Consider the following 144,179-nt stretch of genomic DNA (forward strand, 5'->3'; position numbering starts at 1 on the left):
GTCTATCTATCTGTCTGTCTATATATGTGTCTGTCATTGTACACATCTGTTTATCTGTCTGTCTATCTGACTGTCTATTTATCTATCTATCTATCTATCTATCTATCTATCTATCTAGCTAGCTATGTGCACTATGTGAGTTTAACTATTTTCATTACACCAGGCAAGCACATCACACTACATCAAGTCCTTGGGCAAGATTCCCAATGCTACATTTGCCTACTTCTGTAACATGATTCAACTGTAACTCACTCTGTATAAGAATGTAAGCGTTTTCTTCACTCGGGCTCCCACTTACGGATGGCTGGGGCATCACTGGGGTTCGAGCTCACAACCTCCTGGTGGGAATGAATGCTTAGTCTGTTGCACCACTCGCAAGCTCCTGAAATCACTCTGACCTTAAATGGTTAATACTCTGAAAAAAATTGTTGTTTTAACTTCAAAAAATAATATTGTAACACATGGTGCTGTGGTCTTTGAATGACACTAACAGGAGTTTGTGAGTTTGAAGCCACAGCTGTCCATATCTGGAAACCTCAAGGGCTAATGTCTGATGGGATTGTGTGATAGAAAGAGTGCTGGGTCTCTAGGAGGCGCAGAGGGACCCTTCAATATCTCGCGGACTGGAAAGGATACAGACCAGAGGAGCAGAGTTGGGTACTGGCTGGAGATGTTTTTGACCCCACACTTATAGCTGACTTTCAGCGGCGGTTCCCTGACCAGCCTGCTCCCCATCCTCGGGGTCATTCCAGGGGTTGTTCCTCGTAATCCAGGCACTGTTGAGTCTATGATGTCGAGAAAATGATGTGTAAGTTGGGTAAACTGTGGTGCCCTCGAGTTGAGTTAATGCAAGGAAAGCAGTGTAATCAGTATGATTTTAAGTGGAGCTCACTTCTCATTTTTTACAGTGTATATTTTGGGATACACTGACAAGATACTGATATATATATATGTATATATATATATATATATATATATACATATATATATATGTGAAATGTGTGTGTGTGTGTGTGAGCTCAGTAGGGTGGATCTTTAAATGCCTTGTGTGTGAGTGTGTGCGGTGAAGTAAACATTAGCAAATGAGGACGTTAGTAGTTAAGACCTGCCCTCCCCGCACCAAATTTAGTCTTAGGAACCAATTACATCACTTTATATCACACAGACTCAAGGACACACACAGAGACGCAGCGAGGGGCTTCCCTTCTGAAACCACTCGAGTTCTCCCCCTCCCTCTCATACACGTACACACACTCACACACACACTCACTCACACACTCACACACAGCTGCCAACATGTGCCTTTCAGCAGCTTTTCTCCTGTTGAGTCTGTGGGGTGAGTCCTATTTACTTCTATTACGTCTTGTTTTGTGAGAAACAGCAGGTTTTGGATCATTTTCTGCCACTGAAGTGTGTTTCTCTTCCCGTGTGACTGCTGGGTCCTCAGCATGCTGTCCGTTTCACGGTAGACTTTGGAGAAAAAACACTTGGCGTTGATGATGACAGGTTAATGCTGTATCTGTGGATCATGTTCAGTGCACCCTGAATTTGGTCTTGATCGTCGTGTGTTGGGCCACTATAATGTTTTTTTTGTAACTGCAACACCTGTTGCACAACCTTGGCCAGGTGAATATATGAACATTTAGTGCATTTTCCTCAAAAAGAGATGTGAACTTTGGTCAGTTTAACAGTGCCTAGTCAATTATTTGTATGGGTCATCCAGTGGATAGGCTTCTACTACACTTACCTTCATAATATCACTTTTTTCCAATGTACAATACAATTAAAACATAATGGAAAACAATGTATTAGATGTAATTAGCTAGACAGGTGTATTAACAGGACTGTAGTTAATGAAGAATTGCAGTTAATTCTTAAAGGTTTTGCATAAGTAAGCCATTATGATGTGAACAAAGTTGTTCAGAGTGGTTTGCTGTAAAATGCAACATCCTAAAAAACCTAGAGAGTAAGAATTGTTCACAGTGGTGGTGGGAACCAAACATCAGGAGAGTTTTATGCCTCCACAGAAAGTTATTACATGGAATTATAATGAATGTGCCACCGGATGTCTGAGACATTGTTTTATGATAATTTTAGGGAAGATTTTGGCCTAAAATTTATATTCACCATCGTTAACAGTGGGGAGGTTCATGCAGGGTGTTGTAAGGCAAAATAGTCCAATGTATTTTTTGGATTTACAACCATTTTACCATCACCAACATTCCATATAAAAACTCAGAAGGCATGTGTAAACCAAACGGCTGTATTTGTGTTGTAGGCATCATGACCCCTGGTTCCTATCACCACCACTGTAAAGAAATCCCACGTTTTTGGAACAAACTACTTTTGGTTCCCTTAAGAAACTTCGGTAAATGAGAAGAACCTTTTTAAAGAACTTTTACCTAATGTGAAGGTTCTGTACCAAAGTTCTTCCTGGAACTGTGTACCAAGAACCATTATTGTATTTTCATGAAAATTGCTAATGTAGAGGGGTGTACAAAGTATCAGAGACAGCGCATGAATTACTAATACTTATTCGTCATATTATCAGAAACACCGAACAGGTGCACTTTGTAGGTTTACAGCTACCCAGTCAGTGGTGGTCCAATGGTGGTCCCTTTTTACTAAAGGATAGGGGCAAATTGCGCAACAGAGGGGCTACATTCAGTAACTGTAACCAAAACTACATGTCTAGTAGTTGTTTCTGATCAAATGGACAAAGACTAATTCATATGGTGTTAAGTGGATCTAGAATGATTGACTTATGCTAGTTTTGTTCACTCTACCTTTAAAAGACTATGACCTTAGCGCTTTTTAAGACAGAGTGGGGACAGGCCCCAGCTGACTAATCTCTTTTGATGAAACATGAGATGTGCACTATTGTTGTTTAATATCAGTTAAAAAGGTGCTGCTACCAGAGCTCCAAGTATTCCGTGACAAGCTACTGTCCCTTAACACTTTGTCGTCCTAACTGTCTTCCAGAGGTGTGCATGACTTCTCTTTTTTATTTTCACTCTTGGTTTTGTCCTGAATACTGTAAAGGACAATGCCTGAGTGAAACTGAGCTGGAAGGTATTCAATCACCAGACCTTCACAGAAGCTTTTTGCATGAACTATAAATCTAAAGCTCGGTGCTCTTAGCTTGACAGCAAGCCAAGATCTTTAGCTAGTTGGGGCAAAAAGGTAGAATGTGACTGGGAACGGTCAAATACATTTTATATTTGTAGTCTATGGGACGGTTTCCCAGTCAAGGATTAAGCCTAGTCCTGGACTACACAGGATTTTGTATGGAGATCTTTCATTGAAAGGAAGATATAGCCCATGACTGGGCTCTGTCCAACACTAAGTGCCATGTACTTAACATCTACATGCTTCTTCATGTACTTTAATCTAATACATACATTCAGTAATAAAAAAGTGCATTGAATTTACTCAATTGGTGACTGGAAGGTCGCCGGTTTGATCCCCTGAGCTGACAGTATGTGACTGAGGTGCCCTTGAGCAAGGCACCTAACCCCCAGCTGCTCCCCGGGCGTCATGGATAGGGCTGCCCACCACTCTGGGCAAGTGTGCTCACTGCCCCTAAAGTGTGTGTTCGACAAGTGTGTATGTGGTGTTTCACTGCACGGATGGGTAAAAATGCGGAGGTGAAATTTCCCTGCTGTGGGACAAATAAGGGTCTGTTAATCTTCTTAATTATGGCGAAAGCCTTCAGCAGAATTACTGCCAGAAACAAGCACGCTGAAAGGCAAAATTGTGTTGGTGTAGTATGTTCATGTGGAAATGATGTACGCTTTTAAATCAAGTAGGAGAGAACAGTTTTCAGTCTCTACTTTAGGATCTAGCAGCAAATGAAAGACGAACATTTCAATTCAGTAATTGGGAGATAGCGGAACTCCAGGGAGACATCTTTTTCTTTGAACACAGAAAACTTAAAAGTCCCAAGATCTCCTGACAAAATCTCTTGACATAATGGGCTCATGTCGATACTGACACATAAACCAACCTAATTCAAGCCAAAAAGGATCATAAAACTAGTAATAAATTAAAAATGAACCTATAGACAGTTTCATTATCAGAAAGTAATTCCTGGAATTTCAACATTTTAACATTTTCAGTAAAAACATAATTAAAAGTTGTCCCCACCCCACCAACAGATTGCAATATTCAGAGCTCTTGACAAAACAGGTTATGCTGGTAAAGAGGACAGTTATATTTTCATGTTCCGTTTTGAGAGACTTCCCTCTACTGACCCGGAATTTAACAAACCAACCCCCATGTTAACCAGAACTGTTCTCTGCTACTTCCAGTACACTATTTTTTTCAGTGTATTTAGGGAGGAATAGAGTGGGTTGGTTGCTCACGCCTATTTAGAATGAAGAAACACTGTAATTACCTGCTTTGTTAAGAGCTTAGAGGAGTTTCACTGACATTCCAGTTTTTAATTTGGCATCAACACAGCCTTGCAAAAAACCACAATAACCACAGTACCAGGCTGCACCCACTAAAACATACAATTTTTATGTGTACTGTATCCCACTTAGTAAACATAGCTGTGGCAATCACGGAATTTTAAATTTAGTCAAGTTGTCTCCATTGACAGTTCTGCATGTAAAGCATTGAAAAATTAAAAAATTGTGATAGTGACACAGAAAAGAAAGAGTCTTCATGAATATTTTCCTTGCACCACTTGATTCTTATTATGATACTTTATTTCCAGGTTCTTCTACCTACGGACAGTATCAGGCCAATTTCAACATGGCAGGAGTTACAGGTTCTGTCTGGTTTGACTCCATGAAGCAGATAGCTAACGTTAACCTTACTGGTACCGACACAGCAATATGTGGGCCCTTCAACCTCTCCGTCACCGAGTTTCCTGTAATGTACAGTCACATGACCCAGCCTTGTGAGAAAGCCCACATAGGAGAACGTGTGTTCACATTCACTGTGGATTCTCCTGATTCGGTGGTGAACATCTCTGGTATCTTTGAGCAGGGGTCTAGCCTGGAAGCAATGTCTCTAGTGGTAGAGACGTGCAATGGCACGAAGGCTTGTGCAGGCATCCTAGCAAGGTCAACAGTCACCACTTGGCAGGCACGGTTCTTCAAACAGGTGGCTGGGAACATCTACCTCCGCCAGGTATCAGGGGAACTAGGTGCCACGCTTCTTGCGGACCTGGTCAGCGTGGATCAGACTGACACCCCTGTAACTAATGTTAGTGTTTTCCTGTCACAAAGTTCTACAACTAGCTGTACAAAATTGCTGGGCAGTTTAGATCCAAACAGTTTGAAAAACCTGGGCCAAGTAAAGGTTGGCTCCCCCCTTGAAGCTGTAAAATCCCGTCTAGAGACCTCCAACCTTGGTACTGGATTTCGTTTTGCCCTTGTCAACTTTAGGTCAGGATACTCATGTGGTGAGCTCAGCACTTTAGAAACAAAGGTGGTCAGTGCTCCCATAGACATGAGGGGGGTCAAAGGTCAATTCACTTTTCACCAGCCATCTCCTTTTGACCTCACCACTCTCACAGTGAACCTGACCAACCTCAATGGAAGGGTCGGGCCATACCATATTCATTTGTTTCCCACACCACAGTTGAGGTCACCCCCAGAAAGCACCTGTAGTAATGACAACCTTGGGGGTCACTGGAACCCCTTTGATGTGAACACTCAGGCTTCTGTTTACCCTCCTCCTCATGGCTCCACCCATGACCGCTATGAGGTGGGAGACCTTAGCTCCAGGCATGGGTCTTTAGCAAATACCAGTGACTTCCAGGCCAGCTTCACTGACTGGAACTTGCCCTTGTTCGGACAGAACAGCATCGTGGGACGCTCCGTGGTTCTACACCAGCCAGACGGAACAAGGTTTGCTTGTGCAAGCATTGGCTATCCTGGAGAGGTGATCACAGCCAGGGCTGTCTTCCAGAGCCCTGTGGTGGGATTTATCCTGTTCACCCAGCTGCGTGAAAACCCTTATTCCGATGTCTCTGTGTTCCTGGACTTGTCTTATGGACAACCATCCACACCTGCAACTCAGAAACACCACTGGCATATCCACAGTGACCCCATTAGCACAGAGACAGACAGTGATGAGGGTCGCTGTTGGTCTACTGGGGGCCACTGGAATCCCTACAACATCAACACCAGTTCGAGTAGCTACAAAGTAAACTGCAAACCAGAGTGTCCTTTTGCTTGCGAAGTTGGAGACCTGTCCAGGAAACACAGCCTGATAAATTTGGGCCCAGGTACAGGCAAGTATTTTTTCACAGACACTACATCCTGGCTGTCTGGAATGATCGGCAGGTCTGTGGTGATCCATGGATCTGATGAGGCAGGCCGTCGCATTGCCTGTGCGAACCTCACCCTCCTTCGCTTTCCGTCAGCTCAGTCTGGATCCTGGCAAGGTCCTGGGTCCTCCAAAGGACAAGTCCACTTCTTCCAGTCCTCTCCCCAGGGTGCAACCAACCTCCACATCTCTCTGACTGGGCTGGAGGCCAGAGCAGCTGGATACCATGTCCATCTACTCCCAGTAAAGACTGGGGCAGAGGCTTGTTCCAATGAGAACATCATGGGTCACTTTAACCCCTATGGGGTGAACATCTCGTTGTCTCCTGCTCCAGGGAATGGCACAGTGGATCAGTATGAGATTGGAGATATAAGTGGGAAGTTTGGGTATCTGACAGATCAGACTCAATTCCAGAAACATTACATGGACAGTAATATGCCACTGAGTGGACCCAACAGCATCATAGGACGATCGCTGGTTATTCACTACAAGAATGGAACAAGGTCAGTTCAGTTGTGCTCCTATTACTTATGGAATGCACCATTTTGAAATGGGTGCCAAAATTCAGTGGTGACAGTTTAGTTATGAAAGCATCATGCTATTGTTACAGCTCAGGTTTCATTTGAACCCTTAAAAGCAGAACAAAGATCTGGTAAGAATACAAAATTATTTATTTAACTGTATGTCATTTGTTGGTGAGTTTAAATGTGCATTTGTAGACCTGAGACAGATTTATGGAGGAGATTTGTAAATCAGTAATAATTGCATTAGGGTATTAAAGGAATAGATCGGGAAAAATTTAATTTACATGATTTGCCACTTTCCCCCAAATGTCAATCAGCCAGTACATGTCTCCAAACTTTGCTTTTTTTAGTTTAGAACCAGAGCTGCTAGGCTACCATTGCTAATAAAACCTGGAGGTCAATAGTCACCCAAACCGTTTTGCGTAAACACAAGCCCAAAACATCTCTCAACCCACACAAACTGCTTCCAGGTTTTCATTCAGATCATACAGACTCACTATGAATTATTAAAAAAATCTGGGACAGCCATTTAGAATAACTGGAATCACTTCTTTTCTGAGCACAATTTTGTATCATTCCAAGACCACCAAAGACCGCACCGTAGGGTATGAGCCTTATATTTGAACTTAAACATATACATAAAAAAGCATCAGTTGAAAGCTGGACCCAACAGTGACTCCCAGGACCCACCTCTGAGCCCTTGACCAAGAGGAACCTAGTGGCAGGTAAAGACGACCAACATAGAGTGTCTCTGCTGCTCATTTTCATAGATTTATCATTATTCAATAACTTCTAACTGTCTTACAATAAGCAAGTCTTAGGTATTACTGTGCTAACATGCCTGCATAGTTGACATTTTACACAATGCTCCTACACTCCAGCCTCCCAGAATTTGAAGGCAGAAGATTATCAGAAAGCAGAACTGATGATGCAATTCTAGTTTTAGCATAAATGTGTACTTAAGATCTATTCATGACCTTTTCATTTTTTTAGCTTATTAACATAATTTGAAGCAAATACACAAAAATTTTGTCATAAGTTTGTGAAAAAGGTTTAGGTGACTATTGACTTCTAGTTTTTGTTAGCACTGTTAGCCAAATCATGTGAATATGCTTTTATTTACCAAACTATTCCTTTAAGACTTTGTGACTAGATCTAGGAAGAATTCCCAATAATATTGTAATGTGTTCCAGAAACTATACTCACTCTGGAAAAAAGGGACCATTTAAGGCCTGAGTGAACATATTTGGACCCTTTTAAGTCCATAATTAGGTCTTTGGGAAACGTGCTGCTCATATCAGTTTACCCTAAAGCTATTTGGCATCCATTATGGGGTCAGATATCTAAATACCAGCCCTTCTTCGTTGTAGAGTAAGAATGAAAATTTGACGCAGCCAACTATGATGTTATAAAAGCTATACAAACCATTAGTATCTACCTATATATGGATTGTAGCTTTTGTAAATCAGATGACTGTGAGCGTCTTGGAAATTCTGAACTGTTCCTTTTATACCTCATAGTGAAACAAGAACTTACAGGCCAAAACTTTTTGTAATAGTGAGTAACAGGTATATTTAGCCTCTTTGGGTTCTCTGAGTTTTAAACTAAAGATACTTGTCAGAGGAAAATTGCTGTTACCATTTCAGACGAGGCCTAATCTGTCTGTGAAATCACCCCAAACTTGTTCTGATCTTCTGCAGAATGCAGTGCGCCGACATCACAGCTGGAAACTCTTCGGATGCATACTGGGTCATCGCCAAGGCAATATTCAATGGCAGCGTGACTGGGACGATAACCCTGGTAAAACAAATATAACAGTTAGTGTTTAGTTATTCTAGCATTTCGCATGACATCACACCGTATAGTGGCCGCCTTTTTGAGGACCGAATCAGGGAGTGACTGCAAGACGCGACAGGAGCCGAGAGACGAGAGACACACAGACCTTTAATTCAGTGTTTTCACTCCAGGCTTGGAGCCGCTGCACTGTATAGTTCAGTGTTTCTCTCTGCTGTTCACCTCGTTCAACTCAAGAAGGGATTAATTAGCTAATAATATCAGGTATTTTAACCAGGAAACCACAGTTATGCAGTGCAGGGGTTTCAGGACTGGAGCTGAACTCTGAACTAACTGAACTAGTAAACTTACAGAATCACGTCTGTCGAAACACGACGTCGTTTTCAGACCCACGACATTCAGTCTGATATTTAACGTTAATGTTTCTCCATTCAGACCTCATTTAAATCTCCAGAAACAGAGAGTGAAGTTATACCGGCTGTCTGCAGCTCCGTTAGGGGGACGACTGTTCATCTCTCGGCTGTTAACGTCAGCTAAAGTTATCTAAAGGCTAGCATTGTTCACATCTGTGTTAATTAGCTGATGTCATTACCCTCCTATGATCATGAGTGTTTCTCCTCTTTATGCAACACCATGGGATCCTTTACCCACCCTGACGTGAAGAGCCGGTGGGCTTCTGTGCTTTTAAATGCTTTGAGAGACCTTTCAGAACAGAGATAAACATATCAGGAAAACACAAATTTGGCAGCTTTCCGTCAGTTTAAGTGGGATCAGGAGTTCAGAGGGGAAACTATAAGGATCTCAGGCTGTTTTATCGACTTTGTTAAGGTAACGTTTTCACTCTTCCAAAGTAAGGAGAGTAATTTTAGCCATTTTTCACCTCTACTTACTTTCGTGCAGAGCAGCGAAGCCAGAAATTCGGTCCCAAATATGGCGGCCACAACAGAAAAATCACATAACTGAAACCTGAGGATAGTTAAATTAAGAGCCAGCTGGAAAACAGGAATGTACCCCTAAAATGACCCACATCACAGAAAATTTCAGAAATCACAGAAATTTCCTCACTTTTGTTTAAGGTAGTTTAAGGGAGTACATAAACATTCTTAAATGTGCTGTTCCTTTGCAACTCCATTTAGCCTGTATAGTCTGTTTTCAGTTCACTGTAGTTGTGATGTCACACAAAGGAACTTATTTGCATATGTCCATCTATTTAGCTTACAGCAGTTCAGCTCTGCCCATTCATTATAAGGTTTTGTTTTGCATAAGGCACAATACAGGTCAGCCAATCAGAACACACATCATTTAACATCATTTACATATATCAGTCTTAAAGGCACAGTAACAAAAACAGCCTGTTTAATTATGGGGGATAAAGAGAAGTCAGCAAATGGTCAGGTAAAAATGGGAGAAGGGAAAGGGTAAAAAGTGGGATATGGGCCCGTAAATAAAAATTATTAAATTAAATTACTGTTTATGGGTGCGAATAAGAATGTACAGTGTACAGCTGCTATCAAATAAGGACAGAATATACATTTTAATGGGCCCGTGTAATGAAAAAAACACATTTCCTCTACTTGGGGGGTTCGATTCCCCGGCCGGGCGACTAAGGGGCTGTGTGTAGTTTGCATGTTCTCCCTGTGTCTGCATTGGTTTCCTCCCACAACCAGGCAAATTGGAGATGCTAAATTGCCCCCAGGTGTGAGAGTATGTGAATGTGTATATGTGTCTACCCTGCGATGGACTGGCAGACTGTCCAGGTTGTTTCCTGTCTTCTACCCAATGACCGCTTAGATAGACTCCAGCAACCCTGAGGACAAGCGGCTTAGAAGATGAGTAAATGAATTTGAAGTGACTGTCAGAGTTTCAAAACATACCGTTTACTCCCCAGTCCATATATGGAAATTAGCCTGCTTTGATTTGATTGTTTTTGTGATATCACAAGCTCATTTACATGAACCTGCCTATTCAGCCTACAGCAGTTTAGCTCTGTTCACTCATACTGAAGTTCTTGGGCTGTTTCAGCTCGGAGTGCTTTTTGAATGAGAATCAGATCTGAGCTCATTTGTATACATCAGTCTTAAAGGCGCAGTAACAAAAACAGATTGTAATTGGGATAAAGAGAGGTTGGAAAGTGGTGATGTAAAAATGAATTATGACCATTTTTGGTTCATAAAGCCACACAAATGTTATAAGTGGAGCTCAAGAGGGAAAATAAAATGCAAGAAAAATGTATGATATTGGTCCTTTAATATATCCCTACACACACATATGTATATGTATATTATTGTATGTGCAAACTTTACAGCCACTGACTATAATGGAGCGATACAGTTTCTTTTGAGATGCCTGCTTCATTCCCATCCAGCTGGCACACTGGATGTAGAGCATCTCGAGTCCCTCTCACCTTCAGTCCAGCTGAAGAGGGGATATCTCTTTAAATCTGCCACAAAAAGATGACGCTGTCTGCTTTCTCTCCGTTCTGTGGAGTGGAGGGCAGAGGCTGGGGTTGGAGAGGAGAGAGGAGATAATAAAAGTGGGCACAGCATCACTGCGAATCACTCTACCAACATTAAGCACCGCATGTGAGAGCACAACTGCCTCTTTAATAGGCCCACATGAACAAATGTAAGATGTAATATAATATGTACAAGACTGTGCCTGCCAGTTAAGGGAAAATCCACCAATTTCTCAAAATTACTGCATAATGAAATGCCTAAGATGCAAACAAAGTCATTCAGAGTGGTGTGGTGTGAAATGCTCTGTTCAAGAGAAACCCACAGGGTCAGAACTGTGCACAGTGGTGGTGACAGGAACCAGATGTCTGAAGTGTTCATGCCTGAGAAATTGTCTTACAAGGTTTTGGCCTCAGAGTGCTTTTTTTAAACACTGTTCTTTGTGGGGAGCTACATGCAGAGTGTTGTAAGGCAAAATAGTCATCAAAGCAAACTTATTTTTTAATATTTACAATTATTTATTTATTATTTAACATTACATATAAAAGCTCAGAAAACGTATGTAGGTTGAATGGTGGTTTTGGATTGTAAATAAAATGGTTATATTCGTGTTCTAGACATCATGACCCCTGGTTCCTATCACCACCACTGTAAAGAAGTTGTTGGTAATTTTCTCAGTGTACCATTCCACATCAAACCACTCTGAATCTTTGTTTACATGATTTGTTTGTTTGTTTGTTTACATGACGTATACAGAAATTTTAAAAAGTGGTGGATTTTCCCTTCAAGTACAAATTCATTTTTCAGCAAGGGTACTGAAAAGAGTACTGAAAACCCCTACTTAAATAAGTTGATAATTTTCTTGAGAACAATTTAAAATTTGCTGTTTTGGACTTTAGCCTTATAACTTATTTATGTTTATTGTATTAAAACAAATAAGTCAACATTCCCTTTTGTCACTGCCAAAACAATCATAACACTACCGAAACTTTACCAAATGTTTCAGTGGTGACAATTTTAGCCCATTTTAGGCAGAACTAGTACATGACTAGCTAACACAGCTTTGAAAAGCTGTACACACATCAAATCATTTTTCATTACAATAACATAAAAATGGTACTTAATTGCAGAAAATGTGTTTCGGTAGTGACAATTTTTAATATTTTACACTGGTTTTCAGACTTTGGGACACATTTACTTCAAAACAGGGGGAGCTAACTGCTCACCATGTGGCCACGAGAGACAGGGATGAAGTTAGGGGCGTGGCCTACAGACTGTAGGCTCTGCCTACAGACTATAACTGTGTTTCGCTAGTGACACGAAAACGTGGGACAAGTTTTTTATTTAAAAATTAAACTTGTGATAAATCTAAATCTTTCAGTATCACTTTAAAAGAAAATCAAAAAGATATTTTTTTAAAAACTATACTGACAAAAAAAATATTTTGTGTAAGTTGTGTAAATTTAGGCATCAGGGCAATAGAAAGAACCCTATATATGATGATTTTATATATATTTAGGTTATTACTACCTCTATTAATGCATTGGCTTTCAATAGATTATAAAACAAAGTATCTTAACTTAATAAATTTTTAAGTTTTTATTATGGGACAAGAGTTTGAACTAATTCAGTAGAATGGTCCCTATTCATAGTGTACATTAAATTCATTACACATAAAATTAATGTTAGCTAGCTGCTTGATGCTAAGAATACTCATTTGTGCATATGTCCATGTTGTTTCCCACTTTTGTAGCCCAAACAGGGTCAAAAATTAGCTATTTTCAAGCTTCTCATTTCTAGGCCCTGAACATTTTAGGGCAACTGATTGTTAAATGCTGAAATCACAGGGTCTCGTAGCTCCAACACTATGAGAAAAGTTCATAAGAAAGATAATGCACATGTACATTTGAGTCTTCTGTTAACATTTGTAGCATTTTTGTCAAGAATACGATCTCAAACAGCGACAGAATGTTGTATTCTGATTTCACCTACCGCCTAAGTAACAGTATGTGTGTTCTGTATATCCCGTTAGTCCCAACAGAGTTTTCCTGATGGCAGTTACAGTGATGTAAGCCTGCTGGTGGACATCCGTGCGTCCAAAACACCCAACGTGAGTAGCTAATCATTACCCAGTCCTATTATATAAGTCCCAGCAATGTTACCTCACGAAACAATTTAGCATTGTGCTGTTTTCCCACATGTAATCCCAGTTCTGTGTCCATTTTAATCAGGTCACCAAAGCCTCCTGGTACATCACTGAAAGTCGCACCGGTGGCCTGCCTGCTGGATGTACTGGAACAGGAGGAACCTTTAACCCTTTCAACATGACAGCTCGGGTCAGTCAAATATGCCAATAATGGAGATATAATATGTACAACATAGACATCTGAAGTCATGTCTTCATTCTGTAGTTGGCGTCATGGCCATAATAGTCCTGCTAGAAAACCATATGTTGTGTATTGGATTCTACTAGGCTGGTCAGCAGTAATGGGAGCTGTTATGATGATCACCAGTAATACCACCATTTGTGTTTTGGATGCTGCTACATTGGTCAATCAGCATGACTATGCCAGGTGACCAGCCAAACCAGCACCAGACCAGCATAAACCAGACTAGATTAACATGGCATGGAGCTCATGCTGATCACAAGATTGGGGGCAGTCATGGGCTGGAGGTTAGGGAACCAGCCCTATGACTAGAAGGTCGCTGGTCCACCCTCGGACCACCCAGATTATTGTCCTGTATACAAGCTCTACCTAGTTTTTAATCTCCTCAAAGAGATTTTAAATCACAGAGACTTTTATTTTAGAAAATAAACTTACACAAATTTTACAAACAACTGAGAGGAAAAAAAAATGACTAGGTCTAATAGAAAATGATTCTATAGAAAGTGTTGTTGCTAAAATTCTGCTAGATTAAAATTATTTACTAATCAAAGTGTAACTAAAGAAAGGAAGGAAGGAAAAATCAGTAAATTGGACTGTGAATGGAAAATGAGAGATGATAATTGGACTTTTGTCTAATAATCCGCTTAACCGCCAGTGGACCGCCCGGAAAATGCTGAGAAAAATGCCAGTGGTCCGCCAGCTTTGCCATTAGCGGGCCGACAGTGCTATCAGGGTATTATGGGACTATATGATAGAGGGACAAACTCATGAGGACTATACCAAGAATATCTCCCTCTTTCTCTCCCACTCGCTCCCCCAAACAGAGCTCCCACTGTTCTCAGCTCACTCCTCTGGCCTGTGAGGTGGGGGATCTGACCGGTAGGCACGGCTCTGTCAGTCTGACCCAGAGGCAGCTGTTCACCGACTCCCACCTGCAGCTGGCTGGAGACTTCACAGGTACCCCAGCACACAGAATGTGAAGTTGATGAATCAGTCTAGCTGGCTATGTTTCCTCCTTTACTTTTCCGCTGGAGCTCCACGGCTAATGCTAACAAGTAATAACACCTCAAACCATGTTCAGTTATTCATCTCTAATAGACTTGCTTGTGGTTTCTGACACTGTATAACAGACTGTTACCTATAAAAATGGACAGAAATGCAAACAAACTTCAGGCTTCAAGATGGCTGCTACTACTGTTTTTAGCTTAGCAGCATACTTTTGTCTACTTTTTATGGAAAACAGTGCGTCATACCACATAACCAAAAAAGAAACAACAAGTCTATGTGAGATTATTTTACAGTTCAACTTGTTTTAAGGCAACTGTGAGATGATTTAGGCAGTTAGCATGATGCTAGTTGGTAGTGTGTAAGCCATCATTTGTTAGCTACATTAGCCTCATAGCTCCAGTTTTGGCTAATCTAATACATTTGGGGTAACTGTGCCAAATTACTACTTTAAAGCCTGATTGAGATTTGCTGACATTAAATGACAGCCATTTCTCTACTAATGCATGTCTAGTGGTAAGTTTAGCATGCAATTTATTGTCCTGCACAATCTAGTGGGTGCATTGCTGTTAGTCATAAAGTCTTGTTTTCACTGTACTCCAAGTACAGTACTTCTAGTAGTTAAACCTCCAAAAATGTGAGACAGCAAAGCTACAGAACTGACATCAATATTAAGCTACATAACCAACTCATATGAACAGCTGGCCAGGCAAAAGTACAGCCTCCACATGGCGGGGTTAGTTTTAACAGTGTAAGTAAACAAAGTCAGTAAATCAAGGATGAAAAATAGCATCAAGTCAGATTCCTAAAGCTTTACGTTTGTTAACCTTCATAAATAACAAGTGACTTTTCATCAGTTGTCTACAGATCGCTGGTGCTAATGGTCGGGAATTACACCATCGCTTGTTCGGACATTGTCCCAGAATCACCCTCAGCTCAGCAAATCTTCCCTAAAGTGACATTCTTCAGCAGGTATGTATTTACAGAAGCCATGGTAGCCATGTTCTCTTCACTATGGAATGGCAGCACCAAATCTGGATCTTTTTGTGAAACTCATGTCTTCACATTCAGTAAGGTGAAATAAAGTTAAATAAAGTTTTCTACCAGTGGATTCTTACTGTTGTGGTGGAAAGACACCATCATGAGCTTGTGACTCCACCTTGCTGGCTTATAGTCAGTGGTTACCAACCTTGGTCTTTAGAGATCTACCTTCCTGAGTCTAGTTCCAACCAAGATCTACCTCCAGTTAATGAACTTTTTCAGAAGTTCTTGCTTGGCTGGATCAGATGTACAACACTAATTCCAAAAAAGTTGGGATGCTGTGTAAAATGTAATTAAATGTAAATAAAAACGGGAATGCAATGATTTGCAAATCTCATAGACCCATAATTTATTCAGAATAGATCACAGAACACATATCAGATGTTGAAAGTAAAACATTTTACCATTTCATGAAAAACATTAACTCATTTAGAACTTGATGACAGCAACGCATCTCAAAAAAGTTGGGACAGGGGCAACAGAAGGCTAAAAAAGTAAGTGGTAAAAAAACAGCTAAAAGAGCATTTTGCAACTAACTCACATGACTGGGTATAACAAGAGTATTTTAGAGAGGCAGAGTCTCTCAGAAGCAAAGATGTGCAATCTTCCAAAAACTGCATCTAAAAATTGTGGAACAATATTGGAAAAATGTTTCTTGCCATAAAATTGCAAAGACTTTGGATATTTCACCATCTACAGTACATAATATCATCAACAGATTGAGAGAATCTGGAGAAATCCCTGTACACAAGGGACAAGGCCGATGGTCAATACTGGATGCTCGTGACCTTTGGGCCCTCAGGTGGCACTGCATTAAAAACAGGCATGATTCTGTACTGGAAATCACTGCATGGGCTCAGAAACACATCCAGAAATCATTGTCTGTGAACGCAGTTCGCTGTGCAATCCACAAATGCAAGTTAAAGAAACCATATGTTAACATAATTCAGAAACACTGCCATCTTCTCTGGGCCAAAGCTCATTTAAAATGGACTGAGGCAAAATGGAAAACTGTTCTGTTTTCTGTGTTCTGTTCTGTTGGTCTACAGTCTGTAATTGTACACCTATATAGTGGGCATAGTGTTCAGTACCAGTAGCACAATTTTTGTCTTTTTTTTTCGTTTAACAAAAGTATTGCATTAACCATTTAAGAACCACGGCCATTTTGTACATAGCCCCTCCATTTTCAGAGTTTTTTCTCAGTTTAAAAGTAATCAGACAGTTGGCTGATAAGCAATTTCATGGCCAGGTGTGTCCTCATTCCTCGTTATTTCTTGAGATAAAAGATCTAGAGGTGATTCCAAGTGTTGAATAAGCATTTGGTAGCTGTTCATGGGAACTCTCAATATGAGGTCCAAAGAGCTGTCGATGCACATGAAGGGGGCCATGATTAGGCTGAAAAACAAACTTATCTCAGAGATACTGGAAACTGTACGAGTGGCCAAATTTGGTCCATTTTTAAAAAGAATAAATGTACCAGCGAGCTCAGCAACACCAAAAGGCCTGGAACACCACGACTAAAGTGGGCGATTGTAGAATTCTTTCCGTGGTGAAGAAAAACCTCTTCACAACATCTAGTCAAGTCAAGGACATTCTAGAGGAGGTTGGCGTCTCATTGTTAAAGTCTCCAATCAAAAGACACCTTCATGAAATAAATAGAGAGGGTTTACCTCAAGATACAAAAAACACTAAAAAGCAGAAAGTCTTGATTGATTGCTAGAAAACATTTAAAAAAGCCTGTCCAGTTCTGGAGCAAGATTCTTTTGACAGATGAAACCAAGATTATCTTTACCAGAAAGATGGGAAGAGAAAAGTTTGGAAAAAGAAAAGAAGGGCTCATGATCCAAAGCATACCACATCTTCTGTTAAGCATGGTGGAGGTAGTGTTATGGCATGGGCATATATGGCTCCCAGTGGAACTGGTTCATCAGTGTTTAATGATGATATGACCACTGATAGAAGTAGCAGGATGAATTCTGAAGCGTATAGAGCTATACTTTCTCCTCAGATTCAGTCAAACGCTGCAAAACTGATAAGACGGCGCTTCACTGTACAAATAGATAATGACTCAAAATATACTGCGCAAGCAACCCAAGGGCTTCTTAAGGCAAAGGAATGGCATGTTCTTAGATGGTCAAGTCAGTCACCTGATCTAAACCCAGCAAATAAGCACCATTGCTTATTGTTACCGATTTCCAAACGTGCATGTTTACGTCTGAATTACATCATATTATTATAGTTGTGGTTTGCTAGAATAAAATCACAGACATCATCTGGAACTTGAGCTAGACATTGTAATGTGGCTTTGTGGCATTGTAATGAGTTGAGGCACAAGGTGTTCCATGCAAAAGTCAGTGCAGAGCAAACAGGGAGCTGAAACTGAGAGGGCAAAGAATACAACACAGAATACACTTTTAATATGTTCATTCATAAGAATGCTATTTTAGCTCTGAAAGTGTTTGATACTCAATAATTCCACAGTGAAAATAGTGACACTTGAGGTACAGCTGGGTAGTTGATCAGCCGAGACAAGGCCCGATGTCAGAGCTAATCATTAATGGGGCACATAAAAACCCATGGGTGGCCAGTGAATTCACACGGCAGATGAAAAAGAAGCTAAGGTGAAATATCTACAGTAGACTTGTCCAAAGGAGGCACTCATTCAGGAGAGAATCCACAGGAAAGCCTATGGTCAGCAGCCACTAATGATCTCCTCATTCAGGGTGTTTTCACACTAGAGTTTCTTTGGTGTTATATAGACCCAGAGCTGCTCGCTCTGCAAGTTTGTTACAGTTGGTCAAGTGTGAAAGCAGTTTTCGAGCCTAGGAGAAATTCAGAGAACTGATCTCTGGCCTGCGGTTTGCTTCCAGTGAACTCTGGTGTGGTTTGCTGAGCGTGTGGAAGCTATGGCACTAGGTGTGGGGTTGCATGACTGGTTCAGTTGTCACGTGACTGCTTCAACTTTGCATTACTTCCCTTTTCAAGTTTTGTGATGTCATGAAAAGGATTGTTGTCGACATAGAGATACAGGCTATATTCACATTACCAGAAAAAGGCTGGAAAAAGAATGAATGCCCTACAGTCCCACCTTGCTGGAACTGCAGCATGTTTGTGTAAAAGTATTCTTGCTGTTTGGTCAGGTATGACTTCCGTAAGAGGGTGGCGGATGTTCTAGACGTCCATGTGTCCCGAGTGTCGGTCTTGCCTGGAGCCCTATCGCCCATGCCAGGAGGGAAGTGCCAGCAGGTCACCTTTCTCGTGTCAGGTAAGGAGATTCACTTTTACTACTGACAACAGGTTGGGAGGGACTTTAGTGTCAAAGCACAGTAGACAATTTCTATTCTTGTTCCATGTTGTTGGCCAGCTTTAGCTTCTTAAAACTGGTATTGTGGCAAAGTTTTGTTATGGGACATAATAAATCACTCGTAGTGATGAGTAAATTGTCCCAGATAAGACTTGTACACCCCTTTCAATACTGGTTTTAAGGAGCCCTCGTCCACTTGGCCTGGTCATTTCCTCTCGAGGAAATCCCCACCGTCATCTTTAGGGCTTTTCCAGAACTTTATTAGCTGAAGTGAAGGGCTTTAGATGAGCCTGGAGTGACGAGGGATTGCTCGAACACCAGTGTCGACTTCCACAGCAGAACTTGCCCAGAAATCATTGCAGCCTGATGCATTTCCTTCTTCAAACTTGAAAATAATGGCGGACAAACCTGTTCACAAGCGTAACATTTCAAAACCATAACATTAGATTTGCTGGCCTAACTACTCCATCTGTTACACATGAGTGCTGATATGACTTCATAGCTTTCCTGTGCTATCTGGCTTGTTAGCATGTTAAAGGCTACACAGCTAACAAGAACAAAAAGAAAGGCATTACAGTACAGTTCTACACCAAGTTTATAGCCAGACAAAGCACTCACTCACACACGTTATGTACGTTTTGCTCAAACTTCTTAAAAAAACATTTTGCATTGCAAAGTTAGCATGGCTAGCCGATTAGCTCACTGAGGATAACCGGCCGAGATCGAGTCGTTCCGTTAATAATAATCCACTCCTCACTGTCCCCTCCTTCCCTTCTGCCGTGAGTGGACACTTGTGTAACGTAGGTGACCCACATCCAAGTGGTGAGTTAAAGTAGGTGAGGGTCTTTACTACAAGTGATTTTGCCTATTTAAGTGAGAAATTTAATTTCATTTAATGATGATAATTTAACGAAATGCAACAACAACCACTTTCGAAATATACATGTTCTCTGTCTTTCAGGAGCGAGAAAATGTAGGTTTGGATGTTTATTTTATGAGAAATCCAGGAGAGAAAGTTGAATAACCAACAAACGTCCCATATAAAACCCATTTTACCGCGCTGTCCATAATGCAAAAGGATGGTGGAAGAAATCTGCAATATTTAAGCCCGTTTGGTAAAAATTGCAGGGCTTCTTTGCTTTACTTATTTCATTCATTCTGCAGAACTTCATATAAGCAATAGAACACCTGAGGTCATATTTTATCACGAATAACATCACAGTTGTGATGATCTGCTGATGATCTGCGCTCGCCTTCGTCTCGTGCCTGCAACCAAATCACAGTCTCTTGTGTACTAGTACTCAAATTTCACCCTATCCTGTACTCACAACAGTTATTCTGTAACAAGAGATTAATAAATGATAGATTAAAATCCACCACACAGTAAAGAGACCAGTTTAGAGACAGGACTGTGTGCCACATTAGAGATCAGCTCACTTGGCTTGACTCAGCACTTCTACACTTTCTTTTTATTTGTTTTGCGCGCGAATTGTCATGAGTACACTTGAGCTCCATGAATAGGTGGAGTGGTTTTACTACACCATTGTTTTTCTCCATACACGCTTTGATGCGTTCTTCGAGCGTTCCCCTTCTCCGTCCTCCTGAGTGGGTCCGCTCTGTCTGCGCGAACAATGAACAATTCAGTCCTTTCAAAGAGCGCACACACTCGCGCCCATAAAAAGGGAAGATTATGCAGTAACCCGAGGCCCGGCTCCAGTGTGTGAGAACGTCCGGCCATCTGAAACAGTAGAGGGGTGGGTGGCGGAGGGGCTTACGTATAGACCAGTATGTATTACATGCGACACCTCTTGGAGTGAAAGTGCTGATCTAGGTTCAGTTTTTGGTTAGTTAATCCTAATGAAAGCAACAGACTGTGAATGTATCCCTTAACAAATCTACATGTACTATTGTTGCGTTGCTATGCTATGCTAGGCTGTCAAACACATTATTTTTGTAATTAATTGATCAATAGCAATAATAATAATTAATTAATTCATAATCCCATGCAAACGCTTGGGCATTCCTGGTCAAATGGCATGTTTTTGTTGATTTTTTAAGTGAAAATAAGTTAACAGATACTCTACAGAGAGCCAGAGTGCCAAGTTCACCACATGTTTGCTTAGACTTTATGTTTGAATTTTACTATAGGTCATATTCAGCAAATAAACAGAAATTGTGCATTAAAAATTGCATTGTTCTTTTATAAATCCTTAGCCATTTGACTGGGGATGTTCAAACTTTTGCATACAACAGTATAGGAATGGACAAAAGCTTCACCCCTCCAAAAGTGAGGCAAATTATTATTAAATCTAAAAAAAAAAAAGTGGCTGAGTGGCTGACAAATGACAAAAATGACAAATTGTTCTGACTCTCTAAATACAACTGGGCCACTGACTGACCGACTGACTGACTAACACCAACTTCAGCACTACATCTAGCATATAATGGCTGCAGTAACAAACCTATTCACAAAGCAGTGAACCTGCAGGTTCACTTGTTTACACCAACGCCGATGAATTATAAAGGAGGAGGAGACCGATCGAGATAGCTCAACATGTGTCTGTTTACGCCCTTCACAGGGAAACAAGCTGGGTTTGTTGGCCAGTGCTGCAAGTGGGAAGATGTGCACAGTAGCCTAAACAACTCCCCCCCAAAAAAAAAAATCGGTATTATTTGAACCAAATGCTCCAAACTGCTTATGTGATTTTTGCCGGATTTTACCAGTGATTTGAAATCTGTTTTTTAAACGTTAACATATCAATCGGTTCCAAGGCTTTAGGGTCTCCCCACCCAAACAGAGCAGCATCACCTTGTAGGAAAGGATTAAACTGCCCTCCTTTCTGATTATTCTAGTTCCAGTCAGTTAGCAAACATGTCTGAATAATATCAAATCTTAGTTTAACAAGCAGGAAATAGCAGTAGGAAATAGATATGAAACTAGATATGGAACAAAAACTGTGACCAAGTGCATTAGTTCAGTAAAATTTTGTGTTTTTTGTGTTGTATTTGGGAAATAGAGAAATTCCCTGCCCACCTAGCTGAGATGGAGATTTTGATTGGTTCCACTGCTGAGTTTGACTGTCTGTTCATGGCTGTAGGTCAGTGGTCTGTGCAGTTTAAGGATAGTGAAGATTTTTTGTAACGTAAGCGTCCTGAAGTCAATCAGTGGTGGGGTGGCGTCCCAGTACATTAAAAAGTGGTGGGTTCCACAGGTTTTATCACTGAGGTCTGGTGAGAGCAACAGTGGCTGCATGTTCCCACCAATGATTGTGTGTGTATATATAAAATTAGTGCTGGTAATAATTGTGTTTTCAACATGTTAACTTTGATAGCCTTTATGCAATTTCAATATGCCTTTGTTATTGACTGTAGTCTATATGAGTGGAAATGTGAATTGAGTACAGAGATTAATTTCTTGTGTATACAGACTGTGACAGCTGATCCTATATCAGCACTATTATTCTGTAATGCCTGATGGTTACAGTATATGCATGGGACTGGCATTTACAGTCATTCAGACCACAGGGACACACAGGTTGGATATAAAGACTCTGAGTGGCAGCATTACAGCAGATCAGGTGGTTATATATGGAAATAATTTGATACTTCTTTGTGAGAAAAGCACCATGTGGTTTCCCAAAGAGAGATGTTTACCATGACATCAATCTCTGTTTGACAAAAGACTGTTTTGCACGTTTACTTGACCTTCTATATGCTCTGGTTACAGCATTCAGTATACACAGTCTCCTCTGAAAGCAAGGCCAATTCTTTTGTTTTTGCCATACAAAAGATTTGAAATGATAGATCAAAATTTCAGTTTTTATTTCCCGATATTTACATCTAGTGCTAAACAACTTAGAACATGACAGCCCTGGTGGCAGACCATTCAATCTTTGGTGAGGAAAAGTACATAAACAGATAGTCTCAAAGTAAATAACACAAGTAAATAACAATTTTTGATTGCTTGCCTTAGCAGCATCAAGCCGGCGACCCACTGACTTCACCAAACTGTTGCAATTTTCCTTTTGTGATGCTTTTCCAAGCTTTTAGAGCAGCTTCTCCTCTTCAGAAGGTGAAATTCCACTGTTCTTCCTTGATGAAGACCTTTGTTGTGTTTGCAGCAGAAGTCTACACAGGCTTGATTATTAATGCCTGGAGCTAAATCAGAGACATCTTAACCTGAATTTGTGATGCTTGAAAAAAATACGTTCTTGAAAACTTTCAGAGCAAACTTAAGATATTTGAATATACTTTGATACTTGAATATAGCTCTTGTGGAAATTTCGGTAGCAAAAATTCAGATTAAACATTTCAGGCAGTTAAAAGCAGGTATTAAGTAGTAATAAGTAGTATTAACCCCCACTGAGGGGTCCTCTCATTTGCTAACATTTGCAGCTGAAGCTAACAGTGATTTAGTAAACCCTTTTCCAGACGAAGATAACATTAGCAAACACTTTTACATGCCTAATAAGTGCACTAGAATATAAACTAGAACTGCATGTTTATGTGTTGATTGCTATTTGTATTTAAAATTTTGAGGCGATATACACCAATCAGGCATAACATTCTGACCACCTCCTTGTTTCTTCACTCATTGTCCATTTTATCAGCTCCACTTACTATATAGGTGCACTTTGTAGTTCTACAATTACAGACTGTAGTCCATCTGTTTCTCTGCATACTTTGTTAGCCCCCTTTTACCCTGTTCTTCAGTGGTCAGGACCCCCATGGACCCTCACAGAGCAGGTACTGTTTGGGTGGTGGATCATTCTCAGCACTGCAGCAACACTGACGTGGTGGTGGTGTGTTATTGTGTCTTGCGCTGGTCTGAGTAGATCAGACACAGCAGTGCTGCTGGAGTTTTTAAACACCTCAGTGTCACTGCTGGACTGAGAATAGTCCACCAACCAAAAATATCCAGCCAACAGCGTCCTGTGGGCAGCGTCCTGTGACCACTGATGAAGGACTAGAGGATGACCAACACAAACTGTGCAGCAGCAGATGAGCTATCGTCTCTGACTTTACATCTACAAGGTGGACTAACAAGGTAGGAGTGTCTAATAGAGTGGACAGTGAGTGGACACAGTGTTTAAAAACTCCAGCAGCACTGCTGTGTCTGATCCACTCAGACCAGCACAACACACACTAACACACCACCACCACGTCAGTGTTACTGCAGTGCTGAGAATGATCCACCACCCAAATAGTACCTGCTCTGTGAGGGTCCATTGGGGTCCTGACCAAGAAGAACAGGGTAAAAGGGGGCTAACAAAGTATGCAGAGAAACAGATGGACTACAGTCTGTAACTGTAGAACTACAAAGTGCACCTATATAGTAAGTGGAGCTGATAAAATGGACAATGAGTGTAGAAACAAGGAGGAGGTCATAATGTTATGCCTGATCAGTGTACACTAGTTAAAGGTGCAGTGTGTAAGATTTAGTGGATCTATTAGAGGAATGGAATATTGTATATAAAACCATGTATTCATTGGTGTATAATCACCTGTAACTATGAATCTTTGTGTTTTGTTAGCTTGGAATGGGCCCTTCATATCTACATAGTGAGTGGGTCCTCTTCCAACAGAGGCTGCCATGTTTCTACAGGAGTGTTTTTGCATTGAAGCAGCAGCTTGAATTTGTTGGTGCTGTAGCACTGGTTGGAAGACGTAGACAGAAGAAGAATCAGTGGTTGCTGTCAGTGCTGGCTAAAGATTTTGTGTTGTGAGAAGTTTGAGAACTCAAATTTTGACAAATGGAGGCTCAAACTTATTATTTAACACAAGAAAAAGCAAAGGAGGGTGAATCCTTGCCGTCGAAGAAGTAAAAAAAACATGAAGAAGCAAAATGAAATTGGGACAGAAAACCTGATGTTCCTACACGCTTGGAAAAGGAGGGGTGAGGGAGGGATATTCAGTTGGTTGCAGTCTGCAACCTCACCACTAGATGCCACTAAATCTTACACACTGCACCTTTAAGAAGTTGTTAGCATGTCTGCCAGTGGCCACAGAAGTGTTTTTGCTCATATTGTCACACTAGACAGAACAAATTGAAGCTTTGTTTGATTCTACACACAATTCTGAGTAAATGTAGATGTTTGTGCGAATTGTCAGTCGGCTCTTGATCAAATTTGAGACTAGAACCAGAAACGTAAGTTCAGTTGGTTTGTGGTTGGGCCACTTTGTGAATGTGCAGTGGATAGACACCTTCCCAGATAGCAGACAGCTTTGGGCCGATGCTGACTTTTTTACCCGAGTGTCGGTTGACTACTGGGTAGATGTTAGGCAGGTGGGCCAGATGCTGTACAGCTGCATACAGTTTTGCCTCGTGTCTATATTTGTGAGAATATTCTGCTGTGGACCAACAATGCAGTTGGGCCAGATTCAGGCCACATGCATTGATTTCTACTGACTTTACAGTGTATAGGCCAGATCTGGGCCAGAGGCGCCGCTGTATACTGGGCCAGAACAAACCCAAGGATGTGGTCCAGACAAATTTTGCTAACTGAACTTATGAAGCAAATTGCTGTTGTCGGAAGAAAACCTTGTATCTCCAAAATGGTAACTTTACAGAAGAAGGAAAAAACATACTTTACTTTTAATGTAAGTCAATGGAACCAGAATTTTTTCCAAGTCGTTTTGGGCTGTTTCTTTCGGTCCATTCATCATGAAATTTACACAGAATGTAAAGGACAACAGGCATTTTCAAATTATGTCAAAAACTGGAAAACGACAAAAATGGACATACGAGGTTTTCTTCCGACAACATTGAAATGCTTCTTTATTGAACCCTGCAATGAAACGTGTGGCTGGTAAACAAAAATAAATCACACAGTGTTGCAAAGTTATTAACATTTTCCAATATCTTGGTTAAATAACTCCCAGAATTAGTACAAAATCTTCTTGTATCACTGCGGCTTTATCTGTGTTATCCTCTTGGCTGTCGTGATGTCACCCTGATTTGTCCTATAGTGAACCTACAAGGCAGGTGGAGCCCATAAAGTGGACAGTGAATGGAAGTACAAAGCAAGTGTCTCTAAGAAAGAGTATAGTTGAGCTAGAATCACTTAAACGATGCCACGTTCCTTTGTGCCAGATTGATCTAATACCTCTTCACACTGTCCCCCCAGGTCAAGTCAACCTGAAGAAGCTGGCCTCAGTAAAGGACAATGAGAAGATGGGCATCTTTAAACAGACTGCAGAATGTGTGAGAAGTAAGTTTCAATGAAAAACACCCCACACACTGAAATACATCCACTTGCATGCGTTCTGTAATGCAGTGGTCAGGACCCCAATGGACCCTAACAGAGCAGGTACTATTTGGGTGGTGGATCATTCTCAGCACTGCAGTAACACTGACGTGGTGGTGGTGTGTTAGTGTGTGTTGTGCTGGTCTGAGTGGATCAGACACAGCAGTGCTGCTGGAGGTTTTAAACACCTCAGTGTCACTGCTGGACTGAGAATAGTCCACCAACACAAACACTGTGTCCACTCACTGTCCACTCTATTATTCTGAGATATTAAGTCAACATTTGGAGAAAATGAATAATTATTCTCAGATTAAGTCACCATTTCGAGAAAATTAGTAAATATTCTGAAATTAAGTCAACATTTAGAAAAACAAGTATTTATTTTGAGATATTCAATATTTTGAGAGAATAAGTCATTGTTTTCTGATACTAAGTCAATACTTCCAGCTGCCAGGAAAAGAGAAGAGAAAAACATTAAAAAACATTAAAAATTTCTTTCTCCTCTACCTGCTGTATAGTTATTCCACTAGTATTGGGTTCCATACCTGACTGTGTTACCTTTAACATTTAATCTAAAATAAAACATCATTTGAAGGTAGGAACACACTTTAAACGTACATGTTTTTAGCAAAAACTGACTTATGCCCTGCATGAATGGGATATGGGACATATTTATGGGCGGGGCCTGTATAAATCAATTATCTGCCAATGAGGACAGTCCACTCGCATAAGTTTGCTTGAAATAAGTTTTTGAAGTTTTCCAGATGTAAGCTAAAAGTGAATGTAAGTTGATTGCATGGTTGTCACATCAGTGGTCAGCTGTTCAAACAGTTCAGTTAACATCTGGTTTTGCTGATATAGTGAACTTCTCTCTGTTCTATTCAGGCGGCGCCCGTGGTCTGATGACCCATAGCTGGACCATCCAGATCCTCTCGGTTGCTGCAGTTTGGCTTCTCCAGGCTCCTGTCCTGCAGTGGACGTCACTCTGAGATTCAGCGCCCGCTAGACCATACGGGTCAGACTCCGGTGTCTGAGTTAGTTTCACACCGCAGGTTTTATTGTGGATAAACAGTCAAACTGCTCCATCTGTAGTCTGTTACATTCACTGGAAAGAAAGTTGATGTATTTATTCTTATTAATAATGCATCATTATTGCTATTGGTCTTATTAGTATCAATATTATTTCCCTAGTATTTGGAATACCTCACGATATTGTTGAAGGGAATACTGATTATTGTTGCCTCCTGCTTTTGTGTCTGGTTGTAAGGGACTGTTGTGCACTTGTGTATGTGATCATTAATGTGTCTGTGTAAATAATTAGCATATGATAACCTTGTATCATGGTTTCATTTCCGTTCTCAAGATTGTATATTTTGTAAGTTGCATGTTAAAATATCAAAGCACTTGTTTTGCTGCACTAATTTGGGATTGTAAAAATAAAAAATGACCTTGTATTGACCAGCTGAGAGCCAGGAATGTTTCTCACTGTGGCCTTATATGGTTTCTTGTACGCTGCGATTGAACTGCTTAAAAATACACTTTTGTATTTTTTTCTGTCTCTTTTGTCATAACAGTTTGATCGTATCTCATACTTGTGACTTAGCATCCCATAATAATGACTTACTATCTCATAATTATGATTTAGTATCTTATAATTCTGACTTAGTGTCACATAATTACGACACAGCATCTCATAATTGACTTACTCTCCCATAATAATGAGATTCTATCAAATAATTATGACTTAATATCTCATAATCATGACTTAGTATCCCATAATTATGACACAGTATCTCATAATTATGACTCACTATCTCATTATAGTGAGATTCTATCCCATAATTATGACATAGTATCTCATAATTATGATGTACTGTCATAAACATGACTTAATATCTTATGATTATGATTTAGAATCCCATAATTATGACATAGCATCTCACAATGATCACTTCCTCATAAGTATGACTTTCTCATAATTATAATTTAGCATCTTATAATAATGACTTGACTAAGTCATAATTATGACTTGGTATCTCATATTTATCATTTATCATTTAGCATCTCATGATTATAACTAAGCATCTCATAATACTGTCATAATTACAATTTCATATCATAATTATGACTTAGCATCTCATAACAATGACTCACTATCTCATAATAATGAGATTCTATCCCATAATTATGACATAGTATCTCATAATTATGACTTACTATGTCAATCATGACTTAGTATCCCATAATTATGACTTATTATGTCATAACATAGTATCTTATGATTATGAATTAGAATTCCTCATAAGTATGACTTTCTCATAATTATGACTTAGCATCTTATAATAATGACTTGACTAAGTCATAATTATGACTTGGCATCTCATATTTATGATTTAGGATCTCATGATAGCATCTCATAATAATGACTTATACTCAGTCATAATTATGACATAATACTATGTCATAATTATGACTGAGTATCTCATAAGTTTAACTTCTTCATAATTATGATGTAGCATCTCATCATAATAACTTATTGTGTAAATATTATTACTTAGTATCATTAATGAGAAATCTCTCATAATTACGCATTAGCATCTCATCATTATGACATACTGTTTCATAATTATGCCTTAGTGTCTCATAATTATGACTTGGAATCCCATAATTATGCAAAGCATCTCATAACAATCACTTCCTCATAAGTATGACCTTCTCATAATTATGATTTAGGATTTTATAATAATGAATAAGTCATAATTATGACTTGGCATCTCATATTTATGATTTAGGATCTCATAATAATGACTTATACTCAATCATAATTATGACATAATACTATGTCATAACTTACTTTCTCATAATTATGACTTACCTTTTCATAATTACGATTTAGCATCATGTAATAATGACTTACTATGTCATAATTATGACTTAATATCATAATTGTGATTTAATATCTCATAATTATGATTTAGCACCTCAACATTGAGTTACTGTCATAATTATGACTTAGCATCTCATAAGTTTAACTTACTGTCTCATAATTATGACTTACCTTCTCATAATTATGACTTAGTATCAAGTAATAATTACTTACTACATCATAATCTTGACTTAATATAATAATTGTGACTTAATATTTCATGATTGTGACTTAGCATCGCAACATTGACTTACTATGTCATAATTATGACTTAATATCATAATTGTGATTTAATATCTCATAATTATGACTTAACATCTCATAAATTTAACTTACTTTTTTATAATTATGACTTACCTTCTCATAATTCTGATTTAGCATCTCTTCATAACTTACTGTGTAAACATTATTACTTTGTATCATAATAATGAAAAATCTCTCTTAATTAACACTTACAGTCTCATCGTTGTGACTTGCTATTTCATAACTGTGACTCAGTACCCCATAATTATGATGCAGTATCTCATAACTATGAGAATATTCTCAGATTATTTTACATGAGACAGAAAGTCATCAATATGAGACACTAAGTCAAAATTATGAGAAACTTTCTCATTATTATGAGACACAAGTCATCACTATGACAGACTATGGCCTCAAATCGGGGCCCCATACAGCTCACACAGGGTCCTTCAGGCTGAAACCTTTCTAGCCGCCCTTTTTCTCCCCCCTCCATCACAGCCTCTCAGCCTGTCAGCCTCGCAGCCCCACAGCCTCACAGCGCAGCGGCTCATTGAATAAAAGAAGGCGAGTCTCCAGCGCGGCGACCTGACTGGAAGCGCGAGCCCGTCACGTGACGAGCCCACGTCAGCAGCGTAATGGCAGCCTCCTGTTTTCTGAATTAACAACACGGAACGGGAGAGTTTAGAACGGCAGGTTTCCGCTCAGAGAGCCTCGGTCTCCAGAGGTACGTCTGGTCACCCTACTTTGGTTCCGCAGGCCCGTAAACTCCGGTCGGAGAAAACGGAGACGCGCGCGGTTTGTTATTTTTCCCCCGCTGCTGGCGCGTGAACGGCGCTGTGATGTCTCGTGCTGTAGCTGCTGCTGCTGCGCGTGCTGTGTTTTGAATCTGCCCGTTAGCGAGGCGGCTACGAAGTTAGCTTCTTGTTCGAATCTTTCCCGTTCCACCTTAAATAGCGCAGCAGTTCCATTCTGGCGCCTCAAGCTGAGTAACTGCTGCACCATTTAAGGTGGAACGGGAGAGATTCGAACAAGAAGCTGGGGGATAGGAAGCCAACTTCAGCCTCATGAGGTGGCTAGCTAACGGCGCCGCCGAGCGCGGCGAGAAAGCGACAAAAACAACTTTTCTTTTTCGTTAACAGCCATTTTGGGCCTTTAGTTCAGCTGGCAGCGGTTCAGCTTCGGTAAAACGGAGGAGGTTTAAAATGAAAAGTACTTTGAAGCCGCTCAGTTTCGACTGAACGGTGAAGGGAATGTGTCCCTCCTCCTCTTCCCACCCACAGAATTCATTAAATACTGCTCATATACGCCAATATAACGGGCTTTATGGTGAATTTAATGCGGTACCGGTTACAAATATCGTGCATTAATAACGTGATGCCGTGTAAACAACAATCTGACTAATCTGACAGCTTGTTTGTTTTGCCGTGGTGGGGCGTCATGCGAGGATCCAGCCAATCAGCGATCCCGGCTGTGTTTCCATTGACGTGATTGGACGGCGCGGCGCTCTGAATTCATTCACAGGCTCTGTTGTGATAAATCAACGGAAACGCAAGTTTTCACGACTCGACCCCCTGTAGGAATACAGGGACCACCATAAGAGAGAGAAAACTGAACTGAGGGTCCTGCGTTATTTCTTCAAATTAAATTAGAATTTTCAGATTTTCTGATAAGGAGAATTGTATTTTATTTCAAGTTACTTTATTGGTGCAGCTTTTAAGGATTATTTTGACATTTTGTTCCTTCTTTTTTGTCTTTTTTAATATAGTGGTGACTTTTATTATGTTATGCTAGTGTTAAAATAATTTTCCACAGACTTAAAATTCTTAAAGGGTTCCTTAGTAAGGAAAATGGTTCTGTGTAGAACCATGGACAATCAAAGAACCATTTGCAGGATCAAAGGGGTTCTTTGCATGATTAAAGTTTCTTCAGATTGAAGTACACTCTTAAAAAGATGGTGCTTCAGGGGATCTTTAATAAGGAAAATGGTTCTGTACAGAACCATTGACTATCAAAGAACCCCTCGCAGGATTAAAGGGTTCTTAAGAAGATCGGAGGTTCTTCAGATTGATGTCTATTCTTAAAAAAGATGGTGCTTCAAGGGTTCTTTTGTAACGGTAAATGGTTCTATTTAGAACCATGGACAATTAAAGAACCCCTTGCATGATTAAAGGGTTCTTCAGATTGATGTACTCTCTTAAAAAGATCCTGCTTAAGGGTCCTTTAATAAGGAAAATGGTTCTATATAGAACCATGGACAATCGAAGAACACTTTGCAGGATTAAAGGGTTCTTTGCGTGATTAAAGGTTCTTCAGATTGATGTACACTCTTAAAAAGATGGTGCTTCAAGGGTTCTTTAGTGAGGAAAATTGTTCTGTATAGAACCATAAACAATCAAAGAACCCCTGCATGATTAAAGGTTCTTAAGATTGATGTCCACTCTTAAAAAAAATGGTGCTTCAGTGGTTGTTTAGTGAAGACAGTGGTTCTATGTAGAACTATGGACAATCAAAGAACCCCTTGCATGATTAAAGGGTTCTTGAGGTTGATGGAGAATGTGCTGTAGATGGTTCTGTACAAAAGCTTTTTGAAAAGGGTTCTTCTGTTGTTATACGCTTGAGATCGTAACATGTCAGGAAAGCGAGGTTTAGAGTTTAGCCATGTTCACCACCAGAACCTCTCCTAGCCAGAAAACCTGACAGAATCCCAAATCAAAGCACTGCAAAGTCCTAAAAGGCATTTTTTATTTGGCAGTTTAAGTTCTGACCTGAACAGTTATGCAATTGTCTATCATGAAGTCAAGTCAGCATCTTTATAAATTAGCATTATCATCTGAAGTGCAGCAGTAAGTCAATGTTTAACTGGAGAGCGGTCATAGTTAGCAGTTTTATGAGACTTAAAGGTTGGAGAGCTGACCACGGTCTGACTTTGCACTACCTCACACTTTGTGAACTTCGGAGGAAAAAGGGAAAAAGCATGAGCTCAGGTATATTTTCAGCTGAAGTTTGGTCATCTGTAGACTCTTCTACTGTAGTTGTTCTGTTTTGGAATGATGGGTTTATGCTGTATTGAGACTGGCTAACAGTGAATGACATGAGCAGATTTGACTGAATAGCCTAAATGGCTACTATCTTTCATTCAGTGTTAGCAACATTTGGCACATTTGGATTTTCTTTTAAAGGTGCAATGTGTAAATTTTAACAGAGATCTGCTAGCAGAAATGGAATATAGTAAACAAAACCATGTTTGCATTAGTATATATTCACCTCTAACTGCAAATTGTGTGTGTCGTTAGCTTAGAATGAGCCCTTCATATCTACATAGGGAGCGGGTCCTTCTAACCAGTGGTGGACAAAGTACACAAATCATGTACTTGAGTTAAAGTAGAGATTCCCAAGGTAAAATATTACTCCCAGTAAAAGTAGAAGTTCCTCCCTTTAGACCTCCACTTGAGTAAAAGTACAAAAGTATTTGCCTTCAAATGTACTTAAGTATCGTAGGTAAAAGTACTAAAAGATTGATTACGAATCTGATGTCCTGTTATCATTTTTGTGACAAGACTCACTTCATCAACTTATTTTAGGTGAAAATACTCCAGTGTCTCTCTTGGTAAATCAGTCTCTTAATAGAATGTCATTAATTAGTGACGCTGATGTCTATTAATATTATCATAAGCACAAAACACTGAAGGCAAACAGTTTCCATCAGGGAGAGCTGAGTGGCTCTGAAATAACTTTTTGCAAACAAGCAAAGTTTCAGTTTAAGATTTATTTGCAACTTAGTTACAAGTTTAAGTTTAATAAAAACTTTAAACTCAGATTCACAGATGAGTTTTCCTTTCCTATATTGCATCTGTAGGTCTCTGTTCATAAACAGCCAATAGCCAAATAGCCAAAACAAATTTACTATAAAATGAAATGTGTTTGTATAAATTCAGAAAAAAGACACGTCAGTCACAACTGCATATGTGTACATATTTCTATATTGTGGTCTATTTACACAAAGTTAGGTTAGTTCATCATTTATGTTGATTAGACTCTCACAAAATTTTACGCTGCTGCACTGATGTTGAACTGTGTGCTGCACTGGGTCGGTATGACCAACAGGTCAAAACAAGCTCAAAACAAAGTGTGCACTGTGCCCTGATTGGAGTTCTTGCTTTGTGCTTCTTTTGTTTTGACGTTACATTTTTATACACACATAAACCAAAAGGAACGACAGATTTCTCATAATGTAGTGGAGTAAAAAGTGAGATATTTGACTTTGAAATGTAGTGGAGTGAAAGTAAAAAGTCGCCCAAAATGGAAAAACTTCAGTAAAGTACAGATACACGAAAAAACTACTCAAGTACAGTAACGAATTACATTTACTTAGTTACTGTCCACCACTGCTTTTAACACAGGCCGCCATGTTGCACCGGCAAGTTTATACCGTAGAACGGACAAACTAAACACTGGCTCTAGACAGTGACTTTGGTTTTTATATTGAAGCAGCAGCTTGAATTTAGTTTTGCTTTAGCTCCAGTTGGAAGACGCAGAAAGAAAAAGAATCAGTGGTTGCTGCCGGTACTGGCTAACCATTCTGTGTTGTGAAAGTTTGAGAACCCAAATTTTGGCAAATAGAGGATCATATTTATTATTTAGCCCAAAAAAAAAACGACAGAGGGTGAATCTTCATCAACTAACACACAAAAACATGAAGCAAAATAAAATCGCAACAGGCGACGGCTACTAGGGAGGGAATTCAGTCGGTTGCAATCTGCAACCTCACCACTAGATGATGCTAAATCTTACATATTGCACCTTTAAGTGATTGTGGATGTGTGTGCAGACGCTGCCATGTCCCCAAAGATCACAGTGGAGCTGCTGAGGCAGCTGAGGCAAGCGATGAAAAGCAGCAAGTACATCAAGGAGCCCATCCAGGCCTACATCATCCCTTCAGGAGACGCGCACCAGGTAAAAACACTGACCATAGCCACAGGTATCAGAATCTGCAGAAAACCTCCAGTCCAGGATAGTCTGTGATAGGAAACAGTGCTTAGATACCTGTAAGACCTAAAGTCAACCCGAAATCAAAATAGACCTTGCTGACATTGTTAGCTAATCTTTATGACATTGTTAAAGGGGAATCGTACTAATTTTTTAAAAAAAATTGACACATTTATGTGGTTAAGATGTAAACAAAGTCATTCAGAGTGGTTTAATGCAAAATGGTTCCTATCACCCTAGCAACCACCTGGGATACCATAGTATAGTAGAGTATTTATCACCTTAGCAACCACCTGGGATATTACAGTATAATATGGTATATATTACCTTAGCATCCTCCATGGGATACCTTAGTATAATATAGTATTTATCACACTAGCAACCACCTGGAATATCATAGTATAATATAGTATTTATGAGAGTGGTTTGGTGTGAAATGGTTCATTGTAGAGAAACATACTGACTCTGATGTCTTTGCAGTGAAGGTGATGGGAACCAGGGGTCACAATATCTACAGCACAAATACAGCTATTTTTATTTACTACCCAAAACCACCAGTGAACCTACCTTTGCTTTTTGTGTTTTTATATGTAATATGGATTATGATAAAATAGTGGTAAATCTGAAACAATACGTTTTCTTTGGGACCTACAACGTCCTGCATGTGCTTCACCCTGAGTGGATTTAAAAAATATGTTTTAGGCTAAAAACTTCTCAAAACTATGATAAAATAACGTCTCAAGCGTTAGGCAGCATTTTCACAACCATTTCATGTAATAGCTTTCTGTAAGCTTGTAGAGGTGGACGTCTGGTTCCTATCACCACCACTGTGAACAATTCTGACTCTCTAGAACAGAGCATTTCACACCAAAGTGCTCTGAATGACTTTGTTTACATCTCAACCATTTCATTATGCAGAAATTTAGAAAAATCAGTGGAATTCCCCTTTATGTACTGGAACTGGTAAGGATCTGGTTAGTCCTGTCAGCTTGCCTGCGTGTGTGTGTGCTCGCCTCCCGGGCTGTGATTGTGAAATCATCCCTGATTATTAGAGACTGCCTGACCTCTGAGACGTGCTGGAGAGGGTAACCCCCACCGCCTTTGTGTTGGATTATCAGTAATTAGGCCTGATTGCTTATAAGTCTTCTGTCAAGGCCTCTAACGTCTTACTAATTTCTACTAGAATAGGGGACCTAATTCTAGATCAGCAGTATTACTCTTACTTTTAACCACAGGATGCACATATGCATTAAATGTATGTCTTTAACCAAACAGGCTAATGTAAACAGATTGTGTTCTAAGGGTGTAGGACATACTGTTATCTATAAATATGGGCAGAATTACAAAATACTTGTGTAGATTGTGTAAATTATAAATTAAGATGTAAACAAAGTAATTCAAATGGTTTGGTGTGAAATGCTCTGTTTTAGAGAAGCTTATAGAGTCAGAACTGTTCACAGTGGTGGTGATAGGAACCAGATGTCCATCTCTAAAAGCTCCCTCACAGAAGGTTACTACATGAAATGGTCGTAAATACAATGCCTGGGACACTATTTATGATCATTTTGAGAGATAATTTTGGCTTAAAATGTTTCTTTTAATATTGTAATATATTATTTATCACTCTAGTAACCACCTGGAATATCACAGTATAGTAGAGTATTTATCACCTTAGCAACCACCTGGGATACAATACCATAGTATAGTAGAGTATTTATCACCTTGGAAACCACCTAGGATATCATAGTATAGAAGAGTATTTAGCACTTTGGAAACCACCTGGGATATTGTAATAATGGCCTAGCAACACTTTAGCAACCACCTGGAATACCATAGCAACTACCTAGCAACGTTTTAGCGGCCACTTGGATTACTTTGTCAAGCCCCTTCTAGTTTTGTCTGTACTTTTTGTTAATGTTTATAGAAAACCAGAATATCATGCATGTGAACACTTCTCATCGCATTTCTCTTTATTCTCCCGTGCAGAGTGAATATATTGCTCCCTGTGACTGCAGACGTGAGTTCATCTGTGGATTCAATGGCTCAGCAGGTACAGTTGTGTGTGTTTTATTATTTATTTTTTCTTTTTATACTAATATTCATTATTACCATATTAGTTTTTAGTTGTTTTGGCAAAACAGAGCCAAGTGTTTCACCACTTTGAGGGCGTTTAAAGGACTTGAATAACTACATAACTGAATAACTCATCGTGACACTGGCACCAGATGACTACTCAATAAAATAACACTAACTCGCTCAAGACGAATGACAAATTTTGAGACTCAATTGAAAGATATTGTTACTGGTACTATCACAGCTCATATGGCCTGTTTATGAATCCATACTTTTGTACTTTAAACAGTCAAAATTTAAAGATCTGTTCCACCAATTTTTTACATAATTTTATACTGAGATGTAAAGAAAGTGGAGTAATGTGAAACGGTTGTTTGTAGAGACTCTTTACAGCGGTGGTGATTGGAACCAACACAAATGCAACCAACATCACACCATGATAGGGTTCTTCAGATTGATGGAGAATGTGTTGTAGATGGTTCTGTATAGAACCCTTTTTGAAAAGGGTCCTATATAGTACCAAAAAGGGTTCCACTATTACAAGCCAAAGAACCCTTTTTTGGTACTATATAGAATGCTTGCTTTGCTAAGAGTGTACGCTCGAAAAGGAAAAAAGGTGGCTCTTCAGGGGTTCTTTAGTAACGTACATGGTTCTATATAGAACCATTAACACTCAAATGCATGAGTAAAGGATTCTTTGCATCATGAAAGGGTTCTCCTTGTTGAATAATGTGTTGTAGATGGTTCTATATAGAACCCTTTTTGAAAAACGCTCTTTATAACACCAAAAAGGGTTCCACAAGCCAAAGAACTCTTTTTTGGTACTATGTAGAGCGGTTTTTGCTAAGAGTGTACACTCTTAAAAAAGATGGTTCAGGGTTTCTTTAGTAAAGAAAATGGTTCTATATAGAACCATGAGCACTCAAAGAACCCTTTGCATGATTAAAGGGTTCTTTGCATTGTGAAAGGTTCTTCAGATTAATTGAGAATGTATTGTAGATGGTTTTATATAGAACCTTTTTTAAAAGGGTTGTATATAGCACCAAAAAGTTTCTGTTATTGTTACAAGCCAGAGAACCCTTTTTTGGTATTATATAGAGCCTTTTTTGCTAAGATTCATTGCTTCATGTCTTAGAATTAAACTAAAACTGATATATGTAAATGACCTCTGCTCTGATTGGCAAATGAAGTACACCATACAAAAGCAGTCTGGGGTGACGTGTACAAAACATGTTTGCATACTACATCAAACTCGTATTTCTAAAAAAATACAGACAAACGTGGACGTCTATAAACTGCATTGCAAGTGGCAATCATCGGGGTCCAAGCACTCTAGGCTTTTATCTAAAAAAGCCTGAAAAGGTGGGTGGCTGTTTATTATTCATGCATTTACATGCATGTTGCTTGGTTTTAGGCACTGCTATAGTGACAGAGCAGCATGCCGCCATGTGGACGGACGGACGATACTTCCTGCAGGCCAGCCAACAGATGGACAACAACTGGACTCTGATGAAAATGGGTATGACATTACAGTGATAGTTGATGGGCAAAAATGTAACATGAGTCAACATTTAAAATTTTTATTTCCATCTAAATATGATGACTTTTGACCCCCTGTAAAATGTCTTCTGATTTTCATTACATCACCGTGTGCCGGTGAGTGGGGAAAAATAGTATTAACCAATAATATCATCACCCTCCCATGTAGGCATGGTTGCAATTACTTGAGCTGACTGCAACGATTTTCTTCACTTATTAGCTTTCACAATCATATGTTTATGTTCCAACAAACAGAATTGGGCACATATTCAGCTGTTGGGTTGAGGCAAATGCATGTAAACAAAAGAAAGCAGAAAATGCATTTAGTGAGACCAAAAATGTACTAACTTCTAAATGATGCTGTAACACCTTTAGAGGGCAGCAGTGAGTAGTGTTTGTTTATTTGAGCTAAAGCTGGAAGCTAGTATATTTTGACAGCAAGGATGCAGGATGGCTAACTAGCCAATGTGGCAACTTTGGGCCTGTACTTTAATAGTTGCAGTGGCAATGAATGATTAGCTGAAATTTCCTGATCGTGACAGGTCTACTTCCACTACCCCCACCTATCATCAGGCAAAAACGCTCAGCTAGATCCCGACCAGCTAGAGACCCCTCCTACCGTGTTTCACTCACAAATATGTCAAAGGAAAGGAAGTTGTTCACTACAGGATACACAATTAATCGCTTTCTGTCATACATAAAATGCTGTGATATTAAAAAGACTATAAACATCATATTGAGCTAGCCTGCAAACCCTGTGAGTCCTGTGATAAAATGCCATGTTGGCTCTGTTAATAAGTGAGTGTGCAGCTAGACCTTGTATGTTTTCTCCTTGTCATTAATGTTTTCCTCATGGTGATTATGGTTTGTCCATGAGCTGTTTAATTTAGTAGACTATTTTAACTAATTAAATGAACTGTATGCTTAATGATGTGTGCAGAAATAATCATTAAGGCTATGAATGTTTCCGGAACTCAAGTAGGCCCCCCCCACATACCCCAAATGTGGTCAGTCAGCCAAAACATATTTGATGTCTGAAGTTTGCTTCTTTAGTTTTGCACTGGAGGCTAATGTAGCTAACGGCAATTAGCATTTAATTTGCATACCTCATACATACCTCATACAAGTTGGTTTCATTTTCACACATTTGGATTTCTGTGGGTTTCAGTAGCTTTTGAATGGTGGGCTAAAAGGTTTACAAATTTTCATTTAGTTTTTGTCTGAAGTTGATGTCCTCACTGATTTTTGTGAACGGTCCTAACCACTATGAGAGCTAAACCACCATCTACAAATTTCAGTGCAAGTGGTAATCATCGGGGTCCAAGCACTCTGAGCTATGATGGGGCCAATAGAACACAAATAATAGCCAAACTTTTTAGAATGGCCTTGATTTCTAATAGATGTGGAGGCTCAAAAGAAGATGCCAAATTTCATACACATTGACCTTCTGACTTTGGTATGGAAAGCAGATTTTTAATAAATAAATCAAAATAGCACAATGTTTGGACAACTTGCCATAGGTGTTGAACTGAACAAAATTATTCCACAGCAGTTATTACTCTATTTTAGTGCCAGAGTGAAGCAGAATGATGCTGCTGGACAGTCAGAGATGTCAGGTCGGATTTCATGGGAGTTATTTGCACCAGATATATATATGTTAATGTCACAATCACAGGCTCAAAAAGAAGGTCTGGCTTGATTTTTAGGTCTCAAATGCAAAATCAACATTATACTGATGAAGATATGATGACAGTAGTAGATAATTCACTCACGTCTCCAGAAGACATGTCCTTCACCATGTTCTGACTGAGTTCTCTTTGAATTCTCTTTCAATGCGCTTGCGATCATAAGATTCTTCCGCTCGGGGAAGGCGTCTGAAGCACAACCCACATTACATAATGTTTTTCCACACATTGCATGCAATTACATTGCGTGTCCACCAGATATGTCTCCAAATCCAACACAATGTACATAGCATAGCTTCACGTAATAGACTGTAATAGGTTTCTGAACTGTGTGACATTCTGTTATAGATAAACATGGGCAAAGTACATGATGCTACCATTTACAGCTCTGCAACAATCTTTTTGACTAAAGAAGCAAACTTGGAAAGCAAGCATGTCTTGCTGCCCGACTGCATTTGGGTTAAGGGAGAAATAAGGCCAATTGAATTTTTCACCAAATTATTGCTTAGAAATCCTGAGATAGGCTTAAGTACATTATTTTGGTCTGATATAAATATAAGTGACAAAACTCTTGTCGTCATCCAGGCCTGAAGGAGACACCATCACAGGAGGACTGGCTCATCAGCGTTCTGCCGGAAAACTCCAAAGTGGGGGTCGACCCCTGGATCATTGCTGCTGGTCAGTGTTAACACTGCTCAATTAATATCTCTCAAAAACATATTCATTATACAGTGGAAATCTAGACAGCTACATCCATGTCTCTTGGATGCTAAGGGAACTTTGTGAGAATTGAGTGTTATTTACCTTTTTAAAATTACATTTTAAAGTTATGTTAAGGGTTATTCGTAGCTTCTTTAATACTTTTAAACAGTTACAGGATTGTTTCATTTTTGACCATTGATGTAAATTTTTTTCCATGCCAAGGAGGAGAGCCAGGAGATTGAGATGCAGTGTCTTTATTTGAGAGCACTTTGTCTACCAGCCTACAGTAGCCCAGTCTGAAAGCAGTTCTTGCATACAGGCTTTTATAATGTGTATTTCCCCTGCAGCCATTGGTACATCTGCTAAGGATCATATCAGGACATTCTATTGTAAATACATACAATTAGCTGCTTGTGCATTTACTTACAGACAAAAAAACATTCTTGCTCTGTAATTTAAAATATGGGAGATGTAACCAAAAATATAAAGTAAGTAACTAAAACTAAAGAAAGAAAATCAAATAAACAACACTATATAAATTACATTGGTCAATATTGTTAGTTATTGAATTTTTTACTCCTTAAAAAAAGTCCTTAAAATTGGTTCTGGTATTTTGACTAATATTAAATTTTATTTGCTGGAATTGATATTGTTTCAGACCAGTGGAAGGCCATGGCTAAAGCTCTGAGCGGTGCCGGACACTCTCTGGTTGCTCTTCAGGAGAATCTCATTGACGCCATCTGGGAGGACCGACCTGTCCGGCCGAGTACACAGCTCAGTGCTCTGGGGCTTAAATACACAGGTAACACATACACACACACACACACACACACACACACACACACACACACACACAAAGGTGAATAAAATTAATTATATATATATATATATATACGTGTGTACAGTGTATATACATATATATATATATGTATGTATATATGTGTGTGTGTGTGTGTGTGTGTGTACAGAGACCACACTTCTGCACATTTTAAAGCACAATTACCGTTTATTTGCTGAATTTAACATACTGGGAATAAAGCATAAATGTGGCCTGTGCTGAAGTTTTCTCACCCATCTGTGCAAATAAATAGAAATTACTTCATGGATATTAGGCATCTCCAAGTCCAGTCAGCAGTGCTGTGGCTGTTTGTAAAGAGATAATCGCCATAACTGATGCAGCAAAGGCTGTAAAACTTAAATGCTCAGTTTAAATCTCATTTTTAAAACATATTAACTGATATATTTGGTTGTATTGCCTTGATTGTATTTGATTTATTGATGTACTGATAACAAATGAAAGCTGAAATCTAAATGGCTAAGATTTCCCCTCTGCATTATCAGTGCCTCGTCCCAAACCACGTACTAGTATACCAAATAGTCTGTAGAAACAACAGTGTATCTTTAGAAGTGCACTCTTTAGCGTAGTGGGTAAAATATGTGTGGTTTGAAACGCGGTGTTGGATCAGCCAGTGAGACGCGTTCAACAGTCCAGCTGCTTCATATATATACATACTGCATCTAAAATATCTACATACGCTACAAAGACAAAAGTTTTGGGACACACCTCCATATTGCATTCAGGTGCTTTAGCTACACCCATTACTAACAGGTGAATAAAATTAAGCACACAGCCTTGTGGTCTTGATAAACAAACACTGGCAGCAGAATGAGTCATACTGATGACTCAGTGTCTTTAAACATGGAACTGTCATAAGATGCCACCTCTGCCGCAAGTCAGTTTGTGCAATGTCTGTCCTGCTAGATCTGCCCTAGACAACTGTAAGTGCTATTGTTGTGAAATTGAAGCACCTAGGAGCAACAGCAGCTCAGCCACGAAACGGTAGACCATACAAACTCACAGAGCGGGGCCACCAAGTGCTGAATCGCACAGTGCCTATCCTCTGTTGAATCACTCACTAAAGAGTTCCAAATTGCATCTGGAAGCAACATCAGCGAAAGAACTGCGCATTAGGAGCTTTACAGAATGAGTTTCCATGGCCGAGCAGCTACACACAAGCCTAAGATCAAAATACACAGTGCCGATAATGATATGGGGTTGTCTTTCAGGGGTTGGCCTAGTCCTCTTAGTTCCAGATCTTTGGGATGATCTAGAATGGAGACTGTGAGTCAGGCCCTCTTGTCCAACATCAGTGTCTGACCTCACAAAGGCTCTTCTGGATGAACGGACAAAAATTGCCACAGACACACTACAAAATCTTGTAGAAAGCTTCCCTGAAGCTGTTATAAAAGGGGGACCAACTCCATATTAATGCCTATGGATTTAGAATGGGATGTCATAAAAGCTCCTGTAGGTTTAATGTGTAGGTGTCCCAATACTTTTGTCCATATAGCTCATCTTTTTTTAGTCATGTTGGTCTATGTTGCTTGGTCTTCATCCACCTGCAAGGTTGTAGCTGTAGCAACAGTGATTAGACGAGCTCTGTCAGAGTTAAAGCTTGCCTGCCAAAATGGCGACGGGTCTTTCTTAATGACGTAATCGAATACTATGAATTAGAGGATGTGTTAACTTATCTTCACAAAACATGCAGTAGACTGGCTTTTGCACACGACTGTGCATTATTGAAAGCATTGCTTCCAAACGTTTCAATGGTAGTGTTTGTACTAAATTGTCTTTGTCTCCTGAACAGGTCTGAGCTGGCAGGATAAGATCGTGCAGCTGAGGGGGAAGATGGCAGAGAGAAAGATCTCCTGGTTCGTGGTGACGGCCCTGGACGAGATCGCATGTGCGTATCAGAAAGCTTCATCTTGTGCGCGTGTGTGAGTGTGGAGTGGTCAGATCACGACCCACCTCTTGGGCCCCTCTTGTCCTGCCAATTAGCTGGAATTAAAAGACTCTTATGGCAAATTGGCTTGTGGGTTTGGTTGATGCTGTTAATTGGGCTGACATTGTTTTTGATTTCTAGTGGGCCAAATTAAGGTAGGTGTGTGATGCCTCAGGGTGAATCCTCAGAAAGGGTTTTCCTGAGAGACTCATTACTCATGCTTTGTGTCATCTGTAGTGACATGGATATAAAGCAGTAGCTTAACAGTACATTTATACTGATGTGTTTTTATAGTTTTTCACTGATTCTATGAGGCTAATGGAAATCTTGTACCTTCACTCTTTTATCATACATACTTGCCTTAAACTATATCTAACTGCTAAAGAAGAATTCCACTGATTTTCCAAGATTTCTGCATAATTAAATCATGAAGATGTGAACAAAGTCATTCAGAGCACTTTGGTGTGAAATGCTCTGTTCTATAGAGTCAGAATTGTTCACAGTGGTGGTGATAGGAACCAGACATCCACCTATTCAAGCTTACAGAAAGCTATTATATGAAATGGTTGTGAAAATGCTGCCAAACGCTTGAGACGTTATTTTATCATAGTTTTGAGAAGGTTTTAGCCTAAACATATATTTTTTTTAAATCCACTCATGGGTGAAGCACATGCAGGACGTTGTAGGTCCCAAAGAAAACGTATTGTTTCAGATTTACCACTATTTTATCATAATCCATATTACATATAAAAACACAAAAGGCAAAGGTAGGTTCACTGGTGGTTTTGGGTAGTAAATAACATGGCTATATTTGTGCTGTAGATATTGTGACCTGTGGTTCCCATCACCACCACTGTAAAGACATCAGAGTCAGCAAGTTTCTCTACAATAAACCATTTCACGTCAGACCACTCTGAATGACTTTGTTTACATCTTAATGTTTGAATTATGCAGATATTTTGGAAAATTGATTTTTATATATATTCATATAGACTAGCTTTTTTGGTTTCTAGCACTATTTTCTATCTGTCTATCCAAAAATGGTCAAAATTATGGCGCATTGCTAAAAACAGTAGTATTGGTCATGTTGATACTATAGCAATAAACCTAGCAGCGCCTTAATAACCAACAGGGATAGTGTAGCAATGGCTTAGCAACACATTGGCAACCAGCTCGGATGCCGTTAAAACAGCCTAGCAACACCTTAGCTGTGATATCAAAGTAATGGCCTAGCAACACTTTAGCAACCACCTGGAATACCACAGCAACAGCCCAGCAGCACCTTAGCAACCACCTGCAATACTTTGTCAAGCCCCTTCTAGTTTTGTCTGTAATCTTGTTCATGTTTATAGATAACAGAATATCATGCATTGCCAGAAACCACAAAAGCAAGTCTATTAGAAACGTGAGTAGAGGTTAAAATTGTGAACATTTAGATTTATGACTGAACTGTGCTTTTAAATGACAACATTCTCTTCTTTTTAGGGCTTTTTAACTTGCGTGGCTCAGATATTGAGTATAACCCCGTGTTCTTTGCATACGCCATCATTGGAATCAACAGCATACGGTAACGTCACTGCATGACTACTTGAATTTTGAATAATAAGGAATACAGTATGGTTTCATTTACGATTAGAATTTGTGTTATGAGTATCCCACACATGTTCATATCATATAATATTCACACGAAATGCAAATTTAATACCTATATTAAAGGCCTGGGCATTTCCAGTCTTTCAGTAATTGAATAGTGACAAGTAATTTGATCAATATCTGAATAGAACATCATTTCAGCACAACCAACAAAGATCATTAATAGCTTGTACATAACATGAAATATAATGTATATAATATGATATAAAAGATGTTTCAAGAATTTACAATGATAACAATAATGAATAACACCAACCAGGTGCTATTTGTGAATGAGAATGATTTATTTACATTTATGAAGATGCATATTTTTGAAAAAAGCCACATATTTTCTTTTAGAGTCTGTGTTTTTGACAGTGTGGTGATTTCACCTTCCATTTCAATCAAATTTTACTGTGTAAATTTTAAAGCAGGCGCTGATTTTTATTCTACAAAATACATTTTTTAAACATTGACTCAATTTAAGGCCATTAAAAAACAACCTTAACATAAACAATATGTTGACTACTCGTCCTTTTAACCCTCGAAACCCAAAGCCTTCAATTTGTGGGCAAAAATGTAGGTAACTTCTATCCTTAATAACTTCAGAATGGTTTAAGCTACAGACATGATCCACATATCAGACCATTCAGCCCTAACTAGCTAGCATGACGTCATCTAACTGTGACGTCAGCATCAGTGAGTAATTCGGCTCAGAAATCACCCAAAATCCTGTTATTATCGCTCTGTTTTTTGGCCTTTATTTTCCAACAAAGGGTTAAAACAGCGACATGATTCACACATCAGGTCACTCATCAGACTCTGCTTCACCATCCAGAGTGATTTTATCCACCTGTGACCATCCATCAGCCAGCAATCCAGCTCCAAAATCACCCAAACCCCACTTGCTACTGTTATACTACATCTCTGCTTTTAGTCTTCATATTATAAACAAAGGGTTAAAAATAGTGACATAATTTACACCCCAGAGCACTCAGAGGAACCTGCTATCACTAGCCAGAGTGAGAGAAACCAGCTCTAACATCACACAACCCAGAAATACAGCACAAACACACAGCCAGATCACTGTAAAACCTGCTATTAGCTCTCTGCTTTAGCCTTCATTTGGCAACAAAAGGGTTAAACTAAACGAATAGTCGGTTTTTCAGTACCATGACTAGAATACAAATTAGTCAGTTACAAAAACAGTACTGTGCACTCATTTATTGAATTTCCAACCAAAACAGTACAAGCTATTTATTATTCAGGAGATATTTCTGAGGAGGGTAGACATAAGATAAACCAGTAGAAAGTCAAAGGAAAATGACACTGATGGAGTGGAGTTAATGATCAAAAAATGATTAAATGCCACAGAGAAAGTGTGGCTCCTGTCAACCACCTGGAAGACCTGGTAGACACCAAAACTGACCCCCATCAGATAAACAGCACTTAAAGCTTTCATCTTTGAGAGAGAGGAGAAAATCAAGCTGCTTCAGATCTGAAAACATCCACAGGTGTTTCTGTCCATCCTTCCACTGTGAGAAGACGACTCAGCGCTATGGGTCTGAAAGGATGTGTAGCTGTTCAAGAAGCCCTTGCTGAGACAAAAAGGACAAAAATTTACAAATCAAAAAATCTGCTGCCGTTCTCAGAACTGAAGAATAAAAAACTTGCACTTAATGGTCTTTTTGACTGGAAATGAAATAAAAGAAGGGTCTCTGACTTTTGCACAGTACTGTGTAACAGAGGAAGAGTCTCATTTTCTTGTGTATTTACATGAAGTACAGTTTGGTGTATTGTATAAACCACTTGTGTCAGACTGCTGTCCTTGCGGGCCACTGCTCTGCAGACTCAGTCAAACACATCTAATTTAGCAAGCCCCTATATTGAGTCCCAGAAGAGGGAAAACGGCAAACAGAAACCAGTTTGACAGTAGTTTAACTGGTCTTTAATTGTGAAAAGGGCTAAAACATGATCTTCGCTCCTGTCATGTCAGGTTGTTTTTGGATGAGAAGCGTGTTGTGGACCCCGTGGTGCGGGAGCACCTGGAGCTGGACAGTCCCAGTAAGCCGGAGCTGGAGGTGCAGTGTTTGCCCTACGAGTCCGTCTACACGGAGCTGCGGGCGGTCTGCTCCGCACTCGGCCCTAAAGAGAAGGTGTGGATCAGCGACAAGGCCAGCTGCGCCCTCACTCAGGCCATTCCCAAGGTGAGTCAACAGGAATGATGTCTTTTGCTGTATCTTTCAGGGTAATATTATATTGTTTATAGACAAAAATATACCTGAACAGTACTCTTATCTTCCAACACTGTATGACATACTGGATCTCTCTACTATATGGATCAGTCTATGGAATTGGTTCAAAATCAGAGTGGAAAACATATTTGGGACTTTAGACTAAAATGCTTTTGCTTTCAGTGACCCTATACCTTAATTATGTTTATTTTATTAACATAAATGATTGAACGTTCCATTTTGTCACTACCAAAACAATCATAACACTACTGCAACCGAGACTGTTTCGGTGGTGACAATTTTAGCTCATTTTGAGCAGAACTCCAAAAAAGCTAGCCAGTACATGACTAACAAACACAGCTTTACACAGCTGTACACAAATAAAATCATAGTATTTTTACTGAAACACACAAAAAATGTACTTAATTGGAGAAAATGTGTTTCGGTAATGAGGACACATTTACTTCAAAAACAATTTGATCTAACTGCTCACCATGTGGCCATGAGGGACAAGGATGCAGTCTCACTTCCTGCTCTAAAATGCAGGGGTGTGGCTAAAATAAGGGTCCGCCTACAGACTAAAACTCTTTGTGTTTCGGTAGTGACAGAAAAACATGGGACGGCATTTTTTGAATAATTTTTTTATTTCAAAATTAAACTAAATTTTTAACTTGACTTTAAAAGAAATTATAAATATCTTTGTAAAAAATTAGAAAAATGTAAGTTTTATTTTTTTTTTTTACAAGTGTAAATTTAGGGGTTAGGATTTAGGACAGACACCTCCCAATAGAAAGTGCCCTATATATGATGATTTTGTATATATGTAGCTTACTATCTCAATTAATACCCTGGGTTTAAGTAGATCCTAACTACTTAATTATCTTCTCAACGAAGGTCGTTCTGCTCGTTAGTTTGTGCTGATGATGAACGTGATTCATTCATGTGACGTTACTGAGTAGGATGTGGTCATGAGGGTCATTTCAGGACGCCAGTTCATCACATTAATGACAGATTTGAGTCACTTACCTAAACGAGTGTGAACCATCGTGTCAGAGAGATCAGATTTGAGCAAAAAAGGGATTTGAACAACGAGGCAAGTAATGTGAACGCAGCCTTAGCTACATTAGCCTCGCAACTCCAATGCAAACTAAAGACCTTAAGAAACAAGTCTGTCTTGGCTGATGGACCACGTTTAGAGTAAGGGGGGCTGCTGTATAAATTTGCTTTTACACCAAAGAATTGCAGCGGTCATTCTGGGAGCCGGCTGCTTCTCAACAACCGAGAAAGAAAAGTAAACCTTCCTGTCCCAGGTGATCCCTAGGGTGGGTCTGAAAGAGAGAAGGTAAAGCAGCTTAGCCCGAGCCACATCTGAAGTGAGTCACAGGGGTAGAGAAAGAGAGAGAAAACAAGGAATTCTAGGTATCAGGTGAGAGTGAGAGAACATGAGAGCAACTTGAGACATTTGTGTTCTACCTTCCCACGAGATACTCAAGGAGAACAATCTCCAGACTATCAAACCTAACGTGTAGTCCAAGGGTCAGCAACATGGGGCTCTGGAGCCGCATTTGGTTCCTTTACTGACCTGTTGCTGCTCCACAGCAGAATTAGGTTTGTAGGTAAAAATAAAATAATCCTCCCTTACAGTAAAATAAAGCTCTGCTGGTCGTTCAACACAGTTTAACAGTAAATGGTCTTAAACACTGGAGTTAATGTAGAACTGCCAATTCACCCTTTAACCCTGAAGCTTGGTGCGCGGACTGCTGGTCACCATAGCAACGCAGACAATGATCTTGCCTAACTAGTGACTAACGAAAAGAGAAAGATTTAACATGAATGTTGATAATTTGGAGATGAATGGATTTACTCGCATATCTGCAATGAGAAACTGTCAAACACTAAAAAGTCACAAAACTGAAGTCAGTTTCTCATTCGCCTGTTTCTTGTTTGAATTTTCGAACATTTTAAATGGTGCAACAGTTAGCTACATAATTAGCTACCTTCTGGCACCTCAGGCACATTTAAGGTGGAATGGGAAAATTCGAACAAGAAGCTGGCGAATAAGAAGCGACTTCAGCCTCGTAAAAAGTCGAAAGTAAAGAGGTATTTTACAAGAAACTGTTCTGCTTTTGAGGAAAAGTTTCCTGCCGGAGATGCGAGAAAAGCGGCTATAGCTGAGCTAAAGCTTAAAGTAGAGCAAAGTAAGTCTGTGTTTTCGTTTATATTCTGTTTTTTAGCCTACACTAGTACATTAGCACATTCTGAGACATATTTAAAGCCAAGATGGTGAAACATTACTTCAGTGAAATGGACATGAGATGTGGCTCCCAAGGTGGTCAGATTTTTGTTGAAACTTGACAACATGGCTCTTGACATTTGGGTTGCTGACCCCTGGTGTAGTCAGTGATCAATTCAGAGTCTTTGTAAGGGACGTCAGTGAGTGTGCATGACCGTGTTGGTCAGTAAAATGCATCATCATGTAGGATTGGAGCTTTCTCTGAGCTACCAGGTTTCCTATCACTGTGTAAAAGAAGCTGCTGCCTTTATTGTCAGATGCAGTTTCTCAGCGGGCATGTGCAGGTATTCAAAATCACCATGGAAACACTTATTATTGATTTTCACCGGAGTAACAGTAAAAGGTGACCAACATGAAGTACAGTTGTGTGCAAAAGTTTTGGCGCCCCTGATTTTGGAAGTGAAAATAAGTGAACACATCCTCTACATACAACACACTTCTACACAGCTTCATGCACAGTTTCTGTAGTGGCTGAATTTAGCATAAAAAAGCAACATTTTGTGTTTTATTTTTTAATGTATTGAAATCAAAAATGCCATATTAAAGTTTGTTCCCTATAGAGCCCATGTGTGAAACACAAGACACAATCCTCTTTAGCCTGCAAAAGTATTTTAATTTCCTATCAATATTAGCCTGTTTCACAGTGCGCTGCACTACAGTCCCCAGCATGCGCTGCAAAGTTATGTGCTCCGACTCTCCTACCCCAACAACAATCTATGGGACAGCAGTTACACCTCAGTTCTACACAATTCCACACCAGTCATATCACCAAATGCACCAGCTGCATTTCAGCTGCAGTTCAACCAACATAAACACTTAATGGTAGCTCAGCAGCTCAGAGACTGAGCCCAAGTCTTAATGAACTTGAGCAAAGAAAGGATGCCAGGTGTCCAGTTCAAGCAGATAGGCAGGTTTAAGAGACCTGAGCTCTTAAATATTTCAAGTATTCATATAATATTTGAAGGTTTACTACAAGTGTCTGTATTTTACTGTTGAAGTTTTTGCATATTTTGAATAAACAATAGCCAATTTGGATTATTGCACAACATTAATTAAAAATTAAGTAAAACATTTTTTCTCTGGCCCACAGATTTGTTGATATTTTCTAATATGGCCCTTTTACTCGTTGAGTTTGACACCCCTGCTATAGAAGATGTGTTATGGCTGTATATTCATATTCATGCTTGTTGCCTCTTACCAGAGACATAAGCCTCTATGAAATATTATGCTGAAATCTGCTAACACATGGATTTGGTGTTGGCCGTTGCTGTGAGAATGGGTAGTTCTGCAAGATCAGCGTGAGGTTTGGGTCAGTTTTATTCAGCTGGTGAGTAATTGTTGTTTTTCTCTTTTCAGATCCACAGGTCTCCAATCCCGTACACACCATTATGTCTGGCCAAAGCAGTGAAGAACCCTACAGAGATACAGGGCATGAGGATGGCACACGTGAGTATTAAAGGACGTGTAGCAGACAAAGGACCACAGGTTAAACAAGCTGAGCACTGACCGCGTATGGTAACTAAATGATTAGTAAGACAGGAGTCTGACATTTCAAAATTAGTGTGTTTATTATTTACTTTGCTGCATATTTCTTGCATTATTTTGTGCTGAATAAAAGTTATGCGCCGACTCAGATTTTTGTCTTATGGCAACACACTGTTTCAGATTAAAGACGCAGTGGCGCTCTGTGAGCTGTTTGCCTGGCTGGAGAAAGAGGTATCCCACCACCACTGTATATCCCACCCACCACTGTATATCCCACCCATCTCTGTAGCTTCTGCTGACCATAATAATAATAATAATAATAATAATCATACAATAAATTATAAGTATATTATATTAATAATATTAGTATAAAATTATGTGATTATAAAATAATGATTTAATAAACAACAATTACTATATTGCTTTCTTAATTATATATATATATATATATATATATATATATATATATATATATATATATATATATATATATATATATATATATATATATGGAATCAAGAAAATATATAAAATGTATAAAAATTTCAAACTGATTGTTGTTATTAGCAACAATAAAACAATAACAAATATTTTAATGAAACAATAAATTATATGATTAAAAATAATGGTAATTATATGTAATTATTCTAATTATATTTTTATAATAATTGATTGTTTGTTAACAATTATAATGTATGATAATTTTTATCAATTTATTTAATTGATATTAGAAATAATAATATTATTATTATTAATAATAATAAAATACTTTACTAAAACAATAAATTATACAAATAAATTATATAATAAACAATTATTATATTGTTTTGTTAACAACAATTATACATTATACAAATATTCCCAAATATATACAAAAATATCTATAAAATAGATACAAATGATCAAACTGATTATTGATATTATTAGCAACAACAAAGATATTAGTAGTAATAATAAAAGTGAAATGTAATTATTGTTATTTTGAGTCTTGGTTCCTCTCAAGGTTAGGGAGTTTTTCCATGCCACTGTCGCCACTGGCGATGCTCACAGGGGCTTGGACCTGGATTTTTCTGTAAAACTGCTTTGTGACTGTTGTAAAAAGCGCTATATAAATAAACGTTCACTTGACTTGACTTTGACTATTTGCATATCACGAATATTACACTACAGTACAAGATATTTCTTTTACAACTCAAAGTGCTACGAACATGAGTCAAGAAAAATATTAAAAGCATAGAAGTCCACAAAAATGTAACACTGAGAAGAGAACAGGACAGTTTATGAAATGAATTATGACTGGCTCATTTACAGCAGTGAGTCTTAAATTGCTGCTCAGGGTGGTAAGTTAGGGTGCCTGATGATAAAGGAATTTCAGATTTTGTGGGCACAGCTATTTATTCAACATTAGATTGATCACTGTCACTGCTAATTTTGTATACTATCACTGAGCCCATTGTTTTTATTGTTTTATAGATTCCAAAAGGCACAGTGACAGAGATCTCAGCCGCGGATAAAGCCGAAGAATTCCGCAGGTTCGTTTGACCCACTCAGCACAGCTACACATGACACTCACTGTAGATCAGATTCCTCCTCATATGTTACTGCATCAGTCAGATTTCATTCCGTTCTGCTTTGAGTTCTGCTATGAGATCTGCTTGTTTTAGGACCTTTCGGATTGGTCTTAGATTGATCAGATTTCACTAGATATCCAATCAGTTACCCCCCATTCAAATAACATCATTTAACATCTGGAGTTGAAGACGTCTGCTTTAGATCATTAAGTGTGGTAGCTTCTCCCTAGAATAAGGCCACCCGTCAAACAGTGATGCAGACTTAGTAAGACCTGGAGTTAATCAAGCTCTGTTCACTATAAAAGAAGAGATTATAATAAACTTGTAATCTTTTTTTTCACTTTCAGTCAACAGAAGGACTTTGTGGGCCTCAGTTTTCCCACCATCTCCAGTGTGGGACCAAACGGAGCCATCATTCACTACAGGTGGGTGCTCACCATTTACACATGCTACTAATGTTTATTTTACAGAACTTGAACCAGGACTAAATCCCTTCCTCATTAAAACGCTTATGCACTTAGAATGAATCTAGGCTTAATTCTTATAAAGTAATTAGCCTTAATACAGTAAACTGAGATTACTGCATTACAGCATTTGACCTATTAACAAAATCATTTTGCAAACTGCCCTATAGTACTGCTTATGTAATGTTATTTGTAACTCTTTGTTGTTTTAGGCCACTTCCTGAGACTAACAGGACTCTCTCTCTCAACGAAGTTTACCTGATCGACTCTGGAGCTCAGTACATGTAGGAACACAACACTTCACACACTCTGTGGACACAGTTATATATATATTAATAACATTGAATGCTTTCTTCCTCCTTATTAGAGGAGGCTGTTAAGCTTGATACTTTGTACAGATTAAGCAGAACTGGATAAAAATGTACACAACTTTTTCTTTGTCTCAAACGTAGTCGACATGTATCTCTGTGTGTGTGTGTGTGTGTATACATACATATATATATATATATATATATATATATATATATATATATATATATTATATATATATATACACATATATATATATATATGTGTGTGTGTGTGTGTGTGTATATATATTCTGTTTATTCGCTGAGTAAATAAACTACTCATAAAATATAAGAAGTGCCATAACTTTTGCACAGGCCACATTTTATGTTTTTATTTTTTTTTCCAATAAGTTATACATTACAATGTGAATGTGCACTCTGTACAGGATGTGTACTTACTTTTCACTTAAAATGATAGAAAAAATTCACTTAACCTAGTCCGAACATTATCAATTACATGTTCTCAACTAGTCTATGATAAAAACTCTTTCATAGCAAAAACATTTTTGATGGCATACGGCAGAGGTCTTTAATTAAAATTCAGTAAGGTCCACTTACAGAAAATTTCCTCAAGCAAAGGTCCGGAACATCATAATGTCTAACTTTCATCATGATTCAGTGCCATATTTTGTTTACTGAAGTAGCCTAGTAGGTATATCAACATACAGTCGACAACAATGTCAAATCAAATCAAGTCCAATTCAGTAATATTTCAATATTTATTGTCAGTTAAATCTGTACCGTAATGACTAGAAATGATACGTCAATTAGCATTAACCTTGTCCAGTTTTAAACCAGAGGGACGCGGCACGAGCGGCAAACCTGAACTGCTTCCCAACAGTGTCTTCTAGGAGAAATGGAGTGTTTTCTCTCAGTGGATTACGGGCTTGTGACTTTATTAGCCCTCTCATTACTATAAACATGCTTTGTCACTCATGAATTGTCAGATAAAGTGTATGTAGCCTTTTGTGCATGGCAGTTAAATGTTTGTACAAGGGCATACTAGCTACTAGCTACTAGCTACTTTTAAACATCCACACTTAATCAACAACACTGTTTCCTTTAGCATAAAGGCCCAGTCAACCTTCATTGGCTAGCAGATTTTCACAAGTGAAATTTCACACTCCAGACTCGTGGGGCGAATAAATTTCTTTGACGCACGATTTCGTGTCTTCGTCCAGTAGTGCACCTGCTTTGGCTGTGTTGACGTTTGAAAGCACAGCGTTCACTGAACGCTAATTTAAACAGTGTCCAAGTACAAATCTTTTACCATTTCTTTCCCACTGCCTGTAAATAGACAAAAAACTGCCTGATACTTTATTATATTTCCTTTTGTGGTTTTACTGTTTGTCCCAGATGGGTTCGCCAGCTTGCTAACTGCTATGTTAGCTCATGGGCACGAAATTCACCTCACAACCGTGCCCAATCTCTACTGTGCTGTGGCGAGATACATTATCTGATGTAAATACGTTCATGTTTCTTGTTTTACTGTTTATGGTATGCGATTTAGCCAGCTTGCTAACTGCTGTGTTAGCTTCTGGTCTAACTGCAGCTGCACTCAAGTCACCTCATTGCAACCTGCGAGTATCTAATTATCTGGTATACTTTTATTCACTGTTTTGTTGTTACTGTTTATGGTTAGCAGGTTAGCTAGCTTGTTAACTGCACCAACATTTAAAAAACAATTTTATTTATTTATTTTTTGTCATCAATTTTCTGAATCTGCCTCATTTCGCAAGGCGATGCAAGATGTGTAGTGCGGCCTGATCCTGTTCTTTACAAAGCGACATACTTTTTGATAGGAGTTGTGGACATGCGACTGACCCCTGCTAAAGTGGTCTCGTCCTACAGAATTGGACATGTACATCTTTTTACCAGACTTTGTGTCCGGTGGGACTTTCCCAGACACAAGCTAAACTATTCAGACACTAGCTAAGCTACTTTACAAGCTAATGTAAAAATACTTGCTATTGTGGTTTCTGACACTGTATGACATAAAATGGACAAAAGTCAGGCTGTTTTTTTACCCATATGGTGTCCATGTTTCTAGATAACAGTGTCATACAGTGTCAGCATGTCTATTTGAGATTAATGAACCAGTTTGAGGCGACTGTGTGGTGATTCTGGTACTGTTAGCCTCGTAGCTTCAGCGCAGAACTGAAGAAGCAAACATCCAACACCATACATGACTTAGCGGACAACTTTTAGGATAAAAGGGGCAAACTGTGTTAATTTAATTTTATTTGCTGATCTGTTTTTACGGGCTAATAGACATAGATGTAGATATTTCACTTAATAATTAGGTTTCTGTAGAGTCGCTAATAAGCTAACTGCTGCTGTCTGTCACAACACTATGTGTTCCTCTTGTTCACAGGGACGGAACGACGGACGTGACTCGTACAGTGCACTTCGGAACTCCCTCAGACTACGAGAAGGTAATCTAGCCTACCATCTGTCTGACTGACAGTGGAAAGGGAGGATCTCAACATGGTTGCGAAACACTATCAAGCCGGGATTTAGCGCTAGTTTATACAGAAGGGTGTGGTGTGTTAATATTTGGCATACTAACCCGGCTAAACATTACACTGTTCAGATTAGTACATTGTTTATTCTTTGTATTATAGTGTTTAGCATACATTTGGGACACAGTCTCACATATTATATTTTGTCACCATGGCTAAATCAGAGGCTGAACGTGCCAGACTTTAGGAGTAAAAGTACTGACGTAGCTATAGCCTTTGATAGCCACCAATACACCGATCAGGCATAACATTATGACCACCTCCTTGTTTCTACGCTCATTGTCCATTTTATCAGCTCCACTTACTATATAGGTGCACTTTGTAGTTCTACAGTTACAGACTGTAGTCCATCTGTTTCTCTGCATACTTTGTTAGCCCCCTTTTACCCTATTCTTCAGTGGTCAGGACCCCCATGGACCCTCACAGAGCAGGTACTATTTGGGTGGTGGATCATTCTCAGCACTGCAGTAACACTGATGTGGTGGTGGTGTGTTAGTGTGGTTATAATGTTATGCCTGATCGGTGTATATTTCCATGGAACATAAATCTTAGATTAGCACAGTGCAAGACAGTTCTCACATTTGCATATCTTTTCTGAAAAATCAGTCAGAATTTGGGTTCGGAAGAACAGATTTTGACTGGAACAGCACTTGTTTTTGTGAACATGTGGATTTGGCGATGCGTGCCGCTGGCCTCTAGGGCTGCTGTCTTCGCACATGTCTCAAGAAGACATCACCCATATGTAGAACCCAATATTGTAATAATTTCCTAATAACGTAATAAGGAATAAGATTTTGCACTTAACTTGATCTAAAATATAATAAAATCCAATAATACAATGACTTGCCCAATAATGTAATACAAAGTCTTAACTGATAATGCAATAATATTTTTACTGCTAATGTAATAGCTTATTACATTTTTAGGGAATTACATTTTTTGGTTGACCATGCGCAGTTACGTCATTGAGGAAAGCAGGAGGTACCGCTGTTAGCCCTCAAAAGCGCTCAGATTTGACTGATTTGTTCGTTTTTCGCTCTCATAAAAATAATATAAGTTCTTTCATCTGATTTTCATAAGACTGTATTACTTTGTCCACACTTGGCCAGTTACAGTCTTACAAGACGTCAGAAAAGTTAAGACTCTTTCTGAAAGAAGATCAAACTCCTCTAAAACTTTGCCTCATTGATGCTCCCCTCGTTTCTTGTGTGCAGCACAAAACACACAGTATCTGTAAAAGTATTAGTATATTATCAGTTAAGACATTGTATTACATTATTGGACAAGTTATTATATTATTGATTTGTATTACATTTTTGATGAAGCTAAGTGAAACCTTTTATTATTTTTTGGGGTTATTACATTACTGGAAAGTTATTGCAATATTGAGTTCTACAACATCACAAGGAGCCTAAATAACCTACTGAACAGCTAACCTGCTCAACTGTCAGGTCTCACACTGCTGTTTTAGCATAAGACTCCCATCTTTAGACTTTGATGCAGCGGTTGGTATGGTGTAGTGGTGTAGTGGGTAACACCCCTGCTTTCTATGATGTAGCCTGGGGTTCAGTCCCCAGCCTGAGGAGCACCCTACACTATACCAATAAGAGTCCTTGGGCAAGACTCCTAACACTACCTTCACCTACCTGTGTAAAATATTTGAACTGTAAGTCGCTCTGGATAAGAGCGTCTGCTAATTAGAGTGCTGTAGCTGTGCAGTAAAGATTGCAAGACAGATATAAATACATTCTTGTGTCCTAAATGTTTGGGGAAAGAACGCCATCCATGGCTTTAAGCTGTCCAACTTGATTGACAATCACGATGGATGGAAACTCATTGATAGGAGATTCAAACCTGAAAATGGAACAAAAAAAAGTTTGTATTAAGTTTGTGCCCATAGATTTTTCTGTGTGCTCCTGTTTATTTCAGATCTAGTGCTCCTTGGCAACAGGCTCACTGTAGAACCCTGTCTTTACCCTGAGATGCGTGATGCATATGTTCTGAGAGTTATTGTTCCTTGACTTGTCCTCTGGCTCCCTCTGCAGTAAGTGAAAGCTAATGCATCTGCTTCTGTTTTCCTTGTGCTTTTCAGGAATGCTTCACATACGTTCTGAAGGGCCACATCGCGGTCAGCGCTGCAGTTTTCCCCAATGGAACCAAAGGTACCTTTTTGACAACGAGTTCCTACCAAGAGAGTTTGTTTTCAAGAGGTATACAGGGTATAAGTTGGGGATGGGCATGAATCAATTAGTAACAAGTGTTTGATTAGTATTTGAATAGGTGAACATTATTTCAGTGCCACAAACAGCACATAAACCCCACTAGTTGGAAGAAGAAGCACATTCTGTTAGCATGAAACCTCTCACACTTCATTTTGACACTATTCTCTTTTACCCTGCGTTCACACTGACAGTGATGTGATGCGACAAAGCGGCCAGGGGTCATTCATTTTCAATGAGAGCTGGCGATTTCCGGCGACAGGAGGCGGCACGAATGTTGGTGACATGAAGTGGGTGGAGTTGGCAAACTGAGCAGAGTTGAGCAGAGTTTAACTTTATGCAAATAAGGAGCAAAGCGATGTGGCGATAACCAATAGGAATTGAGCATTGAGCAGCGTAGTACGCACTTTATCTCTGCCACTGTGAAATGGTACCCTCTATTTTTGGTTCCTAGATAATTGTTCCTACTACAGGTGGAATAATGGTGTTGGTGCTTTCGCCGCAAATAGACAGTAATTATAAAGACCAAACAGCGTTTTCCTCACATACTGACCGCACAGACACAGGGATTAAATAAAGATAAGCACACAAGCGATTTCTCACCAGGATTTTTATTTCTAGTGGGAACGCATCTGATTTCTGCTTGGCGTCAGTGAAACCAGAGGTGAAAAGTCACTGCCGGTGTGAAGAGAAATCCTGCAAATTAATGAAAAGCCTAAATAAAGTAGAACATTGCTAAATCATATATATATATATATATTTGCGTGTTGTTCATGTGATCTTTAGAATGGCTTCATTCATTTTAACTGTATATATATATATATATATATATATATATATATATATATATATATACACACACAGTTAAAATGAATGAAGCCATTCTAAAGATCACATGAACAACACGCAAATTCTTGTAGCTTACAGAAATGGTGAGGCCTTCAGTCTGACGGCCAGAGCTGCCCAGCAAAACACCAAAAATAACTGTCCTGATGACCATGACCGTCGTGTTATTTCAGAAGAGGGTGATGTATTTGTGATTAGACCGTGTCTGATATTGGATGTCAGTTTGCCTTGATGGAACTGTGCGGGTGGGAGTGGGACAAAACGTTTCGTAAAAAACAGTCCAGCGCAGACCTCTACACCACTGATCATCAGTTACTTCGTTTGTTTATTTAACAGAGACAAATTAATCAACAGTGTAATTTTAATAAGTGTGCCAGATTTAGCTAGACTGTCTAACTCTGAATTTCTGCTTGGCCAACGGCAAAATGTTTGGATACCTCATATTTGCAATTTTATTTATAACTACTGCTTGTTTGAGCCAAACTAAAGCCGATGGTTTCTGATTTCTGTTCATGGCAATTCCCAACCAGACAGTGATTTTCATTCCACAAAATACAAATATATTTTAAATTATTTAAATATCATTAAAGTATAAAATCCTTTTAAGATGGACAATGTCAGTATCTACGGTTGGGCTGTACCACAGTACACTGTATTACTAGGGGTGGTTGTAAACGTTGTAAGGGACATAAAAGCATTTCTAATGCTCTCTTGCTTTCTTGTCCTGTGTTATTTCAAAATTAAAAAACAAAATCTGCAGTTTGCTTATGTGCACATGGGGGGAAAAAAATCTTTCTTAAGAATTTCTCAAAAAAGAGGAGATTAATATCAGCATCTCACTGTGAGACGTTCTGGTGATGAAGGAGAAAAGCGTGGGTTCTCCTTTTGCACTGACAGATGACGATGAGATCTCACACTTTTCTTATGGAGATATTATTCAGCTGAGACTAGGCTGAGACAAGTCAGACACTGAAGAGTTAATCCACATGTTTGACAGTATTTTGATCAAAGTGAGACAATCTGAGTTTTATTTCTCAAGAGTCAAATTTCAGAAAGAGGAGAAAATGGCTCAAGTCTCTCTGATCTCAGACTGGACTGTGTCCAGGAGAAGTACCTGAGATCAAGAGGACATCTCATTTAGAAGATTTCTTTTAAATTTTCAAGTCATCATTCAATAAATGTCGAACCATATAACAATTGATAAAAGTTAAACAGTGCTGCAGACTAAGAGCGACGAGGTGGTTAGCATTAGCTTAGCTAGCATGATAACAGCGCACGGCGTGGGCTGCTTCCTCAATGATTCCTCACTCGATTCTGGAGTGACGGAAAGCTGATTTTTCCCACCTCATATTTTTCCCCTTTCTGTCAGCGCCACCTACCAGTGAGCCCCATAAAATATAAATGGGTGGAATGTGTTTTTATATGGCTGTTTAGACCTTATCCTTTATAAATACCGCGGTATGCTTTATTACCACTGTATCCAACCCTATCAACGTCACTTCCTCAATAAGCAGCTTCTCTGTCCGTTTCGGCTAATTGAACAGCGTATTTTTCATGCCTGTCTCTAGCATACGGTCAGTGGCATTTCAAAACCCTTTTTTTCTGATTGTTTTACACCATTTGAAAATGTTGGCTGCCCTTTACATTGTGAGTAAACATTGCATAACGAATGGACTTTCAGATGTACATCTCATTACCTGCATTTTGAGAGACCTGTTGCCTTCGTGCAATGTTTTTGTGTGGGTAGGTCACCTGCTGGACTCGTTTGCGCGTGCGGCTCTGTGGGACTCTGGGCTGGATTACCTGCACGGCACGGGCCACGGCGTGGGCTGCTTCCTCAACGTACACGAGGGTCCCTGTGGCATCAGCTACAAAACCTTCGCAGATGAACCGCTGGAGGCCGGGATGATCCTCAGCGATGGTACAGAGACACACACACTCAGACGTGGAAGCAGTTTGGTCATACTTCACTCATATTGTCACAGACATGGACATACACTGCCCGTCTGTTTTTAAAACAGTTTAAAGCTCAAATTAGCATGTTTTCTTCGTTGGCTCTCGATAACTTAGTAAGCAGGTTTATGTATTATGCTGTTTTCTTATATTCTTAGCAATGTTACAAAACAAAACCTCAATTACTTAGAACAGTTCATAGGAGGGCAAGTTTGATGGGCAGTTTAGTCATAGATATACATACCTAGATGCTGTGTTGTCTGTTCTCTGTCTGAGGCGATACGTCTGTGCGTCCGCCATGTTGGAGAGGTCAAGATCAGCTTGTGAACAAATTCACTTGTACTGAAGGTCTCAGGATTAAATCAGCCACAACTTCCTTAACACTCAACCGATTTTCACCAATTTTCACCATTTGTTTTGTTATAATCCTCAGACACAGATTAATCTAGTCTGCACATACGGCTCTCGGTAGCTTTTATTTCTTTAATTAGCCGTCCGGACCAGCAGGAAAGTGTTCGGTCAGCACCTGACATTGAAAACGAGTTCAGCGCCAGTAAAAACACAAACTCATACACATCAGCACATTCCACCTTAAATGATGCAGCAAAAGAAAGTGACGGCTGCACCATTTAAGGTGGAACTGGAACACTCGAACAAGAAGCTGGCAAATAAGAAGCTCACTTCAGGCTTGTGTAAGAAGGTGCTAAAGTTAATCTATTATGAATATCTACACGGATTAAGGAATGCTGTAACATACCCAGCTACACAGCTTTAACCATCACTGTAAATAAATAACTACTACATAAAGTTAAGACCCCCTGAATAGACTATTAAATGAAATAAGCTTCATATAAAACCAGAGGAAAAACAATCACATCAGCAGGTTCTCTGTGCCTCACCAACCACACGGCAATATCTACATAAACACCACACAAACAATACTCATCACACAGACATGAGTGTGGATCACTGCGTTCCCTCCGTTATATAATCCTATCCCGCTTTCTGAGTGTAATATTCTTTAAACAGTGTAATTTTGGACAGTATCTTTCTTAAACTGCCGCTCTGTAATGGTACTGAATGCAGTCCAGTGGCGATGTTGACTTGCCAAAAATGGCAGCGCTGTTGTCTGGCTGGACCCAACGCAGCATTTAGGTATATCTATGAGTTTGGTCATCCTTGCATTCATGAACATCTCTTTTCTCATTGTGGTACAATCTCCTGTCACTAGGTGCCACTGCTACATCTCTTTCGTTCACTGTAATGAATTAAAGATGTAGAGCAGATCTCATGATGTTTTTTCTTTAGAGCCTGGATATTATGAAGACGGCTCCTTTGGCATTCGACTGGAAAACGTTGTTCTGGTTGTTCCCACAAAGCCTAAAGTAAGAACCCTTATGAAACGTCATCGTCTGTACGCTTTCCAGCGAGGAATGAAAAATAGAGTTTGACATTTCTGACTTCATCAGTATTGTAGTTCGTCCCATCAGAGAAGTGTATGTACAGTTGTGGGGAAAGTTCTCGGGATTTTTAAAATTACTTTTTGGCCTGTAGTTTGAACTCTTGTGGTTACTCTTTCTCTCTCACTTTCTCAGTATAACTACAGGAACAGAGGCAGTCTGACTTTTGAGCCGCTCACACTCGTCCCCATTCAGCAGAAGATGATCAACACTGAACTTCTCACACAGAAAGAGGTGAACTCATTAAATTGAACGTACACACTTTTCCTCGTACCCCAAACGTAGCAGATCAGTCAATAAAGTTTGCTTTTTCAGTTTTGCACTTGAGCTTTGAAGCTCCAACCAGTAGTAAAAGGTTATACCTCACGAACTGTGATGCAGATTTCATGCTTAAATCATAAGTCATTTTTCTTCCATACCGCGATGCAGAGATGTTCACAAGTCACTTTGACTCATATAAAATTAAATCTCTTTGAGGTGCAAGTCATAGTCAAGCCTTGTATCTCTGGGTTGTGAATCTGTGTCAAGTCTTGAGTCTCTGGGTTGTGGGTCCAAGTCAAGTCTTTGTGGTGTCAATCTCAGGGTTGCGAGGGCGTGTGAGTATCGAGTCTCCAGGAGTTCGAGTCAAAGTCTCGTCTCATGTCTCTGTGTTGCGAGTCCTAGTTGAGTCTCCAGGTTGTGATTCTGAGTTGAGTCTCAAGTCTCTGGGTTGCGAGTCCGGTTCGGGTCTCTGGGTTGATAGTCCGAGTCAAGTCTCTCAGGGGTGTGACTCCGAGTCGAGTCTTGCAGGCATGCGGGTCCGAGTTGAGTCTCGCAGGGGTGCAACTCTAGTCAAGTACCTCAGGAGTGCCAGTCGCAGTCGAGTCTCTCAGGGGTGCGAGTTTGAGTCTCCAGGAGTCCGAGTTGAGTCTGATGTTTCCAGGTTGCGAGTCCGAGTTGTCTCTCCTGTGTCTGAGGTGCGAGTCACAGTTTGGTCTCTGAGGTTCGGGTTCGAGTCGAGTATCTGAGTGCGAGTCCGAGTAGTGAAAATCTGAGTCAAATCTCTGAGGTGTGAGTCCAAGTCAGGTCTTGAGTCTTCAAGTCAAGTCGCAAGTCAGTTAAGTGTAAGTCCAAATCACGAATCAGTTAAGTGAGAGTCTGAGTCACATCGCAAGTCTGTTAAGCGTGAGTCCGAAGCATGACTCAGTCAAGCACGAGTCTGAGTCAAGTTGTGAGTCAGTCCAGCCTGAGTCTGAGTCAGTTGCGAATCAGTCAAGCGTGAGTCCAAGTCGCGAGGCAGTCAAGTGCGAGTCCAATTCAAGTCATCTCTGCTCTGACGGTGTCAGCGAGGGTCTCTCAGCTAGTTGAGCATCTGCTCTCAAGGGCCTCAGAGGGGGGAGGTGAAATATGATATTATTGGTTAATATTATTTTTAACCAATAAGACTATTTTTAACCAGTAAGATTACAGGAAGATCAATTTTGATTTTAGCTTGATCTGATTTATCTCAAATAGACTTGCTTGTGTGGTTTCTGACCCTGACAGAGACGCTATTCTTTATAGAAATTGAGAAAAATAAAGCTGATATTTAGGCTTCTGCTACTATTTTCAGCTACGAAAAACTAAAGAAACATTTAACTCCATTTGGCATAAGAGGGGAAAATTATGTAGATTCGTGCCAACAGTGACCCCAAACTAGCAGTGCAAGAATTGCTTCAGCATCTTTATTTGCAAAAATATTATTCACTATGTATCACCATGGTTACAGTTAGTGATTATTATTTAAAGGGAAAGAAAAGGTTGTGTAAAAATGTGCATAAGAATTGTGTATAAAGTGCCATTATAGTTTTGAAAAGCTATAGTTAATGATCTTATGGTTTAGTTTAATAATTTCAGCATTGGGGAATAATTCTTGTGTGAATTCTAATAAAATGTCCTTTGTCTTCTATAAAAAAATGTCCTGTTCTGAGAATTAGAGACTAAATATATACAGCTTACAACACAAGCACTTGCGCTTCTCTTCCCCTTTAGTTCGTCTGACAAGTGTGATTAATCTCAGCATATGAATTTTCTCCACACCAGAAATGTGAAGAATCCAGTTTGTTTGCTGTGTAAACTTCAAGAAAGATCAGATGGACACTGGACATACCAAAAAAATTACATTCGAGTCCTTAAACGAGTCAATGTCTTTCCCTCCTGCAGCGTGACTGGCTGAACCATTACCACAGGAAATGCCGAGAGACGATTGGGGCAGAGCTGGAGCGTCAGGGCAGGAAGGAGGCCCTGGATTGGCTGATCCGAGAAACCCAGCCAATCGTCTGAAAGAGTAGTTGGTTTATTTTTATTTAACCCAATCCTAATCATTACGGTCAGAAGTGAGTTTTTTGGTCTTTGTCTTACGAAACTCTTTCTCTCTGTCTGGTTCTCTGGTCGGTGTGCTTCTCTCTATGCCTACTTTGTAAAGCACATGCATATTCGCTTCTTTTATGAGCCAATAAAACAGAGAGATATGTGGAAACCAGCCTCTTTGCTCGGCTTATGTTTTCTAGTTGTCGGTCTAAACGAGGACACCTGGTGTCACTGATGCAAAGCACCACACTTACACGCTACAGTTTAGTTTACCTATGAAGGGAATGTTTCACACTTCTTACTTCATATAACACAATTTCTGATGTCAGACATACACTCTGTGGCCAAAAGTTTGTGGACACCTGACTATTACCCCTATATAAGCATATTGGACATTCCATTACAAAAGCATGGGCATTAATATGGAGTTGCTCCTCTTTGCAACTATTACAGCCTCCACTCTTCTGAAAGGCTTTCCACAAGTTTTTAAGAGTGCCCATTCAGTCAAAAGAGCATTTGTGAGGTCAGGCACTGATGTTGGACAAGAAGGCCTGACTCACAATCTATGTTCCATTTTATCCCAAAGGTGTTCAGTGGGGTTGAGGTCAGGGATCTGTGCAGGCCTCTGGAGTTCCTCCGCGATAAACTTGTCAAACCTTGTCTTTATAGACCTTACTTTGTGCACAGGGTCACAGTCATGCTGGAACAGGAAAGGGTCTTCCTCAAACTGCTGCCATAAAGTTTGATGCATATAATTGTCTAAAATGTCTTTGTTTGCTGTAGCATTAACATCACCCTTCACTGGAACTGAGGGGCCCAAACCCTGAAAAACAGCCCCAGCCCATCATCCCTCCTCCACCAAACTTTACCGTTGGCACTATGCATTCCGGTAGGTAGTGATCTCCTGGCATCCACCAAACCAAGAGTCCAATGGCAGCATGCTTTACACCACTCCAGCCGACACTTGGCATTGCGCATAGTGATCTTGGGGTCGGCTACGGAAACCCATTTTGTGAAGCTTCGCATGTACAGTTCTTGTGCTGATGTTGCTTCCAGGGGCAGTTTGAAGCTCTGTAGTGACTTATGCAACAAAATATAGGCGATTTGGCCCCGGTCAGTGAGTTTGCTTGGTCTGCCAATGCATGGCTAAGCTGTTGCTCCTAGATACGTCCATTTAACAATAATAGCACTTACGGTTGACCAGGGCAGATCTAGCAGAGCAGAAATTTTGCAAACCGACTTGTGGCAAAGGTGGCATCTTCTTAAGTACCACCCATTCTACTACTATTGTTTGTTTATGGAGATTGCATGGCTATGTGCATGGTTTTATACACTTATACATTTATACACTACAGCAGTTAGCAATGGGTATGACTGAAACACCTGAGCTCAATAATTAGGAGGGTGTCCACATACTTTTGGCCATATAGTGTACATGCATTCAAGATACGCTGCTGGTGTGTGCTCATGCCGGTTTTCTCCCTTTCAGTAATTAAATGAAATGTTAACCTTATTCACATGGGGGTCCATTTGCTATTTTATCATAAACAGAGTAGGAAAAGGTATTTCATCGGCAGAAATGCTAAAGTGGAGCAAAAATTCAACAAATTGCAAGTTCCAAAAAGTGACAAATACCACTCAGTTGTGTTGGCAAGCTAGGTAGCTGAGTTAGCTTTCACACTCTTCACTCAAATTTCATTACTAACACAGCATGTTAAATGAACACCAGCTGACCATGTCAGAAGAAAACATCAAAACTCTGAGGGATTTCATTTCTGATCTGAAAAGCTTAGTAATATTGCTGATATTAGCAATCAGTAGCCTTAATGCTAATTAGCTAACCTAACTAATTTAGCCCAGCTATAGTGTTTTAACTGCACCAGGCCTTGCCTTTTAAAATCATGGCTGTAACTTTCAGCTCAGCTGACTAATTACTGTGTTCCCACCATGGGTTTGGCTCGGCTCCCCTGTGAATAAGACGAAAAGCTCCCCCTTGTGGAGAATCTTCAGCCTGCTCAATGCGAGTTATGCTGTTATGCTGCATTCATGGCAACTGAGAACTCGTAATTTTATGACTTCCCATGTCAGCGTTTACATGACTTTACTGTTTGAGGTCAGGGAAAAAAAGCTGGATACTCACTATAAGGTAACAGATTGTGTGACTATTAAAAGCTTTAAAAAAGTGCGCATATCTTACACTAATTCATCATTAGTTGCACCAAAATGATGTAGAAGTGCCAAGCTTGATCCAATGTCTTGCCAATTTTTCAGTGATCCAAGTTGTCTCAAGTATTTAGGGATCTCAAAGCATTTGATGCTGAGCATCACATTCAGGTGGCTACAAAACCAAATGTCTTTATATAATGAGACCAAAAATCCATTCCATTCCTTAAAATGCTATTTCCTGTTCTTACTTTGCACCATGAGTGCCATTATGTTGAAGTTACGTGGAATTAAAACTGGGAATTTTGAGCTTGGAAGCCGTCAGACTTGTAAGTCAGAAACGTCCCAATTCCAACTTAAGTCATGAAGGCAGCATTAGCAAATCCATGAGGCGCTTTGCATCTAAACAACAGATACCCTTGTCCCTTTTACAGATGGAACATTCCAGTTGGCTCTACAGCTGCATGTAGAATGTCGGTGGGTCCAGGACTATACCACTCGCGGGGTCCTTGGCGTAGTCCTGCAGTGTAAGAGGAGTGTGTGTTTCGGGTGTTTCAGGTGTCGATGGTTCATCCTCTGGGTGTCCGACAGGTAGAGGGTTGCTGTATATGTAGTAGATGCGGGAGTTGTCTCTGCTCGACTCCTGTCTCCGGAGCAGTGCCAGAGGGTTCCGGAAGCTCCGCCTCTTCCTTGTGACCTTCACATCCACTAGCTCTGCTCCAGAGTCCCGGCCCACAGTGCTCTCGTTCCCACCTGCACGCTTACACCACCTGCGGGAGACAAGACATGCTAACAATTGGTCACTTCCATGCATAACAACGTCAATATCAATGACGTAACAATCAATGGTACGTAAAAAAAAGACACATCACCTCCTGTGGCTGTAGTAGGACACGCAGCAGATGACCGCCGTCACCGTGAGAACACACACAGCCAGGGAAAGGATGACCATGTTGAACACTCTGAATTCTACACAGTGGAAAAGAGCCAAAACTTAATAAGTACAGGCTAACTCTTCGGTACATTCTAAAAGTCAGATCAAATCTTGGAAATCTTAAAAATATTAATGCAAAAGTTCAAGATGTTTGGTATCTAAAATTTACCTTTATTTTAGTTTGGCACTGGAGCTAAGAGACTAATTTAGCTAGCAAGTAAACCCTATCAAAAATGAGCATTGTGCTAACTTGTGCTAACTAGTGCTAACTGCTCTCGACCCTAAACTAGCGATCTCGGTCTCTGCTCCCTGTCAACCTCGTTTGTACTCAGTCTCGTCTTGGTCAAGCTAAAGATCAATTTTACAGAACTAATCACTCACTCATGATCTAAGCCGCTTATCCTCCTGGGTCACGGGTGGTGCTGGAGTCTATCCCAGTGCTCTTTGGCAGAAGGCAGGAAACACCCTGGATAGGTCAGACATATACATTCACACCTAGAGGCAATTTAGCATCTCCAATTGGCCTGTCTTTGGACTGTTGGAGGACACCCGCGCAGACACGGAGAAAATACTCCACTCTGAAAGGACCATTAGCATATCCAGATCATGTCTCCACTCTGTTTGGGAGTTTTTCAGCTCTAATGTTGTATATTAGTATTTGGGGCTTGTAAACAAAGAATGAACCCTGCCAATATGGCGGAACGAATGCAGGATAATGAGTCCCAAACTCTATAAAAATGAACACAGTTCAAGATGGCTGCTACTACTACAACCAGGTTTTCTCAATTTTTGTAGACAACAGAATGTAATGATGCTGACTGGAAGAACATAAGCTGGAGGTCATACTTTATTTAGTTTCTCTTTAGCTTATCTACGTATTCTTACTGCACAAAAACGTATCCCAGGTAGCAGACAGTTTTCGACCAATTCTGGCTTTCCTATGCAAGTGTGGCTTGACCACTGGGTGGATGTCAGGCATGCAGGCCATAATAGGGCCAGATCCCTGACAGCATACAATTTTGCCTTGTGTGTATATATGTAGGCCAGTTCTGGTGTGAATGGTGTGGCCCATCAATGTAGTTGGGCCAGTTCTGAGCCACATTTGTTAGTTCTACTCACTTTAAAGTGTCAAACCCAAGAATGTGGACCACAAGTGGGCCAGTTCAATTTAGCTAACTGGGCTTTATCTCTGAATTAGCAGCTTGTAAGGAGAAGGCTTTTGTTTGTAGCTTGCACAAATCACATTTTTTGATGATGCAAAAGGGAATTTTATGAAGTTGAATCAGAGTCACCTGAACCTGAATTCATCACATTTGAAAACAGTACATGTTCTTGAAATTTTCACTGCAAATGTTTGATAATTGAAAAAACTCAGGTTATGAAAAAAATCAGGAGAAGGAAAAACAAGTGACTTCCAAACGGGAAAGCTTCACTCCACCTCTAGTCGCCTTGGCATTAATAGCGTTGGAGCAAAGCCCTGCCCACTGACCTGTGAGCTGCTTTAAATATATATGTATGACTTCTTCAATTCGAAAAAAAAAGGCTAAATTAGAATATGGCAAGACAATTTGGCATTTTGATAATTTCTTGATATCAGGAATATCAATTTGAACATATGACTCAGCACAGTGTTTCAGCAGTAAAAAAGCCTTCTTATCTAAATTATTTTTAGAAAAAATCAGGACAAGAAGCTAAACTACGGAACCGTGCAGGGCGTGTGGTCACTCTACACCTCCAGTGCTGGATTGACTCACCATAGATAGCAGCTCTGGTCTCGGCGTCCAACCCGGTTGTTCCGTTTAGAGATAGGCCGATATCCGTGGTGCTCAGGCTGGCACTCATGGTGCCAATGGCTATCCCAAAATAAGTCGGAGTGAGCGAGGGCGAGTGGACAATAGCTGTGGACCATGTGACTTTAGTGGGCTTTAAATGGGTTACCCTGGAAACGCCCCCTACCCATCCGTCGCCCCAATTCTTTGGCCCTTGTTTGTGGGATTTAGCTCATTCAGACTGATCTGCCAAGCTGTTGTGGGGACCCCTAAGAGAATGCTTAAAACAGGCAGCAAACGGCCACCCAAAACACGAGGCCCACACAGACCGAGCTTTTGTACCATTTAAAGGCAGTGCAACACATTTCATCCCTCAAATGAGGGTTATGGCCAGTAAATGAAACTGTTGCTGAAAAGAAAAGCTGTTGATTAAAAGGGAAACATTGTGCTTAGTCTTGTATTTATACTCAGTTACTATTTGAGCCATAAACGCAATTCTACTCAGAGCCTAGAGCTGGAGAACTCTAAAAATTCACAGCAGTTTTGAAATTTTGCACGGTTTCATGAGTGAAAGTGAAGTTTTTGCTTGATTTTTTTCAAGGAAGTCCAAAATGTGGCTAGACAGGCCCAAGGTGAGTTGCCTTGGAATGAGCAGTGTATTTTCAGGTTTTCGCAACATGTGTGAATGAATCTTCACAGAAGTCTGGAAAAATATGGAAAATATGTTGAAACCCTTAACATAAAAAAATTAACTCTTACATGGATCATTTGACCAAAATAAAACATTTCCAAATTTTAACTGACTTGGATTTTTGATTGAAATCCTTTTGATTTGAGTGAACAAATTCCTTAATTATGTTCATTTTAATAAAATAAATTATTCCATTTTGTCTCCAACAAAAAAAAATAACACTACTGAAACTTTACCAAATGTACAATTCTTAATGTCCCACATTGATTTTCAGACTTTAGGACACATTTACTTCAAAACAATGGGATCTAACTGCTCACCCTGTGGCCATGAGGGACAGGGATGCAGTCTCACTTCTTTTGCTCCTAGGTGCTTCCATTTCACAATAATAGCACTTACAGTTGTCTAGGGCAGATCTAGCAGGACAGAAATCTCACAAACTGACTTGTGGCAGAGGTGCCATCCTATGACAGCACCATGCTTAAAGTTACTGAGCTCATCATTACGACCCTCTACTGCCAGTGTTTGTCTATCGAGACTGCAAGGCTGTGTGCTTAATTTTATCCACGTGTTAGCAATGGGTGTGGCTGAAACACCTGAAATCAATAATTAGGAGGGATGTCACAATATTTTTGTACATATAGTTTGAGCACAATGTATGTAACCTGTGTAACTGCTTTGTCTGGCTATAAACTTGGTGTAGAACTGTGGTGAAAGGGCTTTCTTTTTGTTCTTGTTGTCTGAATAGTGTTTAGCATGCTAACAAGCAGAGAAAAGTGATGAAGCTGTAACCAAAGCCTAGCAAATCGAATGTTATGGTGTTGAAATGCTAAGCATTTTAAAGTAGTTTAGTGCTACAGCTTATAACAGCTTTGTCCACCATTATTTTGGGGTTAGAAAAGGGAAATGTGTCAGATCACAATGACTTCTCAGCAGGTTCTGCTGCTGAAGCCGACGGCAGTGTAGTAAAGTAAAGGAACCCTTAAGATGGCGCTGAGGATTCCCCCCCGAGGGAAAATGACGAGGCCAAGTGGACGAGGGTTTGTTTAAACTGGTATTGAAACGCGGGATTTGTGTTTCGGTAGTGACATGAAAACATGGGACGACATTTTTTGAACCAACTCATAAATCAAAAACTTTCAACTTCACTTTAAAAGGTATCAAAAAGATTACTACTAAACTACTAACACTACTAAAACTTTACCAAATGTTTCAGAAGTTTTTTTTTAGCAGAATTCAAAAACGCTAGCCAGTACATGAATAGCAAACACAGCTTTGAATAGTTGTACACAAATAAAATGATACTATTTTTCATTAAAACACAAAATAGTTTACTTAATTGTTAAATTAATGTGTTTCGGTAGTGACAATTTTTAATATTTTACACTGATTTTCAGACTTTGGGACATATTTGCTTCAAAACAGCGGGATCTAACTGCTCACCATGTGGCCTTGAGGGGGCGTGGCTAAAATAAGGCTCCGCCTACAGACTAAAACTCTGTGTTTTGGTAGTGACATGAAAATGTGAGTTTTTTTTTAATTTGAAAATAAAATAACTATAAAAATAATTCTAAATCTTTCAACATCACTTTGAAATGAATCAAAAGGGGTCAGGGTTTGGGACAGACACCTCACAATAGAAAGTACTCTATAAATAACAATTTTGTATATATTTAGCTTATTATTATGTTGGCTTTAAATAGGTCATAGCATTCTTTGTAAACATGTACGTTCACAATACTTCATTGTTTTAATTACTTTACTTACAGTTTGAATAACCAATATAGACGTCTGGAGTGAGTGCAGCTAGAGCAGAGTGCACTTTGCTGGCCCATATGACCTCTCAGACGGAGAGAGAGAAAGAAAGCCTGCATTCAGCTGCCCTTCAAGCGTCCATCACTGTTGGACATCAGAGAGAGAAATTATGCAACATGTTCTGGCCCTCGACTAGAGGCTGCTGGGAAAGAAACGCACAAGTGTTTACCGTCAACAAGTGCCATTCAGACTAGTGAACTTTATTATGTGGTTTCTGACACTGACCATTGTCCATGTTTGTAGATAACAGCATGTCAGGAACCACAAAAGCGAGTCTGTTTCAGACTACTTAACAAATTGGTGCTAATTGGTGGCTAAACGCTTCCATTGCTTGTTAGCAACATTAGCCTTGTAGCTCCAGGGCAAAACTAAAGAAGCATGTGAGCACCTGGCTGTTCCTCAACTAGAGAGCACCTGCTGTGTGAAGGGGTTTGTCTGGGTCTTAAACATATTTTGGGTCACTCAACTAGGGCCTAGATCATGGACTTCCATGACAAAAATCAAATACATCTTTTTAATTTGTGCATCCATGCAAAATTTTAAAAAGGTGCTTCAAATAGTTTTTTTAGTTATGATTTTTTTTAAAGTTTGTCCCACCTGGTGCTAAATTGCATTAAGTAAACTGAGCTGACATATAAGCTGGGTATAAACACAACACTAAAAATAATATTTTACTTGAAATCAACCAGCTTTACTATTTCATCATATTGCTACTCTTAGTGGAATATCGTTTTTTTAAATATTACACTATTAAAGAGTTATAGCTCATTTGTCATTTTTTTTATATGTTAATTAGATATAACTGTCTTTATTTGTGAAAAACTTTGAATGAAATCGAATTAGTCACTTTTCAGACACTGTAGGTTAAAAAGGTCTATAAAATTGATATTTAGTTCCGATTATATTTTGAACTCATGGGATAGCTTCACACATCGCATGCAAAAATGTAGTTATACTAGGCATATTTTTAAAAATGTATACAAAATTTGAAATAGTAAAGCTGGCTGTTCCACAACTAGGGAGCACCTGCTGTGTGAAGGGTTTGTCTGGGTCTTAAACATATATATGGGTCACTTAACTAGGGCCTAGACACATCATGGATTTCCATGAAAAAATTCAGTCGAATACGTCATTTTAATTTGTGCATCCATGCAGCATTTCAAGAAGGTGCTTCAAATAGTTTTTTAGTTACAAATTTTTAAAGTTTGTCCCACCTGGCGCTAAATTACAAGTGCTTAGAGAGTTATAATAAGACCCTTATTATAACAGTATGATTTTTATTAACCTATATTGTATTACTATGCATAAATGTAACACAGCATTTTAACATGAAACTGGTATTATTTTAGTGTATTTATACACAGCTTGTATTTCAGGCATGCAATTAGTACACTGCTAGCTGCCAAGGTATTAGCTTCCATCTCTTGTTAGCCAGATTAGACATGTAGGTAATAAATATGAACATGTCTTGGGTGACTGACTGCATTTGAAGTCGGAGGGAAATTGTGTACATTTGAAATTTTGCCAAACTAGCGCTTTAAAAAAATAAAAAATAAAAAATGATAAAAAGCTTATTTTCCAGGGACTTGGTCTGGAGGCTTCTCATCAGAGTAAATTCAGATTTTTAAACAACTGTCATTATGTGTTTTATTTTACTCATATTTTATGACGTTATTTATTGACTAATATTTTCTTCTGATTTATCAAGGGGAAACAGAAGGTCCATAGTAGCTTCACAGTAATCAGTGAGAGCCTTTACTGTTTAAATGCTGTTTTTTAAGGATTCTTTTATTTTAGGTGCATATTTGGAGACCTCATCATTTCCCAGCATATCCTTCAACCCGCTCGTGGTTCGGAGTCATCTTCAAAGTCACTCTTCCAGTAATATTCCTAGATTTCTATTATTAGGCTGTCCCTGTAGATATCAGTCGTGTACAGAGAGTATTTCTGCAGTTCCTCCAGGACATTCCTGCTGATTTACACAAATTCTCACACACTCATACCCTGAGGGTTGGCTCTGAGCCAAAGGATGGGATCATTTGGACACTAAGGGGGGGTCACTGAGCTCTGAGTTGGCCTGTGAACCAGAAGTGTGATGACGGTTAGGTCAGAAATATTCATTGGTCGTCTTGCATGCGCAGCATGTTTGAGATCTAACCATGTATTTTCAATAATGTTCAAGTTTGGGGACTGAGATTTTGCTTGTTAAAGTAGTTTAAGGTTGATTTTGTTGTATGTTTTGGATCATTGTCCTGTTGTGATACCGAACCTCTATTCTTCTGTAGTTTCTTAATTGAGTTTGGGACATTAGCTTCCATCTTCCCTTAATCCTCCCAACATTCCCTTTGCTACTGTCTGCCATACATCCTCAAAGCATGACAGATCTACCCTCAGGTTTAAGAGTTCTTTTCATCAAATGCTGCTTCTTTTTTTCTCAAACATACCTTTAATGATTGTAGCCAAATAGTTCATTTTTTGTTACATCAGACCATAGAATTTGATTCCATAATGTCTCTGGTTTATCTAGATGTTGTTTTGCATACTTCAGATGTTGACTTTTATGATGAGACCATAGTTATAGTTGCAAATGATGTGAAACAACATTACATCATGGACAGTGCATCAATATTCCTGTCAAAAATTCCTGTGGATCTTTGGCAGTGATGTGGGGGTTTTGCTTTGCAATCCTGACCGGTCTATAAGCAGTTCTATCAGAGTATTTTTCTTGGTCTACCAAATCTTATCTTGACTTCAACAGTTCTCCTTAATGTCCATTTCTTTATGACATTTTGGACATTCAAAATGAAAAGCAGGATGTGTTTAGCTATCTTTTATAGTCTTCTGTTGCTTCTCAGCTATCTTCAGTTTCAGATTCTTAGTAAGGTGCTTAGAAGAGCCCATGGCTGGTGAGTGTAAGCACAGCACTCTGAAATGTTTGAAGGGTCAAATAATTTATTGTGCTTGGGAATTGTCTTGGATGAAGCCTTCTTTTTATTTAGAAAATCAAGAAAATCTGTCATTTGACTAGGGGTTCCCAGACATTTGCGCACAAGTGCAGCCAACTATTGCTCATATATCTAATTTCAATTCTCAGAGCTGGCCAAAGTGTGGCCTTTGGGTCAAATTTGGTCTGTGAGGATGTTTGAGCTGGCTCACAAGTTACCCCCCCCCACCCAATCAAAGAACAAACATATTTTGTACTATATATGACTTACTACATGCTTATTTTACTTTTAAAACAGTACATTTGAAGTACTTCAATAACAAGCCTGCTGAAAGAACAGTGCAGACCAGCATGCATTCCATGCCAGTCTATGCTGGTTTAGGTCGATCTGTTGCTGTTTTAGCTGGTTGACCAGCATACCAACGTCCAAAACGCAAACTATGCTGGTTTTGCTGGTGACCAGCATATTAACTTCCATCGCTGCTGACCAGCATACCAGCATTCAAAACATGACATATGCTGGTTTCGGTGGTGACTGGCTATGCAGGTCTATGGAGGTTTTTCTAGCAGGGAAAATATAGCGTAATATTATAAAATGCACTTTTAAAACCTTGATTTGAAACCTACCTACCTTCTTTATTTGTATAGTGTTTGGTATTTTTGACCTACAAAAATGTTAAGCACCCCGATTATATGCTAAATATGCTAACACTACATTGATGTTGTATTCTGCCAGCTGGCAAATTAAATTGCTCCTGCTAACATGACTTGGATACAACCCCGGTATACACTAATCAGACATGACATTATGACCACCTCCTTGTTTCTACGCTGATTGTCCATTTTATCAGCTCCACTTACTATATAGGTGCACTTTGTAGTTCTACAGTTACAGACTGTAGTCCATCTGTTTCTCTGCATACTTTGTTAGCCCCCTTTTACCCTGTTCTTCAGTGGTCAGGACCCCCATGGACCCTCACAGAGCAGGTACTATTTGGGTGGTGGGTCATTCTCAGCACTGCAGTAACACTGACGTGGTGGTGGTGTGTTAGTGTGTGTTGTGCTGGTCTGAGTGGATCAGACACAGCAGTGCTGCTGGAGTTTTGAAAAACCTCAGTGTCACTGCTGGACTGAGAATAGTCCACCAACCAAAAATATCCAGCCAACAGTGTCCTGTGGGCAGCGTCCTGTGACCACTGATGAAGGACTAGAGGATGACCAACACAAACTGTGCAGCAGCAGATGAGCTATCATCTCTGACTTTACATCTACAAGGTGGACTGACAAGGTAGGAGTGTCTAATGGAGTGGACAGTGAGTGGACACAGTGTTTAAAAACTCCAGCAGCACTGCTGTGTCTGATCCACTCAGACCAGCACAACACACACAAACACACCACCACCACGTCAGTGTTACTGCAGTGATGAGAATGATCCACCGCCCAAATAGTACCTGCTCTGTGAGGGTCCATGGGGGTCCTGACCACTGAAGAATATGTCATAATGTTATGCCTGTTCGGTGTATTAAATAACACTATGTTTCAGAAACTGTTGTGTGCATTGCTGCTACATACTGTTATCTATAAAAATGGATAGAAGTACCCTATCTATACATAGATAGATAGATAGATAGATAGATAGATAGATAGATAGACAGATAGATAGATAGATAGATAGATAGATAGATAATATATCTGACATTACTCAACAACTCAACATGGTTTGAGGCACGCTAAGCATGTGATGATTTAGCATGACGCTAATTGATGTACACCAACTTTACTTGTTAGCCACATTAGCACTGTACAATAAGTAAACTTCAGACACCAAACATGTCTTGGCTGTTTAAAAAATAGCACCATGGCAGTCAGAATGCGAATGTTCACCACAACCATAATCTACAAGAAAAATGTCCATTGAAATGACAATGATAGTGACAGTATAGTGCAACGAATTATTTCCATGGAGTGCCGCTCTTGTTAGCAGTTACCTGAAATGGCTTCCTGGTGGTAGCTTTTGGAACAGACTGTGTGACCTCACCACAGAAAGGCTGACCCAAACTGCCCTCCTGCACACACAGACGCAGCTTGACCACTCAAGCATTGACTACTAAATCACACTAATGTCCCTTCTGCTACTTTGTCCATAAACTTTAGTGGGCCCTTGTGACATGACTTACTGTTGTTAGCTCTTGTAAAGCGCCGCTAGATGGCAGTGTTTGCGTGATCTTGTGGTAATACTGCACTGTTAATAGAGTGGTTTCTGGCAGCTTCTGACCTTCTGTTATCTACAAAAATGGACCATTTTGGAAACATTATTCTATAAAACAGCATGTCATACAGTGTCAGAAACCACAGCAGCTAATCTATTTGAGATTACCTGAAATAGAACACCTCAACACAGTTTGATTTAGGCATGGAGTTAGCATGATGCTAGTTGATGCTGTATAATCTTCCATTATGTGTTAGCTTGTAGCTCAAGTGTGAAACTGATGAAGTAGACACCAAAGTGCTGATTGACTTTGTGTAAATTTATATTTATTTATATTTATTAAGTATATCAGTTATTACAGTTGAATTTTACCTGATAGTGCTAAACACAGTCTTCTTGTTCATGTAAAAGGGGAAATCTTAGTGGTTTCTAAAGTGAAAAGCAGTAAATGTGGACATATTGTATTTGAAGACCTTTACCTTAGCATATACTGCTAAAGTTCAGTCTTGTGGTGGCGGAGAGCTCCAAATTATCTGCTCAAAATAGTTCTAATACTACACTACAAACATTTCACCTTTTCAGCAACAGAGTCACCTTCATAAAATATGTTCATTAAAAAAAAAATCTGTCAGTGCTTTCATGTGAGGACTGTTTCTCAAAAAGAAATGTCAGGGTTGGTATCAAAGTCGCGAGGGGCGTTTTGGGAAATACGCCACTCTTGGTTTATTTATGAGACTGTGAAGTTTTGTGAAGGTTTATTCGTGAGCCTCGGAAAGCGTGCTGTTAGCTCTGGGAAACAGCAAAGAATGTTTATCGCTCGTATTGCCTCAGTTTCCTATGCAGTAAACACCCAGTTGGTTTAATACGTGTTTTATGTGCTAACAGAGATGCTAAAGTGTCAAAACTGCTACCAGTGAAGCTAAGTTTCTAGCATTTCTGCTAGTTCTCTGATCTTAGAACAGCTTTTTCTTCACAGCTCCTGACGACTGTGATGATATAGTCAGGTAGAGCTGATCTGAGGTCAGGCCTGAGGGCTCATTACAGCACATATGGGCATAGTTCTCTCTGTTAGCCTCCGACATGTGGAACAAATTAGCCAGTTTGTTTGGTCTCCAGGCACAAAATGGGTTTATGAGGCTAGGAAAGTGCTCGGCTTAATTGGTTGTATACATGTTCTCTCCTTTAAGTCAGTCCAGGATAAATAAATGCGATTTGTCATCACTTTAGCGAGTTTTAGCATGACAGAATTGGAGGTATTTGTGGAATCTGTCACTCTTTGTTCCATATTGCCTTTAATGATGTGGCTTAAGGATCCAGAAAACAAGTTGGAGGGCTAGGTTACTTTTTGGGCTGCTGGAGACTCATTTTTGTCCTAGGTAAATACTAATAAACACTGATAAAGAAGCAAATGATGCTGCATTTTTTAAAATTTCTTTGGAAACAACAAGTTCTAATGGGCTAGAACTTGAGACAGAGAACAACAAACTCAGGTAGTTCGCATGAATGTGGCCTTAAATACTGATGGGGGATTCTCAGTCATTCTAGATTACACTGATGGGGTCAGTGAGAAGCCTTAAAACTGATTTATTAAAAATGTCAATATTGACACAAAGTGAGACAAGTTTACAACAAGCTGGATGAACACGGCAGTGATGCTGTACCATCTGTTTTAACCCAACAGATACTGAGCTGGGAAGCATTATTAGAATAGCAATAATACTTATTTTTAAACAACCATTTTTGTTTATTTTATCCCCAGTTGGTCAATTTACAGTGTATAGCTTTAAAAAAAAGCTTCTGTCATGCTAGATTAAAATGATAAGGTCAGTGAGAAGCCTTTAGATTTATATAACATCAGCTATAAGGCTGAATAAACAGCTTTAAAACTCGGGGGACATTGAGGAAGGCACCAGTGAAAGCGTGGGTACGTATTCCAGCCATTAGTGACCCCCAACCAGTTTACCTTTTAGGCAAAGCAGATATACACAGAGTCATAACTAGAATTTTTAACCTTTCAACAGGACATGGACCCAATTTTATTACAAATTTCTATAACCAGTTTGCACTGAAGTCCCTGTAACTACTGAATAATAGCCTTTGTATGTAATAAGCCTGGGATGATAAGAGGTTAAAATAGGGTGGCCGGGTAAGACCCAGAGATATTATTGTGCACTGCTAGGAAAAAATAAAAACCTATATTTATTAATAAATATAAAAACATTATGAACATTTGAGCTGCCACCACCATGTTTCTGTGCTTTTGTTAACAGCTTGGAATGAAATGTTTCCACCTCACATTACATTAAGTTTTATGATACAGTATAATTGATTTAAAGCAAAGAATAATATAAAATCACAATCGTTTTACTTGAAGCACTCAGTGAAGGCGTTTGAATTCCATTTAAAAGGCATTATAATGAATAGTGACGTAAGTGTTACAACATGTTTATAAGTCACCAAAGAATGAATTATAGCTCATTATTAGAGCCTTATAAGTTTTTTTTATTAGTTTATAAATATGTTTACAAAGCATTGTTACCAAGTTATAAACATATTTCTAATAAAAGATGGACGTAGGCTTCATGAAAAGTGTTACTCTGTTTTCCACCTGTGATAGATATTAAGCATGATTACCTGGAACAAACAACATAAGCAAGGGCCTAAATACTATATGGGCAGGGTCAAAAAACGCTGACCTAATGCCCTGCATTCAGCACTGAACAAAGAAAACTCGCGGGCAGTGAAAAAGATGACAAGCTGGACAGAAACCAGTGCCCTGTAGTAGAGTCCGGTGGCATCATTCCTGGGAGGGAGACTAAAATACAGGTATAATTGCTGCAGAATTGTTGCACCACCGAATTCAACAACTATGCTCTGTAAAAATCACGTGCAAAAATTGCAGCTTTGTAGATCTTTTGACTTATTTGTTAAATTCCGTTGCCTATAATACTAAGGTCAGAAGGTCAAATATGTAAGACATTTGGCAAACATCTTCGCATTCCGCTTAAGGGCCTATATTTGCTATAGCATTGCATGGGGTGCTTGGACCCAGATGATTGCCATTTGCAATGTAATTTGCAGATGGTAGCTAAGCTGTCATTAATAATCAACAGAAATCAGTGACATCAATTTTAAGGGGTAGCTGATTATCTAGGTGGTATGCAATGATAATTTTCACAACTTTTTTGGCCCAGGTTGGTTTGCCCCCCCCCCTTCCTAAAACAACAATGTGCATACATTAATAATATTATTAATCATTGTGAACAGTATTATAATATATATCTTTAGATTCCAAATGTGATGCAGTTGATTCACTGATACATCAATGAATTTATACACCTCCAGTGCCCTTGACTAGGGCTGCCTAAGCATGTAGCTCACGCTAAAATGGCTAGCATATTCAAAGTAAGAAACCACCAGAGTTTGGCCAATATTTGTTTGGCTTGTTAACTCTAAAATTGTACTTATAACTTTAGTAAATCATTTCCCAGTACTTCAAAAAGTAGATTTATAAATGCCCCTTGACCTTCTGAGCTGGTATGAAAGCTGTAAAAAGCATATCATACTTGGTTATTGCCACACAGGGGCATCTAAATGGCATCTGCAATAAGGCCTGTCTGCATGCATGATTTAAAGATCTGTCAGCGTAGTCCTGTGGATATGTGGCCTCACTAAAGTTGGATGAGGTTACAGACGGAGCATGACCCATAAAGCAGCCTAAAGTAGGAGTTTTGTGACCCAGAGTGACCTTTAAATGAAGTATGGACGATGGACTTCGTTTGCACAAAAAAACACAGTACATGTTTTTTTCCTTGTCTTTCTAACAAGGAAAGTTGAACATAAACACAGAAGCCATCCATCCAGAGACAGCAGGAATTAGGACAGAAATTCCCACACAACTGGGGACTTGAGATTGCAAAGTTACATGCTAATGCAGTAATAGACAAAATAACAGCAATGTTTGGGTCATCCTACAGAAACGTCCACTTTTTTTCATCTATCCATAGGTAAATCCATAATAAAGGGTAACACCAGAGACATTTTTAATCAAAAATGCATTTTACTAAACGGCTGCTACAGAGCATCAAACCACATGTTGTCATCATGGATTATCCACTAAAATATGTAATTTAATCCATTTGTATTCTGTTTTTTCACAGTTACCTCAGAATAAAGTCGGTCACACCAGTGACTTCAGCTAAAAGCTTCATATGAAATCATGAGCTAAATGAGATAATCTCTGATAACTGAAAGACTCAGTGGACTCAGCATGTGCTTTTCTTCATAGATCCTCAGAAAACAGGTAAAAGGAAGTCAAGTGATGTCATCAGTGTGACTTTTATTTCAAAATAAGAGATTTTTGTCATGCAGTAAAACCAGTGACACGACTCCTGGGGACCACAACATTCATTATATATTTTATAATATTTATTTGGCATTTGTTTTCTTTATGTCCTTTAATTCATATATTTCATAGTCATGTATAGATTATTGCAGTTAAAATTGCAGAAAAACATGTTTTTTTGCCTCAAAATATGGCCTCACCGTTTACACATGACTGTGAGGACGAGCTCTGCTGTGGTGCTTGGAATTCTATATGATTGATTTAAAAACCAATATTGCCAAATTGAGGCTCAAGAAGGAGTAATTGTTAAAATAACTTTTTGTTTTATTTTTAAATATAAATAAATTGCGACATCCTAACATGTTTTTCAAGTGTAATATACTTGTAAACGCTATGGGCACAAAAATGGATGTTTCTATATTTCAATTACTTCGGTGTGCATTCGATTGCTAATCGCTAATCCCACAAAACGAATATAGATGCTTAAAGTTATTTCAGGTATCTGAGGTCTTGCTCCTGGATGATATGCCCTTCTATGGAGTTTAAATCAGGCCTTAAATTTAAAACATCTTGCTCTAATAGACAGGTTATTGTGCAAGGTCTTCAGGGAGGTGTGCATGCAAACGGGGGAGCGAAAAGCAACAGAAAGCGGCTCTTTTCATGGCATAAAGCAACAACGACAAGCAGTTGTTGTGCTGTAAACTGCACCAACCAGAGAAAAGATGGTTGGAGGATGTTTAATATCGTGAGAAGATCACATCCCTTTGCCAAACACCGCAGAAGATTATGGATCCAGGCCATCGAAAGGGCAGACTGGGGTCCTGATGGTCCCAAAGGCAGCGAAGGTTCGTGCAATGCCCACTTTGTACCTGAATGGAGTGTTTTTATTTATCTTACATATTGCTATATTAATATACAAATTAAAGACAAACTTACAGATTCAACTGAAAAATGACATTTTATCATCGAGTCCACAAGAATATACAAACAGTGTGAAATCAATCATGATTACAACAGTTGACTAACATTACAGTCTTGTGACTGGCTAACTTACCAAAGCGGTCTTGCCCCCTACCTATGCGCGCCCCCAGGAATATTTGTAAATAGAAAACCCATCTACACAGCAATGCTCTTGAAAAACTTGAAAGCCATATTAGCTGTTAGCCGTTAACATTAGAAGTAGACTCTTTAAGATTGGATTGGTTCTGACAGCAGCAAAAGTCTGTGCAGTGCCCACTTTGTATGCAAACATAGTGGCTTTTTGTTGGGGTGATTGGCTATCAACACATCTGAACTGTAGTTTTAATACTGGTAGCATTTTCTGACATGGCGATTTGGACGAAGCTGAAGTCAGCTTCCTGTTCGAAAGCTTCTTGTTCGAATTTTCCCATTCCACCTTAAATGGTGCCTGATTGGGCAGTGACCTGAGAAGCCAGAATGCAACTGCTGCACCATTTAAGGTGGAACTTGAAAATTTGAACAAGAAGTAGATGAATAAGAAGCTGCCTTCAGTTTTATGCTCTACCTTTAAATAAGTGCTACAAAAGGACATTTTAACAAGGTCGCACAATTCGTCAGAACACCGGTACATTTCTGTTTGCTAACATTAGCTAGTTAGTAATGACACTCACGGTACCACCATGCTACTGACATTGCCAAGAAAAAATAGGCTAAACAGGCTCAACAAACAACTAAACCAGGTAGGTTGAGCAATATTTATAGGACATGTCAGCAAGCTATAAAGGTTTTTGTGATTTGTGTAGCTTCTACTGGCTAAACATTTAGTGAATAGCAAACTTAATAGGGCGTTCATAGAGAACTGATGACTAGCCGATGCTGACAGTCAACTATTGTTAGCTGACGTCGTACATACGGCTAACTTACCAAAGTGGTTTTGGCCCCTGGCTGTGCACCAAGTAATGCTTGTAAACAGGAAACCCGTCTAAACAGCAATGCTCTTGAAGAAGCCATATTAGCTGTTAGCCACTAACATTAGAAGCAGATTTTTCAAGATTGGTAGGCCTCTATAAGCTGTGTTCCCAACTCTCGGTATGTACTACAAAGTTGGTTTCATTGAGCAGAATGCTAACAGTCTGAGCTTAACCCAGTATAACCCTGCTTAGTTGGAATTAACGCTAGTTTAAACTGAGCTCTATGATAGCTTGCTAACCTACAAACCTAGCTTTATGGTATGGTTTCTGTTTAGGCTTTTAGCTGTTTAGGTTCGAAATCTCCAAGAAATCTACACCCAGAATCTGAATCTCTTCTTTGTAATAACTCTTTATGAGGAGCCGTATTAGCTTTGACATAATGAACTCAAGAATTCGGCAATGTAAAGGAGATTTAGAGGATTCCCAGCTAAACTTCTGACCTTTTCCATATATTTCAGGATGTCAGCTGGTTTAGCCTTTCCTTGACACACTGTTTTGCGGAAAAATGAAATAACATCTATATTTGCATCCCAGAGCCAATGGAATAGCAATATTTCTTGTGGTGTATATCCCTTTGTATATATATACATGTGGTTAAGGCCATATTTTTATCAGAAGCTGCAATGGTTAGAGCAGTTTTCCCACATTACCGGTTGGGTCCGTCTTACAAGCAGCTGCAGATAAAGGAGGCAGAACAGGGCTGCTGATCTAGGATCAGTTTGGGTCCATCATATCCTAAAGCACTGGTCTTCTTAGGGACCCTTGGGAAGGTTGTAGTCAGTCGGCTAAAAAAGGGATAGCAAAATGTTCCCTAATTAAAGATCAAGCTATATCTGTAGGCAATACATGGACTGCTTAAACTTAACTCTCTATTGCACAATGTTGCCTCAGGGCAACAAACTCATTTCCCTCATTTTACAATAACATTATACATATTTAAAGACAACGACAGGGTTAACGATAAAGGATGAGAGTTTGAGTACAACAATAAAAAGCATGTGCTTGGTCATACTATCTCTTTAAACCTCTTTTTAAACATTGAGTATCAATTTTTTTGTTAAGAGATTTTGCAGAAATATGTTTGTTGCCTAGAAGCAACATTGTGCAACAGTGGAATGGATTTAGCCAGTCACAAGCCAGGTCTCACCACTTCAGGGAATATGGATCTATATCATTTCTTCCCATTGTCACACAATGTTGCCTCAAGGCAACATACTCCAAAAGGACCCCTACACACTTTATTATTATTTTTAACGTTTTTGAATTTAATAATTGGGACTGAAAAAAAAAGGAACATTTTATGCAAGAAAAGTGAATAGATTTTTTTTATTGCTCTCATAATGCATGCAATAGAGGGTTAACATATAGGTTTCTTATCATTTAAAAATTTGCTGTCATATTTCAACACATATTTATACTTTCAAACAAATAAACAGTGTAACCTTTTGGTTAGGCTGACAAAGATATAAGGGAGAACACAATAATTCTGGAGGACACTAATCAATGGCTTTATGTACTCTATACATTACTCTATAGATAATTACAAAAGTCTGATTAATCTTTTTTTTTGTAACAAAGGGCCACATTGACTCTGCAGCATGTCCAGTCCCTAACCAACATGTTAACTGGGGTGTGCATGGCTGAGCTCTTTCTCCGTAAAGCCCCAATCAAGAACTGCTGAGACAGTATTTAGTGCCGCCAAACCACAGACCTTTTAATTAACATCACAGCCATTAACCTTCAGAAGTCTACAGTTACATACAGCCACATAAGTGCTTTCCAAAGGATCAATTGCAAAACAAAGGCCAGTAGCTAGATTGCCAAGAGCAAGTCAACTGGAAATAAGGCATCTAAAATTGCATCAAAGGAATGGCGAAAAATCCAATTCGCCCCAAATGTGGTAGATCAGCCAAAGCATGTTTACTGTCTGAAGTTTGCTTCTTTAGATTTACATTGCAACTTTGAAGCCACGAAGGCTAAATAATGGAAATCACACTTAGAAGTCTAAAGTTCTTATGGTCTGTTTTCTATTCTTGGTAAATGTATTGTGGCATCAGCGCAGAGTAAAACAGGGGAGGCCATCATTCTGCTGCAAGAAGTGCTCTTTTATTTAAACACTAGCAGAAAAGCCAATAAAAGCCTCCCATGAGCCTCTACAGCAAGGTGAGCAGGACACTGCATAGCACCCCATCCTTGACCCACCAGCTTAGATTAAATCCCTGGTTGTGTGCAGTCTCGGCTAGCACAAACGCCATGGGGAGCTTGCTCCTTGACGGCAAGGACCCCTAGTTCTTGCCCAGGACCGTGTTCTTGGTGCTGTTGCTCCTCCTGCATATAGGGACTCCCAATAACCTGTCATTTCAATTAGGTGATGCCAGCAACAACAGCGCTCCAACCAGCCGTCATCCACTTTCTTCGCCGCCACCGCACCATCGATGGGTAATTGTTGAGTCTTCCTGCCCCAGCCCCTTCGTCAAGCCTGTTAGACTTCCTGTGCTAGCCCCTTCCTCAGCGCCGTTCCTGCCATTGCGGTCTTTCACCAGGCTCTGCCTTTCTTGCTGTTCGCCTTAGAGTTCTTGTAATGCAGTTCCTGGGGGTGGGGTCGGTCACTATCCCACTTCTGACACCAGACGACAGAGGGGAGGCCATGGTTCTGCTGGAAGAAGTGCTCTTTTATTTAAACACTAGCAGAAAAGCCAACAAAAGCCTCCAGTGAGCCTCTACAGCAGGGTGAAACAGTAGTGGGATGCTGCATAACACTCCATCCTTAATCGTTGATCCTGCGCCAGCCCCTTTGTTGAGCCTGTTAGACTTCCTACGTCAGCCCCTTCCTCAGCGCCATTCCGTACTGTGCAGTCTATCACTGGGCTCTGCCTTTCTCTTTGTTCACCTTAAAGTTCTTTGTGGTGCAGTTCCATCCCTGGGGGGGGGTCACTATCCCACTTCTGACACCACTGTGGCTACGGAAGGAAGGCCATAATTCTGCTGTGGGAACTGCTCTTTTATTGAAGCATATTGTTACGATGTCAAGCAAGTAACAATGAAAGAACCATTTGTGGTGCTATGTAGACCCTTTTTTTCAAAAAGATTGTGTATAAAACCATCTATAACACATTCTGCATCAATCTGAAGAAAGCTTTCACAATTCAAAGCAGCATTTTATCATGCAAATGGTTCTTTGAGTGTTTATGGTTCTAGTGACAGACAATCATCAGAAACCGGCACCGAGGCCTAAATCATCTGCATTAGATTAATGGATGAGGGAGCTGACTGTATGTGCCAGTGCGCTGTGTTGATTCTGAATCGGACAGCTTGAGCTGGACTGAACCCAGAGTCCTCTCTGACCCCAGGACAGATTAAAGTGGGCCGGCCCTGCTATTTCTGTTGAAAAGGAGACATAGAGTTTGGCTAGTGACCCACAAACTGTGTGTGGGAACGGGTCAGGACCCACGAGTTAGAGAACATTTACAGAACGTTGAATGAATGTTTACAGAAGAGGCGCAAACAACAGCCACACACAAAAAACCTTTTCGACTATGAATCAAAGGCCAGTAATTACAGGAGCAAGTCAGCTGTAAATAAGGCATATAAAAATTAATCTCCCCGTGCAGGTTTCAACTTTTTTGTCCAACATGCCGTCAATATTTTTAGTATCTGTTCTACAAGTATTCTTAAGTTTGGGCGCCCCAGGTCAACATATTTTGTTGATTTTCTAAGTAAAAAAATTAGTTAGCACATCCTCTACAGGGAAGATACAAACATTTTTCTGCTAATTTCAGTGCACAATTTCTGTTTTTTTTTTCTATTCTGTGTTTAACATGTTGGAAAAAAAGAAAACTATGAAAATATAAAATGTGCCTTAACTTTTTCACACACAACATTTTGTGTTTTATTTTTCCCCTATTATGTTAAATTTAGCAAATAAACAGCAATTGTGCATTAACATGCACAGAAGTGTGTTCACTGTAGAGGATGTGTTCACGTATTTTCATTTGGAAATTTAAAAATGTCATTAAACTAGGGGGGCACAAACTTTTGCATACTTCTGTACATAAGAGAGTCGTGTGCAGACGAATATTAGAGCTTCCTAATGTATTAACATCAAAAGTTATCACACTGATATTAATGGAACAGTTATAGTGCCTTGCAAAACTATTGAACTACATTAGGAATTATCTAAATAAAAAATGATAATAAAAAAATCTATAATTTGCTGTAGACCATACAAATCCACAATAAAAATATTGTTCAAAAAATATGTGTAAATATCATGTTCCTTCCAGGAAATGGTCATAACTTTCATGCGTCTTGAATATACGTCTAGGTTCCACAACATTTACTCAAGGCTGAATAAAAGCAGTCATGAGTGTTGATAGGAAGAAAACTGAGTTCACTCTGAATTAGTAGAACGTGCTCAGGAACCACGTCTGGCTTTGTTTGTGTTATTTGTTGCTGTGAAGCGCAGTGGAGCGTTTAGGCTCGCATTCACATTAGTACATCTGTGCACTGGAGCACGGAGCGTGGACCACACTAAGACCACCCAGTGCAGGCCTGCTAAAGGAGAAAACGCTACAGAAACAAACAAACCGAGCCAATGGTTGATGTAAACAAGCAAATCAAATATTTGATTATCTAATTAACAGGCCTGCAAGATCCTAATGGCATCAAAGTGAGAGTCTGATTTGTTTGCTTTATCTCTTTCTTTCTGTTTTTTTGGTTGAAACTGGAAATGGAAAAATCACATTGAACCCCAAAAAAATATATAATATAATACATAAGGTCATATAGAGTCAAACCTTTATCAGCTTTACATTTCAACCTAAAATGCCTTCATTTATTTATTTTATTTTTGTTAATTTATCTTATTTCTAATCTTATTATGACAAATTAAGGAACTGAGGCACTTATTCTGGTTATAAATATGTAGCATATTTCTGCACCTTCAAATTAATTACTGTTGCTGATAAAAATATAATAAAATCTAAAATGTGGCTTGTGCAAAAGTTATGTCACATTTTATGTTTGATGTCTATTTTTTCAATGTGTTAAAGCATTAAATGTGCATAAAAATATTTGTGTGTGTGTATATATATATATATATATATATATATATATTTATATATATATATATATATACATACATCCCTGTCTCTCATGGCCACATAGTGAGCAGTTAGATCCCACTGTTTTGAAGTAAATGTGTCCCAGAGTCTGGAAAATCTGTGTGGAACAGTAAGAATTGTCGCTACCGAGATACAATTCTTTCTGCAATTAAGTAACTTTTGTGTGTTTTAATGAAAAGCATTATCATTTTATTTGTGTAACTGTTTAAAGCTGTGTTTGTTAGTCATGTACTGGCTAGCGTTTTTGAGTTCTGCTCAAAATGACCTAAAAGTGTCACCACCGAAACAGTCACTAGTCAACATTTGGTAAAGTTTTAGTTGTGTTCTGATTGTTTTGGTAGTGATAAAATGGGTTCACTTACAGCACAACTGTACAACTTCTTCACTTTCAAGGAATTCGAAGGACACAACTTGTAAATGAAGAAATGGAAGAAAAGTTGCAAAAATGAGGAAATGTGTCCAGAATGATGAAGAGAGCTGTAAATGGTTCTAAACTGGCTGAAAAAAAAATCAAAAATGAAATTTAATATTCAGAATTCATCATCAGTATCTCGTGCTGACCTCAACGTTTTCACGGCAGATTTGTTTCATGTTTCAGGTATACGTCCCCAATTCAAGCTGATTTTTTTGCCTTATTTCAGTAGAGGTTTTCCAGAACTTACAATCATCAAATGCAGCCCAAGTTTCCTCTGTAGCTTAAGTGAAAACAGTCTAAACACATTTATCACACACTGCATGTAGATATGCTGGATATCACTGTTTGTTATCTGTGTGTAAACTCTCTCCGCTCTGCACGACTCCATAAGCCTGACATTTCAGTGCCTCGACTCCATTACATTAATCTTACTCTCTCTCTCTTTCTCTCTCTCTCTCTCTCTCTCTCTCTGTGGTACCGAGTGAGGCTGGTTGACGTTGGACAGCTCGACAGCCCACGCGAACACCCAGATCATTTCATGGTAGCGTTTCATTAGTGATGGCATGAGCAGTCTGCGCTTTTTCTAGTGTAAACAAATCCTGTCTTCAAGATGAACTCCCAAGTTGAGTGGAGGGTCAAAGAAAGACAGAGAAAAAAAGCACTTTGTGTATGTAAGTGAGATACGGAGAGAAAAAGAGCACTGTTTGATGAATAAGAAGATGGATAGCCATTAACAACAAGTCTGAGCTGGATGGCAGATGAAACACTGAGAACTCTGAAAAGGCCTGCTAAATGGGCCCCATTCAAAATGTAAAAATTAGCTAAAGCTAATAGATTAAAGGCTAGTAACAAAGGTTAGGTTGTTGCTAAGGGGTTGCTAGGCCGTTGCTGTGTTATTTGAGGTGGTTGCTAGGGTTGCTAAGTTGCTGAGGTTAGTTTGTTTGCTGATGATGCACGTGATTCATTCACGGGACGTTACTGAGTAGGATGTGCTCATGAGGGTCAGGACGCCGGTTCATTCACATTAATGACAGATTTGAATCACTTACCTAAACGAGTGTGAACTATCGTGTCAGAGAGATCGGATTTGAGCAAAAAATCGGATTTGAGCAGCGAGGCTTGTTGACCATTGATGGGCTGTTTGTGTTGCAATTTTCAGCATTTTATCTGCTTGTTTTATGTTAAACACTGTTAAATATTGCACTTAAAAGAAATTTATATCCGTTAAATGGCTGTGTTTAAACATGAAATGACTTTTGGAGTTACTTGCTTTTGCCAAAAGATTTGTAAGTTTTTTATTTTGTAAGTTAACTATATATTTATTGAGTTTATTTAAACAAAAGAACCCAACTGCAGTTTGATTGACATTACGTGGAATTAATAACTAAAAACATGATTTATGAAAATTCATTAACATGGACTGTTTTTGCAAACAACCTTTGCAGACAACCTTCTAGGCCTTCATCAGAGGTCAAGCTGGGTGTTTTGGGTGTCAGACCACTTTCGACCTCATGGTTTTGCCGACAAGTGCAATGTGTAGGTGGTACACCTATAAAGTAGATGTATACTAAAATGTGTGTTTCTGCTAAAATGAGAGTACAATCAGCTCAATTTCTGGGTCAGTTCAAATTCTACAAATCCAGATGTCTAAGGTTGGTCTTGCATATGCCTGAATATTCCACTTACTGGTGCTTTAGGGACTCTCCTGTGGTCCAAAAAGCTGATGTGATATGCAAACACGCTCGATCCAATCTCAAAACGGGGGTACTGGAAGTTGAGCCAGAGATTCAGCAACAGTAATATTATATTCAGAACTGAGAAGAACATCTGCCAACTGTTAGCAAGCTAGCACAGTGGTTAGCTACCCTGAACCTAGCCAACTGCACCCTGATAAAAATCATTTAATGTATTGTGACATCTGAGCCTGTGCTGTAGAAATCTCCCAACCTCTGCAAACCGAATTTCAGATGTGAAAACTCCAGCTGTGAGGACAGCGCTAACTGCTAGCGAGTCAGTCTTAGCGCTAGTCACAGTGCTGACAGGGGGGAACCAAAATGACCAAGAATGGCCTTCATATTATCCTAAATATGTATTAATGCACCTACTGGGCGCTCATCCAGACCTGTCACTTACCACACAGAATAGCTCTTGTGTGTGTAACAGGCGCTAATTGACATGCTGAGAGGGTTCACCTAGCATGGTCTCAGCTCTCTGCCAATGCCTATAAAAACTTTCTTTCTTTGGCTTTTCCTCTGAACTAGACCACTACTGGAAAAGTATGTATACACTTCAAATCAAAACAACAGATTTTTTAATAAATAACTATATGTTATTGTTTCAGTGTGAAAAAATGGCAAAATTGTAAGCTAAGATTAGCTTCTGCTGGTAGCTCAACGTTCTAGGCTGATCTTTGATGGCTATTAGCCAGGTTCTTGCTGGTGTAAAATGGTCAAGGTGGGCATCCTGGTGGGCTAGGTGATAACAATTGGTTGAAAAATCCAGCTAAGACTAGCTTACACCATCTAAAACTAGCTACCAAAAAAGCTAGGTTCTTGCTGGTGTAAAATAGTCTAGGTGGTTGACCAGCTGGACAACCAGGTAAAACCATATCCTGTGCTGGCCAATTGGTTGCACAAACCAGTCAAGACCAACTTTTGGTGGTGGCTAGTTTCAGATGGTCTAAGCTGGTCTTTGATGGCCATTAGCCAGGTTCTTGCTGGTGTAAGATGGTCAAGGTGGACTTCCTGGTGGACTAGGTGAAAACAATTGTTTGAAAAACCCAGCTAAGACTAGCTTACACCATCTGAGACGAGCTACCAAAAAAGCTAGGTTCTTGCTGGTGTAAAATAGTTTAAGTGGTTGACCAGCTGGACAACCAGGTGAAACCATACCCTGTGCTGGCCATTGGTTGCACAATCCAGTTAAGACCAACTTTTGGTGGTGGCTAGTTTCACATGGCCTAAGTTGGTCTTTGATGGTCATCTTGCTAGTCCAGGACCAGCTACACTGGTCTGCCGACTTATCCTGCTTGAGCTGACCAGGCTGTTTTTTTCAGGAGGGTGTACACTTTTAATCAGATTCATGTCATAACAAAATATCTTATCTACTTATAAACATGAATGTGAAATGGATTGGAAGTTTAGAATCTGCACTTCATTGCATCAATGAGCTATGACTGAGTTAGGTCAATACATATTTGGTAACTGACAAATTTATCATTATTTCATCTACCAAGCATATTAAAGTTGAGATGAAATAATGAACTTTCAGCTTTTATTTTACAGTATTTATATCCAAGTTGGGAGAATGTTGTAGAAATTAGAACCATATTCATATGTAGCCCCCATTGTTATGCTTTGGCTGTTTAGCTGTTTCATAACCAGATGTGTGTTATTCTCTCATTATTTCGCTTACAAGCGATGAGATAAAAAGGTCTAGAGTTGATTTTAAGTGTGGCATTTACTTTTGGAATCTGTTGCTGTTGACTCTCAATATGGACTCCAAAGATCTGTCACTGCCAGTAAGGCAAGCCATCATTGGGCTGAGAAATCAAACCAAACCCATCAAATATGTTTAGTTAGTAGAAACATTAGGTGTGGCCAAATCAACTATTTGGTAAGTTCTCTATAAAGAAAGAATGCAACGGTGAGCTCAGAAACACCAAAAGGCCCAGAAGACCATGTGTAGTGGATGACAAGAATTATTTTCCTGGAAAAGAAAAACACCCTTTAGGCTTATCTGTGTCAAAGTCAATAATCCAAAGAAGACTTATCCAGAGGGTTTACCACAAGATATAAATCATTGGTTAGCTTCAAAAACAGGAAGACCAGATTAGACAAATGAGACAAAGATCAACTTGTACAGAATGATAAGAAGGGAAGAGTGTGGGGAAGAGAAGGAACTGCTCATGATCCAAGGCATACCACCTCATCTGTGAAGCATGGTGGAGGTAGTGTCATAGCATGGGCATATATAGCAGCCAGTGGAACTGGTTGCCTTGTATCTATTGATGATGTGGCTGCTGACACAAGTGGCAGGATGAATTCTGAAGTGTAGAAGGCTATATTAACAGCCAAGAGTCTCAAAACTCATTGGACAGTGCTTTACAGTGATGGACACTGACCCAAAGCATAGTGCGAAAGCAATCCAACAGGTTTTTTAAGCAAAAAAGCAGGATGTTCTGCAGTGGCAAAGTCAATCACATGACCTTAATCATTTCAGAAAATGAAGAAAAACTGATGTTGAGTTTTGATTTAACAGTTTATTGATACCTTCTCATTATTAAATTGAACTTTTATGATTTTTATTATCTAATAATAGCATTTGATTTTACTGTACAACTTCTCAATCCCTGATTCCTGTATTACTCGGCTACATTGTAAATGAGGGTCTCCCTCAATGTATTCCGAGTTTAAATAAAGGTTGATTGATTGATTGATGTTAAAACGGCAGGAACTGAAGACAGCAGCAGAGCATCATCAGGGTTCCAAATTTCAGGCAGTCACTGACTGCAAAGGATTTGCTAGCGAGTATTAAAAATGACTAACTTTGTTTGTTTGTCCAGTTACTTTACTTACTGAAAATGAGGGGGCTCTGTATGAAAATGGTTATAATTCTTATAATTCTTATGATGTTAAACTTCAATATACTGTGGTAGACAGCTAAAATAACATTAACATTGTTGATATCTAGTGATTTCTAATCCTGGCTGTAGTTATAGCTAAATTACAGCCATGCTTGCTCAGTGTGCAGCGTTCAAGCTGCGCCAGGTTCTTGTTCTAACGATTTCTTCTGCAGGCCGAGCTCTATTTTTGCTTTTAACATCATAAAAATCAGCCTAAGCTGTTATTATTGTAGAAATGTACTGCTCTGTAATGTATTTAGTGTTGTGGTGCATATACTGTGACTTTAGAACATTCTCTTCTGCCTATTCTTGTAATAATTCTTGTCCCTACATGGTCATGTCTGTCACACCTGTCACTTGTCATGTATAGGTTGGGCCTGATCTTGGCATCAGTCCAGCTATAAAACTGCATCAGCCCATTGTCTTACGGGCTGGCTGGGTGTCTGGAACCTGCGTGCAAACGTATAAACTTCACTTCTCCAGACATCAGTTCTGTTCCCCTGGTACAGTTAGGGTTTGGATTCTTCATTATATAGACTATGTTGGGTAACCAGACACAGTGGCTGATTGTGGAAGCAAATCTACCCATCAGATGTACAAATTCTGCCCTATAAAAATGAAATTAATTGTATATATGTGACAGGCCATATGAACCTGTCTTACAGCCAGATGTGGTCTGTGAGCCAGTAGTTTGAGACCACCAGTGTAGATGCACTGTAAATATGCCTTTACTATCACTTAAAGGCCGTTTTTCATAGAAGCTTATTGAGGTCATAAACGTTGGTAGTGACAGGTCTGGCAAAGCTATATATGAGCAGTGATGTGTCGGCGAAAATAATATAGGTGTGTTTTTTGACATTAAAGACCCCATAGGACTAATGAACTGCAGACAAGCTGTCTACGCAAACCCATCAAATACAGTAGCTGTAGACATGGGTGACATTCTCAACCCTGCACATCTGCACATATCTGCAGATGTGGATTATTCACTCACAGACTGAGCACCGATAATGAAAAAACACCTGTTTTATAAGAAAAGAAACTACAGATCAGGCTTTAGGCCTACACAGTGGAGTAACTACAGCCAAAGTAGGCCTGATTGTTTCCTGATATAATGTTCATCCATTGAGACGCTATTAATCTCTGAACCTCTGTCAGCAAGTTCTCTCCTTCGCTCCTCATCTGACAGCTAGTTCCTCTTTCTCTCTCAGCAGAGAGATCCATTCTTCGAAGCCTGGCGCAGCTCTGAGGGTTCGTTTACACTTGTTTTGCCGTGCAGGGACAGCCTAGTTACAGCAAGCCAGCTTGGCGCTGTGTTCTTGGCTACAGCCGAGCTGGAGTGATGCGTTTGCTCTGTTGTTTTAGTCTTGTAGAGCAGCTGGATGTGAGCTGTCAAGTTATGGTTTCAGCAGCAGGGGAGCAGTGGGCCCTTATGTGTTAAGGCTTTTGCCCAGTTTCAAGCACAGTTCAGACTTTCGGCTTGCATGTTATGTATGAAGCAGGCACAAAATGCGCTTTTCTTTCTTATGCATATGCATTAGGAGGGTGGCGGCGTTGCCAAGGGGTGGTCAGGGTGGCCAGTGCCACTCTGGGATGAAGCATGGCCACCCTTCTCACCACTTCATTTATGGCAAGTGATGCTGTCAACCATCATCAGTCAGTCATAATCAGTAAAGCATGAATGATGCCAGTGGTGATAATCTGCCATCAGGCTATTTACCAGTTACGAGAGTCTGATGTGGCTCTATTTAATAATGTAAGAGGTTCATTTTCTCAACAAACGGGCAAGTGATGTACACTATGCCTCCAAAACGGGAAGACCAGATCAGAGTTAGCCAAAGAATAAATAAATAAATGCATAAATAAATAAATCCTGTACAATTCTGGAACAACATCTTATGGACAAATGAGACAAAGATCAACTTGTACCAGAATGATGGGAAGAGAAGAGTGTGATCCAAAGCATACCACCTCATCTGTGAAGCATGGTGGAGGTAGTGTTATGGCATGGGCATGTACACCGGGTTCTTTTAACTACGCTGATTACATTATGTTAGGCTATGTGATGGTAAGATGAGTTAACTTTTAAAAATGAGTGAGTTAGAATCGTTGAACATGCTCATTTCTTTTTACAGTTTAACACATGCATGTGTTGTAGGTTGTATAACCTGTAGAGAGGGAACACTGTACACTTAAGTAAGTGATGTGTTAAATTTTCCTGATTTAAACACACCGTTTTCTCATAAATGACAAATATATGTTACATCAACCGTCTTTGAGTTCACTTTCAGCAATTGTATTGTATTGATGTAATATTTTACTTGTGTGGAAATGATGGACAGACGTGATTATGTACAGAGAAAAAATAATGCAATAATGCTTATTTTTATTTTAACCCCTGTTTTACTACACACTTCTATAACCTATGAATAGCTCAAGTAGTTTGCATTGAAGTCCCTGTAGTTAGTGAATAATAAGACTTAGTGTGTAATAAACCTGGAATGTTAAAGGGTTAATACACTAACACTATTTTACACCCAAATAAAGTCTCTGGGTTTCACCTGACCCCCCGAGCCTAAAAGATCCAGCTATGCCCTTTTGGAGGGGCATGCAAAAAGTGGGTGGAGGTGATATGCATAAAATTATATGCAAAGGTGTGAATTAATTATGTTTTGTTGATTTTCTGAGTGAAAAGAAATTAACACATCCAAATTTTAGTGCACAGTTTGTGTTTATTTGTTTAAATGATGAATGTGCCATAACTTTTTCACAGGCCACACTTTACATTTTTTATGTTAAATTCAGCAAATAATCAGTAATGGTGCATTAAAATGTGCAGACGTGTGTTCTAGAGTGTTATTTTCTCTTAGAAAATCAAGTAAACATGGATTCTGACCAGTGGTGCCAAAACTTTTGCACGCAACTGTATGCCATTTTAATTTGAGTTTAAGTAACTTTTGCGTCTATTTTCCTGCAGATGTAAATTTACAGCAGGGTCTCAAAAGACGTGCTGTTGAGAGACTTCCTTTGACAGTGGCAGCACTTAGCACAGCAGTTAGCCTCGAACACGTTTACTATTTGAATAATACTGTAGAAGCTCTGAGGACTAGGTGTATGGAGGTGATGAGACATGGTGCAAAATATGCCTTGATGCGGCTACAATATGCTACAAAAGTTTCACAAACTCTGCTTTCTTAGCTGGAGTAGAATTATGACCCTTTAGAATGTTTTGGTGGGAATGAACTTCATGTATTAACACCACTATCTCTTCGTCATTTTATTTTCTCTTGATAAATCTGCCACTAACAAGGGTCCACCGCTGTCAAACCTACCCCTAAATTGCTCAAGGCTGTGCTATTTTAACGGCCAGAGTACATGCTAGCTAGCAAAACGCTAACGTTAGTTAACAGAACTGTTTTTATTTTTTTAAGAGGTCTTTTTTTTACTGTATGCAATGCGTTCTCCGTTTTTTTGTCACTTTTCAGCCGTGCTAACATCCTAACGACAAGCTTGCATGTTGGACATTTTGACGAGCGCATCATCGGCCCGTACGTTAAGCTCCCCATTCATGAGGTGGTGGATTGGCACAAACATAACACATATATCGCTGCTGTTGGAACAAAACCTCGTATCTCCAAAATGGTAACTTTACAGGAGAAGGAAAAAACCTACTTTACTTATAATTTAAGTCAATGGAACCAGAAGTTTTTCCAAGTAATTTTGCACTTTTTTTTACAGAATTTGAAAATGCCAGCTGCTAAAATGTCAGGATGAATGGACCAATAGAAAAAAAATCTAGCTGCATAAACTTCCATTCAAAGTTATGAGTGGTTTTTTCCTTTTCTTGTAAATTTACCATTTTTGAGAGATCCTTCTAGAAAAACTACCATTCACCAGCAAAACCAGCACCAGACCAGCTTAGACCAGCATGGAATTCATGCTAGTGTGTTCTGTTTTTTTTCAGCAGGGAATATTGCTAATTATGGTAATATTCTGTTAAAAAAACAGGACAAACAGTATTTATTACTGTAAAAACAGTATATATCACTACTGTAAACAAACATTACAGTAAAAGTGCTGTAAATATTAATCACAATAACTGCCTGACAACTCTGCTGCCAGTAAGTTACTATAAATTTACAGAGCAGCACCTAAGCATGCACCTTCCTATTCACATGTCCACCACTTTGGACTGCATTTTATCTGTGAATGTTTATAGAAGGAGCTCTACTTTGCTACATCAAATGCCTGATGCTATCTGCAAATCTCTGGCTCTTGTAGCTCATGGCTCTTTGGAATGGCTCTCAAAAATGGAAGCATTCCCTCGCTTGTGTTCCTACGAGAGCTTTTGGCCTCGCTACAAACACGGACGAACAAATGACCACTAGAGAAAGCGTCCAGAAACATGCAAGTCATGTCAGGCTCATGTTACTGACAGTCTAAAAGTATGTCACTATGGTGAGTGGGATGGGAGACGTCTACTGCTTTGGGTGATCTGGAGAGTGTAAGCAGGCTGTTTTTTTCTTTCTCTCGCACTTTATATATCTGCATGAAATGGAATGCAGGGGGTTGTAGAGAAAGAGCAGTGGAAGAGAGCACTCTGCACATAGTGGAGCATCATATTTGAGGGAAGTGGAAGTTGAGAAACCTGAGAGAAACTCCAGAAACTCAAAAGGAGCCAACGTCCTGGAGTGTCTTCATCAAACGCAGGTGTTTCCATGAAGGTGCAAACAAGGCCGAATATATCTGATGAATGTGGAGTCAATGAAATTCACACCGCAAGAGAGAAGTGAGGACTTTTAACACGTCAGTGACTACTTTGCCGCGGATAGAAGTGGACAGAAGTCTTGCCAAAGTCGTGTCATGGCGAAGTCCAGTGCTCAAAACAAGTCAAATGCTGCCAGATACTTCTATTTTGACAAATGGTTCAACTTCAAGGACGCCAGTATGAAGGACCTGTGTGCAATGGTGAGCTGTAGCGAGTTGGCCAGAGTAGACAAGCTCATTCTGTCCTTGATTTAGCCAGGGTGGGAAACAATATCCACTTGGCCAACTATTGCCCTGGTACAGGGAACTGTAATGAGCTACCCCAAAGAGATGAGCTTGTTTCGGCCCAAATAGTACACTGGCATAAGCTAGCACGGTGTAGTCAGTTGTCCTGAAATTTTTCGCTGGTTTGAGATGAAGAGCATAGCTAGTTGTGCAGGCTAGCTCACTGTACTGATTTGGGCCAAATATTAGGTTGGTGTGGGTTAGCACACTATCCCAAATATTAGGCTAGTGTGGCTCGAGGAGTCATTTGGGGCTAATATTAAGCAATGAATGCTAGCACATGATAATCAGTTGGTCTGGATATTACACCACTGATTTTCTAGCACGCTGTAGTCAGCTGGCCTAAGCGTTAGTGTGGTGTGGGCTAGCACACTGTACCTAGTTTAGCCCAAAAATAGGTTGGTGTGGGCTAGAACCATGTAGTGAGTTAGTCTGAATATCTGTCAGGTATGAGATGTAAAGTATAGTTTGTTGGCCTGATTATTGTGCTGTTGTAGGCTAGCACATTGTAGTGAGTTGGGCCAAATATTACATTGAAATTGCCTAGCCCGCTGTAGTCAGTTGGCCTGAATATTAAGCCAGGGTGTTTCTTGGACACTATCATTAGCAGACCTAATTAGTGTGATGTGGGCTAGTGTACCATAGCTAGTTAGCCCAAATATTAGCTTGGTGTAGGCTAGCTACCTGTAGTGCATTGGCCAAATATTTGGCAGGTATGGGGTGTGATATATGAATAGCATGCTGGTGTAGGCTAGCACACTGTAGTGATTTGGCCCATATATTAGGCTGGTGTGGACTAGCACATCGTCATGATATTAGGCCAGTGTGGGTTAAATGACTGTAGTCAGTTGGGACTATTATTAGGCTATATTAGGCTGATGTGAGCTAGCACTTGGCCCAAATATTTGGCCAGTATAGGCTAGCAAACCGTAGCTAGTTACCTCAGATTTGTGTGGGCTAGCGCAGTATAGTCAGTTATTTTGAATATATCGCTGGTATGGGATGTTTGGCCATATTAGTTTGATGTTGGCTAAGCTAACAGACTGTTGTCTGTTGGTCTGAATATTACGCTGATGTGAGCTGGCACACTGCTGTCAGTTGTCCTTAATATTTGGCCTAAATGGGATAGTATAGTCAGTTGACCTGAATATTTGGCAGGTATAGGATGTAAAGTATAGTTATTTGGCCAGAATATTATGCGGGGTATGCTAGCACCCTGTAGTAAGTAGCACCAAATATTATGCTGATGTTGGCTAGCAGACTGCATATTATGCTGGTTTAGGCTAACACCCTAGTCAGTTAGCCCAAATATTAGGTTTGTGTGGGCTAGAAGACCATAGTTAGTTGGGGCTAATATTAGGCTAGTGCAGGCTAGCATATTGTGGTTAATTCGCCTAAGTATTAGTGTGGTGTGGGCTAGTTAGCCCAAATATGAGGTTGGTGTGGACTGGAGGACTGTAGTGTGTGGGCCTGAATATTTGGCTGGTATGGGATGTGATATATAGGTAGCTGGCCAGAATATTATGTTGGTGTAGGCTAACACACTGTGGTAAGTTGGGCCAAATATAAGGTTGATGTTTTCTAGCACACAGTAACCAGTTGGCCCAAATATTAGCCATTTATGGGGTGTAAAGTAGAGTCAGTTGGCCTGAATATTAGGTAGGTAGGGGATGTACAGTGGAGTCAGTTAGCCCGAATATTAGGCTGGTGTAGGTTAGCACACTGTTGGCCTAAATTTTAGTGTGGTGTGGCTTAGCACACTGTAGTCATTTAGCCCAAATATTAGACTGGCGTAGGGTGTCAAACTTTAATCATTTGGCCCAAATATTAAGCCAATGTAACTTAGCTCACTAGGACAAAAGGCTGATGTGGCTAATACTTGCAGAACACACTTAATTACTCTTATTTGTACGAATATTTACTGGCTGCTCGGTCAATAGCAGTGCTGAGAACTTAGGTGAGACACCTAACAGATAAATGCTCTTTTTACTGAGAATGAATGCGAGTGTGAGTTGGTGAGATAGGAATATGTACAATGCATGTATGTGTGTTCAAGGAAACACAGTCAAACACATGCAGTTTCTCTGGGAAACACACACATAAACTCTGGGGGAAAGCAGCATGCGGGGGGGCAGAAGAAGGACTAAAATAGCCTGAGGTCTCGCCCACGGAGTCTGTAGGAAAAATGTGCCCTCTGCCAGACATCGTTCACACAGCCAGAGCCAGAAAACAGGCCGGACATCTCCATAACACCCTCCACTGTGACCTGGCCCTGGACTCAATATCTACAAGATTCAATATGCAACTATTTAGCTTTAACACAGTCAAATTGGTTTCTTTGCTTAAATACAAGGATTTTATTCACTTTTTTGTTCTGCCATTTTTAATATTACAGTCAAATGATGGTGCATCTTTCACTTCCCATAAGCAATAGTATGTCCTTATAAATATGGGCTAAATTGGAATTCATTATTGTGTTATGCAAACTGTGACCCCTGTATCACTATATATATATATATATATATATATATATATATATATATGTATATATATATATACATACATATACATATATATATATATATATATATATATATATATATATATATATATATCACTAAATACTATCCAAGTCTTCTAAGAGCTTAACTGATATGAAACATTTCTGTATGATTAAATAGTTTAGGTGTTAGCAAAGTCGTTCAGAGTGGTTTGATGTGAAATGCTCTTTTCAGAACAACGGTCAGAATTGTTCACAGTGGTGGTGATAGGAACCAGGCGTCTGAAGAGTTTAATGCCTCTAAAAGCTCTTTTATTATTACACAGTATGCTTAGGAATATGCTGCCTGAAGCTGAGACATTGCTTTATAATTTAGAGAAGCATTTTTTTTGGCATTAAAATCAATTAATGGAGAAGAAATACATGCAGTGAAATAGTCCCTAAATACAACATATTTAGTTTGTCATCTCTTTACCTTTATTACAGCTTCCATTCTTTTCAGGAGACTCTCAGTTCCTCACAGAAATCTGCAGACACACCTCCAAAGTTTCAGTTGTTGGTTGATCATTTTCTGAAGTAAACAAACACATTCAGTGATGTTAATGTCTGGACTCTGGGGTGGTCAGTCCATTGTTCAGTCCATTGTTTGATGTGTCCGTCTCCTTTTCTCAGTGAGGCTTCATGACAGCTACACATCCTTTCAGTCCCATAGCGCTGAGTCGTCTTCTCACAGTGGAAGGATGAACAGAAACACCTGTGGATGTTTTCAGATCTGAAGCAGCTTGATTTTCTCCTCTCTCTCAAAGATGAAAGCTTTAAGTGCTGTTTATCTGATGGGGGCAGTTTCAGTGTCTACCAGGTCTTCCAGGTGGTTGTTAGGAGCCCCATTTTCTCTGTAGCTTTTATTCATTCTTTTAAAAACTCAGAAGACGTGTAGGTTGGGTGGTAAATAAAATGGCTATATTTGTGTTGGAGATATTGTGACCCCTGGTTCTTATGACCACCACTGTAAAGAATTCCACTCTGAATGACTTTGTTCACTATTTCAACAACTCTTGTCACATGTGATGTCCAGTCTTCAAATATCAAAAGTCTTAAACAGGAGGAAGTCTTAAAAGATGAAAATAAACCACTTATATTAATTTAACCTTAAACAGTTAAATAGAATGAGCTCTCAGATTTTCTATTGTAACATTTAGTGAAATGCAAATAATATTGTTCAGAAACACCAATGAGTATTTTAAGCCTATAAAATGCTATCTGGGCCAGCCCACAGTTTAGCATTGTGCTAACCGCATACATAATTCATCACAAACTTGCCTTAAAATGCACAGAGTTAAGTAATCTCAAATGGCTGCTTCTGTTTTTTATCTTTTTTATAGACCACTGTATTTCAGTCCTGTTACATCTGGCATAAAGCTAACGCAGTGAAACATGGTGGTGGTAGTTTGACAGTGTGGGGATGATCTGCTGCTTCAGGGCCTGGCTGACTTGCCATAATTGATGGAACCATGAATTGTACTCTATACCAAAAAATCCTGCAGGAGAATATCTGGAGGACAGTCCATGATCTGAAGCATAAGAGAGAGCTGACCTCTGAATGGCTCAAATGGGCCTAAAATGGGCAGCTCTCACTCGAAAGCCCTCCAGTGGGGCTGAAGTAAAGCAACTCTGCAAAGAAGAGTGGGCCAAAATTCCTCCACTGCAATGTGAAAGACTAATCGCCCAGTCATAGGATGCATTTGGTTTGCAGCGGCTGCTGCTTAAGGCGGCACGACTGGTTATTAATTTAGGGGTCAGTCACTTTTTCACATGGGTGATATAGGTGTTTTGTGTTTCTTCATGCTCTCTTTGTCTTAAGTTAAATAAATGTTACAATATGCTAAAAATCGGGGAAATCGCGAAGGGCAATGGGGGACAAATACTTTTTCACAGCCCCGTACATCTTGGCTGCTCGAATTAGATTTTTCACCAAACTGTCCCTTTAAAGTGGAACTGTCGAGAGAGAACTTCTTAAATATCTGCCCATTCGGGGGCCCTCTCCTCGAGGACCGTACAGGTTTGGCGCCCGCTGCCAACTCAAACACTCGCCTGACCGGCGGGTCATGGTACGGCGCCCGCGGTCGCCCAGCCGTGAAGGGGCGGAGAGGGTGGATGGCGCCTCCGGAGACGGGACGGCCTACCGCGCTGAAAAAAGAAAGGCCCGCATGCCTTCCTGTCCCAGAGCGAGAGAATACCGCTGCTGTCCCTGGTCAACTGCTGGACATATATGGGTTATTATCATAAAGCCCAGCTGTTTTAACTGGCACTCCACAGAGAAGAAAAGCCCCACTGACGCTACCGTTACACTGTTACATTCTCAGACAAGAGGGCACGTCAAGAAAAACATACAAAACTCTTAAAACACAAGCAGCGCAATTAGGCTGTAAAATGCACATGGTTTAAATGTAATTTAATGTAAATCACAGGACGATCTTCACTCCACAAATGTTTCTTTTTCCACGCTCTTGTCCCTCGGCAGACACTGGCTCATTGCTAGTGGAAACAGAGGGATATTAGACTTGATTATGTGGGGTTTTTGTTGAAGACCAGGTGGACAATATCAAGCTATGTCCAAGTTCTCATAGGACTGTACAGTAATGTCAGATATTTCCTGCCCATTCAGGACTATTTTGCTGGTTATGCTTTTTGAATTTAAGATTTGTGGACAAAACAACTCACAGCTGAGGTACTGTGTGCAAGAATGTGACAAAAATCCAAAATTAAGCTGTAAAAAATCCCAAAGTCCACTTTATTACAATCACCTACCTTTCACATACCTTAAAGATGTGGTTGGGCGCAAACTTTAATTTACCCATTTTTCCACTTAGCCCATTCAGAATTTTGCTTCTTTAGTTTAGAACTGGAGCAGTAAGGCTAACATTGCTAACAAAACACTGGAACTCAATAGTCACCCAAATAAACCAAATTGTTTCTGAAAAAAAAATATCACTAAAGCTTCTCTCAACCTGCTCAAACAACATCCAGCTCTTCATTAAGGTTGTGCAGACTTGCCAGTGTGCTTTATTTATTTATGAACTATAAAATTACCAAACCTTGAGTTTATGTACCAAGAAGAATGTAGCATAGTTCATTTTTACCTTCTTGATCGCTTTGAATTAAACAGGCTGTGCCTTTAAGACTGACATGTAAATGAGCTAAACTGCTGTAGGCTGCATAGGTGGATATACATAAATGAGTTGGTTTTTGTGACATCACAAAATATATATATATATATATATATATATATATATATATATTATTGCAACTTAAATGGACTGTATGGACTGGAGAGTGTTTACATACTACGTCAAATGGTTATATGCAAAGAAAGAAAAACATTTGTAAAAACACTTGGTTTGCTAAGATATGGACCCTTTAAATGTGCAACTTCATCTGTTTCATGCATGACATTTATTATAACATTTATTTGTACAGCACTTGAAGAGTTTAACCTTTAATGATCATTATAGAAAACTGTATCAAACACAAAAACGTCCATTGGGGGACGTGATAAAGACAAATTGGATGCTTGCTGGACATCCTCCCCAAAGTGTCCAACACAAAAATACAAATTTACAGCTTTACATTACAATAGTCAAAAAGTGCAGGAAATTCAAATAATAATAAAATAAATAAAGATTTTTAAACAAAACAATATAAAATATAAATTTGATTGTGAATAAAAGTATGAAAAGTACATTTTCAAGGTATGACTACATAAAATATGTCACTTTAAACCAAGCAGAACAAATTCTGATGCATATTTTCTTAACTATATTGCAGTTGTTGGATATTAATGGGTTAATTTATTTGCTTCATCCAAGCCAAAAACTGACCATAGATAAGATATTTCTTCTTGCTGTATTTGACCTCTGATGCTCACCTCTGGTAACCTTGTAACCTTTTTTCATCATGCTATGTTATCCAAGGTAGTTGCTAAGTTGTTGTTAGACCATTGCAATGGTATTCCAAGTGGTTGCTAATGAATTGCTAGACTGTCACTATGTTATCCCAGGTGGTTGCTAAAGTGTTTCTTGGATGTTGCAATGGTATCCCAAGTGGTTGCTAAGGTGTTGATAGGCCATTGCAATGGTATCCCTGGTGGTTGCTTAGATGTTGATAGGCCACGGCAATGGTATTCCAGGTGGTTGCTAATTTAAGACAGTATGCTTCAATAGAGTGATGTATGCAAAAGTTTAGGCACCCCAGGTCAACTGGTCAAGTGACGTTTTCTTGAATTTCTAAGTGAACACATAAGTGAACACATTTCTTACAGAGAACACAACAAAATATGACATTTAATATTAAATCATAATATAAACCTTTAATATGAGTTTCACATATTTTAAATAAATAAATAAATAACATTTACAGCATTTGGCAGACGCTTTTATCCAGAGAGATTTACAATTGTAATCATTTTACACAGGTAGGCAAAGGTAGTGTTAGGAGTCTTGCCCAAGGACTCTTATTGGTATAGTGTAGGGTGCTACCCAGGTAGGGATCGAACCCCAGTCTACAGCATAGAAAGCAGAGGTGTTACCCACTATACCATACCAACCAAAAAATACATACATACGTACATACACACATACATACATTAAATAAATAAATAAATAAATAAATAAAGTGCCATAAGTTTTATACAGTCCACATTTTATGTTTTATTTTTTCTCCAGTATGTCACATTTAACTTAACAAAGAAATAGTAATTGTGTATTACACTGTGCAGAAGTGTGTTCACTGTAAAGGATGTGTTTTCACTTAACAAATCATTGAGCGGGGGCACCCAAACGTTTTCACTCGACTTTGTGCCTCTGAGCAGGCTCTGAGTCCATCTACAGCCCGTACAGCTCAGGTTTCTGATTGACATCTACAGTGTTGATATGGTGGTATGTTTCAGGCTCAGATCAGAAGGACCGGTCAGCCGAGACTTTCAAACACACCTTCATCCCCATAAATATTTAGCAAGACTATAACATCTCTCAGTGAGTGGCTGAGGAGGCGGCTCTCTGTCCTCAAAGCCTGGAGAACCCAGACTATCGAGAAGATCTTAATAGCCGTCAGTCATCACAGCTATTTAAAAAGGAGAGCGTTAACTGTTCTCTGAGTGGGCAGAGTGATCTGCAGTGAAACGCTCCGAGACCAGCTGGACACGTGTTTCACATTTTAAAATAGCTTCTTAAGTCGTATAGAGAGGATAACTTTTTTTCATTTATAATTTATGGTTTTATACATGTGATTAAACATGATTCTGTGGATACAGAGTCAGTTCACCATTTGTTTTTATGGTGCTGTGCTATTACCCAATAACAATCATATTACTTATTATAAATATATATTGAATAACAACTACTCAATATAAAAAAATAATAGTCAAATCAAATATTCAGTTGACTATTAATATTTACATAATATGCTTATATTAAACCTGAAAATGCATATATTCATGTATTGTTAATGTATACAATACATAAAATTAGATTATGTGAATGTTTAAAATTAAAGTAAATAATGAAAAATGTTTTATGTATGTATAATATTCAGTATAACACTATATTATAATGGATAGTAAAAAACTGGTATAAAAAGTATGTAAAGTATATATATATATATATATATATATATATATATATATAGATATATATATAATACTTGCAGAAATAAGTAAATAAATCAGTAAATCAATATTTGCCTAAAACTAGAATTACTTTAACATTAATGAAAGAAGTGTTTTATTTTAAGTGTATTTTTTTATTAATAATTTTACATTTGACACTGTGGTTATTAAACCATTTTCAAATTAATTATACAAATTTTAGAAATTATTATTTTTATTAAAACTTTTTACTAACTAATAAATAAATAAATATTACATGAATGTTAACAATGCTATAATAACTATAAAATATATATATATATATATATATATATATATATATATATATCTATAGATATTTCAAAATAATATAACATCATGTATATGCAGTTCTACAATATATCTACTATAATATTATAAGATTATATATTATAATACACATTATAACATTATATATACACTGTTTTTGCAAGAGTTTGGGCACCTCTGGTTAAATGCCATGTTTTGTTGATTTTTTAAGTGAAAACAAGTGAACACATCCTCTACGGAGAACTCACTGCACATTTTAGTGCACAATTACTATTTATTTGCTGAATTTAATATAATGCAGAAAAAATAAAACATGAAATGTGGCAGTAGTTTATTTTTAAAACATATAATAGATTGAATTTATGCATTAAATCTGCAGAAAAGTGTCATATTTATTTGTGTTCTCTGTAGACGATGTGTTCACTTATTTAAATTCAGACAAAAATTGTAAATGCTTGTCAGATGTTTATTGTTATTAGAATATTAAGCGTGCTGTTTACACGCATTACATATGCATTACACACACATTATACACAGCCGTAAACAATAAGCAATCAATCCTCGAGAGAACACAACAGGAAGACATGAGCCACTGCCAGTTAACTTTAACCACACACTCCACAGAGTCACTGAGTGTATGTGCTGAGGGTCCTTACAAACTAACAGTTACACATAGTCGATGGCCTGTACAGCACCTTAGCAACCACCTGGGACACCACATCAATAGCCTATCAACACCTCAGTTACTGTGATGCTTCAGAGATCTAGTGCGGGTCTTGTTTTATCTACATCCAGATAATCAAGGACTCCACCGGGACCGCCTTCGCATTACACAGCCGTAAACACGCATTTCACAGGCATTACACACAGCCGTAAACAATAAGCCCCCAATCCCCGAGAGAACACGGCAGGAAGACATGAGCTACTGCCAGTTTACTTTAACCACACACTCCACAGAGAGTCACTGTGTGTGTGCCGCGATTTACAGCCCTCAAACTAACAGTTACACACAGTCATATAAAGCTGTAAACATGATTTATACAGCAAACAGGGGACTACTGTATGAACCACTCTGACTGAGTCAGAGGAAGGCAGATAAGGAAGTTAAGAATACGCTGAGGAACTTCGGGTTAGGTGGCGAATTCCTCTGCAGCTGTGTAATGCTGAAGGCCTGAAAGGAGCTTTATTATGGTAGGAGATAAGCAGAGCATATGACAGCTTATAGATGTGCTGGATAAGAAGAAGAAGAAGCAGTGTATGTATTGTGGCAGTGGTGCATGTCGCTGCTGTCTCAAGCAAAGCTCTGCTCTCCACACCGATAACTTTCCAGCACAGGAGAGGAACATCGGGGCCTGATTCCCATAACATTTCAAGGTGCTAGAGGTTTGGAATGAATTTTTCGCTCATTGTATGAATTTACTTGTAATCAGGCCACACATTTCCATTCAAGAAGTGTCAGCATGTAAGGACTTCAAGATAAAATGCAACTGCAATGAAAGCAAAAATATTCTTCTTCTTATTATTATTATTACTATTTCTTGGAATAAGGCTTGGAGTGGTCTAGCAACACCTTAGCAATATACGAGCACATATACACATGCATATTAACAATCACCTGGGACACCATAGCAATAGCCTAGCAACATACACCCTAGCAACTACCTGGAATACCACTGCAAAAGCCTTGCAACACTTCAGTAACCATCTGGGATACCATAATGGCCTAGCGACACCTTAGTAACAACCTGGAATGCCATTGCAACAGCCTAGCAACACTTTAGTCACCACCTGGGATATCATAGCAATGGTCTAGCAATGCCTTAGAAACTAGCAAACACCTTGGAAACCTTAACAACAGCATAGCAACATCTTAGTAACCACCTGGCATACCACTGCAACAGCCTAGTGACACTTTAGTAATCACCTGGGATATCATAATGGCCCAGCAACACTTTAGCGATCACCTGGAATGCCATTGCAACAGCCTAGCAAGACTTTGGTAACCACCTGGGATACCATGGCAATGGTCTAGTAACACCTTAGGAACTACCTTGGATAGCATAGGCCTAGCAACACCTTAGCAAACACCTTTTTTTAAACCGTTTTCGCTGGTTACAGCTAGAACCATAAAGCTTTGCAGGATTGTACAGCCTATATGGGAATGGTACACTTGTGCTTTTGGAAAAAATATATTTTTGATTAGCATTTGTTTAAACACAATTTTTTTCCCAAAGGAAATGAATGGCGAATTGTTGTGGAAGTTCAACTCTTAACTACCACATATGATGTCACAAACGATTTCTTTCACACTTTCTCTCTTAGACATTACAAATTACATCATACACAGGCATATTAGCAATCACCTGGGATTCCATAGCAATGGCCTAGCAACAAACACCTTAGCAACTACATGGAATATCACTACAACAGCTTAGCAAAATATGAGTAACCACCTTGGATACCATAGCAATGGCCTAGCAATACCATAGCAACCACCTAGAATACCATTGCAATAGCCTAGCAAGACTTTAGTAACCACCTGGCAATGGTCTATTAACACCTTAGCAACTACCTTGGATAGCATAGGCCAAGCAACACCTTAGCAACTACTTTGAATATCACAGTAACAGCCTAGCAACACCTTAGCAAACACTTTGAAAACCATAGCAACAGCTGAGATGCACCTTAGCAACCACTAAGGATACCATAGCAATGGCATAGCAACACCTTAGTTACCACTAACAACAGAGCACACTTAAAGTTTGTTCACAAACTTTTGCCTTTGAGTTTCAGTTTGTAATTCATTCCTTAGCAATGGTCTTAGAACACCTTAGCAACTACCTAGGCCTAGCAACATCTTGGAAACCTTAGCAACAGCATAGCAACATCTTAGTTACCTCCTGGAATACCACTGCAACAGCCTAGTGACACTTTAGTAACCACCTGGGATATCATAATGACCCAGTAACACCTTAGCAACCACCTGGAATACCAGGAATGTTTCTTTCCATTCTTTCTTTGCTAATTTTCTACACGGCTATGTTTGGTTAAGCAAACTTTCCTTATGCTTTAGGGTGGCCCACGCTCACTGCTCCAGCAGGACCACCACACTCCAACTCATAAATCACTTTTAAACCGGAACACCATCGATTAACAATTTCCCCTCACAGTAATTAGTGTTGACACTGGAACACCCTGACCTCTATTAGCTTGCTGTACAGTCTAGCTGGGACAGATATCCTCTGCAGGATTCTCCACAGGCGACCAAAACACCAGCCCGTCCCATTAAAACTGCCCCATTAGTGCACCGTTCTCGCTAATTTGATTTACAAATCCCACCGAACCTGGGCGGCTGTGACCCAAGTGGGCAGAGGAGGCCGGAAGACGCGGATTTTGCTCGGAGAGAGCGTTTCTGGGACGGCCGAGGGGCCATTAAGCAGCTTTTAAAGTGGTGCAGAGGTATTAGTTTCAAACCTTACGGCCGCCTGTTTCACACTCAGACGTGATGATCCGATTACAGGCTAATCAAAAACAGGCCCAGGCACTGTTCACACATCAGAACTTTGTTTAAACTCATGCCTCCTGCCTAAGACTCTTAAAATGATAGTTTGGCAAAAATGTAGTTCTTCCCTCTACGCTACATGTAGTTAGTCAGCCAAGATATGTTTGGTGTCCCAAATTTCCTCCTTTATTTTTGTGCTGGAGCTACAAGGCTAATGTAGCCAACAAGAAATTGAAGCTAATAGCCAACCAGTTAGCGCTGTGCTAACTACATGGCAAAATCCTCGCACACTTACCTCAAACTGTATGGACAAAAGCTTCAAGATGGCTGCGACTGTTGTTTTTAGCTATGTAACATACTTTTGTCTACTTTTATAAAAAACAGTAGCTACATATCCAGATTTTTGTGAAAAACTGTGTCAAACTTTTTGTGAAAATGCTCAAAAAGTTAGCCAATGTAGGCTATGGAAACAGAAATGGCACCATTCCTTTAAAAAAAGCTCTGGTTGGCTCCTCAGGCCAGCTCAACCTCTCCGCCATGCTGGTTGTGTTTGTACGTAATGAAAAAATATGTCAGATTTACGAGTAAATGGGTCTGTGTGTCCCACTTTTAATGTGTAACTCTGTTACCCAAACCTGTCCCCCTCATAAAAATTGTAAAAATTCATTTATTATGATATATACAGGAAGTTGCATCATCTTGTTTCCTGCAGAATGACCATCAGACAGGTCTGTTCTTATTCTATTCTCTCAATTTACACACAAAACACATTGGGCTGCATGAGTAAAGCTTCATCATTCAACCCTGTTACCAAAATTATAGTTATTTTTTTTTATTTACGTAAAATACATGGTTATTAGTAGTTAGCATGCAACGTGCACTCTGTGAAGCTAACCACTCTTGAATGCTAGCTTATTTTAGGCTACATTTGCAACACTGTTACCCATTTTTTAACTTTGAATAATTAAAAATGAAAATGAAATGAAAATTGCTTGAAATAAAGATTTTAATGAAAATATTTTGATTTGATTTTTTTATTTTATTTTCCCTTCTGCTCTATGCTGTATATTTCATATGTTTTGCTTACTGCATTAATATCAGCTTTAATGGAGAGTATTATCGCTGTGTTTAACCCTGTTAGCCAGTCTGCAACCCTGTTGTTCAGCCATTTTTGGAGAAAACATTTTATTTAGTAGGTTATGTTGCCAGAAGTGTCAATTTGGTAATGAGGGTCTTAGTTAAATGTACTATTACAAGAAAACATGCACTATATTTTTTAGAAAGATTTTTGTTGTTAATTTGAAAAGTTCTAAAAGCATTTCATAAATATTTGTATTTCTTTCTAGGTGTGAATGAACACAGCTTTTTATATACCATTTATATTTATCTCCTTGAAAATTGGTAACAAAACAGCTCATATAGTATCTGATTTGACAGCCTGAGGTGGAAATATCATAACATTTTTCTGAAGGTTAAGCACTTACCTTGATTAACTGTTAAAAAATAAATGTTAAAAAAAAAAATTTTGACTGGCAAAACTGGCTGAAACACCCATTTTCACTTAAATTTGGTGTCATGTGACAGATTTCCCTCACACGCCTCTTACAACAAACATAAACAGCATGGTGGAGAGTCTGAGGTGAGTGTTTGATGATTTAGCGCAATGCTAACTGAGGTGAGCTTACTTGTTAGCTGCATTAGCCTTGTAGCTCCAGTGCTAAACTAAAGAAGCAAACTTCAGACACCAAACATGTCCTGGCTGATGAGCTACATGTGGGATAAGGTGGGACGCTGTGTAATTTGGATGTAAAACACAGGCCTGTGCACTAAAGACGTCATCAAACAATTGTCTACCTATTAGAATGAGGCTGATTGATGCTAACTACAAGCACATGCGGTGGTGAGGGACTAAAGTATGTTCTAATAAACTACCCTTCCTTTGGGTCTCATAAAAGGGAAACCCGTTGCATTTGGAATTGGCCGTGACCAAACTGAGAGATTAGCTAGCAAAATAGAAAAAATGGTTCAAACACAAAGAAAATATATTGAGAAGTGAAGCTGAAGGCCATCCAAGAATCAATTACACAGGCACCTGTGGAGCTCCTATGTAAAGCCATGACATCATGCTGAGAGATGAATGAGCCGTTAAATGCGCTGAGCTCTCTGAGCCAGGCTGGCTGAGGCGGAGATCCCGAGACAGAGGGCATGTGGGCGCTAGGCAGCAAGATAAGCGCAGACCCACAACACAGGAGCTGTCACAGAGGAGCTGACATCATTCTGGACAATGTTATGGAAAAAGCAAGCATCTGTAATGAGTATAAGCTACTTTAACAACTTGATGCAGAGTCCGAGACTCAGACTCAGAGTCTGAGACTAATTGGTTTATATTACTTGCTAGCTACATTAGCCACTCTAGTGCAGAACTAAAGAAGCAGACACCAAATATTAGCCTTCCTGAGACCATTACACAGCTTAGCGCCCTCAAAATGCTTCTGTTAACTAACCAGAACCATGAAAACTGATCTCATAGCGCCAATTCTCAGGTCCTTACATTAGCTTCCAGTTAAAATAGACTTGATTTCAAACTGTTGTTACATATTGGGACTAAATTTTACTCTCGATCTGCTCAAGGAACGCAAACTTCTTCTTCTTCTTAGCTTCTTAGAGTAGTAAATGGTCAGCTAGCAGTGCCCAGGAGTGGAACCAAATATGGTGCGTCAGCATCTAGCTATTCTAGCACTTAGCTATTACAGCAACACTACACCACATTTCTAGTGTGTAGCTTGTTTCAGCAGCATTACACCTCATTTCTTAGCCACTGAAGTAGCACTACACCACATTTTTAGCATTTTACATTTAGCAACAGTAATAACATTATATTCCAGTAAAACAGCCAACATAATGGTTCTAATGGGAATTGTTGTTCCAACAGAAACCACTAGTTTCCTGTAGAACACCCTTAGATCCCATTAGGAAAACAATAAAAGCATGTAGAATCAACCACTGCTCACCTGTTAAACCATTACGATCCTTTACATTGTGATATCAACCCAAAACACCAAACACATTACACATTAAAAAGCCAAAACACATTACAAATAGCATTACAATCAATATTTAGCATTTAGTTATTATAATGGCAGTACTCCACACTTTTAGCATTATCAATTTCAACAGCATTACCCCACATTTTAGCATTTAGCTATTATAATAGCACTATAGCTCAATTCTAGCATTAAGAGCGCTATTATAATAGCATTGTATGCATTAGCATTACACTGCAAAAGCAGTATATATATTTATATAATAGCACTAGCACTAAAGACTATCATTGTACTGTATTGTACTGCAGTTTTAGCATTTTGCTATTATAACAGTACTACATCAAATTTCTAGCATTTAGAGCACTATTATGATAGCTGGATAATCGCACGTTTAGCATTTAGCTATTACAGCAGCACTACAGCACAATTCTAGTATTTAGTTTACTATTAACAGTACACAATACTTCTAGCATTTTGCTATTATAACAGCACTACAATACACTTCTAGCATTTAGCGTGCTATCAACAGTACACCACTCTTTTAGCATTTAGCTATTACAGTAACACTATGCTACATTTTAGCATTTTGCTACAATGCCAATCACAACTGGATCCAAATTTCAGAAAATATAGCTCGGTCATTCTCCAAATCCAGACATTTTATAATTTTAAAGTTAAAATTTGAAACTTTTTTTTTTTTGATGCAAGTATATGACAACTTAGACATGCAGCTAGCACAATGCTAACTGATTGGCATGTTAGCTTACTTGTTAGCTACTTTACCCTCATAGTTTCAGTGCAAACTCACAAAGCAAACTTCAGACACCAAACGTTTTGGCTGATAAACTACATTTGGGGTAAAAACGGGGAATTTGTGTACATATTTTTGGCCCAGCTATTCCATTCATTGGAAGTGCTGAAGGGAAGTGCTTGGTGTTTTCCTGCCTGATTCAATTAATCAGCTAGTGATCAAGCCTTCTGATGCCCAAGTTAGTCAGAGGCTACCAATTTGAGACTGAAGTTTGAAGCCCGTTTTAAGTCAACAAACTCAATCTACCCTGTTTAGAAGGTGCCAAGTGAAGCACTGCAGTGTGAGAAACTGAGTAAGCCAGACAGACTTCCTCTCCCAAAGCATCCTGCGTTTCCGATGGAAAGCAGTTTTCCATGAAAACAACTGTGTTCCCTTAAACTCTCACTGTAATAATTCTAATGAAAGGACGGCTGTCATTCGTGCCATTCGTGACTCCATAACTACGTCAGCCAGTGTGACTCAGGCTGCAGCACCAGGCCGGAGCCTGAGTCACAATGAGGGGACCAACAGACAGCTGGAGACTGAAATGACTGAACTGCAGGTTTAGTCAGACATTATCTGTAATAGTGATTTGACACACTTGAACTTTTGCATGTTTGATGTTTTAATTCCTCTGCTGTAGCCCAGAGGAGGGTCGGTTCTCCTTTAGAGCCTTGGTTCCTCTCAGTGATTCTACCTCATGCTCTCAGAGAAAGATAGACAGAGAGAGGGAGAGAGAGAGTGTGTGTGTGTGTGTGTGTGAGAGAGAGAGAGAGAGAAAGTACACTTGTTCTCTGACAGACTGCACGTCCCCCTCTGTTCTCTTATCAGCTCATCTAACGTTTGTGAGATAACACTCCACACTCCTGTAACTCCACTCACAGATCATGACCCGGACCCCCGCTCACACTCCCCCATAAACACCCCAATCATGTCTGTGTGTGTGTGTGTGTGTGTGTGTGTTCACAGCCAAAGACAACAAACAGTTCCATATAGATATATGGAGTTAAACGCACACATCAGTGATCACCCTCACAGTGGGACGAGTGAAAGAGGCTCTTATATTCACACACACACACAAACACACACCACACACACACTCACACACACACACACACACACACACACACACAGCCAGTGGTGTGAAAAGGTTTGAGGTCCAGTGACGTTTTGTTGATTTTCTCAGTTATGAAAAGTGAACACATCCTCTCTCTCTCTGCCCTCTCTCTCTCTCTCTTCTTTCTTCAAGCTCTCTTCTTTCTTTCTCTCACTCTTTCACTACTTTTCTATCTTTCTGCCCCTCTCACCCTAACTCTCTTTTCTTCTTTTTTCTCTGCCCCTCTTTTTTCCCACTTTCTCTTCCTTCCCCTCACTCTGACTCTTTCTCTATCTCTGTCTCCCTCTCTCCCTTGTCTCGTTCTCTCACTCTTTTTTCTCTCTCTGTCCCTCCCCTCTTCTCTTCTCTTCTCTTCTCTTCTCTTCTCTTCTCTTCTCTTCTCCCTTTCTCCCCACTTTCCCTTTCTCTCTCTCTTTTCTTCTCTCCCTCTCTCTTTCTCCCACTGTCTCTCTTTCTCTGTTACTCTCTCTTCTTCCCCTCGCTCTGACTCTCTTTAACTCTGTCTTCCTCTATCCTCTCTCCTCTCTCTTTCCCTCACTCTTTTTCTCTCTCTCTCTTTCTGCCCTGCTTCTCTTTTCTTCCCTTTCTCTCTCCCCACTTTCTCTCTCTTCCTCTCTCTCCCTTTCCCTGACTCTTTCTTCTCTTTCTCTCACTCTCTTTTTCTCTCTCTCTCTCTCTGCCCTCTCTCTCTTCTGTTTTTTTCTCTTTCTTGCTCTCCATCTCCCCACTTTCTCTCTCTTCCTCTGTTTCTGTTTCCCTCACTCTTTCTTCTCTCTCTCTCTCTCTCTCTCTCTCTCTCTCTCTCTCTCTCTCTCTCTCTCTAATTAACCGTATCTCTGGAGAGCTGTGATTGGTCAGTATATGATGAAAGCCTGCTCTGCTCTAAATGGAGCCCTTCAGGTCAAGGACTGGTCCTCCATTAAACGCTGGTCAATGTCTCTGTCCTGAGCGGTTTAACAGAGAGAAAAACATCATTACAGCGGTCAGACTGTTTCAGAGAAAAGTACCAGCAGCGCTGTGTGGAATTTATCTAGCATGGGTTCAGGAACTGAGGAACAATGTGTAAGATCGTTCTCAGTGTTCGGGCGTTTCCGCAACTGTGGGCGCCTTTAGATCCCAGTAGTGGCCTTTTCTAATGATATAATGTTATAATTTACAGTATAAAGCAAGAAAACAACCAGCTTTATCCCCGAAATCTTTAAAGGGCCCAAACCATGGAAAACTGAATTTTCCTTAACTTTTATAAATATGAGAGTTTGATGTGTGTTAACACTGTTAAAGTTTTAAAATGTGCCATAAGCTCCACAGACCATTTGTCCAACTAAGCTGAAGAAATCAGCCCGTTTTTGTGATAAATCCAACAAATACCCGTTCGGCCCACAGCAGGTTGACACTGGCCATCTATGAGGAGTGTTTCGGCCCATACTGCTTCTTGAATCTAATCTATCATCTAATAACTTTCTGTGCATTTAGAGGTGGACATCTGGTTCCTATCACCACCACTGTAAACTATTCTGACTTCAGAATGGCACATGCCACACCAAACCACTCTGAATGACTTTGATAACCTGCTTGTTATGCAGAAATTTTGATAAATTGGTGGAATAATCATTTAGAAATGAGAGGAAGTCTTTTGATTATGTTATGGATTTATGAACCTTTAAATGAAGAATAAATATAAATATGCGTCTTCACGTAGGAAACCAGTAACCACTTTCACATGATTCTGTAGAATATTTGGTGACTCTGAAACAATACCTGACTCGCTTAAAGGTGCAGTGTGTAAGATTTAGTGGCATCTAGTGGTGAGGTTGCACATTGCAACCGACTGAAGACCCTTCCCTTTCTAAGCCACTCCCTTTCTAAGTGCATAGTAGAACTTACGGTGGTGGTGATGTTTTCGCTTCTTTGACAATGAGGATTCACCCTCCGTTGCTTTTTTCTTGTGCTACATAATAAGTATGATCCAGCAGGGGGTGGGAGCACAAATTACACTGCAGAGCATAGTGGGAAATATAGTGCAGTTCATGATGAAATATATAATATTAATAGAAAGCTAAAATAATTTTGCAGGCCGAATAGGATTGTGCCACAGCCTTGACTTGGCCCCCAGGCCTTGTGTTTGACACATGGGCTCTAGAGCCAGTGTTTGTCCATTCTAGGCTACTGTAAACATGGCACAACATGGCCGCTCCCTATGTAGATATGAAGGGCTCATTCTAAACTAACAAAAACACAACGATTCATAGTTGCAGGTGATTATACACCAATGAAAACATGGTTATAGTACAGTACATTCCATTTCTGCTAACAGATCCCCAGTAAAATTTTACACATTGTACCTTTAATGGTGCAGCTTTTTGACATACGGCCTTCAAAAGTAACCTTGAAACATGAGGACCTTCAAATGAAATATTGCCCATGAATCCAGAATCATCCAATTTCAGCCATGTCGCCATTCCTCTCAGTTATGGTGAGCTTTCTTGTTCCTCTCAAAGCCCATCTGTCTGTTCTGGAAGCGAGTGAGGCCTAGCAGGTGTGTGAAGCCTGTACACTGTATGAAGAATGAATGGTTAAGTGTAGCTCAATGGAGCTTTAAATCAATAGGGGGCGGCGAGGGACTCCCTGGCACTGTCTTCAGAGTGTGTATGTGTTTGTGAGTGCATTTCTGATGGATGCTCTCCACTCTGTCGCTGTTCTTCTACACTATATCTGTCAGGTTGAGTTGATTGGTTTCCCAAAGAGGCAGATCTTTGGCCGATGGAAGATAAGCGAAAAGTGCGCTGTTGAATACACGTTTCCTGTCCAGGCACATGGGGTGCGGCTTTAGAACGAATTCCACCACGTCTACAAAAGTCTGAGAGAAGCCGACAATTAGAAGCATGAATGGATAAAAGAAACTGCAAACACAATGGAGAGAGCACTCAACGGAACTCCTCGGTTAGGAGGACAGGCTCTTCACCAAGCCAATTAATCCAATACAACTCCTCTTTTCTTTCTTTCAACCCCCCCACTCGCGAGAACGGACCCCTAACAGCAAGCGCTGCTGATGAGGACGCTCGGAGAGTCCTGAAAGCTATCTGCATTCTGCGTGAGGAACAAATACTGTACTCTCTAGAACACAGTGGATGGTTTGTTAGAGAACCATTTTGGAAAATGAGATGGGTGAGTGTGAAGAACCTCTGCATGATGTAAAGGTTCTGGGGGAAAGACCAACTGGTACAGAACCTTTTCATTATGTTCTACATAATGGGTTCTACACCCTTACACATCTCATTCTCAAACATTGTTCTTTAGAACCAAATGTGGTTCTTCTTAACCTTAATGGAAATTGACTCAAGTGTTTTTAATTATTACAATCATCTAAAATATTTTTCCCCATCCAAGGCATCCAAAGCAGTTTCAGGGCTGTAGCTATGGTATCCCAGGTGGTTGCTAAGGTGTTGCTAGGCCATTGCTATGCTATTCCAAGTGGTTGCTAAAGTGTTGCTAGGCGGTTGCTATGGTATCCTAGGTGGGTTGCTAAGACTGTTTTAGGCCATTGCTACTGTATTCCAGGAGGCATTGCTAGGTCATTGCTATGGTATCCTAGGTAGTTGCTTAGGTGATGCTCAGCCATTGCTATGGTATCCACATTGGTTGCTAAGACATTGCCAGGCTGTTGCTATGGTATCCCAGGTGATTGCTAAAGTGTTGCTAGGCAGTTGCTATGGTATCCCAAGTGGTTGATAGGCTGTTGCTGTTGCTTTGGTCCCAGGTAGCTGGTAAGGTGTAGCTAGGCAGTTGCTATGACATCTCAGGTAGTTGCTTAGATGTTGCTAAGCTGTTGCTGTGGTATCCCCAGTGTTGCTAAGGCATTGCCAGGCTGTTGCTGTGGTATCCCAGGTGGTTGCTAAAGTGTTACTAGGCAGTTGCTATGGTATCCCAAGTGTTTGCTAGGCTGTTGCTATGATCCCAGGTGGTTGGTAAGGTGTAGATAGGCAGTTACTATGGTGTTCGAGGTAGTTGCTTAGATGTTGCTAAGCCATTGCTATGGTATCCACAGTGGTTGCTAAGGCATTGCCAGGCTGTTGCCATGGTATCCCAGGTGGTTGCTGAAGTGTTGCTAGGCAGTTGCTATTGTATCCCAAGTGTTTGCTAGGCTGTTGCTATGATCCCAGGTGGCTGGTAAGGTGTGGATAGGCAGGTGCTATGGTGTTCCAGGTAGTTGCTTAGGTGTTACTAAGCTTTTGTTATTGTATCCACAGTGGTTGCTAAGGTGTTGCCAGGCTGTTGCTATGATATCCCAAAAAGTTGCTTTAGCAGTGGTTGCTGTTATTCTAGGCAGTTGCTATTGTATTCCAGGTAGTTGCTTAGGTGTTGCTAAGCAATTACTTAGATATCCCCACTGATTGCTAAGGCATTGCCAGGCAGTTGCTATGGTATCACAGGTGATTGCTAAGGTGTTGCTAGGCAGTTGCTATGGTATCCCAAGTGGTTACTAGGCTGGTGCTATGATCCCAGGTGGTTGGTAGGGGTAGCAAGGCGGTTGCTATGGTATCCCAAGTGGTGGCTAGGCTGTTGCTGTGATCCCAAGTGGTCGCTAAGGCACAGTAAGGCTGTTGCTATGCTATACCAGGTGGTTATTATGGGGGAAAATCATCTTTGAGTATAGTAATTGTGTCTGCTTCATTCCAGACTACACTACTGCTCTCTAGTCAAACGCACATGTTCCAGAAAGCATGGTTGATGTATGTATTGGTGGCCCATGAAACATGCATCCCAGGATGCCTTAGGGAAGTTCTGCATGTTCTTGGCTCAACTCTTTGCAGCCTTTAGAGACACAAGACGGGTTGCATTCCACCACCACTCCCCACAGCCGTCCAGGGAAGAGGAAATGAGTTAATTGGAACCCCCCATATTCCATAACTCTACGCTAGATTGACACATACTTTGTGTCTACTGGCCAATTCCTGGCATAATAATAAGCATGATGAGCATGAAGCATGAACAGATAATAATTAGCCCTCTGAGTAGTGACTTTATGATAGAAGCGACAAGGCTTTGTGGTGGAAAACCGAACAGAAATGAAACTGGATCTGATCTTGTCACTGTGTGGTAAAAGTGTAATTGAATGATCTCAGTGAAGCGAGGAGGGACACTCTGTTTCCCATTAATATAGTAAACCCCACACACAGCGCATGCACACTGGTCCAGACTGACCGTTAAAAGGATGTATTGAATCCCAAACCTCTGACTAGCCAGGCAGTCCAAGTGCGCTAAATAAGTCACAGCTTCGAAATCGATCCAAAACCTCCTTACAACAGACTTATGAATGGCCTCTTGATAGACGACTTCATTTAGAGCTTCATTTATAGAATATAAAAGGCTAATTGTCTATGAAAGGCCTTTGAATGGTTCTCTATTTGCATTGTGAAATGTAAACTGTTAATATCTTCATCTATAGTCATGCTGTGGTTAAAAATGCATTTAAAAGTGTGTTTGATATGAAAAATACATATTTTTAACACTTTTGAATGACATAACAAGTAAGGTGCACTTGAATTGGAATTAAGTAGTATATTATATGCATGTAATTGTTAAATGTTAAAATCCATATTTTATTCCTACAAGTGCTTTTCTGTTGTAAATTTGAACAACATCATGTTGCAATGAAGTTAACTTAAGCAATTGTTAAGACAAATTCTACTACACTTGAGATGTATTTTAAATGGAAACTCTTAAATGGATAACCATATTTGATTGCTAGTTAGTTTGCAAATAAAATGGACTTAAGCATACTTGGACAAATGGACAAGTGGACAAATCTGAATCTTTCAACTTCACTTTAGGAGACATCTAAAAGATCTTCAATCAAATCAAATCAAATCAAATCAAATTTACAGTGAGTGAACATCCTAGGTGCATAGCCCCCTTGTAGAACTTAAATACATACATATATATATATATATATATATATATATTTGTATTTATATTTATATAATATTTTGTGCAAGATATGAGTAGATGCGCAAGATGATCATCTACATGTGCATGCATAGATTTGCTATACTGAAAAAGAAATCTTTGGAAAATAGCATTATTATCACAAGGGCATATGTAGGGGTCAGGGTTTGGGACTGGCTCCCAATAGACAGTGACCTGTAATTAACATGTGTCAGGCTCAAATCCTCGCAGGCCAAAACATTGCAGACTTCAGCACAATGCAGCATTAAACACACCTGATTCAGCTCATCAGCTAATTAGCAAGGCCTTCATAAACTGAATTCAGAGTGTTAGATGAGGGTAAATGCTAATCTCCACAACCCTTTGGGCCAGAAGGTCCCCAGTTTGCTCTAAATGATGATTTTGTATATATTTATCTTATTACTTTATCTTATTACTTCTTCTTTTTTAATAGCTTTTTTGTGAGACTGCAGTTGAACTAATTCAGTAGAATGGCCCATACACTTTTATACAAGTTCGCAAAATAATGACAAACCAGCCCAAATTTTGCCCACCCACTAAAGCAGATTTCCCCCACACAATCCAATCAAATATCACCCAGTTTGGTGGAAAACTGTCCAATCTGGCAACACTGAGTGTTGCTTTTGAAACAAAAATACAAAATGCAGCAGCCAATCAGAACAAAGATCATCATTTACGCATATGAGTCTTAAAAGCAAAGGGACAAAACACACACACACACACACACACACACACACACACACACACACACACACACACACACATCTTCTAAGCCGCTTATCCTCCTGGGTTGCCGAGGGTGCTGGAGCCTATCCCAGCACTCATTGGGCAGAAGGCAGGAAATGTCCTGGACAGGCCGCAAGTCCATCACACACAGACACACAGACATACACATTCACACCTAGGGGTGATTCAGTATCTCCAGTTGGCCTGACTGCATGTCTGGACTGTGGGAGGAAACAGACACAGTCTGAGAACATGAACTCCACACAGAAAGGACCCTGTTAACCCAGTGGGACTAAGGCTTTGTTCATACAGCAGGTAAAAGTGTCCCAAATCCGATCTTTTTCTTCATATATGACACAGATGTGTATCTGTGAACAGCATAAAACACTGAATCTGACATTTTTCATTCCGATTTGAGACGCTTTCATATGTGGTACTGAAATCTGATACGTATCCGATATGTGGCAATGCGACTCAGTGTGAACAGCCAGATTGGAATTCATGCCACTTTAACATCAATTCAAGTCGACATTCATCATAATTTTGTTTACCTCTGGATGAGCCACGTGAAGCAACGTAAAGCATTGTTCTTTTGTGCATGCGGGTCAGTTTAGGGTCAGTTTTGCCACTTTTACCTGCTGTGTGAACGTAGCCAAAAACAGTCAAAAACTGTGATGTAAAATGAATTATGACTGTTTTTTGTACATACAAATGTCAAAAGTAGACTTGTTGGCAACTACAATAGAAAACACTACATTGTAGGTCCATTTTGCTGGCATATATTTTAAATTATTTTTAAGGGAAGGAAGCCTTCCTAATGTCCGTTTGCCCATTTTGTGAAGAGCAAAGGAGATGTTTCTCCGAAGGTGTCTGCCCATTTGCTTGTTTTTGTCACAACGTGATCAGGTTTGGAACTCACTGCTGTATTTTCTTTGTTTCGTTTTATACTTGATTTTCTTGGTTCTCTCAGTCTGAGGTTCAGTGGCTGCTTCACAGATCCATCCTCAGGGTCTTTCTTTTTTGAAATACCCTGTTTGTAGCCATTTATCCATGATGGATGAATTTCATATGAACGAAAAGAGAAACGTTTTACTTGCACTGTTTGAGATAGAGGGATAGGGGGAAGTGTTAGGGCTACATGGCCCTCTAAACTGAGGTTTTTCAGAGACTCCAAACAGAGTGTTATGAGAAAAAAAAGAAAAAAAAGAAAAAATGGCAAGATGGCTGAACAAGAGACCAAAGAAACCCACAAATGTATTTTCTCCGTTTAAAAATTACAACAACCATCGTATTATCTGGCCAATGAGTGGAAAGCAGATGTTTTCAACAATGTGGCCAGATTCAATAGTCCACATATGTCTACTATTCAGAGAGGGGCCTCTAATTCACCTCAATTATATCTTAAATGCTTTCATATCTACTCAGGTAAGAAATACAAGCTTCTTATTGCAGTGGAAGACATTTTTATCATGGCATCATATACACTTACTTCCACGTGGGCCGTTATTTGCTAAGCAAACAGTGCTAAAACAGTGCTAAGTGCTGTTCAACAGTGTTTTTTGTTCTACAGGACGGATTTCAGGTATGAAAATAGTTCTGGCTTAGCTCTGCAGAGAGACAGATAAATGAGGTATGTGTGCTCATACACACAGCCCTCCAGTGTCTTATCACATGAGGATTACTGAGATAACATCTCCATTAAGCCCCTATAAACACACACTTATGCGCACACGCCGCGTAGCCCACGTCCCGCTCGGCCCCCTCAAGACACACATGCGAGTGCAGACGCTACCTTTCAAAATTAAACCCAAAGGAAACAGCAGAGAGAGGAGGCGCAGGACTTTTGAACATGTAAAATAAACACACTAAAGCCAGATGAAGAGATCCAGCTAGCCTAAAGAGCTCAATGAGACTTAAGGGGCTAGTTTTTAGCAAAAAAACTAATGTACATAGTATCCCTCCTTACCGCAAATGTAGTTGATCAGCCAAGACGGGTTTGGTGTCTGAAGTTTGCTTCTTTAGTTTTGCCCTGGAGCTACAAGGCTAACATAGTCAGCAAGTAATGGAAGCTAACAACCATCAGTTAGCACTGGCTTTGCTGTTAGTAGCAGTTAAAACTGCCATTAAGTTGAAACTGCCATTAAACTGCTGTTAAGTAATTCTTTTGTCAGATGATATTTCTGACAACAACTGAAAACAAGTCTCCCAAAAAGATTGGAAACTGTGAAAAAGGTAAAGGGTGGACACACTAAATACTGAATAAGATGAAATTATATTCTGTTAAAAGTTTCCTGCTTTTAATTCCTGATGCTAAAAATGAACAATTTACACTTATTGGTTTACCTGGAAACTGAATAAATGAAGGGTGGCTTCAGTACCATATAATGGCCATTTGTCCATTTTTGTGCTTTGCATGATGCTAACTGGCAGGTAAAAATCGAAGACATGCTATTGGCATTGTGCTAAGTCATCGCGCAGTTGCCTCAAACCATGTGGAGTTGTTAGGTAATCTCAAATAGACTTATGTATGAAGTTTCTGCATATATATTTCAAAGTAAATGTATGTTTGCACATTGCTAATTGGTGTATATAAGCTTCTATCACTTGCTAAATTTGCCTTACAGCTCTAGTGCAAAACTAAAGAAGTGAACTTCTAGGTAGCACATAAATGAGATATCCTTGTGTATTTGCCACTATCTGTCAGAGATGGTGGTTCTCGAAACCTTAGTTATTTGGCTTACGAGCCTCTGTTTGCATTTCACTTAGCACCTGTATTTCAATGCAGTTTTACCAGAGAAATTATAAAGGAAGAGACAACCAAGACACTGGCTGAAAAATGAATGGGTAAAGCTTGTAATGCTGAGCCTTGTGTCTGTTTGTGGAGAATGTCCCGCCCTTTAATAAAAAGAGCCAATCACCTTGCTGGTTAAGCTGTGAGGGGGTAAAGTCCGCCCTCATTGTCAAGACCTGTGCAAGCACAGTAGCCAGAACAGCCCGAAAAAACGTTGTTTTTTGTGTATTATTAAGCCAAATGCTACAAACTATTTCTGGGGATTTTACCAGTCATTTCAAATGTTTTTGAAACGTTAACTTGGCCTACAATTTTGTGTTTTAAGGTCTTTGGTTTTGCGCAGTTTGCAGTGGAATTGGTTTTATTTCATGTAGAGTTTCTACACTAATAAAGTTCTTTGTTTTTTCTGTTTAGTAGAAAGAGTTTAGCAGTTTAGTTTAGTTTTCTTTTGCTTTTCACTACATTTTTTAGCTTTGCTGTATTTCAGACACCTCCGACTGTTGCCCACAGCGCCAACTAATGGATGTATTAGTCAACTAGTCTATGCAACCCTAATCTCAGCTGATCAGCTACATTTGAGGTAAGAGGAAAACAGTACCTTTGGAATTTTCAAATTGAAGGATCCATTGGCTTTTCTTAAATGCCTATGCGAGAGGCTGATGGAATCAAACCGCAGTCTTTACATAAACAAACATGGATGTGGGAAAGCTGAATGGCTCCTAATGGCCGTTGGTTCCTGAGCAGTGCCAGTCAAGCAGGACGACGCACTGACACAACACACAAAGTGGGGCAGTGATGTGTGGACTGGAGGTAAACATTCTGAGGCCCCCCTCGCCGTACACACAAACACTCTCCTGGTTGTGGTTCAGTGGGGTCTGACATGCTGTTGGGATAAACACCAACGGCATCCTCAGAGACAGCTAAAGGGCTTTCAGGTTGGGGTGGGAAGGATGAGGAAAGCTGTAAAGCTGTCCATCCAAAAGGTGTCCTCTTACTGACCAGATGGACATTAAGGACCAGAAAGAGCCCGCAATGACCCTCTCTCTGCATTCCTGCGGGGTTTTAAACAGCGTTTTATGGCTAACCCACCAGCCCAAAGATCAGCAGAGGTTTACTAGCCGTGCTAAAGCTGACTGAAGAATCGGAAACCCAGAAAGTCTCAAACAATTATGGCCTGACCCCTCCTAAACTCTTCACATACACTCTAGACTGGACCTGACAAACATAACACAGCTTTTATGGCCAAAGGTCTAGCCCTGTTAACATTTGTGTGTACTTTCAAGCTTCCAGGGCCCATTAGCGCTAACTAAATCATTCTCCTCTGCCCAAAAACCTCCTTAAGAAACATTTATACCTAGATTAGCACATCTTTAAAACACTAATCCAAAGGTGCGCAAAGCCAGCTGGCTGCTCATGTGTCTTAGCACGACATGTAGCGCGTGTTTTCTTCAACGCTGTGCTAATTCTGCGGTTTATGCTAGCTGACCTCTAGGAAACACATGCTTATGTTTTAGACTTTTAGAGCCCCACTGGGACACGATGACCGCTTGGCAGTATATTTTGCCGGTAAAATCCCACGTTGTAAATTTCGGTTGCTGGGCAGATGCCATTTCAGTGAGTTGAGATGGCCGCTGTTCACTTGGACTAGCAATAAAACAAGTCCATCAAAGAATTAATCCAGATATGCCCTGGTGTGGTCAGACATATTTTCAGCTCTGCAAAGGTAAAAAGTTAGCTTTTCAGCTAATATCATGCTAACAGAGTAAAGACAAATGAAAGCTTGTTCAAGTTTGCAGTAGCCTACATATACAAACTTGTCAGCATACCTTGCTTTCGTTTGCAAGGTATGCAAGTGCAGTGACCAGTTGCTAAAGCAACATATAGTGACCATAGACTAGACCAAGGAAAGCAGCACAGCCATAGATCAGAAACATATAGTTGAGACTGCAGGCAGTTGTAGAACTGAAAGCTCTTTCAGGGGAAACAGAAGCCGTGGGTGCTGGTAATGTATTTGTTGATTCAGGCCATGCTGGCTTAGCTTTGAGGAATGACCTGAGATTTCATTGAGAGCCTTCAGGCTAAGCTAGTGTTCAGAAGGTATCATGAAGGAAGGTGATTTGGGGCCTGTTTTGGTCAATAAAGTCAGGAAAGGCCCAGTCACACTAGCATTTTGGCATAAAATTCTTAAGCATATTTACATTGATTTCCACAGAATGCTTTGTTCGTGCGAAACCAGGGGCCAGATTCACGAAAGTGTCTTGACAAAGAAAATCTTAAATGTGTGTTTTCTCTTAAATTCAGTCTTAAGAAAAAAGCTACGTCATTCTTCAAATATTTTTCTTAGGAAAGAATTTCTTTTTTTTTTCTTAATTCTTTTCTTAAGAATAATTCGAACAATTCAAATAAGAACGAGTGGTATTCTTGAAAACATTACGTTCTTAAATGTTTTCTTAACCTTTTGACAGCCTCTCACTCGTCTCAGGCCATAAGAGTTGACAAGATTTGATCTAATTTGGTTATCAAACTAGGACACTGCATCTGCTGCTCCTCATCCTCGTCTCTTGCTTTCCGCCGTCACCACACAGTTATCATATTTTCTAAGGAGGATTTTTTTGTTTTTGGTCTTGTTTGCTAAGGTTTTTTAAATGAGTAATGAGTTTGATGTTTTTCCTCCATTTTGCTCCTCTGAGTGGATTAAACTAAATAACGAAACAAATTAATACAAATTCAAAATATTTCTCATGTTCATGGTAAGCCATAAAATGCACCGTAGCCTACATAAGAAAACAATGGAAATTGACCAACTCGATTGCATTTAAACATGTTTGACGTGGTGGTGGTGTGTTAGTGTGTGTTGTGCTGGTCTGAGTGGATCAGACACAGCAGTGCTGCTGGAGTTTTTAAACACCTCAGTGTCACTGCTGGACTGAGAATAGTCCACCAACCAAAAATATCCAGCCAACAGCGTCCTGTGGGCAGCGTCCTGTGACCACTGATGAAGGACTAGAGGATGACCAACACAAACTGTGCAGCAGCAGATGAGCTACCGTCTCTGACTTTACATCTACAAGGTGGACTGACAAGGTAGGAGTGTCTAATAGAGTGGACAGTGAGTGGACACAGTGTTTAAAAACTCCAGCAGCACTGCTGTGTCTGATCCACTCAGACCAGCGCAGCACACACTAACACACCACCACCACATCAGTGTTACTGCAGTGCTGAGAATGATCCACCACCCAAATAGTACCTGCTCTGTGAGGGTCCATGGGGGTCCTGACCACTGAAGAACAGGGTAAGAGGGGGCTAACAAAGTATGCAGAGAAACAGATGGACTACAGTCTGTAACTGTAGAACTACAAAGTGCACCTATATAGTAAGTGGAGCTGATAAAATGGACAATGAGCGTAGAAACAAGGAGGTGGTCATAATGTTAAGCCTGATCGGTGTATTGTGAATATACAGTAATGCTTTATGTGAGTTGGTGTCATTCAAATCACCTCTTCAATCAGCTTTTAAGATTGACATTATTTTCCTAGAAATTCTAAGTTTACTTGTTCTGGAGGGTCACTTGTTATTTTGTAAAAAGATGTGACCTGCAAATGTCCAGTGTGACTGTGGCTTAGCATGGATTATTTGTGGAACAGCCTTTTACAGTAAAATAAATGAAAATTTGTCAATTGTAGTGTGTCCTCATGAGTCATTACAGTCACAATATCTGGTCAACTAGCCTAAATTAAAGTCTTTAGCAAGTATAGTCTAAGATATTTGGACCACTGCTCATTTAAGTTGCTGTTAGAGGAAGCCTTTAAAAATGCTACAAAAAGTGAGTTAAACTGATCCCTTTGAAAGAGTATGATAATTAGACTTCTGTCAAGACTGAAAAAAAGGCTGAAGTGCAGCTGAAGTAGATCAGAATACTCAGCTTACTACTTCTTACATGTGTCTGGGAATGGCTTTGTCTGGGAGTTGACATTGTATTTGTTTAGTCTGCTTTAAAACATAATACCCACCCATGTATATAAGGCTCCACAATCACAGACACAACGATTAAGCATTTTTTCCAGACGTGATGAAAACAATGCACTAACTAAACAGATTCTACGATAAAGTGTTGGGATCAAGTGAACTGAACTGGTTAAAATCTAGTCTTGGAATGAAATGTGGTGTCAGTTCACATTTACAAGTCCTTATTAGACCAAAAGTCATAACCAGGGACAAAGAGACGTCTTTAAACAAGGCTAACAAGAAAGGTTGGCTGTTGCTATGGCACAACTCTCTACATGTTAGCCCTCTCATCAGGAGTTAGCTGACGTTATTGCACTCCCATAGCCATGAAAGCATCCACAAAGCATATGGGTCATTCTACAGAAACGTCCATTTTTGTGTCCCTAGCGTTTACAGATATATTACACAAACATGTTAGGATTACAATTTATTTATATTTCAAAATAAAACAGTAAGTTACTTTAACAACTACACCTTCTTGAGTCATCAATTTATCTGTAACTGTAATAATCTATACATGACTATGAAATCAGTTAGCCCACTTTATACTCCAAATATTACGACTTTTTTCTCGAAATATAAATCTTTATTCTTGAAGTCTACTGCTTTTATTTTTATTAACCATGGCCCTAAAACACCATTACTGTCGCAGTTACTGTCTCTGGTGTTACCTTTCTTATCTGTAACACCAATGAGGATCGGTAACACCAGTGACTCCTATGGACGGGTGAAAAAGTGAACGTTTCTATAGAATCACCCATATATATCCTTTATTTAGTTTGGTCTCCCACATTGTTGTGTGTTTGGCGTTCTTCAACAATTCTGGACACATCCTCGAATTTCAATCTTGGCAACTATAACAAAGATAAAGTGAGACGCCTTTCTGTGGTGAGCTGTAGTGATACGAACAGCTGCATTTCCAAGGTTAAAAACTGTTCCTAAGGTAGTAGCAGAACTTCTTTTACTCAGCGTTAACGCAATTCTGTTTCTTGTACAAAGGGCCTATTGTCCTTGCTCACTCTGGGCGGGTGGGATGGCCCTCTTTCTCCCACCATCACCGGCTGCTATCACACACAATGCTAGCCAGTGTTGTCATCTGTTAGCTGATGTGATAATTAGCAGTTAGCATTCTCTTCCAAGCACGCTGAGCTGTCAATGACTGTGTTAGCAGCAGTTCAAAAAGATGTGCTGGAGCTTCACATGACTCGGAGGAAGCACATGCAAGGCTTAGACAGATGGACAGAAAGACAGATGTAATTGGACATGAGGAAATTGTGGAGAAAATTGGGGAAAAATGCTAAAAGAAATCTAAAAAGCGTTTTTTTTGTAATTTTGCTAGTAATCAGTTTTCTTACAAGGTGTAATTTGATTACGGCCCTTTTTCTCACCTGAATTGGTAAATCGTTTGTGTTCTGATTACGTAACACTATTACCATTCAAGTCTGCTAATAAAACTCTTCACACATCTTTACACACCCTCTGCTCTTGAATTAGTGCAAGCACCCTCAGTCATAGATAAAACGGACGGCTACATTACACAAGAAGCTGCTGCAAGAGCGATCCGGCCACCAATTCTGTATTTTTTCCAACCAAACATGTAGGATAAATGAGGCTTAATTCATATATTTTCTTCTGTAAATTGGTAAATTGGTAGCATTTGGATTAATTAACATGAAATATTTTGCCATTTGCCTATGAAGTACATATGAATTTCAATCAGTAAGGGCAAGAAAAAGAATTCTTTCCCAGCCTGGTTTGGGCCTAGTCCTAATCCGAGGTTAGGAAACTGGCCCGGGATGTTAACACTTAAAGCGAGAAGGTATTCCCCAGAGATTTCAGGAATGTCTGAGGTTATTTATGTCGGTGCTAAACGCTCGTAACAGCGAGAAGCTGCCGCTCTCACCCTGTCAGCAGCTGACTCAGAGAGAATAGACATTTAGTGTCACTGAGATTTAATAGAATAATCTCGGCATGGTTGTCTAAACACTTAGGGCTATTATCTAAGCAGCTGCACAAATATGAGTCTAGCCTGACCACGAGGGAGCAACTTCCATTCATATTCACACTCTCTGCCAGATCTCATCTGACTCCACGTGTACTAAGCTTTTTAGAGTCACAGTGCCGATCTAAGGACAGATAGAAGGCCTCAGTGCTGCCCGAAGCATAAAAAAAGGCCCCTGTTAGCAGGAGCCCGACAGTATAAAGACCAAGGCATAAACTACGTATAGTGAAATTTACCCTTAATGTCAAATGGTTATTTCTGAAGGGGAATTCCACCATTTTGTCAAAATTTCAGCATCATTCAGTGGGTGAGATATAAACAAAGTCATTCAAAGAGATGCAATAGAGTTCAGGTCATCCTTCAGGTCAGGATGCCTACAGCGCACATACAGATACTATACAGATACTTCTCCAGAGTCAACCAATCAAAAGAAATATAAAAGAAACAAACCTTTAATGACCCCAACTAAAAAAAACCCTACATTGAGTATTTTCCTTATTGGCAAGGCCTAACATTATTGAATCTTAACATTCAATAATGTTAGGCCTTGCTTTTGCACTAGACAGCTGTGTGCACTGACACTTTTAATTTAAAGATATCTTTATTTGTTCAAATAATGAAAATGTAATTAATTTTATTATCACATTCAATTAAAGTCCCTGTCCACTAATTTTCATGATCTTATTTTAACTAATAGGTATAGTTTTTGTGATGTTTTTACTATGAACTAGTATAGAGAGAATGATGTTGATCTTTTCTGTTGAGAGATTTTTGGAATAGCTTTTTTTGTAATTTCCTTCTGTTTGGTTTGAATTTGGTGGGACTAAATTTGGCACAAGTAACATCAGATCTGCCAAAGTACCAATCGGAGTTAGCAATATGTGACGTCAGCTACTCGCGTTCCTCTATATCAGCTTATCGCTGCTGTCGGAAGAAAACCTTGTATCTTCATTTTTGTCATTTTCCAGATTTTGACATGATTTGAAAATGCCGTTTGTTCTTTACATTGTGTGTAAATTTCATGAAGAATGGACTAAAAAAATGGCCCAAAATTACTTGGAAAAAAATCTGGTTTCATTGACTTACAGTAAAAGTAAAGTGGTTTTTTTCCTTCTCCTGTAAAGTTACCATTTTGGAGATACGAGATTTTGTTCTGACAGCAGCAATATTTAAGCTTTCATCAATTTTACATTGGTTGTTATGAGGGTTTATTAAACTGTTGTTTGTGGCGTAGCTAGATGCTGCTTATTACATGTGTTAGCCACCTGTTGCAGGATCCTACTATAAGCGCTTAGCTTCATTAGCGAGAGCTTGATAGCTAGCAGTCCACCGTGTCTGTAGGAATGAAATAATAGGTTAGTTTAGCGTCACCCTTCCAACATCAAGGCTCATAGTGTTTCCCATAATTATACTTTACACATGCACAATAAGACACACAAGAAATTTCTCTACAGTGTCTGCAGACATGAGATCATGCTGACTCATAATCGGAGCTTGTGTGACCTCAGTTTCAGAAGCATGGCCCAACATTTAGCTAGCTAGCGACTGGCAGGTTGCCTGGGAGATGCCACTGTCAATGATATACTGGTGAACACTTATTCTGTGGCATATCGTTACTATTAAAACAAAAATAAAAACATTTAAAACCATGCTCTCAAGGTCTTTAAGACAAGAACAAGGCTGATTAAATTAGCACCAACAACCTTAATGTGGTAAATTAGCAAAACTTCACATTTCCAACCTTATATGTGTGTCATTGCCTTTTGCTGTGCTCACCTAGCATGAATTCCATGCTGGTCTAAGCTGGTTTATCCTAGTCTGGTGCTAGTTTAGCTGGTCAACCAGCATGGTCACTCTAGTTGACCAGCATACCAGCATCTAAAACAAAAAAAAAAACGTTCTTCCAGAAATGAGAAGGCCTGGCTCGCAGTCTCCTCTCTAATTCATCCCAAAGGTGTTCTATCGGGTTGAGGTCAGGACTCTGTGCAGGCCAGTCAAGTTCTTCCACACCAAACTCACTCATCCATGTCTTTATGGACCTTGCTTTGTGCACTGGTGTGCAGTCATGTTGGAACAGGAAGGGGCCGTCCCCAAACTGTTCCCACAAAGTTGGGGGCATGAATTTGTCCAAAATCTCTTGTTCTGCTGAAGCATTAAGAGTTCCTTTCACTGGAACTTAGGGGCCGAGCCCAACTCCTGAAAAACAACCCCACACCATAATCCCCCCTCCACCAAACTTTACTCTTGGCACAATGCAGTCAGACAAGTACCGTTCTCCTGGCAACCGCCAAACACAGACTCGTCCATCGGATTGCCAGATGGAGAAGTGTGATTGGTCACTCCAGAGAACTCATCTTCACTGCTCTAGAGTCCAGTGGCGGCGCTTTACACCACTGCATTCGATGCTTTGCATTGCGCTTGGTGATGTAAGGCTTGGATGCAGCTGCTCGGCCATGGAAACCCATTCCATGAAGCTCTCTACGCTGTTCTTGAGCTAATCTGAAGGCCACATGAAGTTTGGAGGTCTGTATCGATTGACTCTGCAGAAAATTGGCGACCTCTGCGCACTATGCGCCTCAGCATCCGCTGACCCCACTCTGTCATTTTACATGGCCTACCACTTCGTGGCTGAGTTGCTGTCGTTCCCAACTGCTTCCACTTTGTTATAATACCACTGACAGTTGACTGTGGAATATTTAGTAGTGAGGAAATTTCACGACTGGACTTGTTGCACAGGTGGCATCCGATCACGATACCATGCTGGAATTCACTGAGCTCCTGAGAGCGACCCATTCTTTCACATATGTTTGTAGAAGCAGTCTGCATGCCTAGGTGCTTGGTTTTATACACCTGTGGCCATGGAAGTGTTTGGAACACCTGAATTCAATGATTTGTATGGGTGAGTGAATATACTTTTTGCACTATCGTGTACGTACAACCACAGACTACAGACTAACTAACTTTTTCAAGTTTGCTAGTTTTGTACTTCAGACTGAAGTGTTTTCTGTAATGAAAAGTTTGGTGTTTTAGGGTGTGTTAATACGTTTTTAGCTGGGTTTACATTTGTAAAATGCAATGCCTGAAACTAATAAGGACACTAAACTAAAATTCTCTACTAAAGATTCAAGACTGGATTATTATATATGGAGATAATTATACTCCTTCAGCAGCACGATAATATATTCCACCTACAAGCTATTGAAAAGCACTCTGAGGATGCTCTGAGGAAACACACATGACCCCTGACCAGTGGGATGGTCAGTACATGAGGGAAAGTTTCCTCATCATTTCCAATGCTCTCCACTGGACTCAGATCAGACAAACCATCCACAGCTCCACCTTAATCACATCTCCAAAAGCCATATGTCAGGGACATAATTGTCCCTGCGGTGTTAATCTCCATTTGGCAGGAGCAGCGATAATATCAGTTATTCCTCACTGCGGCCCTTTGGGTCCATTAAAAGTGAATATCTATTAATTATAGGTCACAACATAGACCAAGAAATGTACAATAGCCCAAAAAAAAATCTGGCTCTCTTAGAACATGTTAAAGGTGAAAAATAAATTTACACAATTGGAAACACTATACTTGAACCCTGCTGCATACACTATATGTCCGAAAGTAAGACACTCTTTCTTAGTGAATTAAGCCATACGCTAAGGTATCCAAATTGCTGACACAGAGGTTCCATTGTGCACATACAGCATAATCTCTATAGAAAAGCATTGCTAATGGAATGGGATGCTCTGGAGTAGCTACACATGAGCCTAAGGTCACCACGCACAATGCTAAGAATCAGCTAGAGGGGTATAAAGCCCCCCAGCATCGGGCTGTGTAGCAGCGGAAATGCTCTATCCAGTAACTTAGTGACCCAGAACTAATCATCCAACATTAGTACCCGACCTCACTAATGCTTTGAATGCAATTAAATCCTCACAACAATGTTCCACCATCAAGCGCAAAGTGTAATATCCTTGATTTCAGAAGAAACGCTGAACAAGCAGGTGTCTACAAACTTTTGGACACTGATATATTCATGCCTAAACATGTCATAGTAGATGTCATGAGCTGTCATGGCAGATTTTGTTTAATAATAAAAGAAAGACATCTGGACATTCCACTGGCAGTTAGCACAATGCTAATTTGTGTGCTATATTCGGATAACTTTGCATAACATTCCCTTTCATCCACTACATTAACTTCTCATTCTTGCTCTGGTTCTTTCCAGCAAGTCCAGCATTGGCTGAGAGTCGCTGACATGTTAAGGCCTAGCGTAAACAGCCCACTCAGGAGCTCAGGTTTTGAGGAACGGCAGAGCACTCAGCGGGGGGATTAACCCAAAGAGGTCTGGAAGAGTAGCCATAACTCTGCCTGTGTGTGTTTATGGCCATGGAGTGGACAGCAGGGCTTAGGCCAGGGCTTCATCAGGACTAATGACAATCATCACTTATTGTGCAGAGGGAGAGAGACAAGGAAAGACAGAAGTGAGAGTGACACAGGACAGAGCAGCAAATGGACGCAGAGAAAGAGGATGTGATTGCAAAAGGAACTTGTGAAAGAGTTGAGTGACCCAAAAGGAAAAGCAAGGCAAAGTCATTTAAAGGAGAAATGGGTCTCAACTACCTGAATTACTACTGGGCATGTGGTCACTAAGGTCCCCTGGTGTCCCCTTAACAAGGCTTTGGAATTTATGAGGAATGCAACACTGTCAGTCAACAGGAAAAGCACATGTGCTTGCTTTTGATCTTTCAAACAAGGGCTACACAGAAAGGTTCCTAAATGGTTTTTGGATGGGACATTCAGTTCTAGGAAACAATTTTAACTGGCATGGGACCTTTACATTGTGTGGAGGTTCTTACAACTGTAAAAAGGTTCTTCACTCTGGCACATCTCATTTACAAAGAGGGGTCTTGAAAGAACCATACATTCAAAGGTTCTTCAGTGAAACAAAAGTAAGTTCTCCGAAGAACCCTCCCTGGCCACATCATTTTGAAGGGTCTATGTTCAAAACTGCCCTATTCACTATACAGAACACTATTTTGGGAGTCTGTCATTTTGTAGTGGCATTCATAAACACAGTGGGGAACTCTTACAATCCCACAATGCAAAGGTAATATACAAATGGTGTACCCAATTGGATACAATACTCTTCATTTTCCGGTGTCGTGAAGGAGATTTCCAACCCAGCAAAAATTTTTACTTACAATTGTTGGCCAGAGAGCTCTACGTATGAGCAGGACATCAACTAACAAGCTATATCTATGGTGGCCATCTTGAAAATATGTTTATTTGGATTTTAAGAACAGTGCAATGATGTATATCGTTAAATTTTCACGCTTTGATTCCAATCCCAAGATGGAAAATTCCCTCCAAAAAAGAGACTACACAAACCAACAACAACAAAGGAAGCTGCTGAATGTGACCTTTGGCCTTTCTCGTCCCTAAAACGGTAGTAACAGGGGTCTGAATGGGCCGTGGAGGGCGAATGCGCCCCAATATGTTTTCACACTCTACAGTTCAAAGTGACCTGAATCCTCTATGAGCTCCTCTATAGAAGAGAAGTTGTATTGTGAGGCAGTCAGTGGAGTAGAATGGGATGTAGCCGCTGCTCTCAGTCTGGCCGGAATAAAAGCAAGAGAGGGATGAAAAGGAGAAGAAGAGGAGCCCTGATTCCAACTTCCGAAGAACAATCCAAAACCAACATTCAGTCAGGATCCTTTGATTCCAAATCCATTGTCCCCGGAAGTCAGGGGTTCATGGAGCCCTGTTAGCATATCAGACCTGGCTTGACCCCTCCGAAGACGGACTTGTTTGCGGGTGTGATGTGACCCCATGTCCCCTTCCAAAGAACATACTAGCATGGGTAGCCCTCTGTGCCTTTTAATTTGTTCATTTTGTCTTTTTTACCACTGAATTCTAGTAATTATCCAGGTCTCTCTTAATCACACAATGCTATGAGGGTGAAGCCTAGTACATGTCTTCCGAGATATGTGAAGCACCACCACATCTTTTCAAACTGCTGACAAGGCAACATTGTTGGGCAGCTCAACACGCTTGGACAAGAACGCTAACTGCCAATTCTGTTACGTCAGCTAAGAGATGCCTGCACTGGCTAGCTTTGGCCAAATATGTTCTCTTGGACTCCTGGTCACGGATGGCTGTGGCATCGCCAAGGATTGAACTCCCTATTATAGGGCAGTCATTTAGTCAAATTTTGTTATGTCACCCAATTTCACAGTGCTGTATTCTACCACTTGTACTACTGAAGCATCAATACATCCAACCATGGCGATACAAGAGGTGGGATTATACCTGCAAAAGTGTCAAGACAAGCTTTTTGTGAACCCACCACCCATTTTTCATCAATTTGGCCTTGAAATACTTCCCAGATGCCATCTTAAGGGGGGCATTTCATTACTATATTAGCATTAGCAGACATCAGGTTTATTATTGACTGAGTGAAAACACCTTTACAAGCTCAAAAATAATGGTTAACAAAGCTGCTCATAAGCTATTGCAGTATACAATTTAAAATACTTTGTATTTCAAAACCACAACATTTAATTTGACGTTCAGAATGGGTTGTAGGTAGCAAACTACTCAGCTGCTAGCTAGTTAGTTAGCAAGGTATGGGGCTATACAGCTAGCAACAACAAAAAAGAAAGGCAATACACCACAGCTTACAGCCAGACAAAGCCACTATTCACAATTGTATGTAAATTATGTTCAGACTTCTCAAAAAAAGTTTTGGATTACAAAGTTGGCTAGCTTATTAGCTCCTAAGGCTAACCTAGCTGAGGGTCGAGTGAGTTCCAGCTGAAAAATCCACTCACCGCTGTCTCTTTCTCCCCTCCTTGATAGTAAATTTCAGACAGTCTTATCATAAACTGTGACCAAGTGTATAAATATCAACTCATGCCTGACATTAAAATAAATTTCCTGAATTAGCACAACGTACATACACTAAACATGAGTGCTGTGGGTTTCAATGTCCTTGCTCCCATTGTTTCAGCAGCAATGATATCCGGACATTAGCTTTGGTATTACTTGATATCGGATCATAAAAGAATAAGTGGTATAACTCATATAACTCATGCCCCCATCAGGAATACAGTCAGCTTACACACCCTATGGTAAGTTGAAGTGGGAAAATGTGGCCTTTACTGGCGGTATTCCAAGATGGGAAGTTGTATCCCAATTCAAAGTCTGCTAAGGCATCTCCGTTCATCTCAGTTTTGAAGTAGGCCAAGGATTGTATCCCTATAATCCTGTCTGTTTATCCTGTTTGCAGTCAGGTGAAAAGGCCAAAAAGCAGTGACTAGAAATCAATTTTGATATAAACTTATTAGAATTGCTATAATCGAATATTCAATTACTTGTCTTCTTTTAGGTTGCATTTAGGTTGCAATGAAACAATAGAAGCCATATCATCCCCTAAACACTTCCTGCAATGTGGTGCAATCTCTCAGAATGACAGCATATATCACAAATCACTTTTTTTTTAACATCAAATTTGACTATAAAACACTCATTGCAGTCCTAGTTTTAATGTACACTTTAGTTTTCCACTGAGAAATTAGAATTCTAGCTTGTTTTCTCCAAAGCTGTCAAGTATCTTGACAACGTCATGATGTATTGATGCCTTGGGAGTCTCAAGCCAACTCCCTTTAGCAGAACCTTCACAGTTAGCATTAGACAGCAAAGCCTTTCAGACACTTCAAGAGTTCAAATTACGATTCAACAGTCAGTTCACTTCTAATATTAAATTCCTTGCTAGAAGCCCATTGAGAACCTGAGAACCGCACATTCCAGAAAACGCTCCTCAAAGAGCTGAAGTGCCACCCAAGAACAACAATACAATCGGCCTACTGATGTCTTCATGCCCCTCTGCTCAGTTTAACTTCTCTGTTAAGCTCATCAATCAGAAGCTAGCAGTGATACATCTTTAGAGTCCAAGCCTGTGGCCGATGAAGCAGACACAGCGGTGAGTAAGCTGGCCAGTGCTGTTTAATCGAGTCATTAAAGCTGGTGTGTTGACAGACCTGGGCTTCAGACATATCGGATAGCAGCAGTAGGTGGACGCAGGGCTCGGTTTAGGAGATGCCATCCCCCGAGTCCAAAAAAAAAAGAGACAAAAAACATCCTCTTTGTTAAAAACCACCTCCCTTTCCATCCCTTTTGGATCACTCAAAGCTGGAATAGGTGATTTTGTAGAAACGAGGAAGCATAAACTAGTTTATGAAAAATCCAACTGAAAAAATCTCACCTCTTACTCTCAGGCCTCCTTCCAAAGCCACTCCCCAAAACATATAGACATGCACAGCCTACAAACACATACACACAGAGATTACATACAAGATAAATGTAGCTAGCTAGCTTACACCTACAGCTAATATTAGCATTGGACTGATACATAATGTCGCTACATAGGTAGCTAGCAATGTTGGCTACATAATTCAGGAAAATAACAAATTTCTCTGTGGATAAAACAAACTAGATACTTACCTGTCCATCAGAAAATTAGCAACCTTTGAGTCGCTTTCCAAGCCTTTTAACTCCCTCAGGTTTCACCAGTGCCACATCAATGTTCTCTCTGGTTTGACCTCTCGCTGAGGCATGTGGGCAGGTCGTGAGGTAGGTAGGTAGACAGACAGGTAGGCCATCAGGAGGTATTGGGATGCAATGAGTATTTCAAGAAATATAACAAAAAGGTTTCTAAAGTAAATAACCTACTCCACCTTTAAGATGTCTATTATCAATATTTTCATTCCATTCCTAAGTGAGATTTTCACATTATGGTTCATGCTGAGATAAACAGCTGCCCATCCTGTGCATCTGATGCTGACGCCTCTTCTGCCTTGATCGGGTGCCACTGCTCGCCAGCCTTCTGGACCGGCTTGACCACCATTGAGCTTCATGCTGTACAGTGCTGTGCAATCCTCACCCTCAGCTGCTGCTGCTGCTGCTGCAGAATCATAAACTAATCAGATTCATCATTGCCCCATCTGTTTTTCTCGCTTTGTACTATAATACCTCTACTAAAAATGTTTGCTATCCGGTGTCGACCAGAGGAGGATGGGTTCCCCTTCTGAGTCTTGGTTCCTCTCAAGGTTTTTTCCTGTTTCTCTTGGGAGTTTTTCCTTGCCACTGTCGCCACTGGCTTGCTCACGGGGACTCAGAACCAGATTTTCTTTCTGTAATGCTGATTTTTTTTTCTTTCTGTAAAGCTGCTTTGCTTGCTTGCTTGCTTCATGTAAAACAAACTTGTTCTGATCAAACAGAGCACCTACAGAAGAATGTTTCACTGAATACGCTGTGTAGCGTTTGGTACAGCTGCTGTCACAGTTGCCAAGTTTACGATTTTCCCACAAAATCGGGCTAGTTTGAAAACGTAAAATGCAGTCCCACAAGAAAATTTGAATGTTTCAGCTTCTGGTGTACAGCCTTTAAGGAAACTATGGGCTGGAGATTTTTGCTAGGTCTGGCAACCCCGTGTGGAGGATAGAGAAGGTAAAAAATCTGTTTGTTGATAACCAACACTAACGACTTAGAGAGGTTTGACATTAACATAAATGAAAATTGTATCTTATAATCTTTGAAGATTATCTTAATATTTCTTTAATAATAGGTAAAACTATATAAAAAGGCATCACTGCCAGTTGCAGTTGCTGTAGGGTTGCTAATGTGCAGCAGCTGTGGAGAGTTTTGTAGGAAAAATACAATCACCCCTGACTTTTTCACAGTGGACACAGAGTTACCAGAGTGCCAAGAGAGCCCCTAATCGTACCACACACCAACACACCCACATGCATGTGCACACAAACACACACACACACAGACAAAACATATTACACACCCAAACACCCACAAAGAGAAACTAAACAAAACTCTCCCAAAAAACAAGAGTCTTTGCCAGGACTTTCCCTTTCCCCAAAGTCTGAACCTTTTAACCACAATGCATCGGAATGTGAGTGCTGTTCCTTGCCGGAAAAAAACAGCATTGACCAGCACGGCTGGTCACCAGTAAAACCAGCATATGTTGTTTGGATGCTGATATGCTGGTCAACCAGCATGACTATCTAAACCAGCACTAGACTAGCACAAACCAGCTCAGGCCAGCTTAAACCTGGTTAGGCTGATTTTAGCAGGGTTCAGTTGAAAAAGCAAGGTTTGTTTTGGTTATTTTTTATTTCAAAGTGGAACATGGACAAAAGCGAAATTTGCACAAATTGCCCCAAGTCTCAAACGCAGGCAAGCCATGTTTGGAATATGAAGTTTCTTCTTTTTGCACTGGAGCTACAAGAATAATGTTAGCCACAAGTAATAAAAGTTACCTTGCCAGTTAGCGTTGTGCTAACTGAAATCAGCACACTCTTGCCTCAAGGCATGTAATTTGTCAATTTTAACATGCAACATAATTTTGTCTTTTGTTAAAGAAACTAAAGCAGCAAACTTAAAAAAACTGGCAAATGTATGAAACAATACAGGCAAGATGCTACTACTGTTTTTAGCTATGATACATATTTTTGTCACTTTCATACAAAACAGTTTGTTATACATTTGCAAGTCTATTTGACTTTCTGAACAACTGAGTGCACTTTGAGATACGTATGTGATGAAGGAAAAACATTCCTCACACCATTACACCACCTCCACCAGCCTGGACTGTTGGCACAAGGCAGGTTGGGTCCATTGATCCATGCTTTTAGCATGCAGCCCTGACCCTGCCATCTGTGTGCCTCAGCAGAAATCAAGATTCATCAGACCAGGCTACGTTTTTCCAGTCTTCAACTGTCCAGATAAAAACTGGCAAATGTGTGAAACAATTCAGACAAGATTCAGGCAAGATGCAACTACTGATTTTAGCTATGCTACAAATTTTTGTCTACTATTATACATAACAGCTTGTCATACAATGTCAGAAACCACATCAGCAAGTGAAGTTGAGATTTCTGAACAACACAATGCACTTTGACGGAAGTGTGTGATGATTTAACCCTGCAGTTTGCACAATGCTGTACATAGGCTAGCATTTGGCTAGTTTAGCTTCACAGCTCCAGTGCACATAAGTAAAATGATTTAAAAATGTGACACTACCAGTTGCAGTTGCTGTAGTGTTGCTAACATGTCGCACCTGTGGAGAGTAGGAAAAATACAATGGTGATTAAAAAGCTAACAGGTCAGTAGACACCAATCAGTTATCTAACATTGCATACAGTTTTCTTGGGGATGGAAATTGGCTAAATTAGAAAGCTGAGCATTTTGCCAGAGACCGCAAAATAGCTCAGAATCTGAAAAGGGACGTGACTGACCCTGATGCTAACTGATGACAGCAGCGCTAACCCACCATCACCCCTGAGTTTTTCACAGTGGACACAGAGTTACCAGAGTGCCAAGAGAGCCCCTAATCCAACCACACACACACACACACACACCCACATGCATGTGCACACAAACACACACACACACACACACACACAGACAAAACATATTACACACCCAAACACCCACTAAGAGAAACTTAACAAAGCTCTCTTAAAAGACAAGATTCCTTGCCAGGACTTTCCCTTTCCCCAAAGTCTGAACTTTTTAACCACAGTGTATCAGAATGTGAGTGCTGTTCCTTGCCGAAAAAAAACAACATTGACCAGCAGGGCTGGTCACCAGTAAAACCAGCATATCGCTTTTGTCGGAAAAAAACCTTGTGTCTCCAAAATGGTGACTTTACAGGAGAAGGAAAAAAACTACTTTACTTTTTATGTAAGTTTATGGAACCAGCCTTTTCGAAGACATTTTGAGCCTTTTTTTTTGGTCCATTCGTCATGAATTTTACACACAGTGTATAGGACCATGGGTACTTTCAAACGATGTCAAAAACTAAAAAATGACAAAAATGGAGATACGAGGTTTTCGGTAACACTTTCTATGAATGTCACCTTTGTAAGCATCTATAAACACATTTATAACATGTTATAGTGTATTCATAAGGCATTATAAACATGGTTATAAATATTTATAAAAATGAATTACACTGAATTACACTTTATAGCCATGTTTATTATACATTATGAATGGTTAATATAATGCATTATAAATAGTGTTAATAACATGTTATAATGTCAGTGCCAAAGAAGTCAGTCCCAGCTTGGAGAGCGTAAAGTAAAGACAAATACCAAGCTAACAATGGTGTACATTGACTTTCCCACATTGGGTAAAACACTGATGGCAGCACTAGTTTAAACTCTGACATTTGAAGACTGTAATGTGCTTTATTGTGTATGTTTTAGTGTTTCAGTAAATCCTTCAGTAATATTTCAACTTGAAGCCTCACTCTTAACACTGGAGGTGGAAGATAAACAGTGAATTTGCACAAATTGCCCCAAGTCTCAAATGTAGGCAAGCCATGTTTGCAATATGAAGTTTCTTCTTTTTTGCACTAGAGCTACAAGGCTAATGTGGCTAACAAGTAATAAAAGTTACCTTGCCAGTTAGTGTTGTGCTAACTGAATGTCTAAAATCAGCACATGCTCACCTCAAGGCATGTGAGTAAGTTGTCAATTTTAACATGCAACATACTTTTTGTCCATTGTTAAAGAAACTAAGGCAGCAAACTTAAAAAAAAACTGGCAAATGTATGAAACAATACAGGATGCTACTACTGTTTTTAGCTATGCTACATATTTTTCTCACTTTTATACAAAACAGCTTGTCATACATTGTCAGAAAACACATTTGCAAGTCAGTTTGACTTTCTGAACAACTGAGTGCACTTTGAGATACGTATGTGATGAAGGAAAAACATTCTTCACACCATTACACCACCTCCACCAGCCTGGACTGTTGGCACAAGGCAGGTTGGGTCCACTGATTCATGCTTTTAGCATGAAGCCCTGACCCTACCATCTGTGTGCCTCAGCAGAAATCAAGATTCATCAGACCAGGCTATGGTTTTCCAGTATTCAACTGTCCAGTTAAAAAACTGGCAAATGTATGAAACAATTCAGGCAAGATTCAGGCAAGATGCAACTACTGATTTTAGCTATGCTACAAATTTTTGTCTACTATTATACATAACAGCTTGTCATACAATGTCAGAAACCACATCAGCAAGTGAAGTTGAGATTTCTGAACAACACAATGCACTTTGAAGGAAGTGTGTAATGATTTAACCCTGCAGTTTGCACAATGCTGTACATAGGCTAGAATTTAGCTAGTTTAGCTTCACAGCTCCAGTGCACAACTGCAAAATAAAATAAAGAGGAGGAAAATTCTTAAATCAAACTTGTCTTAGTCAAGTACATTTAGTGTAAGGGAAATGTTCTTTTTGCCACCAGAGTATTCCATTACATGACATTTCACATCATGAATCAAAGACTCTTCACACAAAGATGTGGTTGTTTCATTCTCTGAGGTGCAGCAGAGTCATTTTTCAAAAGTC

At 39.6% G+C, this 144,179-nt stretch overlaps 3 protein-coding genes across 4 annotated transcripts; 2 read left to right on the forward strand and 1 right to left on the reverse strand.

The window, feature by feature from the left end:
- Nucleotides 1–1,177: 1,177 nt before the first annotated feature.
- Nucleotides 1,178–27,496, forward strand: cusr (Copper-only SOD repeat protein). Its single transcript, XM_036565161.1, has 10 exons — nt 1,178–1,336; nt 4,721–6,785; nt 8,507–8,606; nt 13,086–13,163; nt 13,285–13,389; nt 14,265–14,397; nt 15,303–15,417; nt 18,627–18,751; nt 25,918–26,001; nt 26,923–27,496. The coding sequence occupies exons 1-10, from the start codon at nt 1,297–1,299 to the stop codon at nt 27,024–27,026; spliced, it is 2,949 nt and encodes a 982-aa protein (XP_036421054.1). The 5' UTR covers nt 1,178–1,296; the 3' UTR covers nt 27,027–27,496.
- Nucleotides 27,497–29,807: 2,311 nt separating this feature from the next.
- On the forward strand, nt 29,808–64,504 carry xpnpep1 (X-prolyl aminopeptidase (aminopeptidase P) 1, soluble). Of its 2 annotated transcripts, none has more exons than XM_036565167.1 (20): nt 29,808–29,930; nt 34,035–34,159; nt 36,179–36,242; nt 37,680–37,784; nt 40,075–40,167; nt 40,850–40,993; nt 42,840–42,935; nt 44,460–44,541; nt 46,603–46,813; nt 50,490–50,579; nt 50,799–50,849; nt 52,092–52,150; nt 52,537–52,614; nt 52,866–52,937; nt 55,378–55,438; nt 57,618–57,687; nt 60,338–60,511; nt 61,852–61,928; nt 62,139–62,237; nt 64,185–64,504. In XM_036565167.1, exons 2-20 carry the CDS (start codon nt 34,043–34,045, stop codon nt 64,302–64,304), a joined length of 1,863 nt encoding a protein of 620 aa, XP_036421060.1. In that variant the 5' UTR covers nt 29,808–29,930; nt 34,035–34,042; the 3' UTR covers nt 64,305–64,504. The 2 variants fall into 2 exon arrangements, with proteins under 2 accessions (XP_036421060.1, XP_036421059.1); XM_036565166.1 differs by lacking the exon at nt 29,808–29,930 and adding an exon at nt 32,059–32,190.
- Nucleotides 64,505–66,695: 2,191 nt separating this feature from the next.
- Nucleotides 66,696–69,270, reverse strand: si:dkey-246e1.3. The gene is made up of 3 exons (XM_036565069.1): nt 69,183–69,270; nt 67,367–67,463; nt 66,696–67,264 (listed from the first exon to the last, which is right to left on the reverse strand). Exons 1-3 carry the CDS (start codon nt 69,268–69,270, stop codon nt 66,949–66,951), a joined length of 501 nt encoding a protein of 166 aa, XP_036420962.1. The 3' UTR covers nt 66,696–66,948.
- Between the last annotated feature and the right edge of the window lie 74,909 nt (nt 69,271–144,179).

Source organism: Colossoma macropomum, unplaced genomic scaffold (genome assembly GCF_904425465.1).
Source record: "Colossoma macropomum unplaced genomic scaffold, Colossoma_macropomum, whole genome shotgun sequence".
Taxonomy (NCBI): Eukaryota; Metazoa; Chordata; class Actinopteri; order Characiformes; family Serrasalmidae; genus Colossoma; species Colossoma macropomum.

What these genes read in the sequence shown, in the direction of transcription:
- si:dkey-246e1.3 (XM_036565069.1), bottom strand. Translation starts at nt 69,270, where the DNA reads ATGAGTGCCAGCCTGAGCACCACGGATATCGGCCTATCTCTAAACGGA. An exon ending in GACCAGAGCTGCTATCTATG is followed by an intron (nt 67,464 to 69,182) that starts GTGAGTCAATCC and finishes TCCACTGTGTAG; the next exon opens with AATTCAGAGTGTTCAACATG. An exon ending in TCCTACTACAGCCACAGGAG is followed by an intron (nt 67,265 to 67,366) that starts GTGATGTGTCTT and finishes TGTCTCCCGCAG; the next exon opens with GTGGTGTAAGCGTGCAGGTG.
- cusr (XM_036565161.1), top strand. Translation starts at nt 1,297, where the DNA reads ATGTGCCTTTCAGCAGCTTTTCTCCTGTTGAGTCTGTGGG. An exon ending in CACTACAAGAATGGAACAAG is followed by an intron (nt 6,786 to 8,506) that starts GTCAGTTCAGTT and finishes GATCTTCTGCAG; the next exon opens with AATGCAGTGCGCCGACATCA. An exon ending in GCTGGCTGGAGACTTCACAG is followed by an intron (nt 14,398 to 15,302) that starts GTACCCCAGCAC and finishes ACTTTTCATCAG; the next exon opens with TTGTCTACAGATCGCTGGTG.
- xpnpep1 (XM_036565166.1), top strand. Translation starts at nt 32,094, where the DNA reads ATGAGACTTAAAGGTTGGAGAGCTGACCACGGTCTGACTTTGCACTAC. An exon ending in ATTGGAATCAACAGCATACG is followed by an intron (nt 44,542 to 46,602) that starts GTAACGTCACTG and finishes CTGTCATGTCAG; the next exon opens with GTTGTTTTTGGATGAGAAGC. An exon ending in GGAGCCATCATTCACTACAG is followed by an intron (nt 52,615 to 52,865) that starts GTGGGTGCTCAC and finishes TTGTTGTTTTAG; the next exon opens with GCCACTTCCTGAGACTAACA.